Source organism: Natrix helvetica, assembly GCF_964273705.1.
Source record: "Natrix helvetica genome assembly, chromosome: 3".
NCBI classification, from domain to species: Eukaryota; Metazoa; Chordata; class Lepidosauria; order Squamata; family Natricidae; genus Natrix; species Natrix helvetica.
Window position 1 is genome coordinate 158,299,510 of NC_138549.1, and position 101,159 is coordinate 158,400,668.

The following is a 101,159-nucleotide window of genomic DNA, read 5'->3' on the forward strand; positions in this document are numbered from 1 at the left end:
TTTCTCTACAAGTGTGACATGACATCAAACACATGCATGAAGAATAGTGCTAGTGGCACAACACCATGACAAAAGCAGGAAGATCCTGAAAATACCTACAACACTTTTTATCTGTCAACACTGGGGGGAAAAAGCATCAATGCATAATTACTTAAGAGGTAAAAAGAATATACTGGTAGAAGAAACAAAAACCAAGCCAAATATTCTGAGATTTTGTAGAAAAAGACAACTCCACCTATGCTTGGGGCAAGCTTATTCTAGCATATACATGATTTTAGATATTGCTTAAATAGCAGTGTCTGTCTTAGTCTCCCAAAATGTACTTGGAGTTTAACATCTGTTTATTATCAAGCAATAACAGCAATTGTTCAAACTTTTATCCTAAAGAATGAAGGGGGGTGGGAATCTATAGGATTTATAAATGTTAACGTAAATGAATAGTTTGGGTATAGGGGTACATAATTTACCTAGAGCTATATCAGAGAACTGGGTGAAAATCCCTCATCTGAGAGTAAATGAATTTGAGGCATTATCCTATGAATTATCCAAAGATGAGGGGCTTTTTAAAACATTTTTCCCTGTTAAGGAAGAGTTTAAACACTGAGTATTGATGGAATCATAAATATTATCTGGGAAAAATCACATAACATGTGGCGTTTCTGCTTTTGTTACACTTAGTGTAAATGTTTGGTACAGCTTGGCACCAAACTGACAATATCTTCAGATTTGTTTTAGGAGGAAGACTTGGAGATCTTTCAAATGCAATGAAGAAAGATTGGGATGAACAGCTGTTTTGACTAAGCTGCATGTAACTGGAACACCACTTCCTTGTGAATCAAAACGTGGGTGAGCCAGCAATATATATTTCAATGATTCACTGGAAAATCAGTTTTGGGCAAATAGGTTTATCTGAGAGTATTAGCAATTACATTATGTTTGTTCTTTTGGTTTCTAGTTCCTCAACATGGTGTACTTTAAATGTATGGGAACATAATTCCCAAAATTTTTGAAATGGTGGTCACAATATTTCTAGATCAAGTCTTGGCAATTTTAAGACTTCAACTCTCAGAATTCTCCAGCCAGTCGTGTCTTAAAATTGCCAAGGTTGGACACCCCTGATCTAGAGGGTGTCATAAGAGCTGTGGTTGTGCACTGGTTAGAATGCAGTATTCCAGGCTAACTCTGCCCACTGCCAGGAGTTTGATCCTGACTAGCTCAAGGGTGACTCAGTCTTTCATCCTTCCAAGGTCGGTAAAATGACCCAGATTGTTGGGGACAGTATGTTGACTCTGTAAACTGCTTAGAGAGCGCAGTAAAGTACTGTGAAGCAGTATATAGGTCTAAGTACGATTGTGATTGCAATTGCGATAAGAGTTCTGCTAATTAGGATTGCATATGGTTAATAGTTTTCTTATAATAAGACTATTCTTATACAACAATAAGAAAACTAAGATCATGGCTTCCGGCCCTCTCAATTCCTGGCAAATATAGGGGGAAGAATTGGAGGTAGTGACAGATTTTATTTTCCTGGGCTCCAAGATCACTGCATATGAGGACTACAGCCAAGAAATTAAAAGGCGCTTGTTCTTGGGGAGGAAAGCTATGGCAAATCTAGACAGCATACTAAAAGCAGAGGCATCACCCTGCCAACAAAAGTGTGTATAGTCAAGGCTATGGTTTTCCCAGTTACAATTTATGGCTGTGAAAGTTGGACCATAAGGAAGGCCGAGCACCAAAGAATTGAGGCCTTTGAACTATGGTGCTGGAGAAGACTCCTGCGAGTCCCTTGGACTGCAAGATGATCAAACTGGTCAGTCCTAGAGGAAATCAACCCTGACTGAATTTTAGAAGGCCAGATCCTGAAGATGAAACTCAAAATACTTTGGCCACCAAATGAGAAGGAAGGACTCACTGGAGAAGAGCTTAGTGCTGGGAACAATTGAAGGCGAAAGAAGGGGATGACAGAGTATGAAGTGGCTGAATGGAGTCACTGAAGCAGTAGGTGTGAGCTTAAATGGTCTCCGGGGGATGGTAGAGGACAGGAAGGCCTGGAGGAGCGTTATCCGTGGTATTGTGATGGGTCAGACACGACTTTGCGACTAACAACAATAAAGTTTAATAGATAAAAAACACCTAATCCAGCTTATAAACTTTCACCTTGGAAAACTTTACTAATACTTTCAACTACAAGTTCTTCTTACATAATCAGTAGAAGGAATTGTGGGACATATAATACAAAACATGTAGGAATACAAAGCATGTCCTCCCTTGATTTTATACAAATTAGTTTATTAGGATCATATGTGAGTTTGAGATTTAGTAAGCATTGAGTCCTGGAGGCAAATGAAATGTGACATACTATATTTTTGACAAAGGCTGACCATAAAATAATTGTTCTCAACCATCCTTATAGGTGAGAAAAGTAAATTGGAGCAATTAATAGCCTGAAGGAAGACTGCTTTATAAAATACAAGTTGTGCAGCAGGAACATAATATTACTGAGGTCATAGATAAAACTGGAAACATTACCATTTTGGAAAAAATATTTGCATTGAGCATGTTCTTCAATCCAAATCGCAGCATTGTGAATAAAAATTGGATTTCACTTACAAATGTCGATCGAAGTTATGCTTGTTGAAACTGCACTGCCTTTTCTCCATTAAAGAAAATTAGGGCAACAAAAATCTGAACAACCAATAGTTGGAAGCAAAGAATTAGTTCTTCATATTAGTTTGATGGCAGCTAGTAGTTATCTGCTGTGCAATGGGCAGCTACACAAATTATGTAAATAAACCAATTGAAAATAACATCTAAATAAAAAACAAATTAATAACATTTGGATTTTTGAAGACCATGTATTGTACTACTTCATGATCTAATGGTTAAGGCACCAGGCTAGAAACAGGAGAATGTGAGTTCTAGTCCTACCTTTGCCATGAAAGCTGGCTGGGTGCTTTGGGCCAGTTACTGCCTCTTATCTCAACCTACCTCACAGGGTTGTTGTGGACAAAATAAAAGGAGAAAAGAGTATTAGATATATTTGCTGCCTTGAGTTATCAATAAAAATAACTAGCTGGATACCTGTGCTCCACTACGAAACTATGTGATTGGGCTTGACAAATCAACACTTACAGCTTGAAAATTAATGAGTAGTTATGATAAACCTCTCTTCTCTCCTTCTCTCCCTCAGGCTAGCCCCATTGATCCTCTACTCTCCCCTATACTATTTCCTTCTCTCCCTCAGGCTTGCCCCACAGAGGCCTCTCCTATCTTATCCCCTTCTCTCCCTCAGTCTAACTCCTTAGCATCAGAGCGTTTTTCAGGTGGGGAGGGGGAGTAGAATGTCTAAACTCCCAGCCAATTTCTGGATTTGTCTAATTTACCGGTAGTGAAACAAATTCTTTATTAAAATCTTTATCTCAAAATCTTTATTTAGAAAATGTAAAAGGATTTTGATGAAAAAATATTATCCTTTTCTATACAGTTTTAAGAAAAGTGGCTCAGACGCTGACCTTGTCAATCAGAAAGGTTGGCAGTTCAGCAGTTCAAATCCCTAGCGCTGTGTAACAGAGTGAGCTCCCATTACTTGTCTCAACTTCTGCCGACCTAGCAGTTCGAAAGCATGTAAAAAAAATGCAAGTAGAAAAAATAGGGACCACCTTTGGTGGGAAGGTAACAGCGTTCCGTGCACCTTCAGCATTTAGTCATGCCAGCCACAAGACCACGGAGACATCTTCGGACAGCACTGGCTCTTCGGCTTTGAAACAGAGATGAGCACCACCCCCTAGAATCGGGAATGACTAGCACATATGTGCGAGGGGAACCTTTATCTTTACCTTAGCTCACTGAGACTTTTTGTCAAAGATGGACAGATAGACAGACAGACAGAGATATAGAGCCATATGATTCTTTTCTTAGAACTAGGACTACCATACCTGGGCTACATATTTCTGAGTTATATAAGACCTTTCTGAATCTCTTCGTTGCTAGTTTGTGGATTTTGTCTCTCAGATCTGGTACTTATTTCAAGCACTTATTACAGAGGGAAAACACACCTTCAAAAGAGGTGGTGCAGGATTTCCTGTTTTTGGGGCTTAAACTGAGTAGTCTGTAAAGAGCCACTAATGGAAACACCTCAGAAAGGGAGGAGTTGCAGTTTTCCCAAATTCTCTGTTTAAATGTTTTCTTAACAAATGGATAGAAGAGAAAATAAACCATGGGCAATGTATTTTCTCAAAAAAGCAGGTGCAGATAGGGCAGTGATCACAAACCTTTTTGACACAGAGTGCTAAAGCCAGAAGGTGCGTGCATGTGCGTGCATTTGTGTGAACCGAAGTGCTGAAAACCCGAAGACCAGCTGGCCAGCATGGGCATTCCTGTTTTTTGGTGGGTTTTCGGGTAGTTTTCAGGCTATTTTTCGGGCCAAAAACAGCCCGGGCCTGAAAATGGCCCCTAAACGGCCTGAAAGTGATTCAAAACGGCCTGGAAATGGCCTATTTTGGGGGCATTTTTGGTGATTTTCTGGGCCGTTTTCTGGTGCTCTGACACCCGCGAAGACCATCTGGCAACGGCATGCATGCCCATGGAGAGGGTTCTCCATGCCACCCCTGGCACATGTGGCATAGTTCCGCCATTGGGGATGGCCAAGGTCATGTCTAAGCCATGATCAGGACCACCAAGAGGATTATTAAGTGCTGGAACAAGACCAGTATGGGGCTCCTCACCTACACACGGACACACATTTCTGTTTTTCCTTGCGTTTTTGAGCTCCAGATTTTTGAGGTGACATTTCATAACCACCCATAAGCTGAAATGAAATATAAAATAAATTCACAAACGAAACGAAACTTGCAAACTTAAATTAATAAGTAATGAAATTAAAATTCAATAAATTACATAAATAACCGTTCACTGAGATTCAGATGAATAAAGGTTATGTCAAACAAGGCTGCAAGGCGGTTTTGCATTGCACACAAAGTATATAGAGTATAAAGTATATATCCAATATTGTTTTTCTTTTTTAAAAATTGTTTATTTATTTATTTATTTATTAAAAATAATACACCGGCTGCACCCCCGCTCTCCTCAGGCCTGGTCATGATTTAGAAACCAGAGGAGCTAGGTTCATGCTACATAAGGTAAAACAACCACTTCTCATTTTTGTGAAATGTGTGAAGAGAAACAGAGAGATTTCCAAGTCAGGCCTTCACTTAACCTGCTTTTCTTCTTCCTTCCTAATTATATATTCAAGCACACAAATGTGCGCATACACTCAAAGGATTTGATTGCCAGAACTTCCTGGAAATAACCCAGCCTCAATGTAGACTGAAACAACTTACTAAAAGCCATAAACTGAAGCCATCTAGAATAGTTTTAAAAACTACACCATCACTGTGCCACTTTAGACAGAAAACTCTTCAGATGTTTGAAGATTGGTGTTATCTCCCCTCAGTTGTCTTGTGTGTAAGCTAAACCATAGGATTGATTTAATGTCAAGGTTCTGACTGACGAACCAAACCAAGCAAGTGAGACGAGATGATCAGATCTCTTTAAGCATAGCTTTATCAAGTACATCATTTCAGCACACATGAAACAAAACCAACTCTAGCTAGTTCCCGTGGTTTTAATCTAATTAAAGAATGAATTCTTTCCTCTCCTTTGTTCAGGTCACATTGTCCAAGCCGAACAACTAGCACTGTCTGAAGATGTTTCCGTGGTCATGTGGCTGGCATGACAAAACACTAAAGGCCTACGGAACACCTTCCCACCAAAGGTGGTTCTTATTTTTCTACTTGCATTTTTTACGTGCTTTCGAACTGCTAGGTTGGAAGACGTTGGGACAAGTAATGGGAGTTCACTCCATTACATGGTGCTAGGGATTCGAACCGCCAAACTGCCAACCTTTCTGATCGACAAGCTCAGCATTTTAGCCACTGAGCCACTGCTCAGTACATTTTTTGTACTAATTGAAACCTAAAATATGATATGTAATATGAAATGGATTTATAGCAGTCTGCCCCAATCGAGTGGCCACCCAAGAGGGAGATCAAGAAAGACACACACCTGTCAATCATTTAACTAGAGAAGTGTAGATTACAGTTTTCTGTCTACATGTGTGTCATTTTGTCATCCAAAATTCAGCAAATGTCAAAGTGTCCTTGGGTGTCGAACATTTGATGTGGACTTTGATAGATCCTAAATATATTTCAGAAAACTGTAAAAAAAAGTGTCAGTATATAGTACCCACGTTTTGCAAAATTGGGGTCACAGCCATAGCGAATTAATAAAAAACCTTTAAGTAAGCGATTAAAAGCAAATAGGTTTTCTTAAATAATGTTTATTGAATCAGAAGGAAATCAAAATATACAAGTATTTAAAATTCAGGTGCTAGTTTAAATTATAACATTAGTCTTACTGTTCCTTACTTTTACAATAATGAATAGAATGTGTTTGTATGTAGAGCATGGGTGTGCTATAAAACTTTTCTACCACATAATGTTTGTAAATCAGTTATAATTTGCATATTTTCTTCTAATCCATTTTAAAAAAAATCATATAATTGTATAACCTAACAATCTTATCTTCCCCTGCACAACAATACACAAATTATATTAATAACACAGAAGTAAATATGTCCTTTAGGTTAGTAATAAAAGGGCTTCCATACTGCCCCCTTGTGTTGGTTTCTGGTTAATACTTTAATTACCTTTGAGAAGCAAACTTCTTGCATTTCATTACATGAAGACAGAAATAGATGAAAATTAGTGAGAAATCCTGTAAATTAAAAAATTTTCAATGGAATTACAGGTAGACTCACAACCATTGTTTGACAACCATTTGCAGTTACAATGATGCTGAAAAAAATGACTTTTAACCAATCCTTGCACTTAAGACTATCATGTGACAAGCAGTCACATGATCAAAATCCAGACACTTAGCAACTGGCAAATAATCACAATGGCTGCAGTGTCCCAGGATCACATGATCACTATTTTCAACCTTACGACAAAGTCAAATGGGGAAAGCCGGATTCGATTAACAACTCTGGCAGAAAAGGTCATAAATTCGGGCATGGGAGTCACTTAACAACCAACTCACTTAGAGATGGGAATGCTGTCCCAGCTGTAGCTGTAACTTGAGAACTGCCTGAAATCCCCTGAAAACCAATTTCAAAAATGCCTTTTAAAAATTATGAATGCAGCCCTGGTATTTGTTAGAATATTCATGACTGGGTGAGGCATGGTAACAAGGTCAGCCAATGAATAGACATAGCAGCTAAATCAGCCAATGGGAGCTTAAACAGATCTGAGTCTGTGCTGAGAATCGAAATTGAAACTACTCTGTACGCTCTGAACTCTGAATGAAACTGTTCTCTCCTGCTTGTGTTCTGCTTGTAACTTCTACCACGTTGAAAGAATCTACTATTGGTATTGTACATTTATTCATCTGTCATTATGTATATAAAGAAGTTAATTAATCCATTTGAATCCGTTATCTGTGTGTGCTTTCTGTATTTGATTTTTCTGCAACAAACTCTGAGAGTATTCATGAACAACAGTGGGTCAATGGTTGTAACCCACTGTTGTACATTTGTGTGTTTTGAAAATAGTTTAGATTACATCTTGCAATGGAGGTTTTGGAGGTTTTCGTTTTATCTTTTTCCTTGGAAAATGGTACCATTTAAAGAAGATTCCCTCTGATCATATATAGGAAGTCCTAGGCTTACAACAGTTTATTTAGTGACTGTTCAAAGTTAGAACGGCACTGAAAAAAGTGACTTATGACCCTTTTTCGCAGTTACGACCTTTCCTGCATCCCCATGACCATGTGATCAAAATTCAGATGTTTGACAACTGGTTCATACTTATGACCATTGTCTCAAGGTCATGTGATCACCTTTTGCGACCTTCTGACAAGCAAAGTCAATGGGGAAGCCGGATTTGCTTAACAACCAGGTTACTAACTTATCTGCTGCAGTGATTCACTTAACAACAGTGGCAAGAAAGGTTGTAAAATGGGTCAAAACTCAGTTAACAAATGTGTCACTTAACAATAGAAATGTTGGGCTCAATTGTGGTTGTAAGTCGAGGACTACCTGTAATGTACATCTAACCATAAGCATTTTAATCTTATCATTTTTTAATTGTCTACTACAACGCAAAGAAGCCTACTCAGATATAAACCTCACTGTCCACAGAGTCTTACATTATATTATCTTTATAACTGCAACCTTAGCAAGCTTTGGTCAATTTCTCCCCATACCTGCATTTGCAAACATCACATAATACTGACCAATGGCTCATCTCCTCATTGACTATCCCGAGTGTGCATTGTTATCTGCTAAAACTATAAATAAGGGTGGCCTAGAAAAGGAGATATGAAAGTGTGGCTTGAAATATATTTCCAAACCATCGTTTGCCTTAACTCTGTGGTGTGATCCATGCCGCTGTCAGACCAGCGTAAACAAAGTTCTTTTGTCTGTATTAACCCACCCATGAGAGCTATTCTTAGCTTGCCAATTAACGTCTCATTTTGGAAAGTTCTCTTTAAAGTATCTTTGGGTTTTTAATGCAGGTACGTGGTTAATCAGTTGATGCCCTCTAACGTGGTTTGTTTGAAGTTGGTTTACTGTCAGCCCTTTGAAGACGGGTTAGAACAGGAAGCCAACTCCGCAAGTTTTATTGAAACTTTATTTACTGACATAGGGCATTGTCAGAGAATTTTGAATGCCTGATTGAGTTTTCCACTCTCTCCTTGTTAGACTTTAGTGAATTAAGGAGCCAAACTAAGCTTCTTTTAACTATATTCCATTTATGTATGTTGAGATGTTGTACCCATCTTTGTGTAGTTTCTCCAAAGCTATCGCTGACCCTTTCTACGCTTTGCAAGAGGCTCATATCTGCACATTAGCACCCCTGTTTTACTCTAAAGCACAATATTCCTATATAAGATTAAAAGTAAACCCCAGATTACCCATGAGAAGCATAAAATATTTTCAGATCCTAATAGGATATGTACAGGTAGCCCTTGATTTATAACAATTCATTTAGTAAGTGTTTGACATTACAATGGCACTGACAAAAGTGACTTATGACTGTTTTTCACTTCTATAATCATCGTAGCATCTCCATGATCATGAAATCAGAATTCAGATGCTTTGCAACTGACCCATATTTATGATGGCTGCAATGTCCTGGTGTCATGCGATCAACTTTTGACAAGTAAAGTCAACGGGCAGGTCATGTTACTAACTTAACAACTGCAGTGATTCCTTTAACAATTGCAGCAAGAAAGGTTATAAAATCGGGCAAAACTCACATAACACCTGTCTCACTTAGCAACAGAAACTTTTTGGCTCAATTGTGGTCATACGTTGAGGACTATCTGCGCATCGCTTTTACAAGAGGCCAGATTCAGTATCCAAATGGTTGGTTTGTTTTTTAATCTTAAATATTGAGTTGGTTTGCCACTTCCAACAGTTATCCCATGGGTGTAATGGACTCACATTTTGAGAAGTTATAAAGAAAACTTTAATTTGCTTTGAAATGGGAGAGTCTACACATTTACCCTGTTTCCCCGAAAATAAGACCTCCCCAGATAATAAGCCCAATCAGGCTTTTGAGTGCATGTGCTAAAATAAGCCTTCCCTTGAAAATAAGCCCTCCCCAAAAATATTGCAACACAGCAGCAGCCATGAGGTGACCACGCTCGCCACGTCCTGCACCTCAAAAAGAATAAGACCTCCTTGAAAATAAGATCAAGCGCTAATTTCAGGACCCTGTCTTATTTTCAGGGAAACACAGGATTAGCCATTGCTTTCAGAATTATCCACTGTTTCACAGCTCGCCCTGCAGTAATGGCCAAGAAAGCATCCAAACCAAACATGACACACACAAAAAGGGGGCGGAGCTTTGAATTGCACTGGCCCAATTGCGATTGAGCTCCTTTGCTGCCCCTTACAGATGCCCATCTGTTATAGATCGGTTCAAATGGCATTAATTGGTACAACACAAACAGTCATTACCCATTAATTTCCTTCATGCTTCTATATGCAATCGTGTTCACACAGAGCAGGGAAACTGAATTTACGTTATGCAAGTTACTGAAAAGTAAGCAAATGGCAAACCTATTAATGCAAATGGTGTTCTTTGCATAACTGGGCAAACTAAGACAGATGGTCCAAGATTGATATTCTAAATTGAGGAAGAGGACACTTTCAGAATTCATTCATACTCTAAACTGGTTCTGAAATGATTGATTTAGCTGCAGCCCAGAGTAATTACAAATATTTTTTGGCAATTGGAGATCATGAAACTACACTTATTTATTTTATTTATTTACTGGGACTTATATGTTGCTGTAACTGAAAGAGAGTTGATAGGATCTGATCTGATAGGATCTTTTCTGAATAACCAGTTTTATGGAAAGATATAAGCTTTCATGAGCTACACTCATGAACAGTTTACATATTTTAATAAAATCTGTTACTTGCAAAATGTTCAATCGGACTTCACCTGATGTTCTCACCTAACAGCTCTGAAGTGCTAAATGGACCACAGGATCTATAATTAGATGTCCTAAGATAAACAATACCAATTATTTCTTTTTTCTCTTTGTCCTGAAAGGAGGAAAAGTAACGGTGATCCAGTGATTCTTCAGAGACTTCCAGTTGGTAATTATTTGGGTTTCACGATAGACACAATAGACACAGGATCTGTTTGTACCCCAGCATCTGACATCCGTTTGGGACTCTGGAGAAAAGGGAGAGAAATGTGTAAACATTGCTGAAGATGCTCAAGAAATTAATCTTTGCATGTATTTCTCTCTTTAGTGGGCTATTTTCTTCATCCATACGATGGAGGAATCTGCATCCAGAATTGTGCGCACAATGTACTGTACAAACAAACAAACTTACTGCCAATATGAGGCAAATTCCATGTGAGGAAAAACCTGCAACATACAACATATGTATATTGGCGTCATGATTCACGTATGACCTTTTACCGTAATTTATTTTGTTCTGAGTGAGAAGGAACAAAGATTATGAAGCTTGTCACTCAGACCAGTGAACCCTTTTGAGGCGTCTGTGATAGTCAAAAACTAGTCAAGATGGTAACCATTATAATACTATCAAAGATCCAGCAGGTTTGTTTTAATGTTCATCACAACATAATACAACCCCCCCCCCAAAAAAAATTTCATTCAAAATCTTTGGATTGTTAAGAGTTGGCTTTCATTCAACATGTATAAAGATTGGGATTTTTTTAAAAAAAGATCATATTCTGTCACGTATTACATTTCCTGTTTCTGCTTTTCTATATATAATCCCATCTATCATATTTAAAACACCAAGATGTAATATATTTCTTGATTGTGGAAGCACCTCAGAATCTTTGCTCCCTCGTATTGCATTATTCATCAAAACAATTCTCTCCTGCCTTAGCTTTTCTCTCTCTCTCTCTTGTGTGCTATAAACAGAGGGCAAACCGGTAGTGGCGACCAGCGGGTAGGCCCACCCCACCTGCCTGCCAGTGGTGGGTTCCGGATGCCGTTCCAACCGGTACAGTTGGAACGGGCTCAGCGTCGCCCACATGGACACGTGCAGTGCGTGCGTACATTGTAACTGCCAGTGACACTTCCACAAGCTTCTATGATACTCCAGCTGCTCAGCGGAGCGTTGTGCAGACGCTGTATACTCCATACACATGTGCGGAAGTGCCGAAGGCTTTAAAGGACAGGTAAGGAGCTCGGGCGGGTGGGTGGGCCCTCCAGAGCACCGTACCAGAACTGTACCCGGTGTTCCGGGCAGGATCCGGTATACCCGTACCGGGGTGTACTGCCTGCAACCCACCACTGCTGCCCGCCTACCCCAGCTCTAAGCCGTCCTATTTAGGCACATTTTCTAAGCCTCACGCATGTGTGCAAGCAGCACACGTGAGCAAAGCACATGTGCAAAAGGTTCATGCACTCATGAAACGAGCATGCACGCATGGCAAACTGGTGGTCAATTTATGTGAAACCCACCTCTGGCTATAAGACTTTGCATGCACAGATACAGGAAGTGGTTGGCTTGATGGAGCTTCTGTGGTTCTAACTTATTACTGTTTTGAATAATATTAATGTTAAATGTTAACTAATATTAATATTTCACTTTACTTCTTTAAGAAAAAATGAAATAAAACTAATGGTTTTTAAAACATAAAAATCCATTTAAAATTAATGGATTACTAAGAGCTCCCAAAAGTTTCTAGGATACTTCACATGTTATTTGTAAGTTTACCATCTGGCAGGACATTGGACAAAATTCATTAAGAATGGTTCTAGTGTAGTTCTCTTTTTAATGTCATCTTGGGCCTGCTATTTGAAATAAATATATAAATGCATAGACTCAATGCCATAGAACTTGGCCCAAGGACTCACAGTCTGAAAGACATACATAAGAAAAAAGGAGCAGATAAAAATGAGATGAAAGTGTCGAACCCAAGTTCTACCAAGTGCAGTTGAATCACAACTCAGGGAATGTAGTTTGCTGCAGCAGAAATTTGAGGAATTAAAAAAAATATCTTTTTCTTCTGGGGATAGAAATGGACTCAGGATGTGTATAACACAACACATTTAACTGATTATTACCAATCTGTTTTGGGAGTTACCCCGTAAATACTGAAATCCAAACAAATCAGATAGGTTGGCTTCACACACAAAGACTGAGTACAGTAATCATGAAACAAACTGAAATTAGCATTTTGTGGAAGTGAATCTGCTAGGTGTTTAGCAGCATCTTTAAAGCATAGGTAAAATATCTTTATCAGAAGATAATACTGTATCTTCCCTAAAAAGTTCAACCACGCAACTCTGTAGTGTGGAAATGGACCATCATGATCAACTTCTAGGGTGATGTGTGTGTGTGTGTGTGTGTGTGTGTCTGTCTGTCTCTGTGTGTGTCTGTGTGTGTGTGTGTCTGTGTCTGTGTGTGTATAGGCCCATCCACCCCCCTCCCACCTCTCACATGTACAATGGCTTTTACATTCTGAAGATGTTAGCAGAGGCTAACAAAAGCTAAGTGGATAATATATTTTAAGTTCCGGAGATCGTGATGTCTGTCTCTTCTTTTATGGCTACACTTGGAACTCATATTTTTAGGGTGCGTGCGTGTGTGTGTGTGTGTAATGTGTGTGTGTGTGTATGTTTGTGTGTGTGTTTATACCTACCTACCTACCTACCTACCTACCTACCTACCTACCTACCTATCTATCTTGATTATCAGATTCTACATTTCATAACTGACCATAAGAATCCTGCAAAAGTAAAAGTTAGAAAACATTTCCCCCATATTCAGATTGAAATGCGATAATATCCAATGAAGAAAGAAATGACAATGAATAATACACTAATTTGATATGAAGCACTAAACTAAGCGCTTAATTTAAACTCCAACGTGCTTTGTGAAGAGTGGTATATGCTTCTTTAATTCAAGGCATGACTTTGGAAAGAGATTTCTGGGCCTAAAAAAATAATAATTAGGCAATTAAGCTGATTTATCCGATAGTTTAGCCATAACCCAAATGGAAAACCACGTATTGAATGAAAATCCACATTGATCCGTTTTTCAATTGCAGAATAACTTTTTTCACAATCTAGCAATCTCAGGCGTGTCAAATTGGCAGGCGCGGGACGGATGCGTCATGCGCAGGCCATGCCCACCCCAGCTCCGCGAAGGGAAAAAACGTCACGATACATCATGTGATGATAGCATGACACGGCGAGTTTGACACCTAGATGGACTTAGGCCTCAACTCCCAGAATCCCTGTCAGTTTTCAGATGGTGCTAGAAGGGAATTCTGGGAGCTGATCCCAATAGAATTAGAAGGCACCAGGCTGACCAGAGATTCCACCTCATCTGAATCCCAAAACAATCCAGAATGAAGAATTCGGTAGACCCTTGCTCTTATAGTTCTCCTTTTTGGTAATCTCGGAAGAGCCAAATCTCCCTTCAGCTTGGTGCCCCTTTCCATCAAACCATTAGTCTCCCATTCATGCTTGGGAAAAGAATGAAGATGCAGGAGCTAATCTCCTCTCCTTGAGACAGTTTTATTCAAGGAAGTGCTAGCTAAGCAGGGATTGCTAAGGGAAGATGAAGGTAACCTACAAGGCCCTTGAAAAACCCTCCGAGGGTCTGCCGCTTCTCCAGTCTCTTGAGGGGGCTTTGTTGTGCTGCATCCTCTCCATTCTGAAGGGAGTCTGTCTCGGCTGCTTCTTCTTGTCTGGACTCTTGTGGATCCTTGGCTTTCTGGGGGATCTCTTGCGGCTTGTTTAGGTTCTCCGTTGAATTCTTGCGGCTCCCTTTGCTTGCAGGGTCTTGAGCCTCAGCCTGGGTCAAAGGTCTGTCTGTGAAGTCCAGGGTCTAGAGCAGTTTCAAACAGGGTTATTTGGTCGGTGGGTTTAAAAAAAGAAACGGGCAGCTCACTTTGTACAGGGAAAGCCCCAAGGGAGAACAAGTTGTTTGCTTGTGAGACCACGGGGTGTAATCTTACATCCAATAATCAGGACTAAATGCTAGCAGTGGGCTTGGTTCAGGGGTGTCCTAACGGTATATTCAAAAATGTCAAGGTGTCGGACAATTTAAACAAGTCTATGTTAATAAATATTGTAAATCAGTTGGAACATAAAGAATGGAGAAATCGGAAACCAAATACCTACCCTGTTTCCCTGAAAATAAGACCTCCCCAGATAATAAGCCCAATCGGGCTTTTGAGTGCATGTGCTAAAATAAGCTGTCCCCCCAAAATATTGCAACACAGCAGCAGCCATGAGGTGACCACGCTCACCGACTCCTGCACCTCAAAAATAATAAGACCTCCCTGAAAATAAGGGCAAGTGTTTATTTCGGGGGTCAAAGGAAAATACAAGTCTTATTTTGGGGGAAACACAATATCTATATTATTTTTGGTCCTCTCTCCCTCCTCCCTCCTTCTTTCCTTCTTTCCTCCCTTCCAAAAAGTAGGGGTATTTTTGGCAGCAACCCAAAGATGTATACTTTTTTTTCCATACCATGAAAAGCAACTACCGGTATGCCACCTGGGTAATCTTCTTGACATTATTTAATACCATACCCTGATGACACTGGCACAGGGAACTCCCCTTGTACACATAAGTGATCTTCTGTAATCCTGTGTTTATGTGAATAAAAATGGCATCACTGGGTTTCTATAATATCCCTCCCTTCCCCTATTTCTGGATTTTAATATTTATTTTGTTTAAGGATTAAAAAAAGGGAAAGATGTCTGGCCCAGCGTTAGGTGCAAATGACTCTTCTGGCACTGGCATATGCCGTGTCAGCATTCATCCATGCCAACTTGTATCACCCTTCACAGCAAGGGTGGGCCAGCAACTTAGTGCCCTCCAGATGCTAGGACAGTGATGGCGAACCTCTTTGGCACTGAGTGCCAGAAAGGGAGCACGGGTGACACCATACATGCCAGGTGACATGGCTCTGTGTGCCATTTTGGGCATATGTGCCATAGGTTCGCCATCACAGTGCTACATTTTAACATACACAAACTCCAACCAACAAAGCCAGTGGCAAGGAAGGTGTATCTCAGGGCTGTCAAACTCCCGGCCTGCGGGCCGGATGCATCACACACTGGCCATGTCCCCGCCCAGTTTAGCAAAGGGGGGGAAAATTCCTGATATGTCACGTGACGCTGCCATGACAATGCAAATTTGACACCCCTGGTGTATCCAGAGTTTCCCAAAGCATATTATTTCTAATATGGTGGGGTTGGTAGTTATCTCTGTGAAAGTCAACACAAGTCAACACAAGGTTTGATAGTATAAAATCTATGAAAATCATAAGATATAAAAGGTATTCAGGGCTGATCTTTGGAAAGATACAGGAGACACAGAAAGAAGGAAGGAAGAGTTAGCCATGTAGAAGGGATCTGGAAAAGAGACCACACAGTCCAAAGATCGAAAGAAATGTGAGAGTGGAAAATCAAAATAACCTGCCTTGATTTTATAATAATTATTATGTAAGAAGGAATATATATTTCTGTATTTTCCCACCCCAGAATTTATTATTTTCATTGTTGGGGGAAGGGATCTATTCAGGCAGAGGAAAAATTACTGTTTGCACACTGCACAGAGTCACTCTGAGAGTGAGATGGGTGGTACCTAAATTTCAGGAGTGAAATTCAGCAGGTTCTGACAGGTTCTGGAGAACCGGTAGCGGAAATTTTGAGTAGTTTGGAGAACTGGCAAATATCATCTCTGGCTGGCCCCAGAGTGGGGAGGGAATGGAGATTTTGCAGGATCCTTCCCCTGCCACGCCTACCAAGCCATGTCCACAGAACCAGTAGTAAAAAAATTTGAATTTCACCATTGCCTAAATTTGATAAATAAATACATTAAATTTTTTGGCGGAAGAGCCAAGAACTGTCCCTCAGGGAGAACCTAAGAGACAAAGCTAGAAACGGTGTCTGCCTACACTGTAAAGAGAGTTAGATGGACTTTCCTAATTTTTGTCAAATGAGCCTGCAAAATTCTGGTGGAATCACAAATGGAAAAAAGATGACATTGTTTCATTTGCTTTATTGTTTTTGCAAAGACATCACAAGTACAAGAGAGCGTGTTTCAGACAAAGGAAGGGGGGAAAAAGAGCAGGATACAGTACAGATAAAGAACAAGATACAAAATGGCACTGTTGATATGGCTGCAGTTTCAAATTACAGAGCACAAAGAATTTAATACTCATCCAGCATCTTTTGTAGTTGGAAGTCTGGAATCAGGAACTAACTAAACACTCAAAACAACACATTCTTTTAAACTGGCCTCTTTGAGGGGAAGTAGGGTAATAACCAGGCATGTGCTAAAGACTACAAAACAAAAATGATGCAAAGGCATCAAATGACAACTTTGTTTTTAAAGATTCTACATTTAATTAACTTAGGCTCCGTGCTCTGGTCTGCAGTCTCTATTTTCAAAATGGTAGGAATTGCAGAGCCAGTTTCTGAAGCTAAAAGAAGTATTAAATCTGTTTGAAATAAATTGGTCTAAAACTATCATATTGTATGTTTTATCTGAAAAGAATATGAAAATCCAATTTTGCCCATATTTGCATCTTTAAATGCTGCAACCACTTTATATTGTGCTACTTACTCTCTAAAGTGTGTGTGTGTGTGTGTGTGTGTGTGTATGCATATCACTGAATAGTTCTTAAATTTTATAATGCTGAAACAATGCTGCAACCACTTTATATTGTGCTACTTACATTCAGCTGTTTCACCAAAGCACTCTCTAAAGTTTATATATATATATAAACATGGCAACTTTAAGATAAATGCATGTTGGCTGGGGAATTCTGGTAATTGAAATCCACACAAGTTGCCAAGATTGTGAAACACTGCCCTAAACAGTTTAACTGTTGTATTAAACAATGCCATTTTTCTTCATTTTAGCTTCAGTTTTGAATTGAGTGGTTTCCAAAAGATTTTAAACCAACAGTGTCACTTTCAGTGCAAAAAGTATTAGGAAACAAAGGCAGGAGGAAACATATAAAGTTGTATATCAAATATAATAACTCAAGGATCGTGTACGTTCTCATTAAATCCCAGAAGAAGAGTTCAGTTGAACCATCACCGAAGGAAAATGGAATGATCCATCCACTTACTTGGCAATCAGGTGCCGGCCCATTTATTTCAAGAGGAGTTACCTCTGTGTCACTCCTGACTGACTAAAATAACAAAGGATTATATGAATTTCTTGCTACAGTGATTATAAATGATTGTACTGAGCCTTGCTGTTTCAGGACTTAGGAACACAACGGCAAAAAAAAAAGCATGTTATTTCTTTTCTCATAGGAATGTCCTATAGGGAACTTCTAGGCAAGCTTGGGAGTGTCCTATGAACGTCCATGTAGAATAAATACATGGTCTACCACACCATTTGACATACCTTTTTATGTCTTTCTTATACATGTCAATTGTTCCCTCAGAAATGATTTGTTTCAGTGTATCAGGTTTTAGACTAGAACTTGTTAATAGACCACAGAACTCCTGACACTTCACTCTTAGTTGACTTCTCAACTTGAGTTGGCAGAAAAGTCTCAGAGGTGACATGGTTAGATTAGAATCTTTATTATGTATGAAAGTAGCTTATACCCAGTATTGCCCGGCTATTTATTTATAGGGGGAAAATGTCTGGACAAATGTAATTTCTAATGTTGGATTTTCCCTCTTACCAGAGGGAGCCCCCTTGTGGAGTACTGTGAAGCCGTTACCATGGCAACTCCACTGTGCTGTATAGTAGAAGCCATTTTATGGTAGTACAGTAGAAGCCATTTAAAGCTACAACAGGCTGCATCCTAACAGAACACACACCCCAAGGAGTGTTAGAGGCGTCTTACCCCCACAGTATTTTTCTCCAGAGAGTAAGTCATCTGTGTACCAAGTTTCATTGAATTTGCTGGAGACATTCCAGAGTTATGCTGGAACACACACACACACACACACACACACACACACACACACACACACACACAGATCTATCTATCTATCTATCTATCTATCTATCTATCTATCTATCTATCTATCTATCTATCTATCTATCCACATACACTGTATATATATACACATACACTGTAGGTATGTATATGTGTGTGTGTGTATGTGTGTGTATGTGTGTGTGTGTATATCAGTGGTGGGTTCCTCCCGGATCGCACCGGATCGCGCGCGCTCCCTTTCAGCGCTCCACCTGGCTTGCGCGCTCCCTTTCAGCGCTCCACCTGGCTTGCGCGCTCCCTTTCAGCGCTCCACCTGGCTTGCGCGCTCCCTTTCAGCGCTCCACCTGGCTCTCGCGCTCCCTTCCGGCGCTGAAACCGGAAGTACAGTTTTGCCCAGCCCTGGCGAAGCAACGACGCCTGTCTGCGCTCCACCAGCTCGGCTGGGAACGGAGATGTTTCCTCAGCGGAGCGGAGCGCCTGAAAAGTCTTTTCAGGCGCTCCGCTCCGCTGAGGAAACATCTCCGTTCCCAGCCGAGCTGGTGGAGCGCAGGCAGGCGTCGTTGCTTCGCCAGGGGCGGGGCAAGACTGTACTTCCGGTTTCAGCGCCGGAAGGGAGCGCGAGAGCCAGGTGGTGCGCTGAAAGGGAGCGCGCAAGCCAGGTGGAGCGCTGAAAGGGAGCGCGCGCGATCCGGTGCGATCCAGCAGGAACCCACCACTGGTGTATATATATGTATGTATGTATGTATGTATGTATGTATGTATGTATGTATATATGTATGTATGTATGTATGTACACACACACACACAAACACACACACACACGGTAAATGCTTGACCATATAGTGGAAAAAAATGGCCAGGGACTTTTATATATTCTCAAAGATCTATATTTGAAGATTTTGCCCCTCCTTTTGAATAAATGATTGCTTAGTCTGATGCTTGATGGACTTCTACTCAGGTAGCTGTGGTATATTTAGATAACGGTCATTATTGCAAGAGGAACTGTTGATTCCCACTTTCTACCCTGAACACCTTTATAGTATGAAGATGGAACTCAAGAGAAGTGGAATTCAATAAAAAAAGCTCTTTACTCAGGAGCATATCTCTAGCTGCTGGAGAGTCATTAAAATTCTGCCTACCATCAAATGTTATAGATGAACTACGTATACAGATATGTGAAGTGGACTTATGGGCAACTTTTAACATTCCTTTTATATTCCTTAGTAGACATGTTGTGGAATGGAGGCCCAAAGTTGGGTTCACTGTTGGTCTGTTAAAAATGTTCATCCATCCATCCATCCAATCTGGTGAACCCAACCCAACATAGGGCTGTTATGAAATTTTTTTAATTAGCTGTCCCATCATATTTACCGTTAATTAAAGTTTAAGCTGCCTGCCTGTGCAATGATTGTAATACAGCTGACATGCAAATCCAGGGATATCGGTCTTACCAGTTTAAAGAATTTTCTCAAATTTGTTTTGGTAGATCTCTCCTCTGCTTTAGACTTGGTTTCTGCAACTTCCTGGCTCCTTCTTTCATCTTTCACTGGGATTTCCGGAGATGCTTCAATTCTCTCAGTGTTTATCACCTCTATGTCATCTGTGGGAGTCTGCAATGATTCAAAAGAAGTGTTTTCAAGGATGGGGGAATTCATCCAAGACATTTAGATCAGTCAAGATGAGATTCAGAAGATCTTCTCTCAGTGAGGCTGAAGAAAGGCTGAAGAAGCAAACTAGGTGCTCTGCTTCAAGAGGAACCAAATTAATTGATTCCAAGGCTTAAAGGTTCCCTCACACTCTAGGGGGCAGTGCTCATCTCCGTTTCAAATCTGAAGAGCCAGCACTGTCTGAAGACATCTCCATGGTCATGTGGCCGGCATGAGTAAATGCCAAAGGCGCAAAGAACACTGTTACCTTCCCACCAAAGGCGGTCCCTATTTTTCTACTTGCATATTTTATGTCCTTTCAAACTGCTAGGTCAGCAGAAGCTGGGACAAGTAACGGGAACTCACCCCATTATGTGGGGCTAGGGATTCAAACCGCCAAACTGCCAACTTTTCTGATTGACAATCTCAGCGTCTTAGCCACTGAGCCACCGCAGTCCATATTGGGGATTAATTTAAGTACCTGTTAGTTGGGGGTATGAGGTAATTGTGTTACCAATAAAGGAGAATATTTATAGCTCAGGATTGAAATGTGGGGTCTTTGATGCTTTTTGAGCTTGACTGGTTTTTTGCAGACATTTCATTACTCAAAGTAAGTAACATCTATCAGTGCTAGATTCTATGACAGGGGTGTCCAAACTTGGGAACTTTAAGACTTGTGGACTTCAACTCCCAGAATTCCCCAGCCAGCCATGCTGGCTGGGGAATTCTAGGAGTTGAAGTCCACAAGTCTTAAAGTTCCCAAGTTTGGACACCCCTGTTCTATGATGTTCTTCCACCTTTTCATTTAAGAGTTATCAACAGCAATTTAGCTGGTAATTTTGTTAATTAAAAAAAATAGAAATAATCCTAATTAAACTGCTTGAGAAAACTGGTAGTTAATAGAAGCGTTTTAATTAAAATTATAATTTAATAAATTAGCGATTTTAAAGAAAACCGGAAGACTTAGCACTCATTATAATTTACTCACGATAATTATCTCATTATGTTATCATTGTGTCTGTTGCTAAAGTCTGATTTTATTCTTTTATACTCAGTGCACTGTAATAATCCTGTAATACCATCTGATGACAGAAGAAACCACAATGTCAAATATAAACTAAGATTATATCAAATGCTTATATGCGGTTAATAATGAAAATATATTATCATGTTAAAATATGATCCCACTGAAAGCAAACCTTTAATTTTTTAAAAAAGAACCAGCTTCTTTCTCACACTATCACTTCAGCAGCTATATCTCTAATATTTCTCACAGTAACTCCATCCACACACCATTTAGAAATTTTTATTCCCCCACCCCCCAAAGCTGAACAAATGTTTGTTAAGCAGAGGGCTCCTGTCACGATTTATTTTTTTTAAAAAAAAATAGTGTATGGGATTCTCTTGAGAATATTGTATTTATTTTTTTCCTGTCTCGTAATGTTCACTCAGAGGTTTTAATGTCATTAGTGATACAGTTATATCCTGGGAGGGACCTTTGTGATCAAAGAAAATGAGAGATACTCATTTGCTTTGAATTCATGCTTGACTTGAAATCCATTCATTGTGAGCTGTAGCGTTGGCAGGATGGGGCATAGATGCTGGTGTTATGAAGCCCATGACTTAGATGTCGCTGTATATACCCTTGAGTAGACACTACGGATTTCTGACATTAGAGTGCAATTGCTTGACTTCAGCCTTCAGATCCTGACATTTTGTAAATCCATTTTTTTATGCAGATTCCACCCAAGTAGCTGTCACATTTCCAGAAATTACCTAGACCAGGAATGTCAAACTGGATTTGTTCGAGGACCAGGTGAGCATTATAGTTCTCCTCCGCCCCCCCCCCCATCCCCCGTTTTGGCTGGCAAAGTGCTGTAGGAGGCCATCTAGGCAGTGTGTCCTGTTTTGGCTTCCAGAGGTACTGCGGGCCGGTCCTTTGCTTTACTTTACTTTACTTTACTTTTATTTGCGCTTATAGACCGCCCCCTCTCCCAAAAGGGACTCGGGGCGGTGTACAGTCCATACAAGAAATACATCATATAAATAATTAAATAATTGAACAGTTAAAATTGTTAAATAGGTAGATAGATATGGAGGAGGTTAAAAAGAAGTTAAAAAGAACTGTACAGCTGAGTAAAGTATATAAATATAGTTTTAAAAACCCCTAAAAATATCCCATAAATTAAATTTAAAAACAATTCCCCTAAAATACCAGTTAAAAAATATGTCTGCCTGGAGGTAACAGTTATGATTGTGCCAGGCCAGCTAAACGGAACAGGTGAGTCTTCAATTTTTGTCGGAAGGAGCGGAAGTCGGTGGTGGTTCTAATGTCGGGGGGAGGTCATTCCAGAGGGTTGGGCCCATCACAGAGAAGGCCCTACCCCTTGGCGCCGCCCGTTGGCATTGCCTAGTGGACGGCACCAGGAGAAGTCCCTCCCTGTGAGAGCGAATTCCCAGGATACCCCACGGGCCAGATTTAAGCATCCTGCGAGCGGGATCTGGCCCACAAGCCTTGCGCTTGACACCTCTGACCGAGGCAGTCATGGTGTATCCATTCTACAGACATGTCTAGGCTAGCAAAAGCATAATTGCTAGACTTTATTCTTAGATGTGACTGTTGATTGCAATTTCATCAGATGTTCTCCTTTTTCTATCAAACATGCAAGAAGTTTAATACAATACAATAGCAGAGTTGGAAGGCACCTTGGAGGTCTTCTAGTCCAACCCCCTGCCTAGGCAGGAAACCCTATACTGTTTAAGCAAACATGCTTTGGGGCAGGTATAAGGGGATCCCTGCAAGTGAAAGAGTCTGTTTATGTGGGATGGGGAAAGTCGAAACAATATCCCATTTAATTTTTGATTGCCGCCTGTACTCAGATTTGAGGGAACACCAGTTGGGTAGGATCTTTTATACCAGTATTCCTAAGTCCAAAGAGCGCTTTTTAATACAAAGTTGACCAAGACTGTTCTCAAAGATCTCTGTGACTTCATCTCTGATTGGTTCTCCTGCTTGAGCAGGGGACTGGACTAGAAGGCCACAAGGTCCCTTCCCACTCCATTCTGATTAATTGATTCCTCAAGAGAACAACAGCAATGGGGTATGTTGCATTTGTGACACAGTTCCTCCTGGCTACACTGAATTTATGTCAAATCCAGCGTTTCCTCATTATCCAATCTGCCATCACACTGAATCATAGTGGAAATAATACATGAGCAGCCTGCTTAGGTAACTCCTGGAAATGTGATGGCTTCCTGGCTGGAATTGCATAAAAAGCATCTATTATCTTTCTTGAAAATGCACCTTTGTTTAAATAAAAATGTAGTTGGAAAAAATATACCCAGCAACTCATGGAAAGTAACCAAACACCAATTGACAAATAAAATAGGAATACAACAACAACAACAACAACAACAAAACTACTAACCAAGTTAATTGTTCTTATATTATCTTATTTACAAACTCTATCACAGAACTTTGTTTCGGACAATACCAACAGCCTATTTGGTTGAAATATTCTCTATAAGGGATTACCAATTGCACGCAATTTATATATTTGTGATCATTTATAGGTGGAAGATCTCTGATCCATTACTTATTACAGTGATGGTGAACCTATGGCATGCCTTGCAGAGGTGGCACACAGAGCTCCCTCTCTGGGCATGTGTGCCGTTGCCAGCTATTCTTCAGGGTTCCGGCATGAGCATGTGCACCGGCCAGCTGGTCTACACGTGTGTGGGAGTGACAGAGCCCAGTTTCTGGCACTCCCGCATGCATGAAGTCTAGTGGCCAGTGCACATGTGTGTGCCAGAACACAGAAGAGCACCTGCTCTTCCAGTTTCTGGCACTTGCATATTCATGCACACATGTGCACATTCTGGTTTCAGCACTTAGTGCTGAAAAGGTTCACCAACACTGACTTATTACATTGCAGATTATATCAGGAATCCAAAGCTAGATTTATTCTGCTTTTGTTAATGCAACTGAATCAGTTCAGCATAGAAGAGAAAATCTATTTCCTGCTGACTGAGGCAGATGAACTTGTAACAAAATGAGTTTGCAGTGGCCGCGAGGCTGATACGGATGTAGCTGTTGACAGTACTGTTAATTTTGGGGGGTTTGAATTGAATTGATGTAGAACCAGCTTTGTATAAGTTGTGCCAAAAACCTAGGGTTGCAAATAAATGCACTAACAATAATAATTGCAACTTCCAAAGGAGCGACTCTAGAATCCAATCATACCTTTTTCCAAAAGAATTTACTTAGGGGTGTGGGTGTAGAGGAAGATCTTTCCTTGGTCATCTCCTTGGGAGCTTCATTGGTGACAACCACAACTGCTGGGGCTGGTGGCTGTACTGGAGCTGCTGGAGGTTCCACAATTGGCTTCACTGCTGGACTTTCCTGAGCTGGAGGCACATTTGTTTCCGGTTTTGTAACAGGGACAACGGGGACAGGCTGTTCGATTGGCTAGAAACAAAATAAACAAAAAAAAAATGTTCCAGAGAAGATGAAGTTCAAAGACCATCGATGGAAAAAGTAGAAGACAAAAGAATCTCAGAAAAACATGGCATACTGGCATCTTTTATTCCAGCACCCTCACACATTCATCTTTATCCATTAGAGCAAGGGTCTCCAACCTTGACAACCTTAAGACTTGTAGACTTCAACTCTCAGTGATCCTCAGCCAGTTTTTCTGGCTGAGGAACTCTGAGAGTTGAAGTCCACAAGTCTTAAAGTTGCCAAGGTTGGAGACCCCTGCATTAGAGGATTACATGAGACTGGCTACGAAAATAACGTAGACATCAATATGGGCTATCAAAAACTATTGTAATACTGTACGCAAATAGAAAACTCTGAGTTTTCTGTATTATTACTCACCTTGGTATCTGCTGTCTGTGGAACATCTTTTTTTGCCTAAAACAATGTAAAACACACAAACACAGAGAGAAATCATGTGGGCATTTTCATTCTCTAAGAATAGAAGTGGCTATAAGGATATTTAAGGATGGGGGGATCCAGGCACTGCACTGGGTTTGACATGGTGAAGGCATTATAAAGAAGAGTTTGCTGGGTATTTTTTTCAGCATTTCTCTGACATTCTGAAATGTTGAGCTGTGTATCCTGAAATGCCACAGGGGACGAACTGGAGTATAAAACTGAAAACATGATGTTGCTAAACTAAAATCATCTCGGAATGAGAGGTGGAGAAAGTTCCTTAAAAAGTTTTTCTTCTGTAATCTTTTGCAGCCAAAAGATTGGAAACACAAGTCAGAAAAAATGGAAGGACTTCATATAATGAATCCTTTCCCAGTGTAGATGACCTGCAGATAGGTATGTCCTTCAATCACCAGAACTGTCTATAGAGGTTCTCAAGTCATCCAGGTATATGGTTGTCCCAAAGGTGCTTTTTTTCAAGGGGCAACTGGACTTTCTGGTTTTTCTTTGAAGACGTTTCGCCTCTCATCCAAGAAGCTTCTTCAACTCTGACTGGATGCATCTCCAGAATTCCAGCTTAGCAGGCCTATTGCTGAGAATTTTGGTAGCTGATATCCAGATGGGTTTAATTGGGATAGGCTAACACAGTTAAGCTTTGCAATTTGGGATCACAAAGAGGAATGATAAATGTCAAAATGGGAAAACTTCAAAAGGGAGGAATTCGTGAACAATACAGCAATTGGTGTCTCGTCATCCTGATGGTTAAATGTCTCCAATTGAAGAGACAGTATGGCTCTCATTACCAGCAGGAGATTGGTAATGAATGGGATATTATGCTCAGCCAGTTGAGTCTTTGTTCTGATGTTCTTCTGAATCTGAGTGATCTGAACTTACAATGATTTCACCATATCAGCAGTCAAAGGGAAACACTTATATCAATATTAGTATTTGATATTAGGCAATGTCACTATTTTGGGGGTCAAATTAGTGTTATGATGTAATCCTGCAAAAAAGAAGTCTTAGGAAGAGGTGAGAGTATCTGAAGCAAATCTGTATGCATTACTTTCAGGTTGTGCAGTATCATTGATGAAGAGAATGCACCAATTCAGGTACTCTATACCATTGAGTAGAGATGGCCTCGTGGTAACTATATGGACACTGTCTTGTGAAACTAAGAGGAGTTTGTTGGTTTTGCAACTCCTCTTGGCAACCATACAAAACCGGCGCCACCGTTCCCTCCCCAAGGGGGAAACCCAAGAGCATGTTTTGATGTGTGCATTATAGCCTGTTGTCTTGGGTTTTGTAATGGTGTCCCATCCAAGGACCAAATATCTCCAACTGTGCTTGCTTTTGAGTCCAGAGAAACTCAGCAGTGCTCAGCAAGGAGAACACATTTCCCAGGAAATACCGTAAGAATCTATGCCAAGGCAATCCTTCATGTTTTCATCTTATAAAGCAGACTTCATGGTATTGGTGCCACGGTGATGCCGGAATTCAAGGAGTTGTGCTTACAGCACATTAAATGTTGCCAGATTAGGGCAAGTTGTGTTAAGATTTCCTAAAATCAGCTCTTGTTCTATGATCAATGTAGCTCCTTTTATATGGAGCTTGAATTAACTGGGCCTAACACATTTTTCATATGGAAGGAATTTAGTTTCCTTTTCTTCAATCCAGGGCTAACAAGATTGAAAAACAAAGGTACCCAAGCCTTCCTGCCTGCCTGCCTTCCTCTTCTGTGATGATGTGTCAAAAGGGGGGGGGGGCAGTTATTGGATGATTGACAGGTTGGGGGAGGGCACTGAATTTCATGCTTTGTTTTTAACATTTCAAAGAGAAGGAAAGACAGCCACACAGTTCAGCTTCAAATTGTTTTGTGGAGTGAAAGTAATGGCAGCATGGAATTGCTCTCTGGTTAGGGTGAGACAGGTTTTGTTAGTGAGAAAGGCTCAATAACAAGACACAGAAAATAGCAATGAATATGCAGTCAGTGGGTTTCAATTCCTTTCAATGAACCCTGAATTCACAGATATTAACGGAGAGATAAATATTCAGAATTATGATAATACTTCCCTGTTGCCTGATTATTTCTTTGCCAAAGCCAGCAACCATTCTAAACAATGTCCAACTCAAGCTTTGCTTTTCAGTAACTTTAGCTGCTGCGCGCTTGCATTCAGGATAAGAAGATTTAAAAGTTATCTGTGGTTATTCAGGGTTCTAGATCTCCGTATTACTCTCCCATACCAACCTTATGTCTAAACAGTTTGCTAAATGTACTATGTCCTAATCGGGGGCTGTCTGGCTTCTTTTTCTTGGTGCTTTTGACAAGGGAATCAGTCACCGTCTTCTCAGCAAGCTGCCCACCATGGCCTGTTTGAGACCCCTTTGTGTGACATCAATCAAAGTTGAATTTTTATTGCATGTTCTATTTTCTTTTTGTCCATAACAGGTATCAGCAATCATTAATGCACAATGTCTTTATAAAACTCAATACTCATATCCACAAATCTCACTTCGCTGAAGAGAATTCTATATTTTGTTAGGGACTATGTAACATTGCATTTTTTCCCCATTACAAGTAACCCTCGACTCACAGCCTCCATTGAGCCCAATATTTCTATTGTTAAGTGAGAACTTGGTGAAGTGAATTTTGCCTCATTTTAGGACCTTTCTTGTCACAGTCATTAAGTGAATTACCACATTTGATAAGTAGTAACACAGCTGCTAAGTGAATCTGGCTTCCCCATTGATTTTGCTTTGTCCAAAGTTTGCAAAACATGACTTTGGGACACAGCAATGGTCATAAGTATGAGTCAGTTGCGAAAATCTGAATTTTGATCACATGATCAATTATCATGGGGATACTACAAAGGTTGTGAGTGCAAAAAACAGTCACTTTTTTCAGTGCCATTGTAAGGGGCACTAAATGAACCGTTGTAAGTCAAGGTCTACCTGTATTTGCAACAATATATTATTTGCGCATACATTTATCTAGCAAGGAATCCACACATATCTACCACTGAACTCCAGGGAACACCTTGGATAATTTGTGGCTAGTTTCTGAGGGTATATAATAAACTAATGGGGCACCAGGCTTTCATTATAACCTTTTATGGATATTTGGAATTCTCTAATGACTCTATATTGGTGCGATGGCAAACCTATGGCACGCATGCCCGAAGTGGCACATGGAGCCATTTCACCTGGCATGCACGGCGTTGCCAGTACCTCTTCCGTGTTTCTGGCGCCCATGCATGTGTGATGATCAGCTGTCCTTTGTGCATGCGGCAGTGCCAGAAACTGGAAGTGCGGTCTTCCGTTTTCCAGTGTGAGCACGTGTGCCAGCCAGCATGCACGCCAATAACCAGAAGACTAGCTGGCCAGCACACATGCGCACCGGAAATCAGAAGTTCATTTTCCGGCATGCACATGCCCCTTGGGCAGCTCCTTTTCCAGGCTGTGTCCCAGACGAGCAGGCATGCTCCCTTTACAGCACTTGGTGCCGAAAAGGTTTGCCACCACTGCTATATTGCAACAAAAATCAACAAAAACCCAGGGAAAGACAATTTTACTTAAGCATGGAGGTCTTATGAAGAATTCACAGTGTTGGTCCTAACAGTGAAATAGAGAGCAGGTTATTTGAAAAATCGCCTCAATGTATACAATCCTGCTTATAGAGCATAAGTTCCCCTTTGAGAATTTCTTAATAAAAGAGACAGGGTATTTTTGATTATGGCTTCAAATATTTGACTTGAGCCTGGCCTATTGTAGACTTTACAGTAAGGTTTGAAGATTTTCTTCATTGGGGCTTTTCAATGAGGCTGCATTCATCCCAAAATTTATAACACTGCTGGATATAAGTTGTACACTTTTTGCCTTTACTTTTGTAAGTACATAGCTTTGTCAGAAGACAAAAATATTATGAAAAAGATCAGCTGTGAATTTCCAACAAAATAGAAACCAAGAAGTCAGAGTTGTTGAGATCTGGGTGGCATATTAGATCAATATATTGTTAAATGAAACCATCTTTTCCCCAGAAACTCACAACCTACACACTACCCTGTTCTTCCATTTTATTTTTATTGCAACACTGAGATATAGGAAAGGGAGTGGTGCGGTGGCCTAGAGGTGAAGCGCTTGCATTACAATCAGGAGACTAGGTAGAGGCAGATATTTCTCTCTCTGGCTACAATGAGAATATATCTCCTGCGAACTCTGCATTGGTGACAGGAAGGGCATCTGGCCAGTAAATACTCAGCTCCATTCATTTGCCCCTACTCCACCCAGATGCAAGGGATTATGTACTCATTAAAAGAGAGAGGGGGGAGGGGAGAGAGAGAGAGAGGGAGAGAGAAAAGGCTGATATAATGAATGGGGAAAGAGGCCTCCAGGTTTGACTTTCAAACTGATTGCTTCATCCTGTTGTACCCTTAACCTCAAAGTTTTGATGGTTGATGCCAGATGTATCGGTAGAACCACCATCTTCATGCACAATCTGGTATTAAACTAGTAACTTGTGACCTGTTGGGTCATTGTTTCAGAGGTATTCCCTTATTTAAATAGAAAAACAGAATGACCATTGCCCAAAAAGCAGTGGGAGTGATTCCTGCCGTCTTCCCCATTGACTTTCCTTGTAGGAAGCTGGCAGGGAATGTTGGAAATGACAATCATGTGACCATAGTTGACCACAGCAGCATGGTGGTATGATAGCACTGAAGTGGCCACAACTTTGCTAAGTTTCAATCTCATAAAATCTCATGGGTTTTGGATTTCGGGCACATACTGTTAATTAGTCCCTTGGAGCTACATTGATTAAATGTAAATGTAAAATGAGTTTTGTCTAATTGGAGGTTACAGACAATCAAAAAGACACAAGAGTTTTAGTAGATGAGACCATAGCCTTACCAAAAACCTCTCTGGGTATAGAAATAAACCACAAGAGACTCCATTCTTACAACAATGGAAACCAACATGAAAGAGATGAGTGAACCTAGCCATCATGAGCATCATGCTTAATGAGAATTGAACTCAACTCCTTGTCTGATATAATTTAAAATAGCTTTCCTCAAATTAGCAGCCTCCCCTTGTCCTGTATGGCCTCCAAGAATAATAAGGCAATTCTGAAGGCAAAATAAATGAAGATCATATATGCAGTTCTGAACATCATAAGAGTAGATCCAAGAAGTGAAATGAAATAAGTAAAATAATGCAAATTAAATCACACATAGACTTTAAAATCACCCAACTTCATATCAGACACAGTGCTTTCCCATTTAGGATGATATGTGTGTATGAATCAATCCTGAAATACCTAGGTAGGTAACCTCTCTCCTCCGCCCCCAGAAAACCCACAAATATTGAATTTGCAAGGAGAAAGACACTCACTTTATCCTCAGTATCACACTTGGAATCAGTTTTGCTTGGTGAAACCTTTCAAAAGAAAAAAATCATTCTTGAAATAAGCAGTTTTAAAAACCATTCCAAATGTTGTCATGGTCTTTGATTGAAAAGCAAAGGGAATTAGGAGGACACTGTTTTAAAATACAGAGGCATGGAATAAAACAAAGACATTTCCAACTTATATGTGAAACAAACATCACAATCTGGTAAAGTTACATTTCAGCCTCAAATAATCAAATTGGACAGACACTAAATCAGAAAAGAAATTGGAAGGTGTTTTTTCTTCCCCACAAAAAACTCATCAACACTAGATGGCAGAACAACTGCTGCTTGTGAGGAATAAATTCATTCATGTTTTTTGGTTTCACAAGTCATTCATAAGGCTCAAGAACCAAGAACGACATACAAAGCTACTTCTGAGTAGTTTTGTTTATTGTTGTTCACCTTTACCGCCTAAAAGCAACTGTATGTACAAATTGGATATACTCTGTAACCTGCTAGGGAGTGGCCGCTTTAACTCTCTTCCTGCCTACCAAATTCTTCAAGCTGTGCAGCCTCTTTGACCTCTTGGAAACAACCCCTCCCTCCTGGGATTCCAGACTACATTCCACCACATCAATGCAGTTATACACATTTTGTTAACTATTGTTCTGCTTGCAGTGAAAGAAAGAGAAAACAAAGAACCCACATTAATACTTAGCAGCCATGCTTAGCAGGATATGTAATCCCAGCTATTATTTTCTGGCTAACCATTATTGGAACAAAATATTACCAGTCTTGATTAAATTTTGATTCCTTCCAGCAGTTATTTTATTTTCTTGTATTCTGTCCCCAAACTACTTAAGGGGTATGCAAAAGGGAACACCCCTCCCCAAAAGAAGCTTGTCTGAATTCATATGATTTTTGAACATTAAAAGTGTCAGTCTTTATGCTGTTTAGAAGTTCTGTACAGATTGAATTTAAATCACATTATTTTTGAACAAAAGTCTTAGTGCAGATTTTTTTAATTATTATTTCGTAGATACTGCAATTTTTCATTGTGTCTAATTACAAATCCTGCTCTTGAGAAAGTAAACTTATTTATTTGTTTGTTTGTTTATCACATTTAAATGGCTGCCCAACTTACACACTCTGGGTGTCTTACAATATAAACACTCCACGGTGTAAAAACCCTTCAACCTCCATCAGAATATATCTGAGAATTTTGACTTGATCTTGCAAATTAATGAATAAAAACCACAATCTTTCAAACTCAGTTGCATTCGTCTATAATAGCCTTCCTCAGTTTCACACTGTAATACCAAAGATTTCTGGTGAAGATGACCTGAAAGATTTTCTGAAAACTAGGGAATCCCAGTCCCATATAACTGTTGGGTGCCAGTCTGGGGAAAATCATTATATAAGTTCATTACTTCTTCTGAAACAGAAGTCTTGCTTTCCACATTGTCTAGCAAGTACAGCCGCCCACTCTCTCTTCTCATCTTCCATACATGATTTCACATTCAATCTTTGTGACAGTCACTTTTCTGCTGCTGCCATTGCCCCTTTTAAATTTTCAAGGAAGGAAGGAAGGAAGGAAGGAAGGAAGGAAGGAAGGAAGGAAGGAAGGAAGGAAGGAAGGAAGGAAAAGATTGATAGCAAATTTGTGTAACAATTCATCTCAGTTAGATAGGGAAAATCAAAATGACAGCATCTTACCAATGTTTTGAAGAAGCTCATGATGTTATTATCTGTCCTAGTTGCTGTATTAGTGTTGTCTGTTTTCCTCTCTTCTTGGGCAAGATCCTCAGAGGCCAAGCAATTGGAAACTGCTATATCCTGTGGCAGAGTGGTTCGGTTGTGTTCATCTATTAAATCCTGCATCAAAAGAAAGCACGTTTCATTCAGATCCCAACTTATTGAATGCCAAACAGATTTGTAAAAGTAATCTGTCTGCCACCCGTATCATGTTGCTCTACAAAAGAGAGTCATAATTCCATCCATATTTCTTCAGCCTACATATCCAGAACAATTGGTCGTTTATGTAGTCAGTGTCGAAAATATGCACGTTCGCCGCTGAAGTTGGAGGGACATTGTTCTGAATCACAGAGAACAACAAATGCAAGAAACAGGGTTGCATATGACCAAACATGGATCCTCATTCCAAGCAACTGAATATTAAATACTAAACTCCACATGATTCTGAACTCTGAGTTCTGAGGATTATATAGTACCACACAGAGGGGTGGGTTTTTTTGGGGGAAAGCTCAGTTTATAAAATTTGATTTGCTTAGCATTTGCTTAAACCTAGCTAGAACCTTAACACTGATGCAGCATGGAAATGTTCTCTTGGTGATGGTTTCCATTACAAAAATAATAATTTCTGCAACTGTAAGGATTTTGTTTGGAAAAAAATATATTGTTCAAGCCTTTGAGTTTGAACTAAATAGTAAAAAAAAAACCACAAAAGTGCCTTATACAGTGAAGACCAATGATAGTCTCTGGGGTAACTAAGAGACTAAGGAGCAAAAATTCAAAATAATCTTGATAGGTCAAAAATGGTCTGAAATAATACCAGAATAGAGAAAATAAAATAAATAGAACATAGAAGAGAGGTTTTCCTTTGTCTTTTCATGCCTTCAAGTCAGTATTGACTTTTGGCAACTGCCTGGACTAATTCTTGTAATTTTCATGACAAGATTTCAGCATTGGTTTTCCCTCACTTCTTTCTTAGGTGCTGAGCGAGAGTGGCTGGCCCAGATGGCTTTGTGTCTAATGTGGGATCAGAATTCATGGTGTCCTAATTTCTAGTCTGGGGGCTTTAACCATTACACCAAACTGGCTCAGCAGAGAGGATACTGGGCTTGAAATAGGACATGTGAAAAGATATTGGAACTGCAGCTTTACCCAAGCTGAATATGAGTCAGTTATATGACATGGACAGAAGTGATATTCAGGAGTTCTGACCAGTTCTGGAGAACCGGTAGCAGAAATTTTGAGTAGTTCGGGGAACCGGTAAATATCACCTCTGACTGCCCCTGCCCCCATCCATTCTCTGCCTCCCAAGTCACAGTTGATTGGGAGGAAATGGGGATTTTGCAGTAACCTTCCCCTGGAGTGGGGTGGGAATGGAGATTTTACAGTATCCTTCCCCTGCCTTACCCACCAAGCTACACCCACAGAACTGGTAGCAAAATATTTTAAATCCCACCACTGGACATGGCTGAAAACAAGGTAAGTGTCAGACCTGAAAGACCAGATGTACATGTAAAGTGCAATTAAGCAGATTTCTTGCTACAAGCCAAATGCAAAGGAATCTTCTCAACACCTGGTTAGATAAGGGTCAGCAGCCCTCATTGCCATTTGCGGCTGTACAGGGATTCTAGGCCATTCCTTCTTTTAACTCTGCCCCAGGTCCTGGTTCTTCCCCTACAGCAAGTGCCCTTTCAGGCAAGATCAATGAAAGCATAGCTTCCTATAGCAAAATCGCTCAATTGTATTCTAACTCTATCAAGAACCCAAATTGAGTACAGGTTTACACAAAGATAATTAGAGTATGAAGTTTTTAATTGGTCAGTGTATTTTTTGTATTGTATAGTAATCTTCCTCTCTCGGGAAACTGAACGTAGCACAATAACTATTTGTTAACAAGTGTATGAATGGTCCTTGTATGAGCGTTTGAATATTTCTGTGTGTATGTCTACCTCATTTTTCTCATTTATTCCACCTTGCTTTTCAACAATGCCAGAGATACTGATGTTTGAAGCAAATAAACATGTTTTCTTCTACTTTGTGTAGATGAACAAAGTAAAATACACTCAGAAATGGACACTCACAAAAGTTCAGTTTTGACAGCTGCTCTCTGCCCACCTACTCTCTTCTCTTTTGTTGCATACAAGCTCAACAATTCCTAATTAATTTCATACTTGCCAACATTTTACAAATAATGAAAGCAGCATCATTGTCTAGTTATAACACTCTCTGTCACACACATGCATACACATAGACAGCGAAAGGAAGGGAGAAAAACACAGGATTACACAGATTTTTTTTCTGCTGTGCTAATTTACTGTAGGAAAATTTCTAAAAGTTTAAAAAAACTGGATAGATTTAGACCACATTCTTTAGATGGACAGGCCCTAGGCTGCTTAGGTTTTAACAAATGCATATCTCACTTTCTTTGGTTAAAAATGATCAAGAAAACTAGTAAAGGAGAAGAATTACGATATGCAGAAATAACATCTTAAAAATACAATGAAAGTATGTTTTCTCTCTTCCATGCAATCATGTCCAATTCTCAGAGATCACCTTGATGTATTCCTGCAGTACAAATGGTCTTCAACTTATAATTATTTGTTGAGTGACCATTCAAAGTTACAATGGCACTGAAAAAGGTGACTTATGACCATTTTTCATACTTAAGATGGCTGCAGTATCTCACAGTCACGTGATCAAAATTAGGATGCTTGGAATCGGGCATGATTTATAACGGTTGCAGTGTCCCGGGGTCATGCGATCATCTTTTGTGACCTTCTGACAAGCAAAGTTAATGGGGGAAGCAGGGCCGGATTTAGATGAAAAGAGGCCCTAGGGCAGGGGTATCCAAACTTGGGAACTTTAAGACTTGTGGACTTCAACTCCCAGAATTCCCCAGCCCTTTCACCTCCCATTTTTAAGTTTGTAAATTACATGAGAGATAATAAAATACATCATTACTGTGATATATATCAATATATTAAATGAAACATGTTGTAATTGGTACTAACTTTTATAAAAAATGTGGCACGGATAATAAATAAAAATAAAAGGCCCCTCTTGATCTTGAGGCCCTAGGCTGAAGCCTAGTTAGCCTATAGCAGTGATGGCGAACCTTTTTTGGCTCACGTGCCATAAGTGGGGGGAGCGCAGGGGGGTCGAGTGCGGGCGTGCCGCACCCATAATGCAACGCGTGACCCCCCAGTGCGCATGTGCGCAAAACACGCGACCCCCCCATTTTTACATTTTTTTTTGCCCTCCCCATGCTCCAGGGGCTTTATAGGAGCCTGGGGAGGGTGAAAAGAGCCTCCCCTGACCCCCCGGAGGCCCTCCGGAGGCTTCAGGGACTGTCCAGAGGCTTCCCTGAAGCCTTCGGAGCGCTTAAAACCACCCTCCGAGCAAACCGGAAGAAATCCGGGGGGGTGGGGGAGGCTCTTTTCGCCCTCCCCAGGCTCCTATAAAGCCTCTGGAGCCTGGGGAAGGCGAAAAATAGCTTTTAAAAAGGTGAACTCAGCTGGCCAGCGCACGCATGCGCGCTGGCCAGCTGACAAGGCAGCGCCTCGCGTGCCCTGACAAATGGCTCCGCATGCCACTTGTGGCACGCATGCCATAGGTTCGCCATCACGGGCCTATAGGAAAATCCGGCCCTGGGGGGAAGCCAGATTCACTTAACAACTGTGTTACTAACTTAACAACTGCAGCGATTCACTTAACAACTGTGGCAAGAAATACTATAAAATGGGGCAAAATTCACTTAACAATTTTTTTTTCTTAGCAACAGAAATTTGGGACTCAGTTGTAGTCATAAATCGAGGATTACCTGTATTCTTGTCAGGTTTTTCAGAAATGGCTTGCCATTGCTCCTCCCTAGGACTGAGAACAAGTGACTGACTCAATGTCACCCAACTGCCCTGTTTCTAGCCTGATGCTCAGAGGTGGGGTGCTGGGGGTTTGCAGGGGTTTGATTCTGTGCAGTTCAGAGAACCCCCAAATCCCACTCCTGGCTGCCACAAAGAAGAGGGTATCAAGCTATTCTCCAAAGCACCTGAGGGCAGAACAAGGAGCCATGGGTGGAAACTAATCAAGGAGAGAAGCAACTTAGAACTGAGGAGAAATTTCCTGACAGTTAGAACAATTAATCAGTGGAACAGCTTGCCTCCAGAAGTTGTGAATGCTCCAACACTGGAAGTTTTTAAGAAGATGTTGGATAACCATTTGTCTGAAGTGGTGTACAGGGTTTCCTGCCTAAGCAAGGGGTTGGATTAGAAGACCTCCAAAGTCCCTTCCAACTTTGTTATTCTATATACTAATTCGTGTTAGCGCTTGTTGAAGTATGCACAGTATAATATTGGAGTTTGGCTTTGTAAGTTTTTAGCAAGATTCTTTCTCATTTAGAGCCCACTAGAAGTCACTTTATAAATGCATTGTCATATGCAGTAGCTATTTTTTGGTGGTAGAGTGCACATGTCTTGCGATTTTCTTTTTCAATAGCACTTAGTTTTCTTTTTAAATGATGACTTTTTAAAATCTTATTATCTATGGATTATTCGATGTTTGCATTTTTCCCTCATACAATACAATTCTTTATGCAATACTTGGTTGGGTGGGAGAGACCTCATAAAACCAAAGCAATAGGAATTTATTTAGAAAGATATTCAGAACTACATTGTGTAGCTTATTCTACTCCATGGAGATCCTTTTCTTCATGTCTTCCCTTTCACATAAAGAATGGGTCACATACCATTACAAAGGGAACATACAATTCAGTGGGATGGAAGTGGGCTGTGGACAGAGATTCTTATTATATGTACAATGTTGCATGCATGGAATTATGGTGTAACAAAAGTCCTTTAATTTCATGAAAAAAGCCAGGGTGGGCTGCCAGGGGTTTGCAGGGGTTTGGGAGAACCTCTAGCTAAGATTCTGTGCAGTTTGGAGAACCCCCACCTGGCTGGCCCCGCCCACCCCATTCCTCCCACACAGCCCGTTTTGGAGGCAGGTAAGTGAAGGGCACGCACGGAGGCTTGAGGAGGGCAAAAAATAGGCCTACAGGAAGTTCAGGAAGCCTGTAAACAGCCCTGTTTCTGGCCTCCAGAGGACCTCCGGAGCCTGGGGAGGCCATTTTTGCCCTCCTGAAGGTTCAAGGAAAGCCTACAGAGCCTGGGGAGGGCACAAATGCCCCTCCCCCTACCGTGGTGCAGGAAGCCAACTAGGCCATGCCCACCATGGCCACACCCACCCAGCAACCGGGCAGAGCCCCTTGATAAAATTTTTGCAGCCCACCCCTGAAGATACAGGATTTCTTTTTAGATTAGTATGCAAGGAGTTAAATGCTTCTATAAGAGTTAGTCGCTCAGTGGTTCAGTCAATGTCCATCTCTCTCTCTCTCTCTCCCTTTCTCTCCCTCCCTCTCCCATATTTTACAATCATAAAATTAGTATAAATCAAAGCTATTCTCAAAAAAAAAAGTCAAGTTGATAGCTACAACTTTGCAATTTAAACCTAGCCTTTTTTATTTATTTTTTTGGTGGAAGAACACTTATGCATGTAAAAAAAAAAGGCAAGATTTTGATCATGCACTCCGAGCTGCCATTCTGACTGTTTTATCCTCTCCTACCCTGATACAAATCCTACTCTCCTAAGATATAGACAAGGGGATTTATGAAAATGATCCTTTCTGCCAAGACCACATTCACATTCACAGGGATGTGGCTAATAGTCCAAGCGATCCATTTACCTTGGCCTGAATAGTAACTGCTCTATCCAGGCCGTGAATCCTGCCCTTGTTTGAATTGTGCAGCTTCCTGAATGTAGTTTTGTGATGCTTGAAAAGAAAGCCGTGTTTCAACCAAACACAGAATGTCTGTCTCTTTTCGGGACTCTGCCCTAAAATGGGAACGTCTCCCTCCTTTCCTCTTGCCAGTGGTGCTGCTTGTTTGTTGGCATGTGAAAAAAAAAAAGCTTTGATGTGATTAATATAATTCATTTTCTCCTCAGAAGCTATAAGCCTTGGCTTACTTCAACAGTGATCGGTGCCCAGAACAAAATCCAGACAATTAGAATTCTATCTAATATTTTGATTTTCTGTACAAAATATGCAGTCTATAAAATTAGGGCTTCGTGCCATGTGTGGCTTTTCCATTAGGCTTCTTCATCTAAATATAAAGCCTAACAAAACACAGATTGAAGAATATCTCCTCCTCCTCCTCCTCCTCATGGAAGATCAACTTCAGGCTATCTGAACATGTCTATGCTACAACCTGCTGCTTTGAAATAAGAAACTTGAGATCCCATTCTTCTTGTTGTGGCTTGTGCAGCAATCTTTCCAGGCACAAAAGTTTGCAATATTTTCCAAGCTTTGCACAAACAAGGATTCTCAGTGCTTCAGAATGTTTAGCATAGTGTTTCTCAACCTTGGCAGACTTGAAGATGGGTGGACTTCAACTCCCAGAATTCCCCAGCCAGCTCTGTTCTGGGAATTGAAGTTGTTAGATTCGTAGCTGTTGAAGAGGCGTGAGGCAGCTGAGGTGAGTAGAACAGCAATTTATTCAAAAGAACAGTCAACACAACTATGTACAGAGATTCAGCACCTCGCCCTGCTTGACAGCTATTTATACTAGAGCGGTCAAGCAGGGCGACCAATAGGAATGCTTAGACACCCCGCTCTCAGCCAGCCACGCTTTAGCCAATCAGGCGCGGCTGAGCTGTTGCCGGCTGTCAGTCATAAGTCAAAGACTTGCGGCCGATTGTAAGTCAAGGACTTTAGGACCGGTTGCAAGTCGAGGACCTAGCAGAAGTCCGCCATCTTCCAGTTGTCAAGGTTGAGAAACACTGCTTCTTAAGATGCCATCCTCTCCTAATGAAAACTGAACTCCAAGGAAGGCTTATTTGTCCTCTGTGAGAATTCCTTAAGAATGCAAATGACATTTTTTGTCACAGGTAATTTAGCCAGATTGAGAGAACGGAAAAGGATGAAGTTGCAAGAGTCAGAAGAACTGGTTATGAGAAAAGAAGAGGCAAGGAGCAGGAAGCTGATGACATTGCTAGAATTTTGCTAAGCTATTTTGGAAACAATTCAATGATGTAGAAACTACAATGGAGCATTATTAGAATAAGGTTTGGAGAGTTACAGTCTCAGTGACAAAGGACAGGGGACTGAATCTCCTGCAATGTCCAGGATCATCCTAGGATCTTCACCTCAACCTAGGAACCTACTTTGTACCAAGTCATGGTTTGCTGAAGAAGCCACAATTAACTGGGCTCACTTTTTTTGTCTAACCGATGATATAAACATTTTTTCTTACCGTAATGTATGAATGCAATTATGTAAGATGAGAAATATTTAATTTACAGGAGAATCATTTCTTCTACAACATTATTTATGCTCACATATATAAAGTGGGGGCATAATTAGGATATTTCTTTTTTAAAAAACCCTCTCTTTGTAACTCACTAAATCTTATTGAGGGGACGCAATGGCTCAATGGCTAAGGCACTGAGTTTGTCGATCAAAAGATCAGCAGTTCAGCGGTTTGAATTCCTAGTGCCATGAAACAGGGTGAGCTCCAGTTACTTCTCCAGATTCTGCCAACCTAGCAGTTCAAATGCATGTAAAAATGCAAGTAGAAAAATAGGAACCACCTTTGGTGGGAAGGTAACAATGTTCTGTGCACCTTCGGCATTTAGTCATGCCAGCCACATGATCACGGAGACATCTTCGGACAGTGCTGTCTCTTTGGCTTTGAAATGGAGATGAGCACTGCCCCCTAGAGTCAGGAATGACTAGCACATATGTGCGCGGGGAACCTTTACCTTAAATCTTACTGCAGCAGCTAGAATTCCATATTTTACTTTTTCTAGAAATGACTGAACTAATCACTGTGCCTAATGACAGGGCTGGTCTTATTTATTTCTCTTCCTCAAGCATTGTTCCTCCTCACTATTCTGAGTTCCCTCAGAACTCTTCACAAATGTAGTCAGAAACGAAACCTATATTCAGTGTGTGCTTCTAGGGAAGAAGGCCATATCTGTGAATAACTGATTCCACTGTTGTATTACTGTCAGGAAAATTAAAAAATATATATAATTATAATTGAAAACTAATTTCCCAAAAACAGAAATCCATTAATTGACAATACAGAACAGAAATTTTGACCTTCTGTAGGTAGATATCCTTTTGAGTATTTGAAAGATGCTATCGTGACTCCTTTGACCTTCTTTTCTGAAGGCTGAATAATCCCAGTACCTTCACTCTCTCCTCTTAAGGCTTAATTGTTCATTTTCTGATCATTCTTATTGTTCTTCTTTGAACTTGACTGTCATATCTACCCAACCCATTAGAGCGGGGGATGTTGTGGGTCCCATCCCCGAGGGAGATACACCTGGTGGGACCCAGAAGAAAGGCCTTCTCCATGGTGGCTCCCTCTCTCTGGAACATTATTCCCCAGGAGATCAGAATGGCCCCCACTCTCATACTCTTCCGGAAAGTGCTGAAGACTTGGTTCTACCAGCAAGCCTGGGGAACCCAGAGTGGGATGGAGCCCATCAAATGGCTCCTGTGATCAACTGTCACTGGGGCAGGAGGTGGGGGGTGATTTTATTACATTAATTTATTTGATTTTTTAAATCAGTTTTTAGATGTGGTTTTTATATTCTGTAACCGCCTTGAGTCGCCATGGGAGCAATATAAATTTAATAATAATAATAATAATAATAATAATAATAATAATAATAATAATAATAATAATTATTATAATTATAATAATAATAACTATTTAAAAAAGTTTTTTCTGAATTCATAAACTAGGCTCAGTACTAAAAAACAAAAAGAACTTAGAAGTATTACTTTCTGGTATTTGCAAATTACCCTTTACTTGATGTAGTTTAAAACTGCCCTTGTTTTTACTGGATCTATATTATACAAATGTTAGTATTCAGTTTGTAATCAACTACAATCCCAAGATCTTGTTCACATTTTTTTTTTAAACCAAGCCAGGAACCCTTTTCCTCCCACATCCATCTTGGCCTTGGGCAGGTATTTTTCTGTTCCCTGAATAAAGAATTTTTGCATTGGTCTCTACTTTTTCTTTTCTTTTCTTTTTTGCTATTTCAAGATCAATTCTCTTAAACTGTTAGGATATTTTTGAATTCTTTCTGATTTCTGCAGTATGAATTATCCCCACCCCCACCCCCCAGTTCCATTTTCTATACTTGCCTTTCCCTGCGATTCATGATCCGAGGTGCTCTTTAATCCTGCAGGTTCTTCCAAGGAGATGTCTATGCCGGGACAGCTGTCAGTCACCTCCTGTTGATTTTGCTCCTGTTGCCTGCTCTTAGGTTTTCCTTTTTCCAATTTGAAGAGCCTGTCGAAAAAGGTTAGCTCTTTGGACTTCGGTAAAGGGACATCCTCCTCTTTAGTTGGTGCTGAGAGTTCAATTTCACTAGGAGATGCTTCACTTAGGTTTTTATCAGAAGCTTTCTCTGTGGCAGCTGCGACTGAAAGCTCCCCGTTTTCACTCAGCGCTTTGTTTGCTTGAGCCGCCTCTGAGCTGACATCAAGTTGAGCTGATCCGAGGGATGAATTTGTCGCCTGCGCTTCAGTACGTCCTGGTACAGACCGTGAAAATGCAAAGGCAAAACGAGATTTGGCAGCTGGTGGAAGAGGTTTGGCTTCTTTCCCGAGATTATTTCCACTGGCCTCGGAGTTGGAGCTTATCTCCATTGTTTTCTGGGAAGAAACAGCTGCATTGTCCAGGCCAACACTCACTCTTGCATCCACTACAAGTGCAAACAAGAAAACAGCAATTCTCCATCACAACAGGAAAGGTGCACTATTAATCGTAGCTGCCTGCATCTTTAATGGACTGACTGTAAACTGAAAAGTCTAAACGAACAGAGTGTCCATGTCTCATTCTCTTACCAAGTATGATGTTTGGCCTAAGCAAAGAATTTGAATTACCCAAATCTACCATATGGTCACTGGTCCATTAAAAAAGGCCTGCCTTTTTTTAATGACATAGAACCGTAGGGTAAAATGAACATTACATTAGCAAATAATTGACCACCTTCTCTATTTCAAAACTGTCTGCAAAAGTAAGGCTGCTGTTGCTATGTTTTTAGGATTTTTTTTTCAAAAATGGTAAATGTGTGATTACAGTCCTTTGTTTGATGTCATTGTATAAGAAATACGAATCTGGAAAACTCAACAAAAGGGCAGAACTTGGTTTGAATGCCAGTTAATATTTGAGAACACAGTCTGTTTGAGTACTGGCAGGGTTTCTTGTATACAGAGTTCTCAACCTATGGACGTTCATTTTATGACCATTCGAAGTTTACGACAGTACAGAAAAAAGTGACTTATAACCGGTCCCCACATTTACAACTATTGTAGCATTTCTATAGTCACATGATCAAAGTTCGGTTGCTTGGCAACCAGCATGTATTTACGATAGTTGTCGATAAGGCAGGACAAGAAGCAATGGATGGAAACTAATCAAGGAGAGAAGCAACCTAGAAATAAGAAGAAATTTCCTAACAATTAGCCAGTGGAACAACTTGTGAATGCTTCAACACTGGAAGTTTTTAAGAAGAGGTTGGACAAGCATTTGTCTGCAATGGTATAGGGTTTCCTGCCTTAGCAGGGGGTTGGACTAGAAGACCTCCAAGGTCCCTTCCAACTCTGTTATTCTATTCTAAACCTGTTAAGAAGCTCTACTGCATCAGCAAAATAAACAATAATTCCCATATTTTTCAGAGTATAAGACACACATTTTTCTTCAAAAAAGAGGCTGAAAATCTGGGTGCGTCTTATACATTGACTACAGCATTTTTTGTCCCCCTAAATCCCACCCCTTTGCAAAAATGGCCATGCATAGCTTGTAGGAGGCTTTCAGAGAGCTCCTGGGGGCTGGGGAGGGCAGAAATGAGCAAAAAACGGGCTGTTTTTTGCTCAATTTTGCCCACCCCCCCCAGCCTCCAGGAGCACTATAAGCTTCCTAAAGGCTATCCATGCCCCTTTTCCCCCCAAAAAACAAGCCATTTTTTGCTCATTTTGCCCCCCCCCTCAGGAGCACTCTACAAGCCTTCTAGGGCTATTCATGCCCTTTTTATTTTTGAAAAAAATGGGCCCGTTTTCGCGAAAAACCTGCTATTTTTTGGAGGTTTGCAGAGTGCAAAAACTTTTTTTTTTAAATTCGCCTCTTCAAAACCTTGGTACATCTTATACTCCAGTCCATATAATACTCTGAAAAATACGGTATTCCAGTCAACTCTCAATCAATCCATTGCTGCTGTTGTGCATAATGTCAGTTTGTTGTCTTAGTGACACCCAAAATCTTATCACTGCTTTGTAGAAAAATTACCTCATCCTAGATCAATGCTTCAGAAGATTTTCCATGATAGCTCATTAATCAGTACACTATAGCAAAGCAGATTCTGCCTTGCAAGTGGTATCTGTTCACTCACTTAAGCGAAGCAAAAACCAAGATAAATGTGTATTGTACCAAAAGCCAGAAACCTTTGGTTTCTCAGCTTGCACAACTTGCAGGAAGAATTTAAAAAATGTTTTTAGGCGTCTTCCTCAACTACTGTACAGAAACATTAGCCAAACATGCATAATGAAATAAGGGAATGAAAAAAAAAAATCCAAGTGTACTGAATGTACAGTAATAGGTGGAAACGCAGAATGAATGAATTATGTTTATCTGAGAGTATTCAAAACTTTCAGTGGATAAGAAAGGGCAGGAAAAACAATGAGCATCACGAACATATTTACTTCATAATGGACTCTGTTTCTATTTTTTGTTGTAGATCAAAACTGCCCTAATGCATTGATCTTGTCTCCCCATTAGAACCGGTATTTCCAACAATCAGCTGTGACATACGATTTATATTAGCTAGAATCGGCGGATTTCCTGCTTTCTTGGCTAATCTAAATTGCGCGTCACAGCTCATTATCAGAAATTGAAGATCCTGCACATGTGCAGAGATGCACATCAGTGGTGGGTTCCAGATCCTGTTGCAACCGATATGCTGCAATGGGGCTGGGCATCCACCAAGCGCATGTGCGCTGTGCAAGCATGCACACCCACCGCCTGCCACACTCCAGCTGCTCGGTGGAGCGTCACGCAGGCGCAGTATGCTCCTTGCGCGTGTGCGAATGGCCCGGTTGGGTCAAATACAGGTAAGGAGGGAGTGAGGGTTGGTGGGTGGGCCCTCCGGAGCACTGTACCGGAATGGTACCTGGTGCTCCGGAGAGCCTTATCAGGGCTTACCGGCCGTAACCCACCACTGGTGCACGTGCTCACATTTGCGAACTAGTAGCGAAGATAGATTGATTTCACCCCTGGTTCAAATTCTAACCACACTAAACATCCCCTAGTCAATTCCATAAAACTTTGCAGAGACAGAATCAAGCACAGAAGGAAGAAGGCTAATTTAACTGACAGAGACCTGGCCTAGCCTTCACGGTGCCTGTTTCCATTGCTTCCTTCCCCAGGAAAGACCAGGTTACCCTAAACAATGTGGTAATCCACTTATCTGTGGACAGAATAAGAGCAAAACAATTTGATACACTTTGCTGCTGCTTTTATTGCCCCAAAACCTTAAGAAAGGTTTTTACCTATCCTCAATTGGATTCACTGTTTACCAGTCCTTCAATGATGCTTTTCCCGAGTTCATCAGAAAACCACGGAACTATCTGAGATCTACAAACAGGGATAGGGATATGCAGTTCCCTCTCAAACCAAACAGGTGCCTGATATTTATCTGAAAGGAAGACTAAATTCTTTACAAAGAAATAAGCTTTATAACCGGGTGGATACCTTAGATTAGATAAGTATATGGTAAAAGAAATAAATTATTTTATTGTTCCATCTAGAATTTATGTTGGTAAATATGGTGGCAATCTCAGAAGTATAACAGATACTAACTATTCCTCTTACTAGAGGAATACCAGGAGGGCTAACTCACTGGGGTGATGCTCAAGAACCTCTGATCTTTCCTATAAGTTGCACTACCAATTGCTTCAAGTAAAGAGCTTCAACCCAAAGTCACATGTGTATTGAAAAAAGTTCTTCCTTTTTTGCAATTTCCTTCTGTACCTTTCCACCTCGGTATACATCCATTGTAAATGTACTTCTCGCCTCTTATTTCAGTTTCTCTTTGTCCATACATAAGATACTATTATATACAGTGCTTAATTTACAATCCTTCTTTCCATTTATACATGTTTGTTTATCTCTATCTATTCATTGTTAACTCCTGTGTCTTCTTCATTTAGTCTTTTCTTAAGTTTTACACCTGTTCTCTAGTCATTTGTGCCACTCATTCCATATCATATATATAATATTCTGTTTCCTCTTCTTTTATTTCTTTTGTAAATTTGTCCATCTCTGCACACTCTAACACTTTCATTATAACATTCTCCTCTGTTGGTATATTATTATTATTCCATTTTTGTGCATACGTTATTCTCGCTGCCGTTATGATATGTATAATTAAATATTGTGTCTTTTTGTCATAATTCCTTGTAAATATTCCCAATAAAAACACTTCCAGTTTCATATCTGAAGTTCTAATATTTGTGCCCGTTATATTCATTCCCCAGAAGCCTTTTAGATTCTCTTGATTCAAAGAGCCTACCAGAGATGATAAAAAGATCAAATGTACTTGACAGTTTCTAAAAGGTTTTTTTTTTTAAATGAACTTCAATGGGATGAAGAGTCATTTTGAACTACATCGGAAGTTGAAACTACAGTAGTAAGTGTTGCAAACTACACATGCATGCCCCAAAGACTTGGAAGATTTTAATGCTGCATTTATTTGCAATTAACTGGTGGATCGTTTAGCTACAAAATAGGACATTCAGTGGTGCAGATTGCCAAGGGCATCAGTGTAACTCCAGTAATAAAAAGCAAATGAAGATGGGAATTCCGCAGGTTGAAACTTTACTGGGTCACACCAATGGGTTTAACAAGTCTCATTTGGATTAGCCTCTGTTGTTTTAAGCAGATTGTCAATTTTACCACACCCTTTGACTAAATATACTTCTGCTAAATACACAACATCAGCTAGGGTGCTGAAGCATATGTTTATAAATGCTGGTCTCCCTCACATCCTTCATGCCGTTGAGGAATGCCGTTGATATAGTTTACTTGGACTTCAGTAAGGCTTTTGATAAGGTAGACCATAACCTACTACTAGATAAAGTAGAAGAATGTGGGTTAGACAGCATCACCACCAGATGGATTCGTAACTGGCTGACCAACCGCACTCAACATGTAGTCCTCAATGGAACTGCATCTACATGGAGGGAAGTATGCAGTGGAGTACCCCAAGGCTCTGTTTTAGGCCCACTACTCTTCAACATCTTCATCAATGATTTGGATGAGGGAATAAATGGGGAACTCATCAAATTTGCAGATGACACCAAGCTGGCAGGAATAGCCAACACTCCAGAAGATAGGCTTAAGATACAGAAGGATCTTGACAAACTTGAACATTGGGCACTATCTAATAAAATGAAATTCAATGGTGAAAAGAGTAAGGTTCTACATTTAGGCAACAAAAACGGAATGCACAGGTACAGTATAGATGATACCTTGCTCAATAGTAGTAACTGTGAGAGGGATCTTGGAGTTCTAGTGGACAACCATTTAAATATGAGCCAGCAGTGTGCAGCAGCTGCCAAAAAAGCCAACATAGTTCTAGGCTGCATCAACAGAGGGATAGAATCAAGATCACGTGAAGTGTTAATACCACTTTATAATGCCTTAGTAAGGCCACACTTGGAATACTGCATTCAGTTCTGGTCGCCACGATGTAAAAAAGATGTGGAGACTCTAAAAAGAGTGCAGAGAAGAGCAACAAAGATTATTAGGGGACTGGAGACTAAAACATATGAAGAACGGTTGCAGGAACTAGGTATGTCTAGCTTAAGAGAAAAAAGGACTAGGGGAGACATGATAGCAGTGTTCCAATATTTCAGGGGTTGCCACAAAGAAGAGGGAGTCAAGCTATTCTCCAAGGCACCTGAGGACAGAACAAGAAGCAATGGGTGGAAACTGATCAAGGAGAGAAGCAACTTAGAACTGAGGAGAAACTTCCTGACAGTTAGAACAATTAATCAGTGGAACAGCTTGCCTCCAGAAGTTGTGAATGCCCCAACACTGGAAGTCTTTAAGAAGATGTTGGATAGCCATTTGTCTGGAACGGTATAGGGTTTCCTGCCTAGGCAGGGGGTTGGACTAGAAGACCTCCAAGGTCCCTTCCAACTCTACTATTGTATTGTATTGTATTGTGCTGTAGCTTCCCTGTCCCTCTTTCCAATGGAAAATCAGAGCAAAAAAAAAAATCTTCTTCTGACACTGAACTGAAATGGAAAAAAAGCAACTTTTGGAGTTGAGAGACACAATTGGAACGCTGACAGCACATTGTAGGTGTTGACACAAAATGGATGGGGATGAGGAACAACTTGGGTGGCCTGTTACAAAATACTCATTTATCAGAAGATAAAACTGCTTCTTCTAAAGGTCCCAGGCCAGCTCTCCTTTTTCCTGGATAACTGGTCATATTTACAAATAAAGGCTTTAGACTATAATAATAATCCACCTTATTTGTTTTCTTATCCTGGTAATGTGGGGGTGGGAGGTGCAATAACTGTCTTGAAAATAAGTGTGATTCTATAGAATGGTGCTTTGCAGTATTTCCATTTTTTTTAAAAAAATAATCTTTGAAATTTTAAGTTTTAGACAGGATTGGAAGCCTAGACTAAGCCAAAGTCAATGTCCACAGATTTAGTTATATAGGTAGTGTCACTGCGTTTTTTGTTTGCCAGCTGTGCTTAAACTCCAAGACATATGGTAGACTGATCCGACTCGTATCACTAAGCTCACTACGCATGTCCACATTTTTTTATAGTTTTGTTCGCCTGCCAAGAAGATACGCAGGAACACTGCCAAAATGTAATCATTAGCTAGTAAGTTTTGTTTTCATTTTCTTTACAATAAAATGTGTTTCTTGGAATATATCTCTGGTTTATTTTTCTTAATTTTGAAGTATACTTCAAGGAAAAACCATGGTTCATCCCTCATTAAATACAATTACCCCAGGAGGGGAACAGGGCTGAAATTCCACCCTGACAGATAGCCCTCTATTTATGACCACAGTGGAGCCCAACATTTCTGTTGCTAAGCGAGATAGTACTTAAGTGAGTTTTGCCCCCATTTTATGACCTTTCTTGCCACAGTTACTAAGTGAATCACTGCAGTTGTTGCATTAGTAACACAGTTGTTAAGGGAATCTGGCTTCCCCCATTGATTCTGCTTGTCAGAAGTTTGCAAAAGGTGATCACATGACCCTAGGACAGGGGTATCCAAACTTGGGAACTTTAAGACTTGTGGACTTCAACTCCCAGAATTCCCCAGCCAGGCTGGCTGGGGAATTCTGGGAGTTGAAGTCCACAAGTCTTAAAGTTCCCAAGTTTGGACACCCCTGCCCTAGGACACTGCAACCATCGTAAATACAGGCCAGTTGCCAAACATCTGAATTCTGATCGTGTGACCATGGGGAGATTGCAATGATCATAAGTGTGAAAATCAGTCATAAGTCTCTTTTTCAGGGTCGTAACTTTGAATGGTCACCAAATGAAGTATTGTAAGTCAAGGGCTACCTGTACCTTCACACACATAGACACTTGACTTTTCTCACCTGCATTCCCCGGCACAGATCTTCAAAGATTTCCCTTAAAACTATGCAATTAACTTCATAGCATAATGTGGTATTTCCTGAAATTCAAGATGCAGGACATTTTAGACGAGCTTGCAATAACGTGATCTTTCCTACAATGTTATATGAATGCTAGTGTAGAATCTACCGCTCAGGCTCTCAGTGGCAGAATGTTTGAAAGCGTCTGGCAGTGTTGCTCACCTTGGCTTTTAGAGTTGTATCTCAAATTAGGCTTCAAACATAGCTGTGCATTCAGCCATGAAAGCATCTTAAGAGACATCCAAAGGAAACATCTGGTTGGTTCATAGTCTACTTACATTCAGTTACAGTAGCAACGAATGCACAATCAGAAGAGCTAAAGGACCAGGTTAGGCACCGGTCATCAGGGAGAACATCTATTCCCTGTGAAATTGGCAGCCCGTAGGCCCGATGGGTCATGATGCAGGCCATGGCCATCCCGGCTCCACAAAGGCAAAAGACATCACGATACGTCACGTGACATGATCAAGTTTGACACCCATGATTATGTGGCCACTAACAACTGGTAACAACTTGTTGGCATGTCATCAATCAACTCCCCTTCCAAAAGTATAGATACCCAAAGCAGAATCTATGCCACCTATGTTTCACAAAAATGAAAGGCAAGCTAAAATGTGATTCTCACCAACCTAAAAATATGGGAAATCTGGATTTTATTCCTCCTATAAAAAAATAAGAGGGGTGGGGGTGGGGGTACAATGGTCAGTCTGATTTAAAGAACAAAAGGGGTTGTGAGTTATCAATTCCACAATTCCTTTTGTTTCCCCAACTGCTGCCTGATATTGGAACACAATGCCGGTCAAAGGAAAAGACAGATAAAAGAAGTAATTATGGAGTGAAATGTAACTCACACGTAAACACACCGCTTGTATGTTCCTTTCTCTAAAAACCTGCAGGATTGATATAAACCAGGACTAAGATATACACCCATCTGTTGCTATCACTTCTAATTTAACCTTTGCCTTGCAATCCATTTTTCACTTTAGGATTCAAACAGATGTTTCTGCAAACCTTTTCCACCACAGAAAAAAAAATATTTCGCAAAGTAACAAGACTGGGTCTCTTGATAATAACCAGCACTGTCTTCTTTGGCAGTTTTTGCAAACATGAAATTATATGAAGTGCCATGTTGCTGTAAAAACTCTCTCCTCCTGAAAGTCATTAGTAGAAATGTTCAGGAGAAAGAGCATACAGTCGGGCGCGCCCGAGCAATGTGTTATGTTGTAGAACAAAGGCAAAAAGTGATCAAAAGCAGCTTCTGATTTCACAGGTGAATAAAAATGTCTCCATTTTCTGAGCAAATAAACAGGGGAGCAAAACTCCTTGTGGAGGAATTTGGCAGGGAGATTGTAACTGACGCCACATAGCATTTCCACAGTAAAGGAAGCTTCGTGGTAATCTGCAAATTATGCACAATGCTTGTTCTGCTTGAAGAGAAACCAGGCTACAAGTGTTGGAGGTTCAAACTTATGTCTTTGTAACAGGAAAATTGCTTGAAGAGAAAGTTACTAACTTGAACACACCATAAAAAGGGAAACGTTCCTATCTAGGACTGGTGAAACTTTTGAAAAACCCATTAATAACCCTCCCTTTCTAATGATATGTATGGTTGAAGATGAGTTTGAACACTAATTCATATAGTTTGAACTTCTCACACTGCTATATTTTGGTCTGAAAGTAGGATTGTTAACATGGCAGAATAACAGAATAATAAAGTAACATAATAGCAGAGTTGGAAGAGACCTTGGAGGCCTTCTAGTCCAACCCCCTGCACAAGTAGGAAATCCTATACTAATCCAGACAAATAGTTAGCCAATCTTTTCTTAAAAACCTCCAGTGTTGAAGCACCCACAACCTCTGGAGGCAAATTGTTCCAGTGATTAATTAGTCTAACTGTTAGGAAATTTCTCCTTAGTTCTAAGTTGGTTCTCTCCTTGATTAGTTTCCACCCATTGCTTCTTGTCCTACTTTCAGGTGCTTTGGAGAATAGGTAGACCTTGACCCCCTCTTCTTTATGGCAGCCTCTTAGATATTGGAATACTGCTATCATGTTACCCCCAGTCCTTCTTTTCATGACTTTGGACTATCTTCTTTCAAACACTTCTTTTCTGCGGCTGAAGGCCAATTTTAGCAATTTGTTAACACATCAAGAGCTGTGGACACTTCATAAACTGAAGATAAACAAAGTAATTAATGATTGTGTCAGATTGTTTACATATTGCTCTTTGTCAACAAATTGATGCAACTTAAAGGGAAGAGCAAGAAAGAAAATGTTCAAACATTTTTGCTCCTAAATTTGAATTTATTTATCTATGATATAGAATAACAGAATAACAGAGTTGGAAGGGGCTCCTGTTCAGACAGGAAACCCTATACCATTTCAGACAAATAGTTGTCTAATCTCTTCTTAAAAACGTCCAGTGTTGGAGCATTCACAACTTCTTGAGGCAAGTTGTTCCACTGATTAATTGTTCTAACTGTTGGGAAATTTCTTCTTAGTTCTAAGTTTCTAGACACCTATTTTCCCTTTTCTTTAAAAAAATGCTGTTTACTAAAACATCTAGATCTAAAAAAAATGCTTGAGATTTAATATGCACTGGACACCAAAAAAGAATTCCTGCTTATCTTTCTAATCAGGAACCAGTTCAGTAAACATGCTAACAGTTTTGGAGAAGCGGTTTGCAAACTATTGGAAAAGTGATGGCCTGTTCAGTGGCATGCAGGTTAAGCAACTTCAGGTCGTGCCACCTGTCAAAGTCTGTCAATTACTTGACATGTTTTACCATTTTCTCGCAGCTCCAACAGATAAGAAAGAGCCAGCTAGTTATGGATCTCCTAGATCTCCTTGATATGATAGGGTTGGGTCAGCTTGATGTATTCAAAGTTGAACAGACCAGGATAAAGCTCATTATCTATCAAGATGGGATTCAACACTAAAGATTAGCAGGGCAGTTCAGTTTTCCCTCTTGATGTGTGGTAGCAACAAATGACACCTCCAGTCAAGAGAAGGATTATCATTACCAAGGACAATCAACTTAGTTCTGGCACGTAAGTTATCCCACAAGCCTTTCTTTTCATCTCCAGCAGTTAAAATACAATTTTATAAACTCTTAAGATTTTTTTTAAAGAAAAACATAGCATAAAGTAGCCATGACTTTCTGTTTGTAGGATTAACCTTGCCCTGGGGTGATGGGAGTAGAAGTCTACTTTTGCACCGGCTTGTATCTTTTCTATTTCTTGAAATGTCATGTGAAAAAGAGGTGAGCCAACTCCAAATGAGTCAAGCAAGTCAAACACTATTGATTAATTCAAGCTAACACCCACAATGTAAATTTGCTATTGACTGATCAGCCTTTTGTACTCAAAACTGCACCCTCATTGTACACAGAAAATAGACAGATAATGCAGGACACACACAAAAAATTGAGCAAGAATTTATAGGACCTACAGAGCACTTTCAGTATAACAGTGGTAGCCTTTGTAAATAGGGACATGGTGGCTCAGTGGCTAAGACACTGAGCTTGTTCATCAGAAAGGTCAGCAGCTTGGCGGTTCTAATCTGTAGCACCACATAACAGAGTGAGCTCCCATTACATGTCCCAGCTTCTGCCAACCTAGCAGTTCAAAAGCATGTAAAAAATGCAAGTAGAAAAATAGGGATCACTTTGGTGGGAGGGTAACAGTGTTCTGTGCACCTTCAGTGTTTAGTCATGCCGGCCACATGACCATGGAGATGTCTTCGGACAGCAGTAGCTCTTCAGCTTAGAAATGGAGGTGAGCACCGCCCCCTAGAGTCGGGAATGACTAGCACGTATGTGCGAGGGGAACCTTTACCTTAGCTTTGTAAAACAATTCCAAAAAGAGCTGTTTGTGACAATAATTTGTGTTGACGAGTGGGAACCTTTCCCCGAGTCTTCTAGTGAAGATGGCCATAACTACTTTTCTTTGAACCTGTAAAGATTTCCTGGCCTTTCGTTCTTCACAACATCAAAGGATGCCATCTGCTGTTTAAATAATTCACAATGCTTAGAGGCTTAGAGCAATATTAGATTGAGGACGTTCTGGGGAATTTTCCAAAAGATTTGTGTCACCCTGGAGATCACTGGACATATGCAACTTGGGAGCACAGATCAAAATACAGCTTGTTGAGAAACCAAAGATCTGGCAGCTGCCCAAGTTCATCAGCCCTTTGTCTTAGTCAGATGTGAGACATTGCTCAGAATTTACAGAGAAGAAACTCATTCATGTGAAATGTAGTCAAATCCCCTTAGAGCAGCCTATTGCTTTAAGGCACGGGTGTCAAACTCGCAATGACATGTTGTCATCACATGACGTATTGCAATTCCCCCCCCCCTTTGCAAAACCAGGAGGGGAGTGGCCAGTGTGCGATGCATCTGGTCCTCAGGCTGCACGTTTGACAACCCTGCTCAAAGGCAATCTCCCTCAATATGGAACTATCCAGATGCTAAAGGTGAAAGTTTCCTCTATCCTAGGGCTGTCTAATTTGTGGCCTGTGGCTCGGATACATCATGTGCCGGCCACGCCTACACCCAGTTTAGCAAAAGGGGAAAAAGTCATGATATGTCACATGAAGATGCCCTGACAACGTGAGTTTGACACCCCTGCTCTATCTTTCTGGCTCGCATGCACATATGACGATCAGCTATCCTTCACACACGTGGCAATGCCAAAAACTGGTGTGAACATGCTCACCAGCCAGCTGATTGTCAGGTGTACATCCACACAAGAACCCGGAGGTTTGGAGTTTGACACCCCTGCTCTATCCATTTGATTCAGACTCTAGGGGGCAGTGTACATCTCTGTTTCTTAGCCAAGGGAGTCACCATTGTCTGAAGACATTTCCGTGGTCTTGTGACCAACATGACTATACACTGAGACACAAGGAGCATTGTTACCCTTTCCACCAAAGTGGTACCTATTTATCTGCTTGCATTTGCATGCTTTCGAACTGCTAGGATGACAAGAGCTGGGGTAAATAACAGGAACTCACCCCATCGTGTGGCCCTCGGATCTCGAACCCAGACTGTCAGTTTTCCAGCTAACAAGCTCAGCATCTTCCATGAATTCCCCTAAACTTTCCATTCTCTAAAACACCACACCTGCATTAACAGGAGTCAGGGATTGTTTATCATGCTGATGGATTTTTACAACCTGCCCAAACAATCATCACCTATAATATTGTAGAGATCAAACCTGCAAGCTTTCTATACTTCAGAAACAAACACTGACCCAGACTTCTAAGTCTGCATAAGTAGCTCTCTGGAGCTTTCCAGATCTGTTGGCAATATTGGTAGGGGAAGATTGGAGCTGTAGTCCCACCTCAGAGGTACCAAACTGATGAATCTATTTTCTTGAAATAGGGAACAAGCTCTTTTTTGGCCCATAGAGTTGAATTCGTAATACAAATAGTTCTCCACCCACGACCACAATTGAGCTCAACATTTCTGTTGCTAAACAAGACAGTTATTAAGTGAATTTTGCCCCATTTTACAACCTTTCTTGCCACAGTTAAGTGAATCACTTCAGTTGTTACTAACATGGTTGTTAAGTGACTCTTGCTTCCCCATTGACTTTGCTTGTCAGAATGGGATCACATGAGCCCAGGATACTGTAAATATCATAAATACACGCCAGTTGCCAAGCAGCTGAATTTTTGATCACGCGATCATGGGGATGTTGCAACAGTCATCAGTGTGAAAAATAGTCATGTCACTTTTACAGGACTGTTGTAACTTTGAATGGTCAATAAATGAATGATCATAAGACAAGAACTACTTATCCTGTCCTAGAGATTGCATAAGTTACGGTTTATAACATCAGGATACCACGAGGAAGAGAAGGGTAAATAATTCCAGCCTAGAATATTTCTGTGTTCTGAGATCCTTGGAAGTTTTCAGGGCATAAGGGATACCTTAAACGTGGCCAAGAACTATATTACCTGTTTTATTTCTGCACAACTCTACTCAAAAGTGATAAAAGAATTGCAATTGGAGGGCAACTAGTAGTTTTTAAGGGACACAGTCACTTCAAGACTAAGGCATCCATTTTTCTGCTTAGAATATGCCAACTGATAGAAGAAAGGTCTGAGAATTAATCTCTGCCTATTCTGAGAAACTCTGTTATCATTTCTTGGATGCTGGGGTTATGTGGTTTATTGGATCATGGAAAGCTTATCTTTAATTATATGATGCACCTTTCCTTTCTCTATCTTCTACTTACCCAATGAAGTAATGCCATTTGACTGTTTGTATTTTCAGTTCCTACAGAATCTGGTGCCAATTATATAAGTTATGGATATGCTAAGTTTCCTTCCCAGAACATACCTGTCTCACTGTCTGCAGAAAGCTCTGTCTGTACAGGTTGGATGATAACAGGTCCATTCTTAAGGCTTTCAGGAGGTTCAGAGGAAATCTGCAGCAAAAGACGAAAGTTTGGTCATCAGAACCACTAATTTGTCCTGAATGTTTGTAGTGGTTTGTGCACCATAGCAATCCACGGAGGTTTAGTTTGAACTAGGTCTAGGGTGGGTGGGTGGGTGGGGGGGAATGTGACCTGATAAAAAATGAGTAAAATGGATTCAGTTGATTGGAGGCAAAATACTGTAGATTTGTGAAATGATTGCTTCTCTAGATCCATTTCTCCAAGACAATGTGTTTTTAGCATATTTGCTTGGAAGTAAATCCAGGCAATTCAGCTTGATTGACTTTTGTTTGTTTGTTTGTTTTGTTTGTTTTTGTTTATTTGATTTGTCAATCATTTACAAGATAATAGGTATAAGAATAAACATGGATATGAATGAAATGGGTACGAATAAATGAGGACAGTAGGACAGGGACGGTAGATACGATAGTGCACTTATGCATGCCCCTTACAGAACACTTAGCAATGGGGTGAGGTCAATAGTAGACAGTTTAAAGTTAAAGTTATGGGGATTTGAAGATGTAACAACAGAGTCAGGTAGTTCATTCCAGGCATCGACCACTCTGTTGCTGAAGTCGTATTTTCTGCAATCAAGTTTGGAGTAATTTACATTGAGTTTGTATCTGTTGCGTGCACTTGTATTATTGCAGTTGAAGCTAAAGAAGTCATTGTAACATTGTAGGATGTTGTAACAGATAATTTTGTGCACTATGCTTAATTAAGTCTGATTGTAGGTGGCATAGTTCCAGGTTGTCCAAGCCCACAATTTCAAGCCTGGTGGTATAGGATATTCCGTTGCGAGCAAAGATGTGTACTACTCTTCTCGTGAAATACCTCTGGACTTGCTCAATTAAATTAATGTCCGATAAACAGTGCAGATTCCAGATAGATGAGCTGTATTCAAGAATTGGTCTAGCAAAGATTTTGTATGCCCTAGTTAGCAATACAACATTACAATACCTGTAAACAATATTACAATATTTGTATAGGAATGCATTGTTAATCTCTCATTCTTTTATTCACCTACGTAGGGCTTTTGCAAAATATCCCCCTTGTCAGGGTGGGTTCCAGTTTCTTTTACTGCTGGTTCACTCAGGGACATGCTCCGGATGTGTGTGTGCTTCGCGTGCGTGCGCGCTTGATGTGCACTACCCGCGCATGTGTAGTAGTCAAAAAATTGCTGCTGCACATGCGCAGAAGCAAAAAAAACAAGATGGTGGTGCCATAGAACTGGTTTGGGTGTGTGGGCGGCTGAGTTACTACCTACTTGGCCGAATCAGTCTGAACTGATAGGAACACGCTTCTGCCCCTTGTAAATCAGAAATATCAAAATGATTTTGCATTAAAATAGGACTGCATGGAATGATAGACAGACAGACCACAGACAGGCAATAGGTAGTTGACGGATGATTGATCGATTCTATATCTATCTGATGATTGATTATCGATCGATGATAGATAGATAGATAGATAGATAGATAGATAGATAGATAGATAGATAGATACTCTTCAGGAGTGATTGAAACTTTGAAGCAAACCTTCGAAATGTTTTGAGGAAGCAACATTGGCTCATGTTTACATATAATGGAGTCCCACCCTTTATTCTCCTTTTTTGTAATACTGTCTATCTCACATACAGTAGTGTGAGCTCTAGAAAAGGAGTCCATTTATCAGTCTGAAACTTTTTTCCCCAGGAAATAATACACTACAATCTGCTATGGTAGCTTGAAAAGAATGGCAGTGAAGGTCACCATTTTAAATTTTCAAGTTAAAAAAAAAGAATTTTGACTAACCTGTAGTTTTATAATATACTAGCTGATAACCTGGCATTGCCTGGGTATTTATTTATAGGAGGAAAATGTCTGGACCAAACATAATTTATAATGCTGGATTTTCCCTCTTACCAGAAGGAGTCCCCTTATGGAGTACTGTGAAGCCGTTACACTGCAACTCCACTGCCTTGCACAGTAGAAGACATTTTATGGCAGTACGGAAGAAGCCATTTAAAGGCACAACAGGCTGTATCTTAACAGAACACATACCCCAGGGGATTTTAGGGGTGTCTTACCAAGTTTGGTTGAAATTGCTTGAGGTGTTCCAGAGTTATGCTGGAACACACAACACACACACACACACACACACACACACACAAACACACATTATAGATAGATAGATAGATAGATAGATAGATAGATTGTAGATAGATAGATAGATAGATAGATGATAGATAGATAGATAGATAGATAGATAGATAGATAGATAGATAGATAGATAGATGATAGATAGATAGATGATAGATAGATAGATAGATAGATAGATAGATAGATAGATAGATAGATAGATAGATAGATAGATAGATACTGCTTTGAAGGTTCCAAACCAGTTGTTGAGCTAGGAAACATATACAGCCTTCAGTTTTCCCCAAAACTAAGACCTACCAGATGCAGGGAAATATGTGAAAGAGTGAAAGATACCACTGTATTGGGCAAATGTCTGGTTACATAAAAGCCAAATAACTGCCAATAACATCACTAAAGATAAATGCTAAGGTGTAGAAAGGCTAGATCCATGTTGTTTGCATGTCAAAATATTTAGAGTGCTGTTCATATTTTAATACTATTAAAATACTGTATTAGCCATACTTATCCAGGTATTTTTGAGAAATATTGAAAATCAGCAGCTAAGTCTGCTGGGAATTCTGAGGGCTGAGAAAAACAATCTAGAGAACAACAGCACATTGGGTTAGGCTAACATATACAAATGTTTACTCTAAAATTTACCTGTGAATATACTGCTTTAGTAGCAGGATCTTGGTCTTCAGGGTCTTGTGGAATGAACTGTGCATTTCCCATAACAGTGGCTGTACTGGGAGACAAATGAAACAATTAAGTACAGATGGATGAATATATTTCAGCCAAAAATCAGAGATAGGCAATAAAGTTGCTAAACCTCGGCTTGTAGGAACACCAATCAGCATAGCCAGTAGCAAAGGATGCTGCCAGGTGCAATAGCAATAGCTCTTAGACTTATCTACCACTTCACCGTGTTTTAACAGTCTTCTCTAAGCGGTTTACAGAGTCAGCATATATTGCCCCCAACAATCTGGGTCCTCATTTTACCCACCTCAGAAGGATGGAAGGCTGAGTCAACCTTGAATCTGGTGAGATTTGAACTGCCAAATTGTAGGCAGCCGGCAGCCAGCAGACGTAGCCTGCAGTACTGAAATCTAACCACTGTGCCACCGTGGCTCATAACGTCAGTGACATCTGGAAAGCAATAAATTTCCCATCCTAAGCCTCATTTTGTCAAGGACTGCCTGTAAGTCAGAACAATTTAAATTGTATTGCGCATGCGTGCATAGCGAGCACGCGAGCGAACTGGCAGTAGTGCCTGCCTGAACCCACCCCTGGGGAAGTTCACTTGGCAACCATGTGATTATTTAACAATTGCAGTAATAAAGGTGGTAACATTGGAACATTACCCTAATTTCCCGCTGTTTTAGGAAAAGGATTCCTTTCTGAATCTCAAACAGAAATAGAAACGGAAGTTCTCAACATTTTTCTTTCCTTTTTCCTCTGGGTGACCAAAGTGCCGATTGGGAGGCAAGCAGAAAGAAAGATGTGACTGCTTTTTCTGTAATTACTTATCTGTTTTTCTTGGGCGGGGGGGTGCTAAAAAAAGAATAAGTATATATAGCAAGATTTATCATAATAAATCAGAAAAATGGGGATGGAGAGAAGTCCCATAGATGGCAGATTAGCAAAGTTGGAAGGGACCTTGTCTAACCCCCTGCCCAAGCAGGAGACCCTACATCATTTCTGACAAATGGCAGTCCAATCTCTTCAATTATAAAGAGATTGTTAGGTTTTCCCATATAACAGAACAAATGTTCTTCACTACGATAAATATCAAAGTTCTAAATGTGCAATGCTAAGTACAATACAATACAATAGCTGAGTTGGAAGGGACCTTGGAGGTCTTCTAGTCCAACCCCCTGCCTAGGCAGGAAACCTTATACCATTTCAGACAAATGGCTATCCAACATCTTCTTAAATATTTCCAGTGTTGGGTAGTAGTCTTAGTTTTGAAAAACCCAATATAAAGTACTCAATTATCTTATCACAAAGTTGAAGGGATGTTTTCAGGTTTATTAAAGTTTATGGCACCAAGTTTTTCTTTTTTGCAGAAATTCAGAAACAATTCCAGACCCTCCTATGATGTTAGCTTTGTTCAAAAGCTGAGTTGAAAGATCCACAGGAAAATTAGCATTTCCAATATTTTACTTCTGCAGGACCTGGGGGTGGTTTAGTCTTTGACTTCCTTGCTCCTGATGTATCATTCCTTTAGAATACTTTGGAGTATTCATGGATTTTTAAAAGGAAAAAATGGGTTAACATCTAAGCAGCTGTCCTTCAAAATAATCATTTATGTTTTTCTATAAGATTTTTTAAAGGGTACATTGACCCAACTCTTTAATTTCGGCTTGAAGATGCAGTCCTAATTGTTGTTTAAGGTCCTGATCACACAGCACCATTTTCCTCTCACCCTCAGCTCCTAGTCAAGGCTGCCTGGCTTTGATATTTTCTGATCTAGTGTGAAAGTGGTGTTTTCCATCTACACCCAACAAAACCTTCCATACAGATAGTCCCCCACTTAGAATGATTTATTTAGTAATTGGTTGAAGTTACAATGATACTAAAAATGACTTATGAATGGTCCTTGCACTGAAGACCATAGCAGCAGCTCCACAGCCATATGGTCATAATCCAGGTGCTTGGCAACTGGCATGTATTTGTGATGGTTGAAGCATTCTGGGGTCATGTGCTCACCATTTGTCCTGCTGGTGTAGTGGTTAGAATGTAGTACTGCAAGCTACTTCTGCTGAGTGCTGGCTGCCAGCAGTTTGGCCCTTCGTATCTCACCAGCTCAAGGTTGACCCATCCTTCCATCCTTCCAAGGTCGCTAAAATGAGGAGCCAAATTGCTGGGGGCAATATGCTGACTCTGTAAATTGCTTCCAAAGGGCTGCAAAGCACTGTGAAGTGGTATTTAAGTCTTACTGCTATTTGCAAGCTTCCCAGCCAACGTTTGGCATGTAGAAGTCAATGTAGGAAGCAGGATTCACTTAATTTGCGATCATTTTTTGACAGAGGATGAAAGCCCCCAACTTACACATCTTTCAAAATTCACCTCCTTTCCAGTTTCTTCCTCGTGTCCACTCCAAGATGAGGATAATGATTCTTGAATGCAAGTAAAATATACATACATCAGTGACGTGCAGTCAGGGGAGGCAGGGGAGGCAGAGCCTCACCGCTCTCATCATGAAAATAAAATAAAAATACTCCGGGAAGCCGTGAAAGTGGCTGGGAGAGGCGCGCGGCTTGGTTTAGCCTTCCTGGACATCTCAGCAGCAGCCCCAAGTGTGCCGATCTCGCCATTTTTTGCATCGGGTGAGCCCGGGATCCTTGCAAGGGGAATGGGATCACGTGTGCAGGTGGCTTCTCAATGCCAGCCTCAGATCAGCGCAGCCGCAGTCCCCTTCATGTTGGCTTAGTAAGGAGGGGAATGGGACCACATGTGCAGGGGAAGGGGATTGCGGCTGTGCTAATCTGAGGCTGTGCGCTGCTGAGGAGCTGCCTGCACACGTGGTCCCATTCCCCTTGCAAGGATCCTGGGCTCGCCTGATGCAAAAAATGCCTAGGTTACATCATCAGTGCTAGAGGGGGAGGGGAAGGAGGAGAAAGGAGAAGTTTTTCTTCTCAGAAATGTCTTCTCAGTGGAGCTGCGGCAGCCTGTCTGTCCCTTTCTGACATTTCTGAGAAGAGAAACTTCTCCGTTTGGGCTGCGCCCGTGCGATCAAAGCAAACACGCAGTTTGATGATGTCACCAGCCTCACCAGTCATAAACCTCATCGCACGTCACTGACATACATTCACTAAATCTGCAGTAATCTATGAGGACCAAAATGGAGGTTAGCTATGGCGAAAATTATGATGCTCGAAATTTGCCACAGACTGGGAGAATACACATTATTTTTTCTGCCTGGATATCTATACATATTAAGAAAGAAAATGAGTGGGGACATTAGCTATTTATTCCCCGCCTATTTTATAAAAATAAGGGAGTGAAAGGATTTTTTTTGTTTTTCTGAGTTCTGGATGAATTTGAGGCGGGTTTAATAGAATCACATTTCTTTGCAGGAGCGTCTGTGGAATAAGAAACTGCCCCAAATCATTTTTTTAGAATGAAATGAGCAGTTAAATAAATAAGTAAATGTTTAAAGAGACAAGATGGGAGTTTCAATTGTGCAATCACAGTCATCTTAACTGTTTTGACAATCCCCCTTTGGCGCCCCTATTTCTTTGTGACACCCCTTGTTCTTTGTGCTCTCCTAAAATACGCTAATGTCAAATGAAGAAAAGAGGACGGCAGGATGGCTACCACACACTTGCGAGGTGTTGGAATGCAGAAATGTGCCAATGTGGAAATGTAATGAGATCTATTTAAATTTATTATGACTGCCCATTCCAAAAGAGTGGCCTGGTGGCCTAGAGGTGGAGCTCTCGTCTGACAATCAGGAGGCTGTGAGTTCGATCCTAGGTAGAGGCAGATATTTCTCTTTTGGGGCACACTGAGACTATATCTGCTGAAAAAAAAACTCCACATTGGTGACAGGAAGGGCATCTGGCCAATAAACACGCAGCTCCATTTCTGTTGCCCAGACTCCACCCCACGAGGGATTATGGGGTTGTTAAAAGAGGATGGTGATGATTGCCCATTCCAAAAATTCTGACCAGCTTGCAATGTCCAAATATACAATTAGAACGCTTAATAACATGAAACAAAATGAAGTGAACTGAATTAAAAACAACCATAAAAAAGAAAACAGAACAAGAGTTCCATAGACATATTAATTCAGACTGGGAAGCACTGCCACAGAAATCTCAAAGGAAATTTTGGAACTATGAAGCTTAGCATATTTGCGAGGACTTTGGTTTCTTCAGGCTACAGCAACTTCATTAATTTATGCCACAATAAATCTGTTAGTCCTTATGGTATTTCTTTACTGTTTGTATTTTAAGGAGCAAGATGTCACTAAATTCGAGCCATAGGGGCTGGAACGTAAGTCTGGAGTTAGAAATCATTGATGCCTGTCCAAGTTTAGCTATGACAAAGAGCAAGAAAGGGGAAAAAAGATGCTGGGTGTGATCGCCTACTAAGTAAATATCCGGTTGTGCAGTCAACTAAATAGCTTTTTAGCGGATGCCATTGGCATGCTCATGGAGCAAGCAAGAAGATTGGCAATGGCTTTTAATAATGTCATATGCTCTTATAACCTTAGTGATCTAAGGGAAAGCATGAGAGTGACAGTGGAGACCAGCTATTGGGAAGGCAATGTCTTTGGATCTTTCCCCATTCACATGAAGTCATTAGTCTGCTTTGTCAAAATAGGCAGCAAAGGGAAGGGCTTGGAATGAGTCATGTGGAGAGTAAATAAGAACCACCCAAGAACAATTCAAACAAGTTTACAGCACCGCATACTCTGCATTTCAAGACCTTATAACCCCCCCCCCCATCTCTCTCTTAGCCTCAGAGACAAGGCTCCAACTTTTTCATGCACCTCACAAGACTAATTCACACGTGACTGCCATAGAAACACCTGAGACTTCAGGAAGAGAAATCTGGGTTTGCAGAAAGCTGGCATAGCAAATGGTTGGAAGGAAACACACCTCCATCTGTCCACTCCTCAGTCAAAAGTGATACCTACTCCTAAATATCTTGAGAAAAAAATATATATGCATGAAAGGAGTCACCAAAAGACATTGCCCCCAAACAGTGTGGAAAATTAAAGCCACTTAATTGACCTACGGTATATCACCAGACCTAACAGACATTATCAATGGACTCTTGCCAAATTCTTGAATCCTGAAACTTGCAAAAACCAAACATTTTTGTATCCCTTTCTTTCTGAAATTATTCGTGGTTTGTACTTGAGCATTGAATAACCATTTTCCCTTTATGTTTTCTATAAAAAGGACAGGTTTCTCTCTTGTTAAAGTCAACTTCAGATGGTTTCACAGATACATCAATGTAATTTTCTTGGACTGCAGAGAGAACAGATTTGTCACTGGTTCTTCCAGGATGTCTTCTGACCTCCCTGTCTAGATTCAGGGATCTTTGAGGTGGATGGCACATCATCAAAAAATCTCCAAGTTGTAGACTGGACTGAGAAATCAATAAAACCGAACCCCCTTCCCCTCTGTGTTTGTGTGTATGTGTGTGTGTGTGTGTGTAACCAAACTCTATATTGCTGCCCCCCCAAAACAACATTGACATGTCTAGGAGTTCAGCATATCTTAAAGGAGCCTTTACTTTTTACACAAACTAACACCTTTACCAAAAAAGGAAGATGGCACCTTATATCAGCAAAAGAAGAATGTCCAACCTTGGCTACTTTAAGACTTGTGGACTTCAATTCCCAGAATACCTCAGCCAGCCATGCTGGTTAGGGAATTCTGGGAATTAAAGTCCATAAGTCTTAAAGTTGTCAAGGTTGGACACCTCTGAGCTGAAGTGTTGTTAGAAATGACAACACAGAGGTGTCCAAATGGCATAGTTTCCCCTTGTCTATTTTCGTATTACTATAAGTCGTGTCACTTTTACTCAGGGCTTTCTAACATACCCAAATTTAGCAAGAATCAAATATTTCTATTCGTAGTAAAATTATAGGTTGGGGCTAGGTAGAGAGTCCATGCGTTATAGGTTGGCTTATTAAAAGATGAGAAATTTGAGTTATGAAGTATAACTCAAGGATGAACAAGGCCTGTTATTTCTGAGCAGCTTTAAAGGAAAACGGAGATAGTGACTGAGAGTAGCCTCTCTGTCGCTAGGGTAACACCTTCAGAAGTAAGGAGAAAATATGGAAAGGAACAGGCTTCTCCTGATCCTAGTTTTTCTGCTGTTTTTTACGTCTTGAAATGACAAGGCGCATGTATCATTGGTGGGTTCCTACCAGTTCGGACCGGTTCAGCTGAACCGGTAGTGGTTTGGTGGCCTGGGTTGCTGGAACCGGCAGAAACCCAGGACTGCCACGCCCCCAAACCGGTTCTCTGGGCGGCCCCATAGGCAACGCCATCTTGTTTTTTGCTTCTGCGCATGCGCAAAGCAATTTTTATTGCATTGTGCATGTGTACAAAGCGCGCATTAAGTGCACATTTGGTGCACACATGAGCAAACCAGCAGTAGTAACTGCTGGAACCCACCCCTGGCTTGTTTCAATGGTAGGTTACGACCGGTACACCCCAATATGGGCATACCAGTGCCTGCCAGGAGCACCAGGTATCATTCCGGTACGGTCTGCCCACACTCCTTACCAGTATTTGAGGTTTTCGGGACTTCCGCGCACGCACACAGATTGTATGCCGCTTGCGCGATGCTCCACCAAGCAGCTGGAGCGTTGCATGCGGTAAGTATGCATGCATGCACTGTGCGCATTCATGTGGTGGATGCCTGGCCCCGTTGCACCATACCGGTTGCAACAGGATCTAGAACCCACCACTGGTTTGTATGTACATAGGTATGTGCGCACCTTCCAGTCATTGTTGACACTTGCTGACTGCCTGGATTAGTCCCTGCATTTTTCTTGGCAAGGTTTTCTCACACTTTTTCCCTTGCTTTCTTCCTAGGCCTGAGAGAGAGAGAGGAACTGGCCCACGGTCACCTGGCTTCATCCTTAAGGCGGAACTAGAACTCACAGTCTCCTGCTTTCTAGCCCAATGCCTCACCCGCTACCCCAAACTGGGTTTCAAAAAAATGGCTGGTTTTCGCACTGTTGTGCATTTTATCTAGTAAGTAAGCAAAACTCTAAAAAAAAGGTGTACAACAAATTAATTTTAAATATTATCCATCCACTTCCACAACATAGTCTAACCTTTCATTTTGTTCTCATAAAATTCCTCATTACTTTGTAGTAATGCAAACTGAGTTTCTCCCCAGTTCTGAATTTCATTTGCTGCTTCCCAGAGAGGACTGCAAACAGGAAGCTGGCTAGAGGAGCCCTGATTTTCCCAGCTCAGTGCACTACGCAGTCTCATTTCTCCAGCTATTGCCTCCATGAATTGGCTCCACGTTGTAAGCTTTGGTTAAGGAGGAATAGCAGATAGACTAGGCGTATGGGGAAAGTCTGGAAGAACCTGCAGGAAGCTTCTAAAAACTCTAAGAAACACTCTTTCCCCCACTGCCCAAGGGCAATAAAAAAGGAAGGGAGAAGAAAAGAGAAAAACAAGCCAACCGAGATGTAGTGTGCAGGTTTTTTTTTAATGTTTTGGTTATGAGCTGAAAAGTAAGATTAAAATAGACATCTTTGCTAACTGGCCAGGAGGCTAACAAATGCTATTGAAACGCTGGTAGATATTTTAACATGAAATAATATACATACATACAAACAAATTGTACCTTGCCTGTTGTTTGCAGTACGGAGCTTGCCTCTCTGGTGCTGCTGATCCGTTCTGGAGCTGTTCAGCCACAGGTGCTGCAGTGTTTAAAAGTCTCTCCCAACAGGTACCTTGCTTTGCCTTGAGCAATATTCAGAGTGAGTAAACATTAGGTACAGCTACCTGGATAGGGTGGAGTTTTGGACACTCAGTTAGCTTTACTCAGCTGTTTTTTTTTTCTTCCTGGCCTCCAGGGCAAATTCAAGCTCTGTTACAAGTATGTTTTCCACCATTAATAGCGCCTGCAGGATTTGTAGGACTTTTAAAAACAACAACAACAAACAAACAACAGCAGCCCGTAAGGATTACAGTCTGTTATGCATTATTATGTTCCTTGGACAGAAAAATAACAGTGCAATCTTAAGTGTATTTATGCAGAAAGAAGGCTCAAGACATTTAATGGGAGTTATCTAGGGAATATAGGATTGCAAGAATGTGGCATATCCACATAAACAGGAACTGGAGCAGTTGATGGCTTGCTTTGAGCAAACTGCACAGCTTTTGAAGGAAAGGAGGCTTTAATTTGGATTCTATAATCTCAACAAGGGCTTGTTCTGTTGCTTTGAATTATTTTCACTTTGTAAATCTAGGGGATGATATGGAGACTACTGCCTGCTTATTGGATCTTCACCCTTCACAGATGATTGGATCATCTGGAATAGCACTTAAGGGAAGGGAAGAATGTCTCTTTGTAGGTAAGATGCATTTCACCCTAGCATTTACAAGACCTCGGATGGGGAAAGTCCATCCCTTAATCTGGTAAATCCATTTTGTAGGCAGATTACATTTTTGTTTCTCGAAAAAAGTGATCAGTAAAATAGTGACCCTTGCAATTTCAGAGATATCTGGATAATATTGAATATCTGACCCCATTTCAGTTCAGGTTTCAATTAAGATACAGTATATAACTATTTTAGTTACACATTGATTTATATCCAATCTAGAGACTGGCTAGGAAATGATACAACCCAGCTAGATCTTTTTCATTGATCCTGACATTGGCAAATAAAGCCTTCATTTAGCCATAGTTTGGGCCCTTCCTTTAAGGCCATGTCCACTGTCCAGTTAACATAATCAATCAATCAGAAGAAAGCTGGAAGGGACTTCAGAGGTCTTCCAGTTCAACCCCCTGCTCAAGCAGGAGACCCTATACCAGTGATGGCGAACCTATGGCACGCGTGCCACAGGTGGCATGCGGAGCCATTTCTCAGGGCACGTGCGCTGCCCTGTCAGCTGGCCAGCGCGCATGCACGCGCTGGCCAGCTGAATTCACCATTTTTAAAAGCTATTTTTCACCCTCCCAAGGCTCCAGAGACTTTATAGGAGCCTGGGGCAGGCGAAAAGAGCATCCCCCGCTCCCCCCAGGAGGCCCTCTGGAGGCTTCAGGGACTGTCCGGAGGCTTCCCTGAAGCCTTCGGAACGCTTAAAACAACCCTCCGAGCAAACCGGAAATTACTTCCGGTTTGCTCGGAGGGTTGTTTTAAGCGTTCTGAAGGTTTCAGGGACCGTCTGGAGGCTTCCCTGTTGCCTTCGGAGCGTCACTTCCGGTTTGCTCGGAGGATCATTTTGAGCGCTCCGAAGGCGTCAGGGAAACCTCTGGACGATCCCTAAAGCCTCTGGAGGGCCTGCAGGGGGGGCGGGGGAGGCTCTTTTCTGGAGCCTGGGGAGGGCGAAAAAAGCATGTAAAAATGGGGGGGTCATGCGTTGTGCGCGCATGGACACTAGGGGGGGTCGTGCATTGCATTATGGGTGCAGCACACCCGCACACGACCCCCCTGCGCTCCCCCCACTTGTGGCACACGAGCCAAAAAAGGTTCGCCATCGCTGCCCTATACCATTTCAGATAGGTGACTGTTCAGTCTTTTCTTTAAAATCTGGTTAATTGTCCTCACCATTAGGAAGTTTCCCCTTAATTCCAGGTTGCTTATCTGTCCTTGATTAGGTAATGAGGAAATTACATCAGGAAACTACATTTCAACACAAATTGAGATGTCTTGTCTGACAGGGTGCTAAATTATCTTGCATGGGTGACCATCTATATGAAATTACAGCAAGAAATAAATCAGCTTTTGGGGTGGAGTGACATCAGTACGCTGATGACATAGAAATAGAAATAGAAATTTTATTTGTTAGCCGCTCCCTCTCCGCAAGGGACTCGGGGCGGCGTACAATAAAATATACATACATTCACCACTTCTGCTCTTCCTTATCTAACTCAAGGAACAATTGAGATCCTTATATGGTGAAATTTAATAGTGGCATCAAGGAAGTAGCCAGCTATCATTTCATCAGAGATCAGTGCATCAGATAAAACAAGATGAAAAATGTCCAGAAGGATGGAGATGTTGTTTAAAGTACCTACACCAAACAGACTTTGGAAAATACCTCAGTTCCCAACAGAGGACATCTACTGTCAACTAGTCTTAAGTTTTAAAAGTAAGTTTTAAAGAAGAGACCAGATAGCCATTTGTCTCAAATGGTATAAGATTTTCTGCTTGAGAGTATTGGGTATTGGACTAGAACAGGAGTCTCCAACCTTGGCAACTTTAAGAATTGTGGACTTCAACTCCCAGAACTCTTCAGCCAAGCATATATATATGCTGGTTTTGTTATATTCGGGTCTTTTCCCGTGTAAGGTTGAGATTGTCTTTGCAACGTTTCGGCAGGATCTCACCTGCCATCTTCAAGCGTATATATATACATATATATATATATATATGTATTTGTGTTACAACCTAAGATATATACAGCCCGGGTTCAAATCCCAGTAAGGGTATGGCTAGCTGATGAGAGCTAATTAGCTCGAAATAGATCTATACTAGTCTCCCTTTATTTATTTATCAGTACAAATATAACACAAATATATATATTTTCTTACAATTCATCTTGGGACAATAAATCTAGACTATTTAGTTAAATAAATGTACATGTCCCAAACTGACCTCTTACTTTGAACATGATTGAACACTGTTTTCTTGCAGATGTTTCAGTGCCCAAACTAGGTAACCTCATCAGTTCTAGAGGATATTCTCCTTTATTGGTTACTTTGAACAATTTATCACTAAATGTATTTATTTCAAGAATATATGCTTGCTTTCAGGTTTTAATTACAGTATTATAAATAGTTAATACAAGACATGAATTACAGTTTAGCTTCAATGCCAGGAAATAACAGATCAATGTAAGACAGTGAAGGCAGCAATAAAAATTGGAGACCAAAATGTATCCAAAATGCCTTATCAGCTTGCTGAAAGTTTTAGTGAAAACAGTTGTCCCTCTCTTCCACAATTACCAGGATGTTTTCAGTCAGGCTCTGCCCTGTGGTATTTGTTTTACACAAGGTTCTCTTTATTTGCTTTGTGTGGTGGATTATTGTCCTATACTGCCTCTAGAGTTTGGTGCTACCTAAGCTTCATTGTGTCACCTGATGTGCCTTGGTCTTGGCCTACTTCCCATATTTTAGTTATAAATACTTCCTTAATTTCTGCCTCCTTGAAGATAACATCAGCATGCAAAAGAGAGAGCTCATTGAATACTGGGAGCAGAAGGACGAAAAAGAGCTTCCACCCATTATGAAATGCTGCTTTCTAGGCAAACGATTCAGGAAACAGAAGTGTGTGTGTTTGTATATTCTTTATTGTGCTGCTATTCTCCCTCCTCCTCCCTCTCTCTCTTTCTCTCTGATTTGCTATGGGTTTATTATTTCTGAGCTGCAAAACCCACTAACACCAGAAAATGGGAGCAAAGAGATATCAAAAATATTAACAATTTGCTGCCATCTTGTGATCATCTGGATTATTACAGCCTTAGATCTGCAAAAACTCATCCATTTCCTTTCCCTCTTGAACAATATTTTGTATCTCTCTGTCCTTCACGATGAAAAGTTTGCCTAAAGTGATAAGAATGAAAGAAACCTCTAAAGTATTTGGGATGGGGGCTAGCTTTGAAAGAATGTTCAAGCTGAGAAGAGTTATTTCTTCATGTGGGAGCTCCACAAAGAGTCATGAATACTGTGTCATCAACCCAAACTGAAACAGGAACACATTGTGAGAATGCTGCAGTGGTGGGTGGGGCAGGCATTTCGGGAACACAATTGCCCTACTGTCTGAGCTGTTTTGCTATCCCACTAAATAGGCCTCTCTGATTACAATACTATGCCAAATATTTCACCCAGTGAGTCCAAGTTGCTATATAGGGAGTAATGGTGATGCCAACACCCCCACCCCCATCTAAGCAGTTGTGGTTTCCAATGACATTATTTCTTTTGACATTCACATACATCTACACACATAACCTGCCATGTTTTTCCATCTTGCATTGAGTCAGCTGAGATATTCATACCCCTGTAATGGGCAGATAACCAAAGGCATTCTGCTTTCTACCTTGATTGGTCAATAAACAGAACATTTTAAAAAAACTCCAGCTGTAATGAGGTGAAATAGAATAGAATAGAATAGAATTCTTTATCGGCCAAGTGTGATTGGACCCACAAGGAATTTGTCTTTGGTGCATATGCTCTCTGTGTACATAAAAGGAAAACAAAAAAAGAAAAAGAATACATTCATCAAGAATCATAAGATACAACACTTAGTGATAGTCATAGGTTACTAATAAGCAATCAAATCATACTAGGAAAAAAACAGAACAATATAAATTGCAAAAATACAAGCAACATTGTTAGGAATGTAAGCTAACAGTTGGGTTAGCAATATATAAACCAGGATGGTAGTACTGTTTCTTTAAGTACTGCTGTAATGTGATTGGTTGCTATTACCTCAAGCAGCCATAAGAGGGAGCCAGAATGTCTGTTAGATCTCTGTTCGTTAGATGCTGATCGGTGAATACTGCTTGTTAGATCTATTGTGTTTTTGCTACTGTTAGCGACTTTGTGTGCTGAACTGATTATATGATACTGGACTGTATTCGAAGGATCATTCCTTAACTGAGAACATTGCTAACTGACTGACTGAACCGTGTATGACTTGGACTTTAAATTGACCTCTGAATACCTCTATATTTCCACATAGTAAACTACTATATTTTATACTATTCGGTGTCCCTGTATGCTGGTTTGTGCGTGTTCTTCCATACCACTCTCATTACCCTTCTCTGCAACACTCGCTCTCCTAACGGGGAGCTTACTTACTTAACAAACATAGTTATAGTCATAAGTGGGAGGAGATAAGTAATAGGAAGGATGAGAAGAAGAATAGTAATACAGTCTTAGTAAATAGTTTGGCAGTGTTGTGGGAATGAGTTGTTTAGCAGAGTGATGGCATTCGGGCAAAAACTGTCCTTCTGTCTAGTTGTTCTGATGTGCAGTGCTCTAGAGAGCACCGTTTTGAGGGTAGAAGTTGAAACAATTTATATCCAGGATGTGAGGAGTCTGTAGATATTTTTTCAGCCCTCTTTTTGACTCGTGCAGTATACAGGTCCTCAATAGAAGGCAGGTTGGTAGCAATTGTTTTTTCTGCAGTTCTGATTATCCTCTGAAGTCTGTGTCTGTCTTGTTTGGTTGCAGAGCCAAACCAGACAGTTACAGAGGTGCAGATGACAGACTCAATAATTCCTCTGTAGAACTGTATCAGCAGCTCCTTGGGCAATTTGATTTATTTTTGCACAAATCTAATCTTTAGAATAAATCTAATCTTTAACTAGATTTAGAGTTGCATCATGCTCTTCTTTCAGGAGATCAAGGCAGTGTACATATCCTTCAGTTCTCCGTCAAGAGAGGAATACCGTAGCATAAATTGGGCAGGGGTAGAGGTAGGCCAAAGAGACCTAAATCTCAAGCGATAAATAAATACAAAAGCAATATGATGATGCAGAGAATTTTGAAAGTCCACATTCAGATGAAACCAGAATTTTTCTCACTAGGACTTGTGAATACAAAAAAACTTACAATTGTTTTGATATGTATTGTAAAACAGCAAGGTGATATTATAGGCACAAAGATGGAAGAATGCAGAAACATCCTCAAGTGGGCTGTGAAGATGGTAGCTATGCTAAACTGACTTGTGTGATCTGGAAGGGAATAGCAATCACTTTTATAAAAGGCTGGAAAATCCTTTATAGACTTTTTGCTGAAGATGGATAAAAATGAACTAGTGGTGTCCAAAGTTATTGATTTAAAAGGGCTGTAAATGGGGAGAACTATGTTATGTAGCTTTGATGGAGGAAAATGCTAATAAATATGTCGGTAACAGCTACAAATAAGGTTGAAAGTTGCTCCTTTAAATATGTTTCCTTTTCTTTCCTCCCCGAATTGCTATTTTGTTATTTTCAGCATCAATTTTTTAAAAAGCTTTCCTTCTTTTTTCTTTTCTTTTCTTTTTTCTTTTCTTTTTGCATTTTTTTCGGTTTTTATCTTTTAACATTGTAAAATTTTTCTTTAATAAAAAAAATAAACAATCTGTTTTGTTATAAAATGTAGTTTTAAGAAGTCTTTTTAAGAAGACGGGGATGGGAGAAAATACACAAGTGCAACTACAATAACTAACAGCAGGTGGCAGCCTTTAATTATTTTAAGGACAAGCTCTGCGAAAATTTCATTCTTGGAAGAAGCAGATTTTTTTCTGCGTCTGTGTGTGTGTTTGTGTGTGTGTGTGTGTGTGTGTGTGTGTGTTTTGCACATAACTATGGCACAAACATGCCCAGGAAACATATTTTTCTACTATTTGTCCATGATGTTTTATCTTTGCGTACACCACGTGAAGCCCATACGTGAGGTGGAGTCAGGTTATTCTTATCAGTATTAAGGTATTATTTAAAAAAATATATATATTAAAAGTTTATTATAAGAAAAAAAAAACAAATAGAAACAAAAAACCAAAAAAGGAGTGACTTAATCGGTGCAGAAGAATGCAAGGAAAGGAAACCCTTTCTATAACAGCAATGTCAATCTAACCGTCAAAATCTAAAATTGAAATTTCATTGCCCTCCACCCCCAATTTCGAAGTCCATAAAACATATTAAAAAATAAAAAGCCCAGAAGCTGTTTTCAGGTGGAAACAAAACTAGATAACTTTTTTGACTTTAATGAAGGCAGTCAATTTTGCCATCTCTGCCAACTCCAACTTCCATTGTGGGAACTGATGTGTCTCTTCATGCATATCTAAAGCCGTCTGGCAACTTTTAAATGAAAGGATAGTGTAACATCTACTACAGATCTGCTAGAGGGCAGTTTAGAATAGGATCTTTCTGACAGAGATGCATCCATTGTGAAATACCCTCTCTGATCAGGTATCCTTTTCTGTTTCCATGCTCTCCAGTACTGGTATTTTAAAAAGAATAGCAACAGCGCTTAGAGATATAAACCACTTCACAGTGCTTGGCAGCCTTCTTTAAGTGATTTACAGAGGCAGCCTATTGCTCCCAACAATCTGGGTCCTCATTTTACCTACCTCGGAAGAATGGAAGGCTGACCTTGAGCCAGAGAGAATTGAACTGCCAGCAGTCGGCAGAATTAGCCTGCAAATACTGCATTCTACAACACTACAACACCCTTGCGATGTATACATTCATTTTTGACATTAAAATACAGTAAAAAAAAAGACAGGCTTTACGTTCATGTTATCATGATGAGCATAACTAGGGGAGGGTGTGTGTAATGTATAACACCTGTCTTCCCCTTTCCAAGATGTCTTATATCTCCCCCTCATACCTTAGAAGTTTCTGTAACAAAGCAAACTTCTAGCTAGATTGCTCCTCAGCTGAAATAACCTTTATAGTAATGTTCAGAACATTGTTAGAACTCCGTCTTTGCAAACAATTTTAAGTTCTTGATAATGGAGTCTTGGAATAATTCTGCAATTATTTTTTGAGATTTGGAAAAGGAGCGACACTTTACTAACTGTGTCTCGTCAATATCTTCATTACTCTCCCAGTTCATTGCAAGACAACGTGAGACCTTCCATTGTCCATTCTGTCTTTGGAGATCTTCTAGTCCAACCCCCCCATACAAGGGAGGAGTCCTCATATCAATTCAGGCAAATAGTTGTCCAATCTTTTCATGCAAATCTCCAGGGATGTGACAGCCACAATTTTGGGAAGCAATCTGTTCCCAAATCAAGCTGATTAATTGTTCTGTCAGGAAATTCCTCCTTATTTCCTCTGACAAGCTTCCACCCATTGTTTCCCCCCCCCCCCTATCTTCAAGTGATATGGTGAACAAATTGATATCCTCTTTTCTGTGGCAGCATCAATACTAGACAGTGGTGGGTTCGGACTGGTTCGGACCGGTTCAATGGAACCGGTAGTCGTCTGGCGGCCTGGGTCGCTAGAACCAGCAGTGACCCAGCCTGCCACACCCCCAAACTGGTTCTCTGGACAGTGCCATAGGCACCACCATCTTGTTTTTTGCTTCTGCACATGTGCAGAACAATTTTTAATTGCACTGCACATGCGCAAGCAGTGCGCATTAAGCGCAACCACGAGCAAACCAGCAGTAGTGCCTGCCAGAACCCACCCCTGATACTAGGACAATGTAGGGTGTCAAAATATAGATCAATAGGTACAAAATAGGTGCAGAATGTAAATTAATTACAGTTATTTGTAGTACTCCTGCAGAGAAAAGAAATGTAATCTAATAGATAAAAGTTGGTGTGAAAATGACATCTTTGTAAAGCATATCTCAAAATATTTGAACCAAATTAAAGGCCTTTTCGGCTTCCAACAAGATTAAAATAGCTAACCTGTTATCTGCCACTATATTCAAAATATAAATCAACAAGTGAATATTGTCACATTCTATTTTTTAGAGAATTTAGGCAGTAGTGAAAATTATGGATGAGAATAATGTTTGTAATCACCTATCTAAAGTTGCTATTAAAATTTTGGTATCAACTTTAAGCAACAGTATTGGTCTACGTGTTTAAATTAGATTAGATTAACAGAGCTAGAAGGGACCTAGGGGGTCTTTTAGTCCAACCCATTGCTTAAGCCGGAGACCCTACACCATTTCCGACAAATGTCAGTCCAATATCTTCCTGAAAGCCTCCAGTGATAAACCTCCCATAACTTCCAAAGGCAACTTCTGTTCCATTGACTGATTGTTCTCATTGTCAGAAAATTTCTCCTTATTTCTAGGTTGAATCTCTCCTTGGTCAGGTTCCATCCATTATTCCTTGTCTGGCCTTCGGGTGCTTTGGAAAATAGCTTGATCCACTTCCTCTCTATGGCAGCCCCTCAAATATTGGAACACTGCTATCATGTCTCCCCTAGTCCTTCTTTCTATTAAACTAGAAATACCCAGTTCCTGCAACCGTTCTTCATATGTTTTAGCCTCCAGTCCCCTAATCATCTTGGTTGCTCTTCTCTGCACTTTTTCTAGAGTCTCAACATCTTTTTTATAGTGTGGTGACCTTTTGGAAGAAATATCCTTCTGTGTTCAGTTCCAAGTGAGGAAAAAGACATTGGATTCATGGAAGCTGCTTGGAAAGAAGGTTTATAGATAAACAGGATCACGTGGCTTGAGATGCTGGGAAAAAAGGGATGAGATGCTGAGAGTGCCACGGTTTTATGACTTCTCTGAGCTTTTGAATTTGAGCTTGTATTCTGATTGGTTGTCAGACTCCCATGGGGCCATGCAGGGGTAACTTTGTAGGCTGTCCTGAGTCCCAAGCTTGGTTGGCTCTTGCTGGGTGATGATGTAATGAAAGGCCTTTGGGACTTCTATTATGGCTCTGCCTGAAGGAAGTAGATCTTTGTTATGTAGAATAGACTGGCTCATTGACAAAGTGGAGCAGGGGCTGATTTTCTGTCTCCCTTTTAGGGGAAATATTCTGCCCTTTTAGTATTTCTTAAAATATTTCATTTTAAGAGGGGTGGGTGCTAACTTTCTACAGACCAAAACTGGATGCCGTATTCTAGGTGTGGTCTTACATCATGTACATGTAGTAGTATCTTTACATGGCCTTAATGTTTTTGTTACATAAGCCTTTCTTCCTAAACTGAGCCCAATTTAGCTTCCTAAAAATGTTATTCCACTGGAATGTTTTAACATTTTCTCACATCCAAAATCAAAGTGCCAAGTAAATCTATATGCTGTCCTACTAAAACTCTCATTGTCGTTTCCTTTTACTGGGTGGAACAGTGCATTGTGGGGCATCAGGGAAGGTTTCTGATGCTCCTGCCAGCTTCCCACAAGGAAATTGAATGCAGAAGCCGGTAGGAATTTGGAAGTTGCTCCCTCTCCCATTGCTTTTTGTCCATCCTTGGTCATTCTGCTTCTCTGTTTGAGGAGAAAAAGTCTCTGAAGCAATGACCCAGTGAGTTGTCTAGTATTGTGTCAATGTGAAAATTTCAAGGACATTTCTGGGATCTATTCCCACTTTTATTTTCACTTCTGGGAAATAAGCTACTTCAGTGGAAATGTTATTTTTAACTTGCCAGATCTTTTGCTAATCTTTAGCCTTAGGAAATCCGCAAATGCAAAAGAGGATATTCCCTTTCATTTTGAAAGAAATATTGCAGATTCATGTTTCATAATTATTAAAGCATTTATCAGCTACTTAGTAGTATGAGAAGCCAGACATCATTAAGCAGCTAATGGCTGGGAGGGCTAAGCAAAGGCTATTAATCCTTACAAATTAAGTCAGGCAATCTTTTGAGGCTGCCGGAACACAAATCTTCCAAAACAGAGAAGCTGTTCCCATCCCAGTTTTAAAGTGAGCTTTTTCTATGCCCAAATACCTTCCTTGCTGCAGCCAAGTTTCGATATGCCTGTTCTTATAGGGAAATGGAGCCACTTCCAGAGAAAGTATTGAATATAGATGCCTTCCACTTTCCTTTTGGAAGATGTCTATGGAGTTCAGAAGCATTCTTGCAAACAGAATGGTCTTTGCCCAAAATTGGAAAAACAGGGAAACTCCACATGAAGGGGAAATAATTAGGAAAATTTTGATCTGTGCTGAAATGGACAAATTGACATGGGAATTGAAGAATAAAGATAAATCAGAATATTATAAGATCTGGGATAAATTTTATCGATGGTTGGAATATAAAAGGGAAAGCCCAAAATAGGCATGAGCCAAGATTCATAGAATGTAGACTAGAATCATGTATGGAATGATAAATGCGAGAATGTACATGATAAACACAAACCAACACGGCTGGAAATAGGTTACTTTTCTTCTTTTTGTAAATACGGTATGGATCAAATGTTTAAAAAATAGGGTAGTTGCAATGTATAACTGAATATCTTAGCATGTATGGCATAGATTCTACACTGTGTCCAACATTTTAATTTATGTTTAATAAAAAAACCTTTTAATTAAAAAAAAAGAAGCATTCTTGCAACCAAGGCATATGCTTGAGGCAACATAGTTCCTCCATTCCTTCCTAATAATTTGTGTACATTAATTTAAAGATGCTATTGATTGATTGATTATCTGCCACCCAGTCGGTGTGGACTCACAGCAACCACATAGATAGAATTCTTCCATGTTGATCTATCCCTAACCTGCTCTTTTAATCTTCCAACGAGGCATCCATCACTATTGCACCTGAGTCCATCCACCTTGTTGCTTGTCATCCTCGTCTTCCTCTTCCTTCCACCTTTTCCAGCACTACAGCCTTTCAAGAACAAATAAATGAAGAGGGAAGGAAGTCTCTGAGGAAGATCCCCATCAGGATCACATTGCATACAGTACTTCTGCATGAATAGAAGCAGAGGTGGTATTCAGCCGGTTCGGATCGGTTCAGGCGAACCGGTAGCAGAAACTTTTGAGTAGTTTAGAGAACCAGCAAATACCACCTCTGGTGGGCCCCGCCCTCCAGCCCCAGTCGTTCCCTGTCTTATATTCCCTTGTTTTTTAGCTCAGCTGATTCACGCAGCAGAGTGGATGGCCATGCTTCAACGGAGCTAAAAAAACAGCTCAGCTCACTGGCGCTTACACAGAGGGCGGTCTTTGAGTGCTATGCGTGCATGCAAAGCACACGTTAGGTGTGCGTGCATGCAAAGCACATGTTAGGTGTTTGCGCATACGAAGCATGCTCTCATAGAACTGGTAGAAAAAGATTTGGAATCCCACCACTGAATGGAAGGCTCTAATTTGTGTTGGTTGGCAACTTGGAATACTAAATGCTAGACTAGACAGATCTTTGGGTTGATCCTGCAAGGTTCATTTGATATATTTTGGCTCTGTCTTCTGAGTTATGAACAGGCAGCTGTTTCAGAGAAGGTTACACAGGGTTGATCTCGTATGCTACAGAGAATTCTCTTTCTGTTCTTTTCTAAAAATACACGGACTTGTTAAAACATAGCAATTTAAACCTTACAGCATATTTCTCTTCTTCTTCATTGTACTTTAAGTAGGAGTACACTTCTAAAGTAGAGATCGGTACAGCTGAGAAGCCTACTAAGCTTTAGGCTAAGTAAACCTTTATGAAGTTTTGCGTTCCTGGGCATAGCTATACAATCAAAGCTTAAACTTAAGATTCCCATACTTCAATTTATGGACACTACCTTATAATAGCAAAATACACCCCTGTTAAAACATGACTTGCCTGCTTCTTATGAAATCAGCGAGAAGTCATTAGCATAAAACACATGCAAATTTTACTTTAAATATAACCTTTTCAGAAAGTAACAATAGTTCTGCAGTTTTATTTCTGCATTCTAAATTTATATCTCACAATATTGGTTAGTGCTGAAATAACTTCTTAGTTGTTTATAATCAACTGGTCTTCCAAGTAAATGAAATGCAGAAGATAATTCTTCTCCGCCATAGTTGAGATACTTTGCCGTAGAAAAAGAGTTAACACGACTTGTCCTTAGGTTATGGCCATTTGGTCAATGACCATTAAAATATGTGACAGTGCTTAATGAGTGGTACTTATGGCCAATCTTTGGAGTTCCTTCCATGGTGATCTGGGCTCTTGGCACCAAGCTTACAATTACGATATTCTTATGGTGATTGTGATTTCTGATGGTCTCAACTGATTTCCAACAAGCAATGGAGAAGCTGGCAGGAAGTCTGAAATCATAATCATGTTATTTTTTGGTTTGTTTAATGACCCACATGGTCCTTGCTTAATAACAGCCACAGAGACTGCTAGAATTGCTGTTACTAAGGGACATAGCTATGTGATGTCACGTTTACAACTGCATTGCTTAGTGAAGCCAATTGCCACAATAACCTGAGGACTACCTGTGAGTGAAATGGCAGCAACATTTTAAAAAAATGTGCATGCTTCCCAGAATCACTTGTTTGTGAGATGGACAGCTGTATAAATCGGTTTAATAAATCAAAAATATATGAATTTATCCTTAAAATAAATTTATGTCAGTTTTGTTCAAATTAACCTGATTTCACCATCTCTGTCCTCAGGGAGTAAAGTGGTTGAGATTAACTAGAGCAGCGGTTCTCATCCTGTGGGTCGGGACCTCTTTGGGGGTCGAATGACCCTTTCACAGGGGTCGCCAAAGAACATCGGAAAACATATATTTTCAATGGTCTTAGGAACCGAGACACCAATTTTATGGTTGGGGTCACCGCAACATGAGGAACTGTATTAAAGGGTCATGGCATTGGGAAGTTTGAGAATTACTGGACTAGAGAATTGAAGCAATCTAGCAAAATGATGAATGGACTCCCTGTCATATTTTTGGCTTGTGAGGACTATGTTTTGTCCATGTAACCTAGGAATCAACGTATCTGATTGGCATTTGCTTTTATTCTTCTGATCAAGACGATCCCAGAATCGTCCTGAATTGTATCTGAAAGACAAGAGTGGTATGTTTTGAACTGAGAAGGTGACTTTACTTTTTTCGCAGCTACATGAGTTTGCATCTCACGTTGTTAGAGAAAAAAAGCTGGGCTCTGCTTTTCTTGATGCACCCTTTAAAAAAAAAAGACTCTAGCCTATGGACCACATCACAATCCCAAAATAGCATCTTTTGTACCTTTTTTTAGCCTTTGGGGTCAACTGTTTGTAGAAGTTGTTTTGGGAGGTTTCTATTATGGGAAATGGAAGATCTGATTTTTCTTCCCATTCAATCTAGCTAACCACTAAGTAAACTCTTAAGACATCTCAGCGGTTTTCTTCTTCTTCTATTTTTTTTTAAACGCTCCCAGCAGTAATAACAGGATTCTAGTACTGCTGAGCAATGTGGTTCCAATTAAAAAAAATCTATGGTCTGAGTAGGACATTTTTCCCATGCTCACATTGCACATTGCATGAATGCCTGTCAAGTCATAAGAAAACTGGACCATGTGGGTTTTTTTCTGAATGCATAGGTTTGATGTTATATTCATCCTAATCTAAGGAATCTTAAATTCTATCCTTGGTAGGGACCTGGAATATGATGGGTGGGTATCAAAATCTCTCTCTATATATATATAAAAGCCAAATACTACTCACACATCATGAAATCTCCAGAACTGTAGAGCCTACAAACTTGAAATTTGGCACATATGTTCCTCTTGGCTTCTAGGTGCTTGCTAAGAAAGGATTTTTTGAAATGACCATCAGACCGTTAGTATTTCTTATACAGTAATTAACATGCTCTGATGCTAAGGAGTTCTACTCCCCTGCCCCACCTGAAAAGAGCTCTGTTCCAACTGCCAGTTGCCTCACATTCCGTTACCTCATTTCAAACTGGCAGACGTTCCACTCCTTCACTTAGGAACAGTCTGGGGCTCCTTACAGTACTAAATGTTGGTACCTCACCAAAATGTCTACGCCTTCCACCTATAGAACTGCTTCTGGACTCAAGGTGGTGGGAGTGATATTCCCTTATGTGTTTCAATTACTGACCACCACTGAGTCAATGGATTGAACTGGAGTGAACCAGATGTCTCCTGCATTGCCCGATCACATCATTTCATCACGAAGCATGGGTATCCAGCTAGTGCTATATATTATCCAATTACCAAAGTATTACTAAATCTAGGTATCAATATGAAAATAGGAAACTGCTTTATGCCTAATCAGTCCACTGGTTCTCTTTAGCAAAAATATTATCAATTATAGTAAACAGAAGCTCTTCAGAATTTCAGCAAAGTTTTTGCAGCATGATCTTCTACGTTCAACGGATTTGTACTGATTTGTACAGAATTTGTACTGCATCATCACTGGAGCTTTTTAAGAAGAGATTGGATAGCCATTTGTCTGGCAAAATAGAGAGGGTCACCTGCTTGAGCAGGGGGTTGGACTAGAAGACCTCCAAGGTCCCTTCCAATTCTGTTATTCTGTTATATCTGCTAAATACTATTAGCAAGACCATGCAGCATAGTTGGATCATGTACGTCTTTTGTACAATTTCTGTTTCCCTTGGTCTCTCCTTAATGCAGAGACTGGCTCAGGAATTCTGGGAGTTGAAGTCCACAAGTCATAAAGAGGCCACTATTCCCCATCCCTGACCTAAAGTGTATAGTTAAGGTATTTTTAAAAAAAACAGGCCTTCTGAAACTATATTTCAGGGAATTCTAGAATGTGATGGAAAAGATCTGCAAAAGATCAGAACAAAAAGAAAGAAAGAAAGAAAGAAAGAAAGAAAGAAAGAAAGAAAGAAAGAAAGAAAGAATCTGCCATGTTCATATGAACATTGAATTTTCAATTCCTATAGCCTTTCCTCTTAATCAAGAGTTCCATTTTTTTTTTAGCTAAAAGGTTTGGTGGCCTGAAAAATTTGGAAACCTCCTGCTATAAATGACAGTTTCAAAGCCATATTATTTTCTCAGAGGTTGCTTTGAATTCAGTGCAGTTTCCTCCCAGCTGCATAGTTACAGAGGACTGTACATTTCCCAAATGAATGGTGTTTTTTTTTTGCAAAATAAATAAATCCAGGAATGAGCAATGTGGCTAAAGAGGTGCTTTTCATTTAATGTAGGGCAATGTACCTGAACAGTACATTGCAAAGGAATCCTTCAAGAGTGACATTTCTCTGTATTTATTTTTGCAAGGGAGTTAAGTCACATACGTCATAATCAGAGATGGAATTTCCAGAATAACCTCAATCATGTGGAGTCAGCAGTGGATTAGAAGTATCAATGTAAAAAATTCCTGCTTGCAGCAGGAAATGAAAATTATGATTCAATGAAAAGAGGTCTGATTCAGTTTTTCCTTATTGTACCCACTACCCATGGAATTGAAGTCGCAAGATTATGCCATCCCTGAGCATAATATGTAAGGCTTTTAAATCTTTTTTACTGGCTCATGTACACTTTCAGGATCAGAGTCAACATGGTGGGACTGGTTGTAATATTAATCAGCGTTGTAGAATTGCTTTAAGGCTCAGATCCAATGCTATATGAGCCATATCCACCTGCCGCAAACAGCTTTGTCTTTATAAAATCTATATTTGGGTATCTTTCCCTCTGAGGTCAGTTTGGTTCTGATATTGCTGGCCTTTTAGAAAGATCTGAATACCTCCTCCCAATTTGTGAAAAGTAACCTACAGCCATTGAATTATTGGCCACCTTGACATATATAAAGGGGTGAAATGTGGTTGTCCATGCTTTAAGAAAGTTAGAAATGGTTAGTATTTAGATGGGAGGCTATCAAAAAATAGGAGGACGAGGTGGCTCAGTGGCTAAGGTACTGAGCTTGTTGATCAGAAAGGTCGGCAGTTCAGCAGTTCGAATCCCTAGCGCCGTGTAATGGAGTGAGCTCCCGTTACTTGTCCCAGCTTTTGCCGACATAGTAGTTCAAAGGCATGTAAAAATGCAAGTAGAAAAATAGGAACCACCTTGGTGGGAAGGTAACAGTGTTCCGTGCACCTTTGGTGTTTAGTCATGCTGGCCACATGACCACAGAGATGTCTTCAGACAGTGCTGGCTCTTCGGCTTAGAAATGGAGATGAGCACCGCTCCCTAGAGTCGGGAACTACTAGCACATATGTGTGAGGAGAACCTTTACCTATCAAAAAGTAGCTGATATCTCAGCTAAATTATCTTGGAACAATCCTGATGGCAATTAGATTTACCACAAAAAAAGAGAGAACATTTTCCAAACTTAACTGATATAGGAGTAGAGAGGTGATAATTTCACAGATCACAATGCATGGGTGCCCCCATAGCAATTAAATTTACAATATTACTTTTTGTAATAAATTAGTTCTCGAAGTACAGAAATAAGTGGCACTCGGCAACTCAATAGCAAAGGGATAGTTTTTCTGTAACAAGCATCACCTGAAAATCTTTCTATTCAAAGTAGCTCAATTTAGAAAATAAACCTATTGTTATGAACAGACACATGGAATAGTTTTGGGGCCTTGAGAAATGGCTTAGGAATTGAGATTCCATGCCTCCTCCCTCCATGCACAAGGGATCTTTCATCTCTGCCATTCTATTTCTCACTCAAAAATAAAACTTGAAATATCAATCAGAATAGATCTGGAAGGGACCTTGGAGGTCTTCTAGTCTAACCCATTGTTCAAGCAGGAGAGCCTATACCATTTCAGTCAAGGGACTGCCCAGTCTCTTTTTAAAAACCTCCAAGGATGATGCACCCATAACTTCTGAAGGCAAGCTGTTCCCCTGGTTAATTGTCCTCACCGTTAGGAAGTTTTTCCTTAATTCCAGGTTGCTTCTCTACTTGATTAGTTTCCATCCATTGTTTTGTGTCCTGCCTACAGGTGCTTTGGTAAATAAGCCAACTCCCTCTTCTTTGTGGCACCCCCTCAACTACTGAAATGCTGCTATCATGTCACCCCTAGTCCTTTTTTTCTCTAGACCAGCCAATCCCAAATCCTGCATTTTTACTGGCAACAAAGATGATTAGGGATTGGAGACTAAAACATATGAAGAGCAGTTGCAGGAACTTGGTATGTCTGGTTTAATGAAAAGAAGGACTAGGGGAGACATGATAGCTGTGTTCCAATATCTCAGGGGCTGCCACAAAGAAGTGGGAGTCGAGCTATTCTCCAAAGCACCTGAGAGGGTAGGACAAGAAGCAATGGGTGGAAACTAATCAAGGAGAGAAGCAACTTAGAACTAAGGAGAAATGTCCTGACAAGTTAAAACAATTAATAAGTGGAACAACTTGCCTCCAGAAGTTGTAAATGCTCCAACACTGGAAGTTTTTAAGAAGAGGTTGGATAACCCCCTTCAATAGTCTAGAAGGGACGTCGGAGGCGAGTCTTGAAGGACCATTCTGGGAGGAGTTTGACTCTGTTACTGCCGATGATATGGACAGGTTGCGTGGGCGACTGCGAGCCACTACATGTTTACTGGACCCGTGTCCCTCCTGGCTTATACTGGCATCCTGGGAGGTCACACGAGGCTGGCTCCAGGAGTTAGTTAACGCTTCTTTGAGAGAGGGGTCCTTGCCGGCCGCCTTGAAAGAGGCGGTGGTGAGGCCCCTACTCAAGAAGCCTTCCCTGGATCCAGCTATGTTAACTAACTATCATCCTGTCTCCAACCTTTGCTTTCTGGCGAAGGTTGTAGAGAGTGTGGTGGCACAACAGTTCCCACGCCACTTGGAGGAAATTGATTATCTAGACCCGCGCCAGTCCGGTTTCCGTCCCGGTCACAGCACGGAGACGGCCTTGGTCGCGTTGGTGGACGATCTCTGGAGGGCCAGAGATGGGGGTTGCTCCTCCATCCTGGTCTTATTAGACCTCTCACCTGCTTTTGATACCATCGACCATGGTATCCTATTGCGTCGTCTGGAGGGGTTGGGGGTGGAGGGGCACCGTCTTGCGGTGGTTCTCCTCCTACCTCTCCGGCCGGACGCAATGTGTGCTGACAGGGGAGCAGAGGTCGACCCTGAGGCCACTCACTTGTGGGGTGCCGCAGGGGTCGGTCCTCTCGCCTCTCCTGTTCAACACGTATATGAAGCCGCTGGGTGAGATCATTCGTGGTTTTGGGGTCGAGTACCATCTGTACGCTGATGATACTCAGCTGTACATCTCCACCCCGAACCACCCCAACAATGCCGTTGAAGTGATGTCCCGGTGCCTGGAGGCCGTACGGGTCTGGATGGGAAGTAACAGACTCAAGCTCAACCCCTCCAAGACGGAGTGGCTGTGGTTACCGGCACCCCGGTTCAACCAGTGGGTTCCATCACTGGCCATCGGGGGCGAACAACTGGCCCCCGTGGAGCGGGCACGCAATTTGGGCGTCCTCCTGGATGCCCAGCTGTCGATGGATGACCATGTGACAGCCGTGGCAAGGGGGGCGTTCCACCAGGTTCGCCTGGTGCACCAATTGCGTCCCCTATTGGACCGGGACGCCCTTCACACAGTCACCCATGCGCTAGTGACGTCCCGACTGGACTATTGCAATGCTCTCTACATAGGGCTTCCCTTGAGATGCACCCGAAGACTGCAGCTGGTGCAGAATGCGGCCGCACAGGCAATCATGGGAAGTACTAGCTACTCCCATATAACACCTCTCCTGCGCGGGCTGCATTGGCTACCTGTGGTTTTTCGGGTGCGTTTCAAGGTGCTGACTATCATCTTTAAAGTGCTCCATGGCACAGGACCTAGCTATCTGCGGGATCGCATCCTACCCCACACATCCCTGCGGCCAATTCGCTCTCACAGAGAGGGACTCCTCTGGGTGCCGTCCACTAGGCAATGCCAGCGGGCAGCGCCCAGGAGTAGGGCCTTCTCTGTGATGGGCCCGACCCTCTGGAATGACCTCCCCCCCAACATCAGAACAACCACCGATCTCCGCTCCTTCCGCAAGAAACTTAAGACTCACCTGTTCCACTTAGCTGGCCTGGCCCAATCGTAGCTTTAATCTTCAATCTTTCTGGCCTGTATTTTAAATTTTTGGGGGTAGGCCTCTTAGGCTGCTTTTTAATTTTTATTATTATTGTACAGCTTTATATTTAATCTGTTTTTAGGGGTATTTAAGATTTTCTATTTTGTATATGGTCTTTTAACTGCTGTCTGTACACCGCCCCGAGTCCCTTTGGGGAGAGGGGGCGGTCTATAAATTCAATAAATAAATAAACCATTTGTGGTGCTGTAGGGTTTCCTGCCGAAGCAGGGGGTTGGACTAGAAGACCTCCAAGGTCCCTTCCAACTCTATTCTATTCTATTCTGTTTCTATGTAAATAGTGGGATTAAGTGGTTGGTAATTTCCTAGGCAGTTCCAGTCCAAGATACCAGCCTTTGTCCTTTGAATAAGTTGCGTGCTGTCCCTGCTTGTGTTCTAATTCTGAGGTCACCAAGTGCATACCGGAGTTCTCAGCAGGGATTAAGCCTGTATAAACCACACCAGGCCCTGTTACCTTCACTTTCTGTAATAGGTGACTTGGACTCCTGAGTCACCTTATTACCTTATCAGTTCATTCTAAAGGTATATAGGGTGTGAAGGAAAAGGTGAAAGAAAAGGATAAGAATAGCACAATACCACTCCATAGTATCTTTCTCAACTCTCTTGTACCTTTTCACCCCTACAATTTTAATTTCAAGGAAACCAATATTTCTCAGAAAAGTATTTAAACCTGTCCTACAGCTTCCTGTTGATAACAGTGAGAACAGTTTCAAGAGGCCAGAGTAATTGCTAATGTATTAGTCATTAAAGAGTAACTTTAGATCAGAATAGGTAATTTCATTAAATGGAGGAAAGAATCTGGGTGACTATAGCAAACACAATGGAAGTCTTGCAAGGGGGGGGGGAGAGATGATTGTGCCATGTAGAAATAGCTTGAAGGAATTTTACTTGTTTTGATTATCTTAGAATAAAATAGAATAACAGAGTTGGAAGGTAACTTGGAGGTCTTCTAGTCCAACCCTCTGCTTAGGCAGAAAACCCTACACCACTTCAGACAAATGGTTATCCAACATCTTCTTAAAAACTTCCAGTGTTGGAGCATTCACAACTTCTGGAGGCAAGTTTAACTGTCAGGAAATTTCTCCTTAGTTCTAAATTGCTTCTCTCCTTGATTAGCTTCCATCCATTGCTTCTTGTCGTGCTTTGGAGAATAGCTTGACTCTCTCTTCTTTGTGGCAACCCTTGAGATATCAAAACACTGCTATTATGTCTACCCTAGTCCTTCTTTTCGCTAAACTAGACATACCCAGTTCCTGCAACTGTTCTTCATATGTTTTAGCCTCCAGTACCCTAATCATCTTTGTTGCTCTTCTCTAATTAGGCGTTCAAAACCTTCTTCCCCTTTTTTCTTCATTTGGGTTTCCAATAGCCAATCTTTTTGCACAGTTATTTGTGGAACAAGTTAAAGGGGACTCAGAAGTTAGATTTACACATCACACTAAGCTCCAACCCATAGTTTAAATTGATAGTTCACATATTATATTAATCCACAACCCTACTACCATATGAACTGTGTTGATTGTCTATGGAGATTCTCAGTCATCCAAGTTATGATTGTCCCAAAGGTGCTTTTGCACAGGACAATTGAACTTTGTTTATGTTTTGTTTTTTTGTCTTGAAGACAGTTCACTTCACATCCAAAAAGGGAACTGTTTAGAACTGAAGAAGCTTCTTGGATGAGAAGTGAAATGTCTTCAAGCAAAGTCCAACTACCTTTTGAAAAAGCACCTTTGGGAGAATTCTGTTGGTTATCTTAGGAAACATATTAATCTTCCCCCTTGCAACACAAGAACTTATTCAGAGAACTGGAAGGAAAAGCTTTTGAGATTTACTGTATTCTGAATATTTCTTTAAAATGCATTGTGTGGGTAACTGCACTTAAAATTCCACTAGGTACTATATGTGTCTTCAAGCATTCTAAAGATGGGGGAAAGCCATTAGGGCTATTAATTCTGGGGAAAATTGTTGGAAATTTGCAATTCATGTCTGTAACACTGTCGACCTTCGGAGGGGCATGCTCCAATTGTTCAGAGTATAGGAAGCCAAACCCCTATTTCTGATTCTGGTGAAAGACTGTTCCTGTTTTTGACACCGGAAGATAAATAATTCTGTTTAAATTGTTCCCTAGAGTTTAGTGAGAACTTCCTAACTTCAGCAATGAAATAATTTTCTGCTGAAAGATTTTTTGTTTGTTTGTTTGTTTGTTTGTTTCTGTTGTAAATGTATTCCATGCAACCTAAGGGTATGAATAAATGTAGTCATGTTTGAAATTACTCTTACAAAATCCTGCTTTTGGCTCACAAGACTCTGCGAATGGACAAGATGCTCAAACGGGGGATTGCTGACCAGTCCCAAGTATTCTCAGATTAAAAAGCATTTCAATTTGGTTTATAGTCTGATTCATGGTTTAGAGGCTTTCATGGCTATTCTATGACAGTCTTCTTCCATTTTGGTGTCTTCCCGATATATATACTTCAATTTCCAGAATTTCCAGCCATTTCATATTGATTGGGGAATTAATTGGAGATTAAAATTCACACAACTAGAGGGTGCCCAGATCGAGGGGTATGTTATAAAATAGCCTTTACCAAGAAAGAGACAGAAGAAATATCATTCTTATTTTTCCTGATTTTTGAGGCTATTGATCATAGGATAGTTCTGGACTTACAGGTTGTGTTTGGCATTCATTGAATTTTCAGATTGCTGATCACAGAACAGAATCTATTGTTATTAAATATAACAAATTATTTGTGTGTCCATTCATACTTGGCTAATAAAGAATTCAATTCAATTCAATTCTACTCTACTCTACTCTACTCTACTCTACTCTACTCTACTCTACTCTACTCTACTCCACTCCACTCCACTCCACTCCACTCCACTCCATTCTATTAAGAATTCTATTTTATATTTGAGATGAGGTCTGGAAAAGATGCCCAGTTGGACATGACAGCATGGAGGGCATATGCATGGTGGGCATATGGTATGGGAATAGGAGGTGTTGTAGATAACTGGGGCCTAAGCCATACAGTATCAGACTTTCTACATCAGAGAAAGCAGATTGAATTGGGCATCTAGTGCAGTTATTTCAACATAGAGTGGTACTGATATCTTCAAGATACTACCACATTCACTGTCATTTGCAATTTCTAAATCATCATTAGGGACCATTCCATAAAGAGCAATTCAGCTCTGAAGTGATCATTGTTCATGTACCAACACAGATCTCCTTTGTCTATGTAATATGAGAAATATACTTTTATTTAACACATGCCAGTAGTTTTTCAAATATTCACCAATGATCTAAATACCTACATCTTCTTTCGTTTTGTTAATTTTTAAGTTGACACCTTCTTTGTAGACTATATTGGTTGAGCAGCAATGTATCTACCACGACTCTGATCTTGAAGTCAGCTTTAGAGACCTAACTGAGAAGCGTTAGGAATTTACACATTACAGCAGTGATGGCAAATCTGTGACATGTATGTCATAGGTGATGTAGGAGATAACCAGGCTGAACCTGAGGCAGGGGTCAAACGCATCATAAGTCATGAGTCCCTGTGTGCCTGCAAGAGATCTAAGTCCAACCCACTTTGAATGCCTCTCTTATCTCTCATGCATTTCTCTTAACCGCTAGTTGGTCAGATTCTTATAGCGAACTTAAGCTTGCAATAAAGCTTGAACTGTCTGAATATCCTGATTTCCCTGGGGCTTGTCAGGCTGGGTGACACACCAGCATTCGCCAACGCCTGACAACAACTATTCTCAAAAGCACACCCCATTCTTATGTGATTTTTGGAGGCTGTGGAGGCCATGGAAGAACATCCTCCAAAACTGCTCCAAGAATGAAGGCTTGTGTGACCCATAACAGTCTGAGGCAAGCTGCAGGTGCCTGTAAACAGAAAGAGAGCTCTGCCTGGATGTAAGCACCATGTGGCAGATTCTGGAAAGTGCTGAGTCATGGAGGCAATTGCACCATTCACCAAGACATGCATTCCTTGGGGAAAGGCACAAGGCAGCTTTTTTGAATGGTAGCAGTGACACTAGGGCTGAAGTTGAGACCTGGGCCTCTACTTCAGTTTAGCTTTGGCACTGCTATTATGTGTCACTGTTCAGAGTCACCTTTATGTAGGGATGATAGAGAATTGGTTCTCTTTGTTTGGGGAAGGGTTGACATGCCAGCTGAGCTCCATACATCCCTGCGACCAATCCGCTCGCACAGAGAGGGCCTCCTCCAGGTGCCGTCCACCAGACAGTGTCGAGGGGCGGCGCCTAGGAGTAGAGCCTTCTCTGTGGCGGGCCCAGCCCTGTGGAATGACCTCCCCCCGGATATTAGGAATACCTCTGACCTCCGCTTCTTCCGTATTAAGCTTAAGACCCACCTATTCCAAGCAGCTGGCCTGGCTCAACTTTGATTTAACCATATCGCTCCTGACGGGTTTTTAACTGGGTATTTTAATTACATTTAATTTCTAGGGGTTTTAAATACAGTATTTTAATTGTTTTTATCAATCGATCTCCTCCTTATGTATGTATGTATGTTTTAGTGTACCTTTGTTATATGTTTGTTTTGTTTACATATTTATTTCGAATGTTTCGTTGTACGCCGCCCCGAGTCCTTCGGGAGAGGGTGCGGCTAAGAAATAAATATATTATTATTATTATTATTATTATTATTATTATTATTATTATTGTTGCAAATTTTTAACATGACAAGCACCAAAGGCTCACCACCCCTGTATTAGATAATTTTTTAATTGATGGTGCCCTGCCCATCAATGCCTACGAAATGTTACTAGGTACCCTTGCTGGCCTCATAGGGCATGTAACACCTGGTTGGTTACTTTCCTTCAGAGTTTCAATCCAAACCACTTCACTGGATGTTGCTATGGAGAAGCAGGGATATGTTAGCTGTTACTTAAGGATACGTTAGTTGGCTTCCTGAAGGAATGGTGGAATATACATTAAGGAGACACATGGACACTCTGATAGCAGCCAAAACATGTTTGAAAACAATCAGCATTTTTTTCCATCTTAAAATTTTGAGTTGCGCTTACTCTCTACAAACATTTATCTAATGTAATTATACCAACACTGGGGTTTTTGTTTCTACCATTGTTTATTTTGTTGGCAGCTGACCTGTGAAATGCTTGTTTTAACACATGCTAAAAGTTTTTCAAGGCAGCATTTAAAATTTACAGCTGCACTATATTTGAACTTCGAAAAGACATTGGAGAACTATATTTTTCCAGTATATCTTTAACTCGAAGCGCAAACATTCTCTTGGTTATTAAGTCAAGTCTGAGCAATGTGCAAAATAAGTGAACAAGGCAGTCGCTGGAATTTTCGTTCCCAAGGGAGGTGGTTAGAAAAAAGACCTGGTCAGATAAAGACCTGGTCAGAGAAGAGCAACAAAGATGATTAGGGGACTGGAGACTAAAACATATGAAGAACGGTTGCAGGAACTGGGTATGTCTAGTTTAATGAAAAGAAGGACTAGGGGAGACATGATAGCAGTGTCCCAATATCTCAGGGGTTGCCACAAACTAGAGGGAGTCAAACTATTCTCCAAGGCACCTGAGGGTAGAACAAGAAGCAATGGGTGGAAACTAATCAAGGAGAGAAGCAACTTAGAACTGAGGAGAAATTTCCTGACAGTTAGAACAATTAATCAGTGGAACAGAAATTGCCTCCAGAAGTTGTGAATGCCCCAATACTGGAAGTCTTTAAGAAGATGTTGGATAGCCATTTGTCTGGAACGGTATAGGGTTTCCTGCCTAGGCAGGGGGTTGGACTAGAAGACCTCCAAGGTCCCTCCCAACTCTACTATTGTATTGTATTGTATTGTATTGTATTGTATTGTATTGTATTGTATTGTATTGTATTAAAGTGCAGGATTAGAGCACTTTTTTTTTCCTTCCAGATTTTGAATCTGAACAATAATAAAGGACATCCTCCTTCTCCTCACTCAAGGTCCCTTTGTAAAGTGCATTATCAAGCAAGGGAATATTTGAAAGACGAATTAGAGTTGATAAAAAGAATACTTTGCACAGGAAGAAGAAGGAACCATATCATTTAAAACAGGCCCTATGGTTTGGAGCTACGATGTAATCTGTGCCTGTTATTCTACAGGTGTTCATGAACTCATTGTTGAACATTTGGGTACACTTTGTCAAGTTATTTCCGGCCTCCTGTTTCTGAAGAATTGCATGCTAAGGCAAAGAGAACAAAGTGTCTGCTTGTTTGCACACTGTGGCTTAGCTAGTAACCCTGTAATGGCGCTTTTGAAAAATGAGTGCCAAATTGTCCCACATTTCCGTTTCATATTTAGAGGAACTGACCTTCAATTGAGTCTTTGATTAATCATTCTTGGCTTGGGAAATAGCATGTGGAAAAATGACTGGAACCGATTGTGAATTTCAGAACAATACTAGAAGAGCAGCTGGCGAGCAAGGAAAACACAAAGAATCCCCAAAGATTTGATCTTAGGTATTTGTAGGTGTACATTGTGAAAAAGAGGCAAATTTGCACCATCGGATTGACAGTGCAATGGAGCAACATGGAGTTGGGGAGGGTTTTGTTTTTGTTTTTTAATATTAAACTGCTTTTATAACTCAAAACTCTAAAAGAGTCGGGTGTGATGTGTGAACAGAGCTCATTTTTAACATTCTACAAAATTCTCTGAGGTCTAAAGTGCCTGAAATACTGACTGAGATCAATCAATAGAACGGATCTGTTCAGAATCCGTATCATGGGCAACTAATCCATTTCCAAACTCAGCTCAAAGTACAGGTATATTCCTTGTCTAGCAACCACAACTAGCAATTGGGTAGTTAAGCAAAACAGTCACTAAATAAAATTGGAACTGTGCTTATGGTCTTCCTTCAACTTTCCTTTCCTTTTTTTTTTTTACAGATCTCTGAAGTTTGCAAATATAAGGAATGGCCATAAAGTTACTTTTTATATCAACTTACTTGCCATTGAGAGTAGGCACAGCTGTGGACAAGGCACCAAGTAGATGTTTGCAGTAGGAATTCCAGACAAGAACGGGAAGATAGAGCAGTATAACCCTAATGTGCTAAGCAGTCTTTAAGATATGAAATGAAGAGGAGAAGTAATAGCAGCAGGTCAGGACTGGCATTAGAGACAAAGTGGCACAGTGGTTAGAGTGCAGAACTGCAGGCTACTTCAGCTAGCTGCAGTTTAGCATGTTCAAATCTCACCGGCTCAAGGTTGACTCAGCCGTCCATCCTTCCGAGGTAGGTAAAATGAGGACCCAAAATTTTGGGGGGCAATATGCTGACTGCTTAGAGAGGGCTGTAAAGCACTGTGAAGTGGTATAAAAGTCTAAGTGCTATTGCTATTATCTCTAAATGAAGAAATCTCTTTGGATGGTAAAGTAGCACAGGTGGTAAAGAGGTCCAGGCCTCCCTATACAGCCCTTCATTACTACCACTGTGGTTGTCCAACATAGCTTGTCATTTGCTCATGGGTTCCACATGCCATGGTGGTTGTTTATAGAAGCAGCCACTGTGGTCATTTCACCATGTGTCTTTCTAAGGATCTCCTGAAAAGTATGTCTACGGTGCAGTCAGCTACTCTTCTTGTTGTCTATGGAGATTTTCAGCTACCAGGTCACGGTTTTCCTAAAGGTGCTTTTTCAAGAGGCAACTGGACTTCCTGGTTTTTCTTTGAAGACATTTCACTTCTCATCCAGGGAGCTTCTTCAGCTGTTCTTGGATGGGAAGTGAAATGTCTTCAAAGATCAGTTTTGATCTGACTAATGCCAAATACTGTTATATACATATTCAGCATTTAAAACAAGCAGCCTTGTTTTTATCCAAATTAAAGCAATATGGAATTTATACAACTAAAAGAAAGTGAAGGGATTAGTTATGCATCAAATATTTCATAATGTGGCTGTCCCTCCCGAGTGTGAAATCTCACATGATCATCAAAAATGATTCTGTCTAGAAAATGGCTCCATCTAGAAAACATAAAAATGAAGAGAAGGAAAACTTCTTCATATCAAACTGTTCCCTCTGGCTGTGTAAGAATGTCACGTTATTTTCGCAAGGACCATTCCTGCTATAGTTTGCAAGAGCACCACCTAAAGACTACTTTGCCACCTCACAGAGTTTTGGGCCAAAGTCTCCTTCTATTAATAGTATACCAGGATCAGAGGGTCAATCATAAGAAGTTTGCCCAGGGCGGTTTTCTATGAAAGTAAGTTAAAAATAGACAAAAGTTCTATCTTGGTCAAACGTTAATTTGGTGAGATAAAAATAAGTACTGCACCAAGCCTCCCAGGCCAATAAAAACATCACTTGGGTCATTGAGTCTTCTGCAGTTCTTAAAACTGTGGAATAAGCATAATCCCTAACAATCCAGTCTTCAGGATACTTAATAGAATAGAATAGAATTCTTTATTGGCCAAGTGTGATTGGACACACAAGGAATTTGTCTTTGGTGCATATGCTCTCAGTGTACATAAAAATACAAGATACATTCCTCAAGAATCATAAGGTACAACACTTAATGATAGCCATAGGGTACAAATAAGCAATCAGGAAACAACCAATATCATTATAAATCACAAGGATACAAGCAACGAAGTTACAGTCCTGCTGTCATAAGTGGGAGGAGATGGGTGGTAGGAACCATGAGAAGATTAATAATAATAGTAATGGAGACTTAGTAAATAGTTTGATAATGTTGAGGAAATTATTTGTTTAGCAGAGTGATGGTGTTTGGGGGGAAAAAAACTGTTCTTATGTCTAGTTGTTCTGGTGTGCAGTGCCCTATAGCATGGTTTTGAGGGTAGAAGTTGAAACAATTTATGTCCAGGATGTGAGGGTTCTGTAAATATTTTCACAGCCCTTTTTTCAACTCGTGCAGTATACAGGTCTTCAATGGAAGGCTGGTAGGCAGTAATTGTTTTTTCTGCAGTTCTAATTATTCTCCAAAGGAATTATCCTACTTTCAAAGAAAGGAATAAAAGCTAAGCAAAGTGATAAAAATGTGACTTGAATCACTGGATCTTCTGAAGCTGCTGAAACGATAAAATGGATATACATTGAAGATACACTTTAATTGTTGCTTTTAATCTACTGAGACTTTATTCTAGTTGCAGGCATTCATTCAGCAAGTTTGAAGTTATGATGACAATGAATGGTGGTGATGAACAGTTTTTAGATTTCCCTTCCTGGATTGGTGCCTCTTGCACACACTTCCCTTAGAAATGCATTAGTAAGCAATGAACATTCTGGTCTCAATTGCCATTGTAAGCTGAGGATTTTCTGTATTGCCCTCAGCTACCTCCTCAAATTTCATGAGATTGCCAAGAAAATTTAAATAAGTCTTTTTAAACCAGATGAAGTAGGAAAGAGGGAATGGAGGATAGAAATCAAATCATGCAAACCAGGGGAATAAGGATTTTACTTTAGGTACACTCTTCCTCAATTGACCATGCTGACATTCTCCTCACCAGATCTAAAAATAGAACAGAACAAAACAAAACAAAACCAACCACAAAGACTAGAGGTGGACCTTAATTTGATAACATTTTATTCACCCATGATCCAGCTCAGTATTTTGTCAGGATCTTTTCCATTATCTGCAATTTGCTTCTTTCAATGGAAACTCTGAATGCTAAATCTGCAATATTTGACTTCTGTGTGCAATGCAACTGTTGTCACTGTTATTTTAAAATGACCTTCTTATTTTGTTTCTCTGCTCAACAAAACTTAAAACAATAGAAGGAAGAGAATAGGAGCAGTCAAGCTCTCTTTTATTGTGAGTTGAAACAGCAGATCACTCACTTCTCCAACTGGACTTCCCTGGCGCTACTCCCCGCCGCGGGGAGGCGGAACCAGATTGTCCCAGATGGTTCCGCCCCAGGCGTCTGATGGAACCAGATAGGTTCCAGGCGGAGCTTGGGCCACCTCCTGCAGACCTGTCCTGCTCCCGGGCAGAGGACCTGGTGGCCGTGTGGAATAGTGCCGCCGCCGGAGCCTTGGACCGGGTTGCGCCTTTGCGGCCTCTCCGATGGCAACGATCGACCCGGGCCCCCTGGTTTAATGGGGAGCTAAGGGCGATGAAACGCCATAGGAGACGCCTAGAGAGCAAGTGGAGATCCTCCCGCTCCGAATCCGATCGAACACAGGTAAGAGCCTACTTAAGGACCTACCTTGTGGCAATAAGGGTGGCCAAGCGTCAGTATTGTGCCACCCTTATAGCGTCCGCAGAGAACCGCCCTGCCGCCCTGTTTCGGGTGACCCTCTCCATGCTGTCGCAGGGACAGGGGGATCCCCCGTTGCAGGGCAGGGCAGAGGAGTTTGGGGCATACCTGCAGGATAAAATTGATCGGATCCGGAGGGAGTGGACCCACCCCAGTGTTCCAGAGGGGGCGTCCGAGGCTAGTCTTGAGATTCCACGCTGGGAGGAGTTTGACCCTGTTGTCACCGAAGATTTGGACAGGTTGCGCGGGCGACTGCGAGCCACCACATGTTTATTGGACCCGTGTCCCTCCTGGTTGGTACTGGCTTCCTGGGAGGGTACACGAGGCTGGCTACTGGGGCTGGTGAACGCTTCGTTGGGTGAGGGCCTTTTACCAACCGCCTTGAAAGAGGCGGTGGTGAGACCCCTGCTCAAGAAGCCTTCCCTGGATCCAGAGGAGCTAGCAAATTATCGTCCTGTCTCCAACCTTCCTTTTCTAGCGAAGGTTGTTGAGAGTGTGGTGGCTCAACAGTTCCCGCGTCACGTGGAGGAAGATGATTATCTAGACCCGCGCCAGTCCGGCTTCCGGCCCGGTCACAGTACTGAGACGGCCTTGGTCGCGTTGGTAGATGATCTCTGGAGGGCAAAGGATGGGGGTTGTTCCTCCATCCTTGTCCTATTAGATCTCTCGGTGGCTTTCGATACCATCGACCATGGTATCCTATTGCGCCGTCTGGAGGGGTTGGGGATCGGAGGCACCGTATTGCGGTGGTTCCGCTCCTACCTCTCTGGCCGGACGCAATGTGTGTTGGCAGGGGAGCAGAGGTCGACCCCGAGGCCCCTTACTTGCGGGGTCCCTCAGGGGTCGATCCTCTCACCTCTCCTGTTCAACACATATATGAAACCGCTGGGCGAGATCATCCGTGGTTTCGGGGTGGGATACCACCTGTACGCTGATGATACCCAGCTGTACATTTCCACCCCAAACCACCCCAACGAGGCCGTCGAAGGTATGTCCCGTTGTCTGGAAGCCGTGCGGGTCTGGATGGGTGACAACAGGCTCAGGCTCAACCCCTCCAAGACAGAGTGGCTGTGGCTCCCGGCTCCCCGATACAACCAGCACATTCCATCGCTGGCCATCGGGGATGAACAATTAGCCCCGGTGGAACGGGCACGCAATTTGGGCGTCCTCCTTGATGCCCAGCTGACTATAGAAGATCATGTGGCAGCCGTGGTGAGGGGGACGTTCCACCAGGTTCGCCTGGTGCGCCAATTGCATCCCCTTTTGGACCGGGGGGCCCTGCGCACAGTCACTCACGCGCTGGTGACGTCTCGTCTGGACTACTGTAATGCTCTCTACATGGGGCTCCCCTTGAGGTGCACCCGGAGACTGCAGTTGGTCCAGAATGCAGCCGCGCGGGTAATCATGGGGAGATCGAGGTTCTCCCATATAACACCTCTCCTGCGCGAGCTGCACTGGCTTCCTGTGGACTACCGGGTGCGCTTCAAGGTGTTAGTCACCATCTTTAAAGCGCTCCATGGCATAGGGCTTAGTTATCTGCGGGATTGTGTCCTGCCCCATACATCCCTGCGGCCCATTCGCTCACACAGAGAGGGCCTTCTCCGGGTGCCGTCCTCTAGAGACTGTCAGAGGGCGGTGCCCAGGAGTAGGTCCTTCTCTGTGGTGGGTCCCACCCTTTGGAACGACCTCCCCCCAGACATCAGGACGGCAACCGATCTCCGCTCCTTCCGCAGTAAACTGAAGACCCACCTGTTTCAGCTAGCCGGCCTGGCATAATCTCGACAACTGTTCCACCCCTTGGTTAATTTTAATTGTCAATGTTAGCTTTTAAACTTTTATTCTTATTGGGGTTTTAACTTCCCTGATTATTGTATTTATTTATTTTTACCTCCTCCTTTGTAGTCTGTAGACCGTTGCTTGTGTACGTCGCCCCGAGTCCCTGTGGGGAGAGGGGGCGACTAATAAGTCTGATAAAATAAATAAATAAATAAATAAACAAATGAATTTCTCATTCCCCAACTAGACAAGGCCTGCTGTGGATTCCCTCCAATTGTATGGTCCATCTATCCCAAAACAAATGTATGTTAATCAGAGTGATGTGCAAGAATCTGCCGTGCATTCGTGCAACTTGTCGCAGTAAGTATGGGGATTAAAGGTGTGACTCAAGAAGCAGCAGACAGGCAGATCTGCACTGTGTGTGATTCAAAAGGTTAGGCTATCTGTAGCGTTGAGCACTTTGAAAATGACTCAGAGCAAGTACTTCTGATGTCACAACAGCATAGCACTTCACGGCTGTTCAGAAAAGCGGCCTAATCCTTTTCGCACCTGGACAAAAGCCTGAAAAAAAGATTATGTTGCTTTAAGAAATCCACTTATTAGAGCTAATACAATTGCCACCCTCTTCAAGCTAGCACAAATCCTGAAGGGAGTTGACCAGCCTTAGGACAACCACATTTCCTTATTTTTCCTTATTTAGTTCAGCGTTTTTCAAACCTGACAGCTTTAAGAGTTATTGACTTCAACCCTCAGGATTCCATATATTTTAAATTTGTCAAGTTTGGACAAAGACTGGTTTAGATTAGACCATCCTTCCAAAGAACGTTAGACAATTCATTCCCAGAGCCTCTCCTGGACAGACATTGAGAAAAATAAAAAAAAGGAGTTTAAAAGTTTGACTATTAAATTTCTTGTAGCTTTTAAAGCCATCTTGTGGTCCACAATATCTTCTAGTTGCTGATTGTTTTCAGGAGCCTTGAGGTATTCAGCTACTCCCAGGATGTTGAATTTATAACTACCACAGGCTACAGCTGAGGATAGGAAGGCCTGGAGGAATATTGTCCATGGGATCACGATGGACTGGACATGACTTCACAACTAACAATAACAGCTGAGCACCAATGGCTTCTTGGTATTCTTTATCTGAATCTCAGGTACCTTTTTCGATTAATAAGTGTTGTTTAAAAAGCATAAGCTTTCATGCACTGCAACCTGCAGCATAGAATGGTGAGAGTGATGTGGGATTAAACTGGGAAGAAGTGGAAAAAGAAAGGGAGGGGAAGATACCTTGGTTATGAGATTTTTTCCTCCCCTCTGGTTTAAATCCTACATCAATCGCTTACACCTTATAATAAAATACCTTAGTTGTAAAAGGTGCTCTCAGCTGTGGTTTGTTATTTTTTTTTGTCACCGTAGATTGACGTGACTGTCCTCCTTGATTGGTTTGTATTTGTATGTATTAGTTTGTCAAACATGTACAAGATAGCAGGTGTAAATATAAACATGGACATGAATGAAAGAAATGAATACAAATAAATGGGGACAGTAGGACAGGGCCGGCAGGGGCACATGGTGCGCTTATGCACACCCCATTACAGGCCTCTTGGGAATGGGGTGAGGTCCATGGTAGACAGTTTAAGGTTGAAGCTGCGAGGGTTTGAGGATGTAACAATGGAGTCAGGTAGAGCATTCCAGGCATTGACCACTCTGTTGCTGAAGTTGTATATTTTGCAATCGAGTTTGGAGCGGTTTACCTTGAGTTTGTATTTATTGTTTGCCCATGTATTATTGAGGTTGAAGCTGAAGTAGTCGTTGACAGGTAGGACATTGTAGCAGACAATTTTGTGTACTATGCTTAGGTCAGACCACAGGTGGTGCAGTTCCAGATTGTCCAAACCCAAAATGTAGGTAGATAGAGAAACTGGATGCATTTTTTTCTCTTATTTTTTTCAGGAGATAAGAGAGTCTCTAGTGGAGACTGGGGCAGTTTACAATCCTCAGGCCACATCTGACCCTTTGGCTGTCCCTGTCAGGTCTGTGTGGATTGCTGTTATTTTGAAGGAAACTCCCCCCCCCCCCCAAATTTACATATGAGTGTGCATTCATGCCTACAGATCTTCATAGCCTCGTTGGTTGAGCCCTCCACAACTGTCCCAGTTTCTCATGTGCTCTAGGGCTCAGCCGTGATAGTAACACTGCTGAGTGAAAAAGCTCCATGGAAGGAATTCCTTACTGAGTTCTCCTCTTGGGATTTAATAGAAACATGGGCAGCATAGTAGAAACATCACAGTTCAAATAAATAGTTAACAGAGGACACTTATATTTGACCTGTGTATAAGAGTTTTAAAGGAATAATAGTGCAGAAAGAGCAAGAAGACACAAATTATAGTTCACCTTCAGCTACGGATGCTGTGTATGCCTTTGGACTACTTGACAGAATAACAGAACAGAATAACAAAGTTGGAGGGGACCTTGGAGGTCTTCTAGTCCAACCCCCTGCTCAAGCAAGAAGTCTGATACCATGTCAGACAAATGGTTGGGGGTCTCTACTTAAAAACTCCCCACAATCACTAAAGGCAAGCCTTTCCACTGATTACTTGTTCTAACTGACAGGAAATTAGTTCTTCTCTCTCACTCAGCCTATTACTACCTCAGAATTACAAGGTTCTATCTGACAAACAGTAATTGACCATATTAATTCATTTACAAGGGTGGAGTCGCATTATTGTCGTGCTAGAAGTGACTGCGTTCCACAAAATAGGAACTCACACATGTCGTGCAATAACAGATTTTCTTCGAAATCACCCACCCATTGAAAGCATTGAAGTGAGGTTTTCTGTGCCAAGCCACTCTTGCATTCAAGAAGTGGATAATATATATATAGCATAATTGAATGTGCATTGCTACCAGCGGTATTCTTTTCACCAGTTTCTTTCCTAATATTGCTGAAAAAAGACAAGCGACACCAGCCGTTCAAAATCATCCAGATGAGGCCCACACATTTTAAAAATTATTCCATGGGTTCAAAGCAGTTTCAATACAGTCATGTTCCATTCGCTAAAGTAGCACAACTAAAATTCACCCAGGCCCATTCAACAGTAAGGTTCAAGACCACCTTCACTGTGGAAGATGGGAGGGCAAAAACACGGTCACCATCTGGGCCTTTGAAAAGAAGACGAGTGTTTGCGGGAAACTTGCTTCGCCAACACCGCCTGCCGCATCTGTTACATTGCTTGTGCCTAAGACAGAGTTACAGGTACACACACTATCCAAAGCAAAACAAGACGACATAGAACGTATGCTCAAATGGATGCCTAAAGCTGATAATGACTATTACTGCACCATTTTGAAGAAACCGTTATGCAAAACTGGGGTGAAATAGTCATTCTCAATATTAAGACATCCATTTACATTCTTACATGTAATGCTGAACCTTCAAATAGCAATTACAAACATTTTATGATAAAAACAATTACCAGTTAATATCAAGTTGAATTCAGTGCT

At 41.0% G+C, this 101,159-nt stretch overlaps 1 protein-coding gene across 1 annotated transcript; it reads right to left on the bottom strand.

Annotated features, from left to right (window-relative positions):
* Positions 1 to 6,326: 6,326 nt before the first annotated feature.
* BCAS1 (brain enriched myelin associated protein 1) lies at positions 6,327 to 92,673 on the bottom strand. Its single transcript, XM_081947046.1, has 14 exons — positions 92,614 to 92,673; positions 65,852 to 66,029; positions 58,195 to 58,279; positions 55,318 to 55,405; positions 41,424 to 41,986; positions 32,174 to 32,332; positions 30,461 to 30,505; positions 27,324 to 27,458; positions 25,022 to 25,057; positions 24,386 to 24,610; positions 19,948 to 20,106; positions 17,666 to 17,728; positions 14,147 to 14,401; positions 6,327 to 10,751 (listed from the first exon to the last, which is right to left on the bottom strand). Exons 3-14 carry the CDS (start codon positions 58,264 to 58,266, stop codon positions 10,677 to 10,679), a joined length of 1,875 nt encoding a protein of 624 aa, XP_081803172.1. The 5' UTR covers positions 58,267 to 58,279; positions 65,852 to 66,029; positions 92,614 to 92,673; the 3' UTR covers positions 6,327 to 10,676.
* Positions 92,674 to 101,159: the final 8,486 nt, after the last annotated feature.

Excerpts from the sequence above, each read along its gene's own strand:
- BCAS1 (XM_081947046.1), bottom strand. The coding sequence starts at position 58,266 with ATGGGAAATGCACAGTTCATTCCACAAGACCCTGAAGACCAAGATCCT. Across the intron at positions 32,333-41,423 it reads ATCATGAATCGCAGGGAAAG|GATTTAATAGATGAACACAA; the intron begins GCAAGTATAGAA and ends CTTTTGATGCAG. Across the intron at positions 27,459-30,460 it reads AGTGTGATACTGAGGATAAA|GGGTCTCAAACAGGCCATGG; the intron begins GTGAGTGTCTTT and ends TGTCACACAAAG.